Source organism: Oculina patagonica, chromosome 13, assembly GCF_052425735.1.
Source record: "Oculina patagonica isolate OP01 chromosome 13, crgOcupat, whole genome shotgun sequence".
NCBI classification, from domain to species: domain Eukaryota; kingdom Metazoa; phylum Cnidaria; class Anthozoa; order Scleractinia; family Oculinidae; genus Oculina; species Oculina patagonica.
The window spans coordinates 37076707-37197590 of record NC_135770.1 but is presented as its reverse complement, the minus strand read 5'-3'; the positions used below and the strand labels follow the sequence as shown (position 1 = coordinate 37197590).

General features: G+C 38.2%; 9 protein-coding genes and 1 pseudogene across 11 annotated transcripts; 5 read left to right on the top strand and 5 right to left on the bottom strand.

The window, feature by feature from the left end:
• Window positions 1–15103: 15103 nt before the first annotated feature.
• On the bottom strand, window positions 15104–19148 carry LOC144635735 (uncharacterized). The gene is made up of 2 exons (XM_078494816.1): window positions 18376–19148; window positions 15104–16160 (listed from the first exon to the last, which is right to left on the bottom strand). The coding sequence occupies exons 1-2, from the start codon at window positions 19088–19090 to the stop codon at window positions 15178–15180; spliced, it is 1698 nt and encodes a 565-aa protein (XP_078350942.1). The 5' UTR covers window positions 19091–19148; the 3' UTR covers window positions 15104–15177.
• A 1311-nt stretch (window positions 19149–20459) lies between these two features.
• On the top strand, window positions 20460–24782 carry LOC144637182 (uncharacterized). The gene is made up of 6 exons (XM_078496315.1): window positions 20460–20547; window positions 21405–21555; window positions 22611–22718; window positions 23155–23251; window positions 23543–23637; window positions 24711–24782. The coding sequence occupies exons 1-6, from the start codon at window positions 20519–20521 to the stop codon at window positions 24780–24782; spliced, it is 552 nt and encodes a 183-aa protein (XP_078352441.1). The 5' UTR covers window positions 20460–20518.
• Window positions 24783–27765: 2983 nt separating this feature from the next.
• LOC144635742 (uncharacterized) lies at window positions 27766–64198 on the top strand. The gene is made up of 12 exons (XM_078494826.1): window positions 27766–27920; window positions 33945–34023; window positions 34120–34179; window positions 34610–34861; window positions 35689–35812; window positions 36106–40902; window positions 41388–42306; window positions 47920–48020; window positions 56165–56438; window positions 59536–59835; window positions 62705–62862; window positions 63165–64198. Exons 1-12 carry the CDS (start codon window positions 27777–27779, stop codon window positions 63241–63243), a joined length of 7287 nt encoding a protein of 2428 aa, XP_078350952.1. The 5' UTR covers window positions 27766–27776; the 3' UTR covers window positions 63244–64198.
• Window positions 50997–54907, bottom strand: LOC144635744 (ATP-dependent DNA helicase RecQ-like). Its single transcript, XM_078494829.1, has 2 exons — window positions 54142–54907; window positions 50997–53205 (listed from the first exon to the last, which is right to left on the bottom strand). Exons 1-2 carry the CDS (start codon window positions 54609–54611, stop codon window positions 51789–51791), a joined length of 1887 nt encoding a protein of 628 aa, XP_078350955.1. The 5' UTR covers window positions 54612–54907; the 3' UTR covers window positions 50997–51788.
• Window positions 55065–55183, top strand: LOC144637335 (5S ribosomal RNA; annotated as a pseudogene).
• Window positions 64199–64351: 153 nt separating the features above from the next.
• LOC144635743 (protein unc-79 homolog) lies at window positions 64352–97702 on the bottom strand. 2 transcript variants are annotated; one of them, XM_078494827.1, is made up of 38 exons: window positions 97362–97702; window positions 95350–95470; window positions 93983–94128; window positions 93521–93691; window positions 92689–92928; window positions 91646–91976; window positions 90842–91039; window positions 89380–89815; window positions 89191–89279; window positions 88447–88570; window positions 87719–87979; window positions 86960–87257; window positions 86177–86466; window positions 85919–86067; window positions 84690–85309; window positions 84103–84264; window positions 81587–82004; window positions 80723–80945; window positions 79576–79762; window positions 78549–78977; window positions 77849–77941; window positions 76461–76812; window positions 75922–75960; window positions 75635–75750; window positions 75341–75426; window positions 73590–73754; window positions 73145–73210; window positions 72911–73021; window positions 72526–72630; window positions 72005–72082; window positions 71834–71926; window positions 71066–71238; window positions 67254–67440; window positions 66497–66544; window positions 65895–66023; window positions 65460–65537; window positions 65006–65053; window positions 64352–64514 (listed from the first exon to the last, which is right to left on the bottom strand). In XM_078494827.1, the coding sequence occupies exons 1-38, from the start codon at window positions 97396–97398 to the stop codon at window positions 64362–64364; spliced, it is 7050 nt and encodes a 2349-aa protein (XP_078350953.1). In that variant the 5' UTR covers window positions 97399–97702; the 3' UTR covers window positions 64352–64361. The 2 variants fall into 2 exon arrangements, with proteins under 2 accessions (XP_078350953.1, XP_078350954.1); XM_078494828.1 differs by lacking the exon at window positions 77849–77941.
• Window positions 68115–69589, bottom strand: LOC144635673 (BTB/POZ domain-containing protein 6-like). The gene has a single exon (XM_078494757.1). It carries the CDS (start codon window positions 69505–69507, stop codon window positions 68188–68190), a length of 1320 nt encoding a protein of 439 aa, XP_078350883.1. The 5' UTR covers window positions 69508–69589; the 3' UTR covers window positions 68115–68187.
• A 265-nt stretch (window positions 97703–97967) lies between the features above and the next one.
• On the top strand, window positions 97968–100786 carry LOC144635879 (uncharacterized). Its single transcript, XM_078494992.1, has 2 exons — window positions 97968–99901; window positions 100101–100786. Exons 1-2 carry the CDS (start codon window positions 98050–98052, stop codon window positions 100760–100762), a joined length of 2514 nt encoding a protein of 837 aa, XP_078351118.1. The 5' UTR covers window positions 97968–98049; the 3' UTR covers window positions 100763–100786.
• Window positions 100787–103175: 2389 nt separating this feature from the next.
• LOC144634504 (inositol-tetrakisphosphate 1-kinase-like) lies at window positions 103176–115263 on the bottom strand. 2 transcript variants are annotated; one of them, XM_078493470.1, is made up of 12 exons: window positions 115031–115263; window positions 114882–114906; window positions 112041–112166; window positions 110413–110530; window positions 107964–108062; window positions 107717–107760; window positions 107070–107162; window positions 106633–106702; window positions 106109–106182; window positions 105120–105206; window positions 104370–104451; window positions 103176–103371 (listed from the first exon to the last, which is right to left on the bottom strand). In XM_078493470.1, the coding sequence occupies exons 1-12, from the start codon at window positions 115135–115137 to the stop codon at window positions 103259–103261; spliced, it is 1038 nt and encodes a 345-aa protein (XP_078349596.1). In that variant the 5' UTR covers window positions 115138–115263; the 3' UTR covers window positions 103176–103258. The 2 variants fall into 2 exon arrangements, with proteins under 2 accessions (XP_078349596.1, XP_078349597.1); XM_078493471.1 differs by having other exon boundaries at window positions 107717–107748.
• Window positions 115264–115335: 72 nt separating this feature from the next.
• On the top strand, window positions 115336–119424 carry LOC144634791 (uncharacterized). Its single transcript, XM_078493827.1, has 5 exons — window positions 115336–115570; window positions 116444–116538; window positions 116769–116832; window positions 118198–118257; window positions 118615–119424. The coding sequence occupies exons 1-5, from the start codon at window positions 115336–115338 to the stop codon at window positions 118680–118682; spliced, it is 522 nt and encodes a 173-aa protein (XP_078349953.1). The 3' UTR covers window positions 118683–119424.
• Window positions 119425–120884: the final 1460 nt, after the last annotated feature.

Here is a 120884-nt window from a genome sequence, read left to right as displayed (position 1 = left end):
TCGTTTCAAAATAAGATCCCCAGCTTTTTCACTTCTATTTAACACGGTTTTTAAACTTTTCTTTTGTGCTTTGATTATTGGTGATTTATTGATATCTTTTATCATTTTTTTAGAATATTGTCCGATATTTGATAAATCATTAGTTATTAAACCTGATCCTTTATGGCGATATTGATATAAACCTTTTTTAGGGTTATAAAATTTTGACCATTCGTATACTCGATTCATTTTATATTATTAGTTTAGATTAATTCACCTCTTTGATAACGATATGAAACGCCGTATCGATTTCATTTAAATCAATGGGACGATTATACGAATCGGTTATATATATTCGAATTGAATCAATGCTATTTTTATTAATTGGAGAAAATTTCAATCTTCTCGGTTCAAGAGTGAAAGGAAATGACCTACGAATTCCTTGTGCTATAATACTAAAACAAAATAAAACGTCTCTTGATTCATCTGTCAAGGATCTTTTAGTCAAATCGCAATGAATACATATCATATCAACGCTCCTTGTTAAATCAGGTATTTTGTCACTTATATTACTCCCTGAAGTTAAAATTTTCTTTTCAAAACCCAGAATCAAATTAAAGTCTGATACAGATAGATCTAATTCATAATTTTGCTTTATGGTTATTAATGTTCTAAATAATGATAAATCAAACGTAACTGAAAATGGATAATCATCACCATCTTTACCAGTTGTATTTTTTAAAAAAGTATCAATGTCTGTATATGAATACATTCCATTAGGAAATTTAATATTTTTAAAACTTGTATCACTACCAACGGTTTTTCGATATCTTATTTTATTGTTACCGAATGAGGCTGAAAGGTTATACCACGAATATGTCATACTGATTATTTCGTCTAGTGCCATTTCATAATTTTTATTTGGATCTAGGAATAAAGGCTGGTCAAGATAAATTGTAAAATCATGTGCTTTCTGATTATAATTATCGGCTTGTCTTTTTGCCCTGAATGAACTAAGTATCAAATGTTTTTCCATTATATATTTAATTTAGATAAAATAGTTGTTATAAATTTTTTCATATAGACGCTTTGTAATTCTTTTCACTCTTAACAGTTCATCTATTATTGTAATACCTTGGTTTTTTAATTCATAACTCGTATTTCCAGCGGATATGCTTCCACAAATTATATCCAATTTTTCAATAAGTTTTTCAGGGTCTCTGTAATAAATAGCCTTATAATTATGGGCTAGACCACTGCCTTCCCAATCATCTTCTTCTCTATCAGAATCAGGCGCTGTGTCCCTCCTCATACCCTCTATCTTTTCAAATAATGATTTTTCTATAGCTGGTTTTTTCTTATATTTAGTTTTACGGGGGGTCTTTTTTAATTTTTTTGATTTTTCCTGTAAATCCGAATCAGTAAAAGGAACCCGTCTGTACTCCATACGTTGTATTTTTTGCTTAGTTAATAACAACTGGTTTTCAATATTGTTAATTTGTTTTGTAAAATTATCTGATTGTTTTAATAGATCATCATATGTTAGCCCACGATACTTTCCCGTTTTAACATAATTTTTTCCACTCTTATTTAATTTCCCAAGCAAAACATTGATCTGCCGTCTATCTTCCGCAAGATTTTTACGTAGATTGTTTAATTCCTGTTGGTCAGTCTTATTAATCGAAGTGTGATCCCATTCTTTTCTCTTCCGTGTTGTTGATGGTTCAAAATCAGGCATTTCATCATCATCAATTGGTAATGGTGGTTCATAATCAGGCATTTCATCATCATCAATGGGTGGCGGAGGTTCAAAATCAGGCATTTCATTATCATCAATTGGTGGTGGAGGTTCAAAATCAGGCATTTCATCATCATCAATGGGTGGCGGAGGTTCAAAATCAGGCATTTCATCTTCTGTTTGAGCTTCATCATCTTTTACCCCTTTATTTTCAACTTTTTAGTTGCTTCAATTTGTGTGTCGAGACGAGATGTCACTGGTTTAAACATTTTTGCGAATTTGATTTGTCCTAATTCATCTGTCAATTTTGAAGACATTATTTGATTATTAATATTTTTGATTTGATTCTCAACTTCCTCTTTTTGGTCAGCAATTTTTCGCCAAGCTAATAGACTCATTTATATATATTAGTGTAGATTATTATCAGTCTTCCAGAAGTCTTCCAGAAGTCTTTCAACAGTCTTCCAGAAGTCTTTCAATAGTCTTCCAGAAGTCTTTCATCAGTCTTTCATCAGTCTTCCAGAAGTCTTTCATATTATATAATTAAATAATATAAATGAAGATACCAAATTATGACTGTAAAGACGAAATGGTCTCAAACTTTAGGCAACTATACGATTTTATGCCAAATCAATGTTTTCGGATGCTGGTTTGCGGACCAAGTGGCTCGGGAAAGACTAATACACTCATGCATATGATCTACAATCTATTGTATTATGATAAAGTTTATCTATATGCTAAAAACTTAGACCAGTCCAAATACCAGAATCTTATGGATATGTTCAAGCCAATAAGTAATGAAGCTGGTTATGATGTTATTGAAGCCAGTAATGACCAAATAATTCCTGTTTCTGATCTAAACGATGATAATCAAAAACTCGCGATATTCGACGATTTTGTTTGTGAAAAAAATCAAAAGCCTCTGATTGATTATTTCATAAGAGGAAGACACAAAAATTGCTCCGTCGTATATATATCCCAAAGCTACTTTAAAACACCAAAAGACATAAGATTAAACTGTTCACATTTCTCTATTTACGAATTCCCAAGTGCTAATGAGAGGGCTCTGATATGTCGTGAGAATAGTATTCCAAAAGAGGTATACGAGAAAGCAACTAAAGACCCATTTAGCTTTATATATATCGATAAGCCACGTAAATACGTGACCAAAAATTTCGACGAATCTATATTATAATCTAATATATTAACATAGATGGGTTACATTAATGACGAAAATGATTTTATATCAACTAAATATTCTCAAAGTGCAAAACCTGCAATTGGTTTTAAATTGACTAGCCATGGTAACTATTATATGGACAAAAAGAAAATATTCGGGTTAAAGACACAAGATGACGTTGCAGTGGATGCAGATTATGATTCATATGCAAAAGACTTGGGTAGTGCTATTAATAAGAGATATCTTAATCAATTTTGTTTAAAAAAAAATAGAGATGAAACTACTTTTGATTGTGTTGGACTTTCACTTCAGAACACTGAAGCTTACTATGATGGGTTGTATAACGACTTATCAATACCGAATGTTGAATATGTAAAATTAGAAGACAATAAAGTCAAAACAGAACTAAACAACAAACTCACTGATAAAGCCGATCTTAGTACCAATAACGAACAAACGTTTAACAGCATAATAAATGTCCCGAATTTCGATCAAGGCTATAGCAATATGTCTAACGTAATGAATAAAGAATATATTGACTCCAGAGACGCGCTTAAAGTAGACAAATCGTACGCTGATGATACATATTTAACGAAGAAAACAGGTGCTATTTTATCCAGCAGTATTCAGAGTAAGGCTTCGAAGGTATATGTAGACAGTACTTTTCTAACTAAATCCGTTGGTAATGGCTTAGCTCAGAGCATACAAAATAGGCTCAATATTCACGGTAGTAACATGATGCAGGCAAATCTCCATATGGGTGGGTATAATATAACCCATCTAAAAAACCCAACCAATGATACAGACGCTGTTAATAAAGAATTTATGGAAAAATTCATCAATGATGGGCATAAAGCTTCAAATAGAAAAAACGAATTCAAATATGTCATGGAAAATTCTGATTCAAATCTTTCAGAAGAAAATGATATTGAGATAGGTGATTCAGTTGATTACCAAAATAGTCCTCATAGTATTAATAAAAAGTGTGTAAAAGCTAATCTTTTACTTGATAAATCTAAAGGATTTTATAGTTCAAGAATAGGTATAAATTTATACCCACTTTCCAATAATTCTTACACCGTTTGTATTGAGATTATTTTGGAAGACACTGATATTGATACTTCAAGCATTGACCTTAATGCAACATCTTCCATTGAAACTATTCATAATCAAAAACCAAGAATTTATGACTCTGAACAATATGCCAGATTAATTTGTGATTTCACAAAATCTCAAAACATTGGAAACAATTATTTATTTGAAGATATTGTAATCAAGAAGAAAGCCGGCAGTGTATATTCTGACAAATTAAGCGTTTATTTTATCATTTATGGAATACAGGGAAGGCATCCAGATGTTTATTCAACAGTGTATGATAATCTTTTTGACGTTTCATTGTTTGGAAACATGGACATGAAAAATCTGAAAATAGTTAATCTTGGAGATGCTGAATATGATGGTGATGCTGTGAATTTTAAACAAATGAAAGAGAAAATAACAGCTGATTTAAATATGGTTGTGTTAACCTTACAACCGAAAAGTTATTATAATCAAGTGTTTGATTACTTTTTCGATTTATTAGATCCATCAAATTTCATCATGTTAGATAGCAACGGTGCTGTAGTATCTGGATTAAATGGTAATCTTGTCTTTAATCCCACAAAATTGTTAGCAGATTTTGATCCAAAAAAGGGCTTTATGAGTGGTTTCGAAATTAATTTAAATGAAAATATCACTGAATCCAATGATTGGGTTATATATATGACATTTAAATATGACTATAAGACCGGTGATAATAAAAGAATTAAAATAAACTTCGAAAATGGTAGTAGTTTTGATTTTCCATGGGTGAAAGTAGAGTCTAATCAGTTATCACTCGATTATGATTTAGATGTATCTTATGAGCAAATTAGAGATGCTTATATAGATAAAATTTTAAACATATGGTATACTAAAATAGGGAATCAATTTCGGATCGGTATTTGTAACAATGGTATTAGTCTCGATAAAATTTTCTCGGGGTATACGCTGAATGCATCTAGCCTTCAAATTTCTTCAGATTACTACGTACAAAGAATCGGTTTTAGTACAAATACATACCCGATAAATGGGCCAATTTATCATAAAATCCAATTTTTAGATAAGACAAAAAATGTTTTCTTCGAATAAATTATCTAACTCCAACGATTTTATCTAATTAAATTATATGAAAACAGTGAAATTGGTTAGCAATATTATTGATTCTATTGAGAGATTAATTCAAAACATAAGGAAGCTGTATTACACAATAAAAAACAAGCGCAATGCTAAAATGACAAAATGATAAAACAAAAAAATCATATATAACTAATATATATGACTAAACATCGAAAATGCATATTTACATGGAACCATATATCAAGCGAACTTACTAAAGACCAAATTATAGAATTGAAAGCTTATTATCAAACATACCATCGAAAATGTTGGGCTTACAAGCAGGCTGTTAAACGTTTCAAAAAATGGAAATTATTAGGAAATTCATTGTCTATCATATTTGCATCAAGCGGTTTCGCTTCCTCTATAGCGACTGGTGGCATTTCTTTGATCACAATATCAACAATTTCATTATTGATTCAGGGTTGGATGATTCACAAAAATCTTGAGTTAAAAATTCATAACTCCATATATGCTTACCAAAGCTATCAACACCTTTTGAACTCTATTAAAGTCGCTATGAGAAGTGGCGATTATAATCCGTCTAGCATCCTAAATACAATGAAAAGCATTGACGATTACATATGCGATACAGGTCCAATAATCGATCGGTATCTGCTCAAATATGATGATAAATTTACTGAATAATCCGTGCGATCTCAGCCGATTTTAATGCTAAAATTTCAGCCCAATATCTATCATTAAAAGCTTGTGTTTTTTTTGATTTAGTAACACAGATGAAATTGTATGGGATACCTAGCATTTTAAACAGCTGTCTTATAATATATTTCGTTGAGATCATCCTCTTTCTTCTTTTATTTATAGATGGAAGAATAGTATCGATCTCATGAAAAACTTTGTAAATCTTATCGCGCTGATTATGAAACAATTGAACTCCATTTTTAATACATAAATCGTTTAAAACATTTTCAATGTGGTATTTACGATGATAGATGCTTTTACGCCATATCTTGTGTCTGTTCTCGTAAAAATCAAAATACTCGCTAACATATTTATTATTCTGAGCCCCGCAATTTCGACATACTGTTGAATAGGCATCTTCTAAAATATCCTGTTTATCACAGCAATGGTCAACAAAATTATCTCCTGCATATAATAACTCATTGCAAAAAATACAAGTACCCTCACCCATTATTTTTAAATCGCTATGTATCTGTGTATCACAAAACATCTCATATATAAATATATTTATATAAAGATGGTTCAAGGCAATAGATTAAGTTATGAAGACTATCATCGAGTTTGTCTAAATTAAAAATACCTGCTGACGCGTAATTCATCAAAAAACTCCCTTTTTAAAGACTGGTTGATTAAAAATACCTGCTGACGCGTAAGTCGAAAAATCACGCCATTGATCAAAAAAACCTGCTGACGCGTAAGTCGAAAAATCACGCCATCGATCAAAAAAACCTGCTGACGCGTAAGTCGAAAAATCACGCCATCGAAAAACCCCCTAATAATTTCCGAGAATGCCTTCAAATGTAAACATTGTGGAACCATCTTTTTAGTCATTAATCATTTATAACTTATGGGTAAAACCGTAAACTGAATAAATATGTATTTAATGTTGATCCTTACGAGGTCTTCCACGTCGTCGTTTCAGTTGTGTATGTTCAATCTGGTCTTCATTTGATATTTCAGATCTGCTGTTAAGGTCTGAAGATAGCATTTTAATAATACAAATATTTGTTTTAAGGATGCTCTGAATACAATACATTTTATTAATGAAGGCTATATCATTCGAGCTTTGATCAGATTCTAGTAGGTGTTTGATATTTAATGTTATATCACTCATTCTATATATATATTAATAAAGAAAATAATTATCTGTTTATATCTATCACTTAAACGCACTATAAAAAACATATAAAGAATTATATATATAGTATATATTAATGGGTCGAAATAAAATTTATACAACTGAAGAAGAGAGGAAAAAAGCTATTAAAGAAAGCAAGACTAGATACATGCTAAATAAGCCTTTTTATTGTGAAGCATGTCAATATCAGACGTGCCTCGCAGCTAAACATTCACACCTAAAGACAAAGAAGCATATATATAACAGCACTATCAAGGGGCTTAAAGATGATAATAGATTTGAAGTAATAAAATCAGAATAGATATAAAGCAATATTATCTAACAATATATTGTATAGCACAGTATATATTAAATTGCTGTTTATTGTTACATAGGTGACCAAAAATAATATATTTTTGTTTATCTTTTAAAACGCACCAAAAATCTCAAAAATAATTTTACTATAAAAGACTTAAAGAAATAATAATTTTATATAGTATAGAAAAATGAAAACAAATAATTTTAAAAACCCGCTAAAAACTCAAGATATGATCTCACCAGAACTCATGTCAAATCCCAAAAACATTATCTCATCTAATATTAATATGGAACAAAATACCATTAATCATAATGATAAACAATTTTTTATAAATAGTGTTGATAACACTCTTGGTGCTACTTCGGATGGAGATATACTCAATATTCCAAAAATGAAAGTAGTTAAACCGGCTATTGATAAAGATGGATATCCTTATATATATATCGCAGAAAAAGACTATGATAACCCTTATAATCTCAAGAAAAAGATATTAGTGAAAGACTTTATATTTAGAACATTTTATAACGAAATTCCTGATGATAAAGTCGTTGTAAATGAAAATGGTGACAAAAATAATAACAGTATTGGTAATTTAGTGTTGATTGATAGCATCACAAAGGCTGAACCCAAACTCGTAACCAAACCAAAACCCCAAAACAAACCAATAGTTGAACCAATAAAGAAACCAACAAACAAACCCAAACCCAAACCAAAACCCCAAAACAAACCAATAGTTGAACCAATAAAGAAACCAACAAACAAACCCAAACCCAAACCAAAAACTAAAACAATAAGCTTTATCAAACAATTATCCAATGATTACCTTGCTGATGCTAAAAAAATGGGTTTTTCATGGATGGATTTGGTGAAAAAGAGTACTAGACAAGCAGTGATTAACAAAGTACATAAATATCGAAACGATAAGACCTTAAACAGGACACTCGATGAATTTAATTTCGATGACAGTATTTTTGATTCAACATCCAATGACCAACCTCTATTCAAAATAACTGAAATTGGGAATACGGTTAATAAAAAATTCAATGCTTTCACTAACGAATTCAAAATAAATGTACGCAAAAATTTCATTGGTGATAAAAATGATGTTTTCAGTGTATTTGAAAAAATGGTTGAAATGACAATAAAGAAAAGGCAGTTAAAAGGTAATGACAGATTCAGATTGGTAATTTCAAATGATAAATTAGATCATCCTATCTCAACAAAATTGTTAAAAGTTTCTGATTTCAAGTTAAATCAACTTTCAGATGTAATCAATTCGTTGGAGTATAAAGAAATAGATTTAGAAAATTGCAAGATAATCATTCAATCTGTTAAAATACCGGCAGGAAAAGGGCGGTTATATTTATCAAAACAAACAGTGAATAGAAAACAATGCATTATCACAATAAAAAACACCGACTCAATATGCCTTGCTAGGTCAATAGTAACAGGTTATGCTAATTTACACCCTGAGAATTACACCAAAACTCAGTTGAAAGATGGTTTCAATAAAAGCCGAAAACTACAAGAAATTCAAGCCAAAGAACTTCATAATAATGCTAATGTTGAAATTAATGATTATGGAAATTCTTTAGAAGATGTAAACAGCTTTGCATCGTATTTAGATATTGAGATTAACATTATCGATTCTGAACAGTTCAATGAAATCATATATACAGCCAATAATGGTAAAACAGACAAAATTTATTTATACAAAACACGGAATCATTTTGATGTCATAAAATCAATGACAGCTTTTTTAGATGTAGCATATTACTGCCATTCTTGTAAAAAAGCTTATACGAGACGTGATAAACACAAATGCCCCCAAAAATGTCTATCTTGTTTCAAATATTTTCCTGATGGAAATAAATGTAATGGTAAAGACGTTACATGTAATCAATGCAATCGTGTTTTTCATGGTAATACTTGCTTCAAAAACCATACTAGTAACCGATCGAAAAAAGATAGTGATGATTCAGTATGTAGCAGTGTAGCAAAATGTTTAAAATGCAATCAAATCATACTAAAACCATATATCAAAATACATAAATGCGGTTTTAAAATGTGCAATAATTGTAATAAATATTGTGAAAAAAAGCATGAATGTTTCATGAAAAAGATCAAGTGTAAGGGTGGAAATTGCATCAAAAAGAACAAAAAACCATGCCGATTAAATAAAAACATTCTCAAAAAAGATTATTGTCACTCATGCAAAACGTATAATGAAAAATATTTATTTTTTGATTTCGAATGTATACAAAACACGGGCATCCATGAAGTTAATCTTGCTATCTGTCACGATTTTAATGGTAATGAATTAATCTTCAATGATATTAAGGATTTTTGTAATGGAATTCTAAATGAAAAATATAAAGGATATACCCTTCTTGCTCACAATTCCAAAGGATACGATAGTCATTTTATTCTAAAATGGTGTATTGATAATGGTTTTAAGCCATATTGTATTTACAATGGTGCAAAAATCATGATGATGGAAATAGCACAGTTAAGGATCAAAATAATCGACAGTTTAAATTTTATTCAACAACCATTATCATCGTTTCCTAAAACGTTTGGTTTAAGCCAGCTTAAAAAAGGTTACTTTCCACATTATTTTAACAAACTGTGTAATCAAAACTATATTGGTAATATGCCTGCAAAAAAACATTATGGGTTTAATCAAATGAAAACACAAGATAGAGATAAATTTTTACAATGGTATAATGAGCGTGTTAATGAAAATTATGTTTTCGATTTCAAAAAAGAAATAATTGAATACTGTAGGTCAGATGTTGATATATTAAGAAGATGTATGTTAAAATTCAGGCAAGATTTCATGAATCAAGAAAATATCGATCCACTAAAATACATTACAATAGCCGGTGTTTGTATGGCTATTTATAGAGGGAATTATATGCCTAAAAATACCATAGCTGTGGTTGATAATGTTGTTCAAACAGAAAACCATAGTGCAGTTAGTATTGCATGGCTTGATTACATAAGTAATAAAAATAAAATTAAAATTCAACATGCCTTGGAAGGTGGTGAAAAAGTTATCAAATGCAACAATAACAAATTAAAAGTAGATGGTTTTTGTGCATCTACAAATACTATTTATGAATTTCAAGGCTGTTTCTGGCATGGCTGTCAAGATTGTTACAAGCCTGATGTAATCAATAATAAGAATCAATGTGATATGGGTACTTTGTATAATAAAACACAAGTTAAAAATAACAAAATAACAGATGCTGGTTACAATCTTATTGAGATGTGGGAATGTAAATTAAAAAAGGATAAAAGTTTTCAGAAATATTATAAAAATGATTGGAATAGAGAAGTGATTGGACCACTAAACCCGAGAGATGCTTTCTATGGCGGTCGGACCAATGCTACCAAATTATTGTACAAATTCAAAGAAGGCGAATGTGGTAAATACGTTGACTTTTGCTCCTTATATCCTACGGTTCAGTTCTACAAAAAATATCCCATTGGTCATCCTAAAAAAATAATATCACCAGAAAAATACGATACAAAATGGTATGGATTCATAAAATGTAAAATTTTAGCTCCAAGAGAATTATACCATGCTGTTCTACCTCAGAGAATCAAATGTGAAAAGGCTGAAAAGCTAATGTTCCCTCTGTGTATATCATGTGCTAAATCAAAACAACAAGAAAGATGCCAACATAGTGAAAATGAACGATCATTTATTGGTACATGGACAACCGATGAACTCAATAAAGCCATTGAAAAAGGTTATAATATCATAAAAATATATGAGGTATGGCATTTTGAAAATTCATCCGATGATCTATTCAAAGGTTATATAAAAAAATTCATGAAGCTCAAACTTGAATCAACAAAATATAATTTTAAAAATGACAAAGAAGAAATGATATTCAGAAATAAAGTCAAAACGAATTTAGACATTGAATTAGGTGAATTACATGAAAATTCAGGTTTACGAGCTATTGCAAAAATGTGCTTAAACTCACTTTGGGGTAAATTTGGACAACGAAATAACATGAATCAATGTAAATACGTAACTGATATAAATGAATTTTATCAAGTAGTTCTCGACGATACTATAGGTAATTGAAACATGAATTTCATAACTGATGAGATGGTACAGATGAGTTACACTTATAAGGATCAGTTTGTTGATAATTCCTATAATACAAATATCTATGTAGCCTGTTTCACGACTAGCAGTGCACGGTTAATGTTGTATGAAAAACTAGACTATTTAGATAAACAGGTATTATATTTTGATACAGATAGTATTGTGTATATTGAATCCCAGAATGGTAAGGTAATAGAAACAGGCGACATGCTAGGCGATTTAACAGATGAGTTAGACGGCGAATCTATAAATAATACATTCGTTTCAGGAGGACCAAAGAATTATAGTTTCATATATGGTAATAATAAGCAGAAATGCGTTATTAAAGGTTTCAGCCTTAACCACGAAAATTCCCAAATACTAAATCACACAAATATGATTAAAATTGTAAAAAACGAGATCAAAGAACTCACATTAGTAAATGAAAATAAAATAACCAGACAGAATAAACAAATTGTAAACAAATATGAAGAAAAGGTATACACCTTTGGATATGACAAGCGCGCAATAAAATACATATCGGAAAGATGTATAGAAACATATCCTTATGGATATTAAAGACAAACTCATATGTTTATCCTTGGTTATGATCCTAGGTTTTGATCCAAGGTTTGTTTAAACGCACTAAAATAAAAATTTTGAAAAAAGTATAAGAATTTTTTTGATAACCAAATCTAAAACCAACTTTGAAACCAATTCGGAAAAATTATACATTTAAGAAACAATTTTGGACAAAAAAATGAAAGCTCTGATTGGCTGAAAAAATCAAAAAGTAAATATTATTGTGTCGCTATATATAGTTGCCAAAATAGAAAATGCTTTTTGAATTTTCTTATGACCTTGGATAAGAAGTATTTAATTATTAATAATATGATAACAGTGGGAACCAAATCTGATTTTTGCATATGAAAAGGCAAGCAGGAATAAAAGAGTTGATTTTAAACGCACTGAATTTTTAAAAAAGAGTATAAGAAGTTTTTTTTTATTTTGAACCAAGGGTTGAGTTAGGGTTGGTTTTCAGGCTTGGTTTTTCTAGGGTTTGAATTTCAGTTTTGATTCTAATATTTGATTCCAATATTTGAATCCATTTTTATCCCCATATTTTGGGCCCACCACTGGAAGTAGTGATGTACTACATCTCTAAGGCAAATTTGCCTCAGAGTGTAGTACATTACTACTGTTAGTTAGCCTCCCCAGGAGTGGTTTTTAGGGGCGATTGTGTTTCACTCCTCCCCACACGATCGCCCCTAAAAACGACTGCGTAGGAGGCTAGCAGTTAGTCGGTTGGAGACGAAATAAGTCGAGCTCCAAATCGGTATGAGGAAATAAGTTCCAAGAACATTTATCACGCCGATTTACTTCCTCTCAACCCGACCAACTGTCCCTAGGTTCCTGAAAATGACCCACGGTTAGTCCCGGCCGGGAAAGAGAGAATTTCCGCCGGTTTGCTACAGTTTCTTTTCTTTTCTTTCTTTCTTTTATTTTTCATTACAAATTGTTTCACTTTTTAATAACCAACATTTCTAAGATGCTAGAGAGCAAGTTTCTATATTCTTTTCGTTTCATGTCAAGCGCCTCCCCCCAACCTGAAGATACACAAGACCAGTAAAGCCCTCGCGCCAGACTCGTACCCAGTCAGGCTTCTCTTACATTTTGAGCGGCGCGCAAGGCATCAAGGGAAGGACGAACTTATTTTGCGAAGCGACGTTACTTTTTCTACGCCCTTCCCATCATCCTCTTCGAACGTAGCCAAAAACGAAAAAACGAGTAACGACTGGGTACGAGTCTGCCCTCACGCTAAAAGTCCTCCAAAAGACGATATCTCGCCGCCCCCACCTGCTCGACCCCTATACGGCAGACGCATTTTATATCGTTGATTACGCTCAGAGACTCTTGATGTTTATTTGATAACTGTATACAGTAGAACCCCGGTAACTCGAACTCTCAAGGGAAACGAAAAACAGTCCGAGTTAGCGGGGTTTCGAGTTATCGGGGTCGATTGAATGTTTAATTTGCAAAGTTAATAATTGATAGTTTACTGATTTTTCAGCTCTTTCGTATACAGTACAGTACAAATCAGATTAAACTTATCTCGTCGGAAACTCTAACACGATCATACAGTTATGATAAGAGTGGAAAATGACTGTCAAATACGTGATCGTTGCTCTAATCAATGGGCAACTGTGGCGAGTTGCAAGAACCGGAATTCGAGTTATTGGGGTAAATTTGACCCAAATTTTGATCAAAGGAAAAGAAACTTAGTTCGAGTTAGCGGGGTTTTCGAGTTATCCGAGTTCGAGTTAACCAAGTAAAAATGACTGAAAAGTGGGGTCAAATCCAAGGGAAATGGAAGTTAGTTCGAGGCATTAGCGGGGTGATCGAGTCACTTTATCCGAGCTCGAGTTACCTGGTTTCTACTGTAGTTTGTTTTGTGTTCCATATTGTTTATTGAGTTTAACATTTGTTTCGTGTTTCAGATCGTTTAGTGTGGCAGAGTTTGCTGTCTCGATATCCGGTTATCGTATCAGGTTGGTTTGGGAGTTATCAGAGAGTTTTACCGTGCAGTATATTTGTACATGTATGCACCTAACAACTTTCAGACTCAAATTTAAGTCTCTTGCAGATTGGAACCCAACAATATTTTTGAAACCCAAAATTTCTTCCGATGATAAGCCTTCTTGAAAATTATCCCACTATACTAAAAAAGCCTTTGAACAAAAACAAGCCCAGTGTTTATTGACCTTTATTAATTCTCGGAAAACGAAAGAAGTCAAAGATTGAGTTGCTGGTATTTGACGCCACTCTTCTGCAATTAATGTTCTAGTCTTTATACTCTATCTCACATTGTTTTCTTTTAAATGAACGTATTTATGTTGTAAGCAATTATTTGTCATGTAATTATTACATGTTTCACCATTAAATTTTCGCCTTCTATACCATCAGACTAAACTATGCATAGTTATTTTGCTGATAAAAAAAAATCCGTCACGCAAGTCAAGGTCTTATTGTGCCCTCAAAACTCATACGTGTGTAATAGGTTGTCCAATAGCTGTCGCCGAGAGTTTTGTTCTATATTAATTTTCTGAGATATTTAATGGATTCACTGTTATGAAATATAAGGATTTTTATGGGGAGAGTAAGTTGTATTCTAAAACCCTGAAAAAAAGTTTCTTTGAGCGCGATGCTCAACGAGTTTGCTAATTGAAAGCAGAAAGGTCTCTAAAGAGTCCCTTGGCAGGGACTAGCCACAAAAAAATTCTCTCCATACAAATCCATTATTTCGATTGTTACGTAAGAACTTACAGTTACTCATCTATCGAGCCTGTTGTTTCTATAAGTGGTTACATACATACATCCTTTATTTGATGAGTAGGTTGGATAAAAGGCAGCCAAAGGGCTGATGTGGACCTACTATACTAAAAATTAAGAATTACATTTGTAAAAATTTTACATTTATAAATTTAGAACTAGTATATACAAATAAGTCAGATTTTACTAATACTAACGTGAAAAGAAGAGAAATTTACATATATCATCAAATAATAAATTTAAATTTAAAAATATATAAAATCATCCGTCTTGTTAGCGACTACTGTTGCCCCCTTGTCAAATGAGAAATTGTCTATAATTTCCCGAGTACAGTTTAATAGATCAAACAATGAACCCCAAGCATAGGGGCAGGGGGCATAGGGGCAGGGGGGCTGCAGGCCCCCCTGCCCCCCGGCCCGTACGCCTATGACCCCAAGCCGTACCAAAAAAATCTTGGCGAGTCTATTCCTACGTTAAATTCAGTCCGCAATAGCTAATATTACCGAAGCAGTTAATTGAGCATACAGCACCAAGATTTTTTCTTCTCCCTTTCGTCTTGCCTCCCTGTCGGTGCTGCAGTGTTGTCCTCGGGGTTTTCTTCGTTAAGACTTTTCTCTTCAAGCAGGAGTACTCCTGGATCAAGGGCGTCACGGCGAGGGCTCCGATAGCGTTCATCAATTGGGGACTTCTCGCTCACCCTAAGTGTATCCATTAGTGAGCTTGCTTCAGCTGCAGGTTCCTTTTGTTTTTCACGCTCAATCATTAACTCCATGAGAACTGAAAATATTTCATCGATGTTCTCTCGGGATTTAGCGCTAGCCTCCATGTAAAACATTCCTTCCTTCTTAGCGAAGTCTTCCACTTTTCTTTGATCAGTCCACCTCTCTGACTCATCATTTTTGTTTCCAACGAGAACAATAGGCAATCCCTCACTGCGTTGCTCTTTTAGGACGTCCAACCACGTGGGCACTTCCAAGAAGGACACTTGAGAAGTGAGGTCGAAGACAACGACCGCGCCCCGAACACGGCGGAATATCTGCGGCACAAAGCTGGCTGCTTTGGTGAACTTGTGCCCGCCTACGTCCACCAGGTGAAGATGAACTGACTTGTCTCGAAAGCGCAGTCGCTCAAAGTGTTCTTCTGACTGGAGGGTGCAAGGACGCGGCATCTCAGAGAACTCTTTATTGACATCTAAGAAACGAGCCACAATGGACGTCTTCCCAACACCGGACTCGCCCAGAACTACAACCTTGAACTTGTGGTCGTAGTGAACGTGTGGCATGGTACCGACCTTATCACCTGGAGAGCTACCAGAGGACTTTCCCTCCACAACCTTACTGAATTTCAGCAGGGTCGCTATGATTTCAGCAGCGCTCGGCCTTTTCTCGGGGATGTTCTCGAAGCACTGGCAAACAAGGTTGTGGAGTGGGTGGTCTGGACCCATCTCCTCCAGGTCCTCGCTCCGCCTTATGTACTCTGGGACAATCTCACCATCTAAAACAAAAGTCAATTTTGGTTTGAGTGCACATCCTCGAAAACGAAAGAGCATTAAACAATAGCGTGCATTCTTCGCCTGTTTTGGTTAACGCATGCCCCAACATCTTCCATAAGCTTCATTCTCGTACCTCGAGTCTTCGTTCCTCACTGCGCACGCTTGACGAAACGAGCGACTTAAAAACAATAGAAATGGCCGGAAGTAAAACATCAAAATGTTCTTTGTTCATTCCTTTGAAAGCTAGGCATGCGCAATTCAACCGTAAGTCCGATATTTTCGGACTTCCAATCAGAACTTTCGGATCGCGGCCTCTGCGGACGAGAATGGGTCGCTCGTTTCCTGACCGTTGGTTGAAGGAAACGAAGACACTGGGTACGAGGATGCCCTCAGCTTTCGAAGATGTTGAGTATGTGGATCATTCTTTGAAATTTAATTTTTTCAACAGGCAACTAATTAGAGAAACTTAGGTAAAAAAGATCAACATAAATAACAATCGATATTACTTCTGAGAATACCTTATTATAGGAATATAACGAAGCATTTTAACAACGCGAACAAAATTTACGCGTAATAAAATTAACGCGAATTTAGGAAAAGTTATGGTTAGATGCTTATTGCCCCCGCAGGGATCCGGCCCAGAGGCCGGAACCCAAGGAGGCACCTTAGAAGTCCCCGCGTAGATAGGTTAAATGTGTGCATTTAGTGAACGTTACTGGAAAAAATCTCGATTTTGGTCAAAGCGGCTCGCAAAGGATTGCCCAAATGCTCGCAAAGGATTGCCGGAATGCTCACAAATGAGCAACGGAAGTCAGTGCTGCAAAGGATAAAAATAGCCGTCGCACTGTGATCACAAGAAACATCTGTTGCTTGAAGAATTGGCTGAAACGTGTACCGAAATTGAAATGATACCGAAAATGATGCGGAAAGCATAACAGGCGTATCATCCAGGGACGAAGAGTTTCTTATCTTAGTCAGCGACTGAACGTCGTGAAAACAAGTGGAAATCGTTTACATCTTACGATGAGTAATAAACAAAAGCGTGAACTTTGTCATGCAATACAAGGGTAATTCGTTTCGCTAACAAACTGTCAGTTTAATTGATTCAAAGAGTGGGTTGAATAAGGATCAAAAATTGTTTTCTCGAATCTTTGAATGTACCATATTTTGTTACTCATGGAATTGTTAGGCTTTTTGATCTGGAAATTATTGTAACTTCATTTTGAATGTTATAAGCCCGGGAATAAGTTTGCGTGTTGTCACCACGAATAATGTGTTACGTGTTATTTCCGCTAGGTAATATATTCGACTTGAACGTGTGAATTTTTTTAGGACGTAACGGTGTCACACAACAAGAAATTCCGCAGCAAACAATGCCGTGATGTACATGGCACAGTAAAAAAGAAGCCTAATTGTGTAGTCCATCGGCATCAATAATTAAAGGCGACGAAAAGACTCCACTAATTAGATTATTGCTGTAAAACAAGTTAAAAAAAGGCGGGGCAGCTTAGTGAGAACTAACACTAGTAGTAAAAGTGTTTACATAAATAAAATTAACGCGAATTTTTGAAATTCGCGTTAATAACATGTATCGTTAATTTCCTATAATAAGGTATTTGTTGGTAAATCAAGACAATATTTCCTGGTTGGCGATTTTCTATATTCTCATCACCTGTCTGTTTGACAATGTATTGATAGTGTAGGGAGAATTTATATTTTGATACTGCATGGAGATTTAAGAGTTTAAACAAGCTCATGTCACGTGAAGCAAAAAATGAGTTCATCCATCAAATTCATACACTTGCTCAAAGCAAACAAAAAATTGGTCTTTCACGGAGCAAGTTTTCTATGAAAGCCTTTCAAACTCACGAGAGTTTATTGGTCACAGTTCAGTTTAAATTGAAAACAAAACTTAAATTTCGAGAACGAGTTGTTTCATTTGCATTTTCATACGAAAAAGCAACTTATGGTCAATTGCGTGACCTTCTTGTTGTTGCGTGACATCATTACACTTACAGCGCCAGCAAAGCGTATCGAGTGCATAAATACAACTACTCGAAACTACTGTATTATCTGAGATCTGAGGTTTCTACAAACAAATAACTGAGACCTCGCCTACAAAAGGCGAGTTGCACGCCCTATGCTGTTATAAAATAAGCCAATTAACACATACAACATGCAATAATATTTTTTCAAAGAAAAGGTTGAAAGCAATACCTTCAAGAACTGGGTCAGGCAAAACACGTTCCGGTAGATGGCCAATAATCGTCTCCAGCATCAACGCTCCGAAGGAAAATATGTCGATTTTTTCGGTGTATCTTGCTTTATCACCCCACGGCTTTCCACCAAACTTCTTGGGGTACGTTTCTGGTGCTGCATACACCGGGGTTCCGGGCATCGCCGTAGCGTACATAGCGCCGTGTGGGAACGCTTTCGCCAAACCCAAGTCCGCAATCTTTGCATGCATCGATTTTGTTAGCAGAACATTTTTGCTAGCCAAGTCGCGATGGAGAATCGGAGGTTTTAGAGAGTGCAGGTAATGCAAAGCTTCGGCAACGTCCAGCATGATTTTGACCACTTCCGAGAAAGACATCTTCGGTTTACTCTCCGATTCTCGAATGTACTTGGCCAAGTCGCATTCTAACAATTCAGTGACGATGATCGGGGTCTGTGGAGCAGGAGGGAGAATCACAGTGTAGTACTGTACAATATTCTCATGTTCAAGGCTGCGGAGTATCTCCCACTCTGTTTTAAACTTTTCCAAGAAAGCGGCTCTAATGCTCCCATCGTAATCACCTTCGAAGAAGACAGGACGAATTCGTTTGGCAGCGACTTGCTTTCCACACCACACGGCCTTGAAGACTTCACCGTACGATCCGTCGCCGATTTTTTCTCCTAGTTTTATCTCCTCGACCGAAGATGTGTTCCCCATGTCTCTGTACAAGACAGAAGTAATTCGCCAACGTAAAAGCTCGACTTCTGAATTGTTTCGTGGATCAGTCTCTTTATTAAACAAAATGTTGATTTTTCCCGGAAGTGGTAGATTTCCCAGTAGTAATTGATATAAATATCAGAGCTCAGGGAGACTTGTTCCCAGTCCTAGGGGCCGCTGCCTAAAGGCGGTGGCGCAAACGAGGACACATCGTTGAGGACACGCTGTTGCTCGTGATGTCTCTTGGGCGAGCAAACCAGCGGGACACGAAACAGAAACAGAAAAAAAACCTGGGAAATGCATTTGGACGAAGGGAAAGTTAAGTTATTGGGGTTATCTTTATTGACTTTCGTAAGGCTTTTGACTCTGTACATGTCTGCACATCAATCAATCAATCAATCAATCAATCAATTAATCAATCAATCAATCAATTAATCAATCAATCAATCACTGAATCAATCAATTTATTAAAAAAAGTCATGACGCGGGATGAGGTTTCCCTCTCTATCCGAGACGGAAGCTCATGTAAAAAGCGCATGACAATGTGGACCGAGCTTGTGGTTTCAATGGCCAGGTGCTGGAATGGCTAGTAAACTTATTAATTTTCCCTGCTCCTTCTTTTTCCATTTTCATATCCTTATGAAATGCATATAATTTATGTTTGTTGAAGATTGTGTTGCATGTGTTCAGATTATAAAATGTATAGACATGTGTATTTTTTGTCAATAACCATATAAAAATTTAACTCATAAATAATGGTTGCCAACTTTATTTACTTGTCTTAGTTTTTACGAGTAAATAAAAGTAGGTTGCAGTGAATAATGAAAGGTATACATGTAGCTGTATGAATATGAAACGTTGTAGTGAGTTTGTAAGCTTTCTCTATAGTGTTATTAAAAACAAATAATTTATTAAAACGTCTGCCCGACTTTTCAATTTGATCAAAACCTCTTGCATGCGTAACTTATGATAACACACCTTCAGTGCGCGCACTGGTGCAAAATAGGCCATTTCTTTTAGGTTTTCATTGATGTGAATATTTCTTCTTGCTCATGATAGTGCTCCTTTAGCACAAAATAACCATAACGTCCTACACTGGGTCCCCATATAAATCGAAAAAAAAAATTGTCTAAATCTTGTGGAGGCTCACTATAGAAAGGAATTTTTGGCGACGGCGGTTTGAGCATTTATTTTCGAGCAGCGGGTTTGCAGCTAGTCTCCCTCGCAGCCGTTTTTAGTGTCGTCACGCGCTAAAAACGGCTGCGAGGGAGAGTGAGGGAGACTTTGTTTGCGGCCGGGTTTGGGGAGGCTCCCTTGGTCCGGCTTAGACTGGGAACTAGCAATCGCTTCCGTGTTTCAAATCACTTTCCGTGAATCAGAAACATGGAAGAGAATGTCAGGATGATTTAGGCTAAGAGTAGTAAAGCAATGGGGAAAAAAGTGTTACAAAACCGCTGGTAGGTGTTTTAAATACTGTTCTTATTGACATTGTCATGTTTTATTGCAGACATTTCAATGGCTTTTATGTCTAGTTCGAAAACCAGCTGAATACATCAGACTGTATCACGAACATAAATTCAGACAATGCAACATTTACCAATACAAACTGATGCAAACTGATCAATGGTTCTGTTTGTTTATTCAGCTTTTCATGAGGATAATTTTCTTCTTGCAAATGGTCAAATAACGGAGACATCGAGGGAAAGAGGTGGTTTCTTTGACAATTAAAAAGTAACCCGATTAGAATCACATCGCATCCATAAAGGAATAATTGATTGACAAAGGAAAAGTTGCAGATTTCTTTAAAATTTAAACTGTAAAGAGCATACATATATATATATTCAGCCATTTTCTTTTTGTAGCGGAAGCCTTTCTTCTTGTATTTTAAATATAGTATTGTGCGTGACTTTTTATTAAGCTTCAAAGAGCTCAAGTCTGATGAACAACTCGCATAATATATTATATTTCGATCGGAATTTGAAGTGCTTATGTAGCGATTCATGTTACAAACTCAATTTTGAAGTTAAGCAACTGGTGGATGCGTGCCAACTTTAGGAATCAATGACATTAGATATAGCGAAATATTACAAAAAGCTATATCCTGCTATTTTTATTTTATACTCTAAATATAATTATCACTTATTTTTTAGCACCTTTTAAGAATTTCACCCCTTTGTTTGTAAGTGCTTATCGATGTCGCAGCCTATTCCAATTTGTTTTAATCAGTAATTCCTCCAAACGTTTAAATGTGATAGACTCAGGCAATTGTGCCATGCCTGATGTAAAGCTCAAACTAACAATTAAAAATTTGCAGGGTCACCAGAGAGGAAAGAAAACACATTTCCCCAGCTCAAACTCTCGTTGGATTCTCTGGCAAATTATTGTCCAAAAAGCTAAAACCTCTAAGGAGGTCACGATCAGACAAAATTCGAGAGAAAGCTCTGGAACAAGATTATCTAGACAAGGTAGGCTGGTGTTATATATGACATCATGTTTTTATTTTGTTATCAATAAAGCCATCAGCCTTTTTTGAAGTTAATGAATCATGGCAAGTTTACAGACCAGGATGCTTGGGGGCACATTATTTATTTATTATCCAACTCCACTCAGTAGAGAAAAATACCTTGTAAAAATTTTAAGTGTGCAGTACTTTTTGCTGTACATTTTTACCTGTCATTGCTCTGAATATTTGTATTTTGATCTGTCTTATAAGCTTACCAAAATACATTGTAAAAGTCTACTACACACTAAAATGCCTAATAATTATTGAGATTTATATATAATTTTTGGCCTGATTAATAACCACTCCTTATTTGGACCTGGGGATACTCTTTACAGCCAGTGCAAAGACTTCTATGGTGACATGTATAAATATTTACAAACTACCTCTCTTCATCAGTTGGCTTTCTTGATTTCTAATTTTCAAAGCCTAGAAACAAGGCAAAGAATAACATTAAAGTTATATTTTGAAAAGGTCACATTTAGCAAGAATTTAGATATTTTTCATTTCCAGTTTGAAGTATAAGTACAAAAACTGACTCCTTTCTGCAGAACTTACTACGTCTATAGGGTGTCCTGCAAAGGGAGACATATACATCCATCACTGCAGGACATTGAAAATAAAAAAAAGGGGAACAAAAAAGACCTTTAAATTTGGACCTGCTATCCAACATTCAGGCTTCATACAAGAAGTTAAATCCAGACAAGTTTTATTTATTGATTACATGCAAGATTTCATTAAGAACATGATGTAAGAAAGTTCAGAATGAACTATTATAGTGGTTAAGTGTGCTGATGTTGCCTGCTAAATTGCTAAACCACTACAGTGTAAACTAAATGATAGTTGATTAATTAAGTTAATTTGTACATGTTATTTTATTTAAGTGTTACTTGTTACTTGTGCTTACAAGTATGTTACAAAGATATATATTTGTTTCCAACAATCTCATGTTCTTTGTGTTGTAAGTAGCCAGTAAGAGTGCTTACATTGTTTTGAGCTTAGCTTTTCTTTATAACTCAGTGTAGCTCACTTGCTTGCCGGCTGAGAGAACACGGAGACCTGTTGGAGTTAATGCTAGAGTTGGCATGTTGCAATGGAAAGGAGCTATGCAACTCATCTCTATGCCAGGTACAGTCACTTCTCTGTTGCATCCATACTGTAATATAATAACAACATCATCCTAGGTGTAAGATCAGTATTAATTATTGGTATAATTTTACAAATTATTGGTACATAATTATATACAATATATATATATATAGTGCAGTGGTTAGAGCACTCACCTTCCACCAATGTAGCTGTGGTTTGATTTTGGCCCTATAACAAAAGTGGGTTGAGTTTGTTGGTGGTTTAAGCCTTGCTCTCAGGGTTTTTCTCCAGGTACTCCAGTTTTCCTCCCTCCTAATTTACGTTTCACCCTAGATAGAGGACCCTCATAAAAACTAGCTAGGGCTGATGTGGCTTCCTCTCTAAATACCATAAATTTGATCACATAAATTATAATCCAAAAAATAAATATGGAATCATTTCACTGATTTTTTTGGAACCAATTTCTATATTTCAGGAGCTTAAAGAGAGACATGCAAATAGCATAGCACTTATCAAGTTTCTTCTTGAACAAGTGGGAACTACTTTAGATGTGCTTCCAAAACAAACTCAAGGTATACAAATGTTTTAATTTTTTTTTATTTAAAAAATCCTTTTGTGCCAGACCAGTGGGGAGGGGTGGGCGTGACAGGTACATCTGTACCCCTTTTTTGTAATCAGCTCTTTTTTTTCTTTACGTACAGCCATTCGGCCTGACTTTACATAGTTTTATATAACTCTGAAATGTCTTACATTTGTTAAAGTATATTGATATGGATTCAATTGATTATAGTTTTGAAAAGAAAATTGGTCGTAAATTAAATTTATAATAACGACTTAATGTCTTCTTAAATTTATGATTCCAGTTTCCTTGCATGAAGTGCTTTCCATAGATGAAAAGCTAAGGGCTAAGTTGGAGAAAGTGTTTCAGTTAAACTTTGGCAAAGAAGGAAAATTTAAGGTAAGAATAAAAAAGTGGTTAAGCTTTTGAAATTTACTACTGATTATTTATGTAATTTATTAAAATAGTACTGAGAAAAAGGGTAGTTGTAGAGTATCCAAAGCAAAAATGCAAGCAAATTTGCAAACTTCAGTATTAATATCATTTGATATTTGAGAGCAACATGTAAATGCGTATTTTGAACATAATACCACATAATACTACAGTTACTACTGATTATTTATGTAATTTATTAAAATAGTACTGAGAAAAAGGGTAGTTGTAGAGTATCCAAAGCAAAAATGCAAGCAAATTTGCAAACTTCAGTATTAATATCATTTGATATTTGAGAGCAACATGTAAATGCGTATTTTGAACATAATAGCACATAATACTACAGTTACTGTAGTTTATAATGCTTCAAAACCTATGTAGAAAAAAGTACTTATTTCTGATTTGTTTGCACCGGAAAATTTTAATTCTAAAGTGGCTAATAAAAATGGTGATGATGATGATCAAAATTGTCTATTAAAAAATTTATTCAAACAAAACAAGGGGTATTTCTTCGGAAATCTTAAAAATATAATAATCATGCCACTGGGGGACTGAAGTACCTCTGCTTTAGAAAGGTTAATTTGCTTCTGCCTGCTGTTATTGTAACTTACAACCTCTTCTTCTTTCATATTTTCAACCTCTGGTTTAAACTTCAGTTTTTCCAAGAAAAAAATGTCAAAATTTGAGAGATGAACATTGAAATGAGTGCCAGTTGTACTTGTTTCACCTTCTTCTGCTTTGATTGTGTGATGTGTAGATTCTGGACTTGAGAAAAGATGACTAATTTAGTCTAGTAAGCATTTAAACAGATGAATAGAAGAAGCAATAAACAGATGAATCGATCAATCATCTTGTGAGAGAAATGACTCTATAACCCAAAGCACATATTGAGTATTAAAGACATAGAAGTGGGGATTTTCTTAATTAAAATAATTGGCCATTTCTGAGTTGCTAATAAAGCACATTCAGTCACAAATTAAGTTAAGCAAACTATGTCATTAAAGAAGGTGGCCATTATAATTATTATTTTTTCATTATAGAGTTGCAAGGCTTCACAATTAGTTCAATCAGCTGCTACCCAAAGAGAGGACACAAATGCAAGTTCAGTGTAAGTTAAAATATTCTAATATATTATTTCTTTTTTTCATTTTGCTCATTGTAATGTTCTGTGTTGTTTTGTGTTTTTTACCGACCTCAATTTGTATTTTCATAATTGTAACACTGGCTGCCTGCCCTTTTTAACTCTTCATTTATTTCAGGCAGCAAGACCCTTAATTATTTATTTATCATATATATATATGTTCTTTTCCTTTTGTAAATATTTAGGGTAAATAAAGTTTGTTGTTGTTGTTGTTGTTGTAACTGTGTATTTTTTTAACATCTGCTAAATTGAGTTACACTGTCTTCCCTTTGAAAGTAGTTATTGCCCCCCCCCCCCCCCCCCCCCCCGCCTCCACCATAATATAAAGAGCAATTCTCTGAAAGTTAGGATAGGAAAAGGCTATTAAATCAAAAACTAATCTTTGAAGAGACAACTTTTATCAGATTGCACTGTTGTATTCTATTATGACCAGTAGCTTCCTGAGTTTGAAAATAGAATGGATACTGCATCTGCATCTATACATATCCAAACTAAGACGATTATATATACTACAGACACCAAAAAGGGAATACGAATAACGGATGTATCTATGGTAATGGACAGAGTTTGTTTGCAAGAAGCGCGTGATAAATCGAAGTGTGTACAGGCAGTGTGATAAATAGATGTATCCATGGGCAGTGTTTGTTTACAATAAACGTGTGATAAATTGAACTCAACAATTAACTGGCATCGCCAAAGATTAGGAAACATTAAATGCTATAATTATGTTTGTTTAAATTAAGCCAACAAAACATAATTGATTAACCAGGATTTTATTAGTCCAGGCAAATCAACTCTTAGTCCGGGGGAATCGACTCTTCGTTCTGGCGAATCAACTTTTTCTTCAGGCGAATTGACTCTGAGATCGGACGAAACGTCTCTGGGCCATTGGGCAAAACGATCGCAATTCAACCCTAAACTACAAAATGATTGTTACGGATGACTTCTAACCGTCATAACTTGAGCTCCCTTAGTATCCTCTGGTTTGGTTTTTGGGCATGTTTGCTCTATTAGAGGTTGCCTTAGTCATGACCATATTTGATAAGTCACGTGACTGGAACAAAAAAAGCCTAAAAACTCACACAGCTTACATTTTTTCTCTGTTTATATCATCACCACAGGTAGAGTGCATTTAGAAGCAAAATCTGTAGCATGGATTTGTTAAAATTCACGTTACTGAAAAACCTATGATGTCATTAAATTTTTTTTTTCATGAGATGATAAAACCAATCACTCTCAAGAATTTTGTGCAGTATTTAAACATAAAAGCCCTGTGTAATATTTTACAATTATTTCATGAGCATGCATTGGATATGAGATGGTAGATAGCCAACAAGAAGTGTAGTGCCTAAATTAGCGCTTGCCCACTCACCCAGGCGAGTGTGAAAACTGTTGGCGAGTACAAATCACAGATCACTCGCCCGGTTTGAAGAGTATGATCTTCCTATCCAGAATATGTTATTCAAAATAAGCGTTTAAAACTTTTACTTTCCACATCAAAATATTCTTCACTGTCCACAAAGCTGCGTTTGTGTTTGTTAACAGACAAAAATGGCTTCTGTTTGGTGATTGTTACATGCATGATTGACATATTGTACAAAGTAATACCTCTGGTCAGAAATACAATAATTTGTCCATCGAGTCGCGGAAGCAATCTGTATTGTGATCGACCACCATGGGTATCAAACATGATGAAAAATCGTGGGGGGAGGGGGGCTAAATTTTCCTTTTTTAATGAAGGAGACTGGGCGAGTGAAAACTAATTTGGATGAGTGCAAACAAGCATGAGTGGAATAGTTGTTTCATTAAAAACAGCTCGCCAGCTGTTCTCACAAACGCGTACACCTACCACATTTGTGTTCGATGGTATATACCAATCAAAACTCAGGAATTGCCATATACCATGGCTAGTTTTTAATAATGTTTCACATGTAATCTTGAAGCATGTATAAAAGAAGACAAATAAAGCTTTGATAAACTCTCATTAACAGTTTACTACGAACACTTGAGAAAATTATGTAGAGAAAAACGCTTGCCTGCAGCTTGTGTTCAGTCGTTTTGGCTGTTTTCACGTCGTGTTTTATGACAGGATAAATAACCCCTATGGCCGGCCCAGAGACGTACATTTAGTTCTGTAGTACATTTCATTCTGAACAAAGCAAGACAAATAAATGCCTTCTGTTTTTTATGAGATGTTAAATAGGTAAGAAGCGTTTTTTCTGCAATCCCGCACCTTAGAGTTACAGAAAATATTAACTTTTAGTCTTTTAGACTAGAGGTTGTTGGGGTCAATAGAAGTTTATCGTAGCATATTTTTCGAAATCTAGTGATTATAAATACCCTTAAAAGTACCATTGTAGGAGTCTTCACGTGCCTATAATCGTATATGGGCTCACACATCAAATTAAGTACATTATTTCAGGTTATTCTCACCTTTTCCACCCGTGGCAGCCATTTTGAATGTTTTTTAATACGCGGTCGAGGGTCCTGGACTGGTCGACTGGTCGAGGTCATTAGTCGCCCCACAGCCTTACCATCCTATGTTTCCGAGGTCACAGCATGCCCATATAATTTTTTAAAGATTTTTTATACTACTGTGTATTTGTAAAAAAAAAAGAAAGAAAGAAAGAAAGAAGAAGAAGTATGAATGTTTTTGCAATGTTTAAGTTTGTTTTTATGCATTTCTTGGGCGATTTGAAGCGTGAGTTAATTTCCCAGTTCACGTTGTTTTCGCCTGCGAACTCTGGAGTACGTTTCAGTAGTGGAACGCGTTTGCTTTCAAGGGGAGGGCATTGGCAGTAATTTTGACCAATTTCGTTTCGATTTTCACACATCAGCGATGTGTGTGGCAAACAAGTCGCTTGTCCCGACCGTCGTGTGACCATACTTGAACTTGTTTAATTTGCTACCCCGGCCAGACCAAGGGTTAATATCATTTCGTCTTGACAGGGAGGAGTTCTATCAGATGTTTGTACATGGCATAAAAGATGACAGGCCATTGGTTTTGATTTTAAAGAAGGACAATCTAGGTCAAGCCTTAAGGGACACTGTGCAGAAAAAATGTCCAAAGTTACCGTCTTCCTTCATTCTACTGTATCAAGGGCGAAAGGTATTTGTATTCATTGTTGATTGATTACGAGCCCAAATTTTCTACGAGCAAACACGGTTGAGTTTTCTGCTGTTAGACGTTTTAATTATTCTCTTTTACCAAAAAAAGCCCATTCTCCCATAATCAACGGACTCGAGTTCCTCGATTGTTTTGATCGACTGCATTAATTACAAAATTTTAAGTCGCAATACATAACAACAACTGGCCCGATTTTTCTATCAGCGATTAGCATAACCCAGTGACAGACTTTTAGGTAAATTCGCAATCGGATTTGCTGCGCAAGGGCGGTCTAAGGCTATGTTTACACGGGACCGGTTCCAGAATGGTTCCGTGTGAACACCTGGATCGGTTCCAAACGGTTCCGTGTAAACATAGCCTACATTTCAGTAAACTGCCCTGGGCCGCGCGCGCAAGTAAAATTGTTACACTGCACGAAAAATTGGATTTGTCACACATTTGATCTTGGTCAAAGGCGTGGACAAATATGCTAATAACTTTGACTGTACCTTTGACGCGCGTCAAAGACGAGTCAAATATGTGTGAACTTTGACTAAACCTTTGACGCGCGTCGAAGGTTTAGTCAAATGTGCTAATAACTTTGACTGTACCTTTGACGCGCGTCAAAGACGAGTCAAATATGTGTGAGCTTTGACTAAACCTTTGACGCGCGTCAAAGGTACAGTCAAATGTGCTGACAACTTTGACTTTACCTTTGACCCACGTCAAAGCCAAAGTCAAATATGCAACAGCTTTGCCACACCTTTGATCGTTGTCAAAGGCGTGGTCAAAAACGCTTAAGGCCTGGGGACGAGGAGGACGTCTGTGGCAACCCGCGTTTCTTGGCGGGAAATCGCATTGCCAAGATCTGTCGTGGCAAAGAAATTTTATTTTCAAAACGACTGTGAAACGCGAGCGGAAAAGTTTGTATTTTGAGCTCTTTTCATGTCAATGTCGACAAATAATGGTATAGAAAATTGATTTTCAACGATACAGAGGTTAAGCGGTCTACGAAGGAAAAGAGAGCGAGAAAGATCAAGAGAAAACAAGCGAAAAAGAAGCAAAGAACAGCGACAACAAGAGCAGGAAAAGTCCCAAGAAAATTGACAGAAAAGCAGCGAAGACCAACAAGAATACAACGAGAATGGCTCGGTTAAACAGGGAAAGAAATAGCAAACAACAGCGAAAAATAAAAAGAGAAAAGGCCGGCAAAAAAGGCAGAGAAGTACCGAAGAGCGACGAGTAAAATGTGAAAGAGGGACCAACTAAGGAAACAAAGAATTTATAGGATATAACCAAGAAACAGAGAAAGGCAAACAAAAGAGAAGACGTGAAAAGTGTTGGAGAAGGTAAGACGTAAGCCTAAGTAAAAAAAGCCGAATCTGAAAAATATGGTAGGAATAAACAGTACTCATGACTTCCTGCTTCTACTTCTTGCTAATATAATAATGCCGCAAATTGAAGGTGGCTCTGAAACCAGTCGGAGAATATATTTTTCAATTAACCTTTGAAAAACCTTTTGACCAAACATGCTGATTATTATTTAATGATAAAAAGGGAATCGCTGTGCTCGTTTTTAAGTAATGAATACTTAGAGCAAAAATAAACTTTTAAAGGTGTTTTTTAACAGGTTATACTGTTGCTATGGTAACCATTGATTGAATGATCATGAGGATGTATTGTTTTGCTACGGTGGAATGCGGGCGCTGTAGCTACTGCCCAACACGCTGTCATAGTTTGCGCGTTTTTTTGACATTATATTATTATAATCAAATGACGTGATAACTCCTTATAGGTTTCTGGTAATAATGGATAATTAGCCTTCTTTAAATCTCAAAGACCCCTTTCTTTTTCTCAGCATGTTCTTAGACCTCCTTTCCCCTAATCTGGGGTGACCCTATTCGGCGGAATGACGGAACGGCACGGTGGAATGGTGCAATGGCGGAATGGCGGAATATCCTAAAACAGAGAATGACGGAATCATCCTAAAGAGCGGAAATACCCTGAAATAGAACTGAACATAGATTTTTAACCAAACTTCGCCTACTGGTTTATTACTTTAAGGGAACTTAAATTTTGAAATAAAAAAAGGGGGCTCACCAGATTCGTTTAGGGGCGGGAAGACCTTGTATATTCCATATAATTCCTTTAAAACTCCTCTGCGAGTACTTGCAAGGTACACGTTTTTAGCGATTATTTAGTTTTCAAACACAAGAACTGATCTGTTTTCATTTTACAGAAAGAATTTGATCGCTACACCCAAAATATGAGAAAAAATTGATAGGTCACCAGACTCGTTTACGAGAAAGCGGAAATTAACTTCTCTCGCGGACTAAGCCGCAAAGAAAAAAGCCGCCATTTTGTTTATGTGCGCGCGCTAATTACGCGTAAAATTCTGCGCAGTAAGGATGCGCAATGCAATACAGGACAATGACCTTAAACGCGGAATTGTGAAGCATTAAAAAAGAGGCAATAACAACGACAAAAAAAAAGAAGTAAAATTATAACTGCTAACTTTCTCAGACGGCGATTTATAATAAGGCTAAGAATTCCAGGTATTTTAACTTGGTGGATATACGTTGCCGTGACAGAAAAACCAGCTTGTTTACAGCGGCTGTTAGCGTGCCATAGAAAACCAGTAAACAGTAAATATATCCCATATAACGAAGGGTTCTTTATATATCCTCTTAATCCTTCGGGGACGTCGATCTCGAGCCGGGATTTCGATCGCGCTCTTTCTGATACGTTTCATTGTCTCGAGCGGGACGAGAATTCGGTGAATTAACGAAATCATCACTCGAGTATCCTACCTCGAAATCCCGGCTCGAGATCGACGTCCTCGAAGGATTAAGAAGATATACAGTAGAACCCCGGTAACTCGAACTCTGAAGGGAAACGAAAAACATTTCGAGTTAGCAGGGTTTCGAGTTATCAGAGTCGATTGAATATTCAATGTGCCATGGTAATACTTCAGTACACAGTACAGTGCAAATTGAACTTCTCTCGTCAGAAACTCTCACACTATCATACATTTTTTTTTAGTTAAGAGTGGAAAATGACTGTCACATATCTGTTCGTTGCTCAATTAAAATCAAATTGCTGTAGTTTTCGTTTAAGTATTTAAATCCATATACACGACAAGAAGAGATAATGGAATATTTCAATGTGCATCTGTGGCTAGTTGCAAGAGCCAGAACTCGAGTTATCGGGGTAAATTTGACCCAAATTTTGATCAAGGGAAACGAAATTTAGTTCGAGTTAGCGGGGTTTTCGAGTTATTCGAGTTCGAGTAAACCGAGTAAAAAATGACTGAAAAGTGGAGTCAAATCCAAGGGAAATGGAAGTCTGTTCGAGTTATCCGAGTTCGAGTTACCGGGGCTCTACTGTATAAAGAACCCTTCGTTATGTGAGATATATTTACTGTTTTCTGGTTTTCTACGGCTAGCAGCCGCTGTAAACAAGTTGGTTTTTCTGTTACGCAACGTATATCCACAAGTTATAAAAGTAACTGAAATTCTTAGCCTTATTTTAAATCGCCGCCTGAGAAAGTTAGCAGTTATAATTTTACTTTTGTTTTTTTTTTTTTGTCGTTGTTATTGCCTCTTTTTTAATGCTTCACAATTCCGTGTTTAAGGTCATTGTCCGCGTTTTAGAATATTCCGCCATTCCGCCGTACCGTTCCGTCATTCCTCCGATTAGGGTAACCCCTAATCTGTGGTTAAAATTTTTTAAGTCCCTCCACATGCGGAGAACGTCACACTGTTTAACTGTGTAGGTTTTGTGATGTCACTACGCGCTATTTGATCTCATACATTAACTGTAATTTGTAACAGCTGGCACACATATGATACTGAATTTTGCATCCTGTGATCCCAAATTGAGACCTTGTGTAGGGCAGATAAATAAAGTTTTACTACCTTTTGTCGTTCCTGTGGTCTTGGGGCTAATTTTGAGTCCCTCAATTTCTCGCTTGTCGCTGCCTCAACATTTGTTGGGGGTGGAAAGGTTGGGGGACAAGTGAAAAATTAACGGACTCAACCCCCCATCAAATTGTAAAAGACCACACAAACACTAAAAATTAATTAAACATAAGTTGTTTAGCTTACAGGAAATCACAATTTGGGATCACAGGATGCGAAGTTCTGTATTTTATAAAGCACTTCTCTTAATCATTTGAATCAAATGTAGGTCAGCCGTTATAAAATACAATGTATGAATGTAATTGTATGAGTATTGTGATGTCACACAACAAACTGTGAGACTTGTCTGCCCGTGGTCCTGAACCATTTACATGTAGTTTTGCTATTTCCAAAGGGAATTTGAATTTATGCGCTGGCGAAGCCACTTTAGTTTTGTGGTCGACTTAAGCATTTTCTCGCTGCTACCAGAAATTTTTCAATTTTAATATTTATTGTAATTCTCTTTATTTTTCTTGCAGAAAATTGCACGGCGCAGAAAAACTGTTTTTAAAAGGAGAGGTCAACTATATATGAGGAGGACAAAACTTAGTAATTTTTAGTTTTTAAGTTGATATATGTATGTCATCTCATTGACTGATAGTCACTGAATGATAGAGATTGATCGAATTAGAATGTGGGACTACTGATTTTTTTTTTAGAAAAAAGGACTTAGTGGACTACGACTCCACTTCGGCGAACGGGAATCGATTTATGATTGCAGGCGGAGGTGGACGACACCAAATCCTGTTACACATTTAACATAACTAAACAAACCGGCATGGGTTACATAGTTTTGGGGAATAATAGCAAAGTATTGACCTTTTTTAGTCTGTACGATCAAAGAAACCCATTAACAATATGTTGGCTTATTGAAATATAACGTAGGGTTTGCAATTGTCGCAAATTCTTTTTGCACGGTAAATTTTGTTCAATTTACGACAAATAAGAAATCAAGACTGTATGTTTTTTAAGCAATAACATAGTTTCGATCGTGTATTTTTCCCGAACACATAATTACTTTGTAGATTTTATTAGCTACTGTTATCAAATGAGTATTTTATCTTTAAGAGTTTATAACTTAGGTAAAAAAATGGGACATTATTTCCTATTCGTTAATTTCATATGAAACTTTTTACATACAGCAACAACCAAACAGCATTACAAAGTTATATACAGTGTGCTAGAGGTTTTGTTAATGTGATAATCTTTTAACATTATAAACAACTTTTACTGTAACATACCTTGAAAATAGTTTGAAAATATAATAAAAGGTAACGCAGATTTGATTGCATCTTCTATATACATAAAATGAGCTATTAAAGTCTAAGGGAAGGCAGTAATAAAAAAGCAATAATAATGAAAAACAATCGGCTTCGCCTTTGCCAGACCTTTGACGTGAATCGCAGATGTATTTGACTTACATTTGGCACGCCGTTGACAAAAGTCGCAGATATATTTGACAACACCTTTGACCTACCTTTGACGCGACTCAAAGGCACATTTGACCAGACTTCCCCTCATCGAACTACGCCTTTGACTACGCATTTGACTTAAGTCAAAGGCGCGTCAAATATCACCTTTGACACGCGTCAAAGGCGTGGGTAAAGGTGTGACAAAGACGGTCTTTGTCGCCTGTGACCGCGGGCAAAGGTGTAGTCAAAGATGACCTTTGACGCGCGTCAAGGGTCGTCAAAGGTGATCAAATGTGGCCTTTGACACGCCTTTATCCACACCTTTGACCAACGACAAAGATGATTTTTCGTGCAGTGTTAAAAGTAAACTATGCGCAGACGAGTTATTTATCATTCACTGAAAACGTGGGTTAGTTTTAGTGGAAACTCTAAAAGGTCAGCAGTCTGATACCTACTATTTTTTGTTGTTTCTTCGTTTGTTTTTTTTTCGTTTTATGCTCGTTGCAATCCAAAAACCTACAGCTTTTTTATTATAAATTTACCCTTTTAAGGACTAGCAGTACCGCACACGAGCAATTGTGCTCTCTCAGCTAGCGAATATAAAGTTGACATTCTTCATAAGATATTGACTACTTATTTTTACTTGCTCTTTGTAGATTTCATTAAGACATACCCTCAGAGAACAAGGGCTGACACAAGATTGTAACATTCATGTCCATTTCGGATTGTGCGGAGGTAAATCAGCTGGTCTCGTTTTGTAGGTGGTATTTTTAATGCGATTCTTAACGGTTAGGGAAGTTCTAAATGTAATCAGTTTTTGTGTATTTTTAGGAATGGAAAAGGAAAAAGATCCCGCTTCACCTAGAAATGGTAGAGGGAAGAACAACAAAGGTATTTTCCCCTTTTTTTTGTGTTACGAGATTCTTTTAGTAAGGGTTTTTTTTTGCGCCTTTTTTTTTTTTTGTTTAAAAAAAAAAAAAAAAAAATAAAAATGAAAAGTTTACGCAAGCGTTCAAAATTTTCTCTAAATTTTTTACGCACGTAAACGCACGTTTAAAATTACGCATCAGTGGAAAACCAGCATTAGTTGTGTTTTTTGCACATATATTTGAAATTCCGTCAAAATTGTGAGCTAAAAGAAAAGAAATGAAAACGAGAACTTTTAGTTGATCATTCGAATATTCCGATAATAAAATAGTAGCTACAGTGAAGACAAAAGAGACAAAAGCATTTCATCTTGCTACATTTTAATCCGGAGAGCCAACCAACAGAACCAAGGTTTCAATTTTGTTAAATACTCATGTATGCTTTCTTCGTTTAGACCCGCGAAAGTGGAAAAAAGTGCAAGTGGTAACATGGATTAACGAAGTTTGTGAAATGTATGAAATTGACGAAGCTGATGTTTCGAAGCTCAAGACACTCTCTGGCGCTGGACTTAACCAGTTAGAACGTCAAGACTGGATTGAAAGGTCGCCAAATCAAGGCGATTTGTTTTTTAACCTGTGGGCTAAATTAATAAAGGAGGCTGATGTCAGTGTTACAACAAAAAGCCCTCCTTCCTCACCAAGAAAGGGTAAGCGAGAGCTTTCTTCAAATTTCAGATAAACTTTTGATGGATTGTCCATTTTAGAACAAAAATAAAAATTCCTTAGATCTTTTTGCTGACGCTCATATCCAAAAGAAAAAAAATTGTCTCTTTGTCTTTCCCAAAGCACCTTCAGTTTTATTTGTCTAAGAGCAAGGCGCTTTCATGTCTACAGCTCATGATGGACAACAATTTGGGGGGGGGGGGGGGGGGGGGTGGGGGGCTCCCCCCCCCCCCCGGGCGGGGGTGGTTTCCCGGCCCCGGCGGCTTTGTGGGTTGTTTTTTTTTTTTTTTTTTTTTTTTTTTTCTTGGTTTTTTTTTCGTGTTCTCCTTTTTTTTTCCCCCCCCTCTATTAAATTTTATTTTTTTTTTTTTTTTTTTATTTTTTATATATTGCCCCCGGGCCCGGACACGAGGGTAACCTCGCCCCGCGTATGGACTTTAAAATTGTATTTACATTTACATTTACATTTACATTTTACAGTACTATACTGTTAATGCGATATCGTTGATCTCGTTCAGGTGCTCGTTTTCAATATATCATAGGATGCATGTTTCTTCTACTATGTTTTTTTTTTCTGTTAGGATTCACGTAAAACATATTTATTAGCTTACTTGTTTCCAGTTAATATCATGCATCCCCTACTGAGTATCAAAATTCAGCAGCAGAAAAATATTTTTTAATAGTACATAATACTTTGTAGACCAAGACAGCCTGTTGATGCTTGCTTGAACTATCGTGTCTGAAATAGTTTTCAGGCAAACTGAAGGAAACGAACAACAGCTTCTAAATAATGTTAATCTATTGTTCGTAGGAGATGTGAAAGCCACGGGCGACGATGCCCCTGTTGAAAGTCCAAAGATGGTCTCCCCAAGAAACATTTTTGCTAGCGGAGAACAGTTTCCAAGTTCGGCAGCCCCTAGCAGTTCTCAAAAGAGGTGACTTTTGCGCCTATTAGTCTACTATTCTTTCCTCGTTACTTCAGTGTACAAAGTTAAATTACAAGCCGACATTAAGATCAGTTTCGCCTAGTTTATATTTATTTTTTATTTATTATATCAATTTAATATGTTTTTTTTGTGAGGTACTTTCCTGGCTTTTCAAAACTGTCATTTATTGAGGCTTATACTAGTAAAGCTACGGAGTCATGGTATATTTCTTAATTGGTTAACGGTAAAAGATTGGCACGAAAACGAAAACGTACATGATCTCGCTGACTGCTCTTTTGCAGTGCTTCCGGTGAGCAAGGTCCGTTTGGAACTGTTGAGAATATTGACAAGATCGCGATTCAAGGAAGTCATCTCACCATTGACAAACTTGCCAAGCGCCCTCCAACTGATGGTGAGCTGATAACTGTAAAAGGACTGTGTTCATCCAGACCACGAAATCATGGTGGTGCTGGCACTGTCTTACTAAGGAATGATCCAGTAAAAGGTGGAACATTTCTGGAACTGAAAGTAGACATCAGAGCTTGTCCAGATTCTTCGATTCTGACGAAACACATCATCTCGACAATTTTGAACGTGAAACTCGGCGAGCCGTTGTTTGTGAGAGGAAAAATAGAGCGTCTTGATAAAGGCCTCAAGTCGATGAAAAAGGGTTTTGAAATACTTCCATTTAAAATTATCGTCGATTCTGATCAACACGCAGCATTTAGAAATGAAGTCAAAGTGCAGCGCTCTTATATGCGCCAGCTATCAATGCCGTGGCCAACCGAATGTGGAATTTTCCCAGCAGAAGGATCAACACAGGAACCACTTTTTCATAATGATATTGTGGAAAGCACACGTGGGATCCTGTATTGTCCTCCAGATGCGCCTTTAGAAAAAATAAAGGAAAGTGTAGTGGCGCTTAAAAACAGTCTCACTGGGGACATTTTTGTTGGTGTAAAAAGTGATGGAACTGTGATTGGCTCAAGAGTGTCACGAGATGCAATCATTCAAAAGAGAGACGACTTAGTTAGAGCTGTGGGTGGAATATTACCAAGTGTAGACCAAACCGTTGCTGTTTGTACAAGTGCTGCGCAAGCAAATGAAATGGTGGAAAAAGAGAAAGACTTTGTAGCTGCTATGTGGTTACACAGCAAAACGCCCAACTCGGTGATGGAAGATTTAGAAGAGACGGAAGATATTTCTATTTTGTTTCGTATCCACGTGGTGAAGGGAGCGTCGGTATTGAACTTCGCAAAACCGGAACATACCCATGCGTATATACGCGTAGGCACAGAAACAAAACTGATGACCGACTACGAAGAACTATTTAGCCGCCTTGAATCACTTGCAAGTCGCAACATCCCTGAGAAAACGCCAACGTGTATTAATCAAGAAGTAGACAAAGCTTCTACTTACGAAATGAGTGAACACAACTACCACTTGTTCAAAAAAGTTAGCTTTGAAACTGAAAAAACTGAATTTAAAGTCATTTTTGGTGATCCGAAGAAAGTCATCCTGAATGATTACGTTAAAAAGTACGCTGATTCGTTTCTAAACTCTGACGGGGGCGACATTCTATTTGGAATAGAAGAAGATCGGACAACGAAGTTTGGTTTTGCTGTGGGGGTATCCATGTCAGTAAATGATCGAATGGAGCTTGTACATGAAACCAGCAAGATGATCTGCAACTTTTGGCCTCCGGTTGACAGCTGTCAGTTCTTCATGAAATTCATCGAAGTCAAGTGCGATGTGGCTAAGAACGTGTTAAAGTACCCAAAGACTTATGTTGGAAGAGAGAATATGTTTGTCGCAGTGACTCTTCAGAATGTCTCGAATTTGCCGAAGCTCACCAACTTTGCAAGAACAAATATAGGTCAAGTTGCAGCGCTGCGGCTAAAAAACAATCGCTTTGGCTTATTTGTGAAAGATTCGTCAAAATTAAACGTGGAGAACTTTTTGTCTCAGATGGAGAGTGAGAGCAACAAGTCAAAGTATTTTCAAATGGATGTTGCTTCTTTTGAAGAGGTCGAGGCTGCAGTGAAAGACTTGTGCGTCGTCCATCTTCATGTGAGGGCATCGCCATATCCCATACATCTCACAAGTCCTATCCTAACTTTTTGCCTCGACCAACAAGGAATGGTTACAGAAATGAAACCCGCCCAACTCATCGAGCGCTTCGCCAAAAGAGATTATCAATTTGAGCCTGATAAACTCCTTCAGGTTGTAAATGGTTTTGAGAAAGAGAACACGTCCTATGTTTTGGTTTGTTCTCCGTTTTCTCTTCCAAAACAGGAGCGTGATTTGTATGGTATGGTGGTCCCTGAATGGGCGGTAGTGCTGGACTTCGACCAAAGTCCAAACCAAGAGGGACACCTTTTGAATATTTTCAAGCCTCTTCATGATCGTCATCAAGTAGAAAGAAACCTTTTCGTCAAAACGCCGCTTGATCGAAGACTAGACATAAATCCAAGAAATGGCGTGTGTTGGTGCGCAGTGAGAGGCTACGAAGACATCGATAAAACTCTTTCAGAAGATGGACATGCCTCCTGGATGAACTCTCACAGTCATAAGATGAGAACTCTAATCGATCAACTTATTGTCCATATAAACCCCAACCAGTTGGTTGTAGTTTGTCTATGGGATGACGGTTACAAAGAGCTTCTGCCTTCCCTTGATTTTCTTTTGCAGTACATATTTTCTTGTTGGGGTCCCACCAAAGTTGTATTTGTTTGCTCTAATTCCTCAACGAAATCTGAAGTCTTATCAGCAATTGTAGAACCACTGGAGAGAGCTGGCTTCAGGGTCAAACAAGACAACATCTTTGTTGCACAACCCCATGAAATGGCCCGTCACGTCGGAGCTAAACTCCCTCCACCCTACCGGTCAGAGGATGCATTCCAAGTTCCAAGGAAATTCTGTCATTCAGAAGGCGAGAGAACAATTCCAGATACACTGCCTCAAACAATACGACAGGCGATAAAAGGCCATTTGCAGATCATGTATCATAATACTGGAACTGCTTTTCAGTCGAAGCTAGAAGACGAGGATAAAGTCAGAGTAAAGTTTTATTCTGGATCTGAAATCGATGAGTCTGGCCTTGCCAGTGGAATTGCCATTGACCGAGATAAGATGAAAAAATTGAAAAAAGAACTGAAGTTGTTTTTGAATGACAAAAGGTCGCATGTTTGCATGACTATTCTAAAAGCTGAAAGGGGAGCTGGTGCAACGACCTTGTGTTTGCAACTTCTCTATGAATATCACAAGCAGTATGTCTGTGCACGACTACTGGAATTTCACGACAGCCTAGCTACGAACATCGAGAAGATAAACCAACATTCAGGACTTCCACTTATCCTGTTTGTTGACAGTGAGATGGCTTATTTGCCAGAGTTTAATGATTTCAAGAACGAAGCAGGGAGAAGAAACTTAAACTTGAAGTTACTTGTTGTAGAATCCGACCTTCTGTACAGTCAACAGGCGACACCCAAGAAGAAACAATCTATTCCTTATTTCGTGGGGACAACACCCTTCAAGACAGTTGAACTGAGCCGCGAACTTTCTTTGGATGAAGTGTCGCAGTTGGTAGAGCAGCTTCTCAAAATCGAAGCAATTTCCGAGGAGAAGAAGAACAAGTTAAAAGACCTCAAAGAACGAGCATCAAGAGAGTTTTCATTAAGAAAATTTGCATTTTTTAGTCTTACAGCTTTTGGCAGAAAGTTCACCGGCCTGCAGACTTACGTGCAATATCGCTTGCGTCAGGCAATTGATTTGCAGCTCGAGATTTTAGAGTTTCTAGCTCTCACCCATGTTTACACGGATTTCCTGTTTCCAGTAAATGCCTTGGCTCGTTTGGCAAAAATGGATGTTGTTTTGTTGGAAAGGATTTTCAGCAATGATGATGTAAGAGAGTTGTTAAGTCCTCCGTCATCGGCTGGCAGAAACGTAAGAAGAATATCCTTCGTTGAAGTTGCAGAAGAGTTACTTCAACAGCAAGCGAAGACGCGCGAGTTGAGTTATACCCTATACTTAAAAGATGTTGCCCTTCGCCTGGCAAAATGCGCCCTGTCAGACCCAAGGCCAAGCAGGAGGATTGATCGCATTACAAGGCGATTGTACGTCACCAGCGAGTATGGAAGTGAGAAGTTCTCGCCTCTTGTGCGATGCATGAGAGATGAAGACCCTGATGTGGCGCGTGACATGTTACATGAGCTAAGTGAAGTTTTTGAAAAAGGTTCCAGTGTGTGGGCTCATCTTTTGGCTCACTTGGCTAAATACTACATGAGCGTGTACGATGATTTTCCAAGTGCCATTCCTCTTATTGAAGAAGCAGTGAGAGAAAACAAAGAAGACGTTCTACTGCATCACATTCATGGAGATGTAATTCGTCTTTACGTACAAAACCTGAAAGAACAGAAGGAATTCTCTATGGATGGAGTGCTCCGATACGCTATTCAGAGCAGTTATTGTTTCAGAACCGTACAAGAAAAGAGGCCTCTTATGGAACATGGTTATTCCTCGGATGCTCTGGTTAGGAAGGTGGTCATGCTTGCGGCTATCAAATCAGTTGGCGGCTCTAGTTTTGTCGACTTCCTAAAGGTGTTTCTAAATCAAAGGGAAGATAAGGAAACATCGACTACTTTTTCGCAAGAGGACAAATATATCCTCTCTTTAGTGCCAGAGTCATTTGCTAATCTTCGAGCAGTGCCAATCAACGAGTACAATGCAAAACTGAAAGACAGTTTGTTAGAAAATTTGGGTGATCTTGATGAGTTTAAACTACTTTGTGAAGAGCTCAAAAGAGCGACAAAAGGTTCAAGCGACGAAGCCTGGGTGGATGTAGTTGCTCTCAAAACAATTTCTTTGGTGTACTCACTTGAAGTTGAAAGAAAACAGCTTGAACCAGAAGAAGCTGACGAAAGAATAAAAAGTCTAGAAGAATTGTTAAAGAAAACAAACCTCGACGAGGAGTCCATGAAGATCTGGATCAGGTGCGTGAGACTAGGCTCAAAAGTTCCAAGTTTAAAGTCAGTTCGAAACAAAATGGACGGGTGGTTAAAGACAACTGGAAGGAGATCACCAAATGCTCTGTTTTACAAGTAAGTGCTATGGAATTACTTACATATTTCGACATAAAGTATGTGATTGTCCAAATTAACTCACTTTTAATGGAAAGTTTATTTTGCTAGTGGTAATGGCACCAAACGTATCTTGTGCAGTCGCATTTATTTAAGCCCGTGATTAAAATCAATCAATATTCGAATAGGTTCCCATGGGCACTGGTTCTTTTCACGCACGTGATCAGTCGTGAGGGGCGAATACTCATCTCCACTGCGCGTGCATGAGTACCACATTCCGTTTACTCAGAGTAGAGATGAATTCCGTGACATTCTATTATTGTTTTATTGATGTTTTCTTTAGATTTTGCTTTTGCTTTAGTAACCATTACACTGACCATTAAGTAACCACTGGGCTAAGAAAACGTCGGGTCTACAAGGCAATAATTTTTGCAAACAAACGCTTACCCACAGTTAGATTTCAATAGACAAAAATGTGCGACAGTGTATTACCTTTTCCGTTTTAGCTACGTAGTGGCAATTTTGGAAGCACTGAGTGATCCCAACGACACAGAGAAAATGAAAAGAGCGACCAAATGTGTTAGAGAATTGTTTCGGAAAATAAAGTCGCCCAAGTCCGACGGGGTTTCACAGGACCCCTCTATCCCAGTTGAATGGCTACATCCAAAGGAGGGCCACCATATCAATTCGCTGGACTCACTGCTTTATCATGAAGATTTAGTAAGAGAATACCTGGAAGGGAAAACTCCCCGACACCAAAAGCGAGCGGGCAAAGAGATAATTGAAAAAGCGTTGTTTCAAAAGAACATACGTAAATGGGAAGGAGTTGTCAGCGAGATATCATCTGACCGGAAAGGAATCATCAGTTTAAAAAAGCACATTAACGTCTCATTTGTACCCATACATGTTCAGAACTATATACCAAATGAAGGAGATGAAGTAGAGTTCTGCCTCGCGTTCCACTGGACAGGTCCGTGTGCCTGGTATGTGATTTGTCAACCAGGAGTGATGAAAGCCCGGAAAGCACTTGCTCGGTCCGCAGTTAGTTTCCCAGAGGAAGATGATAGTGAAAGCGACATGAGCGACCAGGGTGATGAAACGGATCTTTTACCGTTGGTTGGAGAATCTCTTCACACTCGAATAGTAAGACCCAATCAGAACTTTGAAGTTGGCGATGACAACGAAGCCCCCAGTCAGTGGAGCCGCTACCTAAACAGTGAGAAACAAGGAATCATTTTTCAAGTTTTTCCCAGTAGCGGTTATGGATGGATCCATCATCCAAATTTTAAAGAACGTCTCTTCTTTCACGCTAGGCAGATTGTTCCTCCAGTTGATAGTCTTGATTCCATAAAGATCTATTCAGTGGTCTCATTTACGGTTGCAAAAAGTGACAAAGGACCCAGGGCAATGAACATCAAAACAGTGGTATGCTATTTTTTATTTTGCCCATCAACTTCATTCAGTTGTTGAACGTAATATAATGTACCCGTTTCACTCCATCCTCGTCCAAGTACGCATGCGCATAAAAAGTAGCCTGAATTTCAGACGTCTTACTCTGGTCAAGTGCTCCCGAGAAACTGGGAAGGTCGGGTCGATGTCTTTTCTCGGGAGCACTTGACCAAAGGAAGACGTCTGAAATTCAGGCTAACGCATAAGATACTAAATACAGTCTAACTTTTCAAAGATTGAGAAATGCGCATGCGTTGACTATTACAAACTAAATATTTAAAATGAGAGGCACAAACAGGCATTGTCTCTTCACAAAAGAATAGCGTAATACTTCTTTTGAAGACAATTATCGTGTGTTTGTGTGTCGGGGGGGGGGGGAGGGAGAGGGGGTGGTCAATTGTTATGTGGGGGTTAGGGAGAGAAACGATTGGCGAAAAGAACGAGAAGCTTCCGTGGTTGACCGTTTGGTCTAGTCGAAGCCCATGATTAAATGGGAAAACCATCAAATCTTTTTTGCTAATTCTTTCGTGTCTGGCGCATAAGCAACACGTAAACAGGGTTTATTCAAATCAAATTCAATATTTAGATCGCTGAATTCTCGCCGGAATAGTGGAAGTATAAATGAACAATAAAATCAATTTGTGAAATCTAAAAGTATGTTTATTAATTACAAGAAGAAGCATCGTTACTCACTATCGGAAGGAACTTTCGACCAAGGGTCTTATGATACACTAGGCTTGAAAGGCTTTTATTTATTAATCGGGCGTGGCCGATTTATAATTTACCCTTTGGGCGTCCTAGACGATAGTCTCCTGCCGGCCAAAAACGACGGAGATAGCCTGGGCCAATCGGTTTCATTTTAGTTTTGACAGTAAATCGTTGTAGGCACACTGGGTCGACTTTTGGGCTAATCTGCAATCTGGTTCTCTTCTTTGCTTCGGCGGGAGGACAGAGAAAAAAGCTTAAGGGGTAAAGTACTAATAATCACCATTGTGAAACTGTAGTTGCTTTGACAAGTTGAAGCTATTCTTGTAAATAAAAGGGGTAACGTCATTCATGTCACGCAATGTTTTTGTGGGAAACTTTGAAACTAGACGCTTTGCTGGTTTCTACAAATAGGCAATAGCAGTGTGATCTGGCGGTACATTTTTTTGAGGTGGACTCAACTTTAAAACTATTTTTTATATATATTTAGCAAGAAGTGTGTCGATTTTCATTTCCGCACAGTTGGGCGTCAAAGTCGCCTGTCACAAAGAGTAGAATGTTTGCACAACATGTTTTAAATATATATTTTAGATTTGCCTGGTGACGTTAGTAAGGCACTTCTCAAGACGTCAGCAAAACATTGGCAATGTACAGTATTGGTGTGAACTTGAATGGAATTTTTTTACGAGATCGGTAAAGCTATCGAATGAAAAGATGACTTCAAAATGAAAACTTCAAATAATTATAATTAAATACCAATTGAATTTTATTTTAATTAAATTTTTATCACGGCCTGGATGCATGTCATGGCTTTGAAAGTCTTCGATTTCAAAAGGTTGCTTGGTCTCATTTTCGATAAAAAAATTCATCTGAAACATTTTGCCTGTCGTGTGACGCACGTTAATCTGGTTTTGAATAGTTTGAAATTGTGTTTTTAAGATTTTATTCTTGACTATTATGTAACTCTTGCGAAGAAAGATTTAATTGATGAGGAACTAGTACTGTTATTTTCCGGATATTCCGATCTTTTATTCGAGAAATGAATTATTTTTTGGCTCGTCATTCAAGCGTTTTGAGTTTAGTTTTGGAATCGGGGAAATTTATTTCCCGTTGAGGGATGAGTGGAACTTGAATAGGGCTGGTAGCCGGCCGAAACAACCGGCTTCAAACTTTGGCCGTCTACTTTCGTCTCTCTTTACCCTAAGCTTTGACAAAAAATAAATAAAATAATGGAAAGATGCCGCAAAAATACTGCACGACATCCGTGTCTAATGTCTGAGTCGAATTGTAAACGCATTGCAAGAGTTTTTAATATGTTCACCTTTAAAATAAAGCAGCGAAACGCAATGCGGTGAAATCTACATCTTTTGATTTGAAATTCCGGAAGTGACATCTGTGTTCAAAACAGGAATTTTTGCACAACTTAAAGTTCCGAAAAAAAGACCACATGTTTTGTAAAAATCACAGACAAACATGATCAGGAAAATAAAACAGGCCAATGGGTTTTATTCACGAAAATACAACTTTCTTAAGAAACAGTTTGTAAACAAGACAGTGGAATCAAATTACATTTCACACGAAATTTGCATACATTTGAACTTGCAAAAAAGAAGTATCTCTGCCGAGATATAATAGCGAAACCTTGCATTAATAATCATTGTATTCTGATCTGATTGTTATTTTTTATGCATTAACTATTTGAAAGTGGTTCTCATTTTCATTCACTGCTTGAAGTATTTATAGACGTGAAAACATTCACTTAATCAAATTACATTTTGCACGAAATATTTTGAATCCTTTCGTCCCGAAACTTTGAGGAAATTGAAATCTTTGTTGGACAGTACTGCATAAAAGCAGGTCATAGAATTGAATAAGAAGATAAGAACCATATTGATAAAGGACATTTGAAAACTTTATTTTGGCTCATTTTGACGAAATTCAGGATTTTCAAAGACTGCCAGTAAACGGCTGTATCTTTTCTGTCTCTAACGATTTTGCTGCGGTTTCGAACAAGCTAATTTTTCAACATATGGTAGCCGGCAGAAGTCGGTTCGTTCTGAATTTTTCAATACGATATACAAGTTACAGGTCAATATACAGACCCTCTGTAAAGTAAAAAACGTTTAGGGAACAAACCATTGTGAACTTATTTTCTATGTTGATCAGTAAAAATCCTTACTACGACATGGGGCTTGTTATCACGTTCGTAAGTACGTTAATACTGCAAGGTGTATAACCTCAGAGAATTATTATCAAGTGTGTTTTGTTTTATTAGCGGTTTATACTCTAAGGTCTTGGTATAGGAGATCAAAATTAAGGCAAATTTCTGTTATTCTCTAATTGCTTGGCACAGATTAGTACGCGCACGAACGAAAAACCAAGAAAAAAGGATACTGAAACGGTCAGGAAATGTATGCAAACATTGAATTGAATGAAAAAGGCCGAAAATAGCATTTTCAAGCATCTAAATTCACCCAAAACGCTGGTGAAGATGGAGGTAATTGGAGTAGAAAGCTCGATGGGATAGGGCGGAGTAAAAGACTGCAGGAGAGGGGAGGGAGGGGGAAGGATGGGAGTAGAAAGGGAGGGACAGGTGGGGGTGAAAGGCTAAGGAGAGGGAAAGGGAAGGAGAATTAAAATCTATGCTTGGTTATATCACGCAACTTGTTGTTTTCTCACAAGAACAAAACTTAAGGTGGGGTTCTACCTGAATTTGAATGAAATTTTAAGAGATTTAAAGAAGGGATTGAAGAAAAAATGGAAACACCATCAAACAGTTGACCCCCTCGAAAGCGCACTCCAGGTTGTCAGGGGACTGTTTTGTGTCCGTCGGCCAATTTTTAACTTCAAATTCTAATATTTCTTATTTGTCTAAATTTTACTAATCCTTTGAGAAAATCTATCGCCTCCCCGACATCCCGGCCCCAAAATCGCCCAAAATTAACAAAATACTGCAAAACATAGATATATGAGATAAGTAAAGCTTTTTTGGATTTCTTGAAACGCAGCTGAAATGGTTTTCAGTATTTTCCAGCCCTTATACTTTGGATCAGTACAGTAAAAACCCGCGTGTAAGAACCTAGGCATTTAAGAACCTTCTGGCAGAAATTTGCTTTTATAATACCCCCAAAATATAAGAACCTGTTTAGCCAAAAAAATTCCTACAGGTTCTTATATGTAGGGTTTAACAATTTAATTTATATATTTTTTTTACCAAAAACCAGAAAGGTGATGTTACTGGGGTATATACAGTATGTTGTTGGTCTTTTGGCAACATGCCCGGCCCACTGCATTAATAAATATTTATAATGAAGAACAGACCAGATTTTATACTATTTTCTGATAATCAACAACAGTGTCTACTCTGTAGAAATTAAGAACCTGATTAAGAACCTACTTAGCCTAAACTGTCAATAAGTACCCCATAATACAAGAACCTGTTTTGCCAAACTGAAAAAAGTAGGTTCTTACACGCGGGTTTTTACTGTACTACTATTCTTCATCAGTTGCTATTACAGTAATGGTATGAAACAAATACCTAATCATTGGTCAACTAGTTGTGACCATTTTCTTGACAATAGTAGTTTAATACCTGATAAAGAGTATTGCGAAAAGGCTGCACTTTGCTTAGTGTTAAAAATTTATATTTTCTAGTCCTCTAGCTCAATCGTTTATTTTTACATGTATTGTGCGAAATATATTTATAAATTGAGAACATTATGTCATTTAGTAATAATGCAATCTTGAAAACATTCCAGATATTATGTTCTATCAGGGTTCTACACACTAATACAGCTCATGCAGACTGTGACTTACGCAAACCTCCCACTGAGTGTTACTAAAGTGACTGTTTTTTCCAGTGATTTTTACTGTACTGTACCCCCCTTTCTTAATTATAAACCGCCCGATTTTAAGCTTCTCAAGCTTCTTGTTTTTTAACTGTTATACAGGGACCGCGCAGGATGAATTTGAGTGGGGGGGCTTAAAGTCGAACCCTGAAGTGAGTAAATTTAGGGGAGGGTGTGCGGGGGCTTAAAGTCGAACCCTGAAGTGAGTAAATTTAGGGGGGGTGTGCGGGGGCATGCTCCCCCGGAAAAATTTGGATTTGAATTTCTCTTAGATACCGGAAAATGCATTTAAAATTAAAACTTAAAACGTTCAGCGGAACAGTTTTTGGTAAAAGTATTGCTTGAAACGACAAAAATGTTGCGATAAAGAGACGTTGCTCCACAAAACGTTCGATATAACTACTCGGCACTGACCCTTTAAACCTTACATCAAGACACGAACCTTTCTCACCATGTTGAAGTACCGGCAACTGAGATGTTACCAGAACTAATGAAAACAGAAAAGACAATTTACAAAATGAATAACCTTTAGCATGAGCTCGAAAGCAAACCGTATTGTCTTGTTAACAACTAATTTGTTCGGATCGAAACTGACCAATGATGAAACAGGCCTTTTTCATGAGAAGTCCACTCGCCCTTAAAAAGCCAATTTTTAATAAAGGGCATGATCCTGTTGTAGCCTAACCTTTTTTCAATAATAACTGAAAACCTTTAAGACAATTGTCCGAATTTACTTGTTTTTTATGTATCTACGTTGAAGGCGAGTTTATTTTGGCAATAGGAACTGCTGTTACTTTCGTCCTTTACAAACTAAATCAATAACATGGCCTCCAGAAACGAAATATTTTCAGTAATTTTTCGTTTGTTTTTTAATTCATTATATTTTTTTCCTGTTACTGTAAAAAAGTGGGGGGGGGGTGGGGGCTAAAGCCCCCCTAGCCCCTCCCTCTCAGTGGTCCCTGTTATAGCGTAACAAAAAGCCGGGCAAAAATCAACAGTAATCGGATAACGCGTGCAACATCTTATTGTATTATAGGAGGAGGAAAATATCAACTCAGAGTTGAGAGAATGTCGTGCGGAATACCAAAAAGAAGAAGAGCGAAAGAAATCTTCAACTGCATCAGCAGCTCCTAGGCGGTATGTGCTGATACATTTTATACGGGTAGCTTACAAGTGATTCATGACAATGCAAACTTTCGGAATCATATGGTGTAAATATTCAACATTCGTCCCAGTTCTCTTTACGAAAGGGTACTTTTATTCGTGATTTGCAGGTGAACTCGTTGTTGCCATGTTGGTGGACACTAACAAAGGATTCCTAATTACATTACTGTTAAATTAGAATCCCGATTTTTTCTCGAAACTCCCAAGGGAAACGAAAGTTAGTCCTTATATTATATACAATAATAATAAAAGTATTAAATCTTACATGTAATCTTGGAACATTCAAAACACCTTGTTTTAATAATCAAAGAGCTCTTCGAGTCACGACTGAATTTTTTTTAACTGAAGTTTTACCTTTTGTATTCATACATTGAATATATTTGAGCAGCAGGTGATTCAAATATTTCTTTGATGCAATTAAAAAAGCAGAAATGAGGACTCATGCGTGACCTTTAGATAATCAGCGGTTAATATAACCTGCGATAACGTCTGATCGCAGGTTACGGTTAATGGAACCCACAATGTCTATTACATTAATATAGGATGTATTTGTCTCGTATGATCGAGATTGCCGGGATAGCTCAATCGAGGTGTCAGGATGTGATGCGAGATGTTGTGAGTTAAAATCCCAGATGGGTCAGGGTTTTTTTTCTTTTTTTACCCCGTAACACTCGATCAAATGGTTTGTTTATTATATCGCTCCGTAGGTATGCATTGCAGAATAAAAGCATTTACATGTAAGCCGTAAAGTAATAACGCTGTAATTAAATATATCAGAACATATAGACTGATTCAGGTAAAAATGTACTTGTGCTGTTACATCTGAAAAGCTTTTCATTTTCTTGCGAACAAGCAGCCACGCAGTCGCTCTGGTTTCTAGATAGATCCATCGTTGATGAAGCTTACGGAAACCCGATTTAGTTTTCGAATGCTCCTTCATGTATAGACGAGCCTTGTTCTTATAGGACTGTATTTGTTAAACTTCTACGAGACCATACACTGTATTTCTTTGACTTCTATGAGACCGTACACAACAAATCTTGCATGATAGAAAACGTGACAAGTTCAATAACCACGAGGTCAATTTAACAGAACAAACTGCACATGACAAATTTAATATGCTAATGAGCTAAACAAGTCAAGCGTCCAATGTACGACGCTAGCTCTACAGATAGACATGAAAGTCATCGATCGATTGATGGCTTTCAATGTCCCCTTTTTCCGCGGTCGTAATTGTCAGTCACATTTTGTTTCCTTGCTTCTTAGTTTTCTTGTCAAACCCCTTAAAATTTAAAAGGCGGCCTTAATACGACCGTCTTGCTTCACTCTTTCTACTATTATATTCGTTGGTCAGCGGAGTTACAAACAAACGTTTACAGATGATGAACCAACCATGTGAGTGACCAGGCAGGCTACGAAAGCCGAGGAGGGACTGCAGACTTCAGACTTCGGACTTCAGACTTCAGACTTCAGACTTCGGACTTCAGTCTTCAGACTTCAGACTTCAGACTTCAGACTTCGGACTTCGGACCTTCGGACTTCGGACTTCAGACTTCCGCCTTTAGCATTCAGAGACTTCCGCCTTCGGTTGAGAAAGAAAATGAAAAGCCCACAACAAGGGGTATTTTCAGTTACTCACCCATCCAAGTACTAACGCCGCCCAACATGGCTTAACTTCAGCGATCGGATAAGAACCGTTGCTATCCGTGTGGTATTAGACTTGCTTACAAGTCGAGCTCACAGAGCGCGAAGCGCGAAGGCGAGCGCGCAGCGCGAGAGCGAGCGCGAAGCGCGAGAGCTCGACTTGTTTCCCCTGCAGGAGAACGCATCAAATGACGTGATTTTGGCGCGAAATTCTCCGAGACGGCAGGGTGTCAAAACTGTCTAGACTTACTAAAAGTCGTTCGCTTAACTGTCAAGCTGTCAAAATTTCTTTTCGCAAGTAATGGCTTTTGGAGGAAAACGCCGCTCATTTTCGCGCTTTCGATATGTAGTCAATTTTACACTCGGAGCTCATGGCGGAGGAAAACACTCCAACGAAATGTTATGTTCGCGTCGCTTTGCCAGAAAATATTTGTCTGCAATGTGGAGGGTCAATTGCAAATACGGACTTACGAAGGAGATTGTTTTCTGGCTCGGATAACACCAAAACCGGCCGAAATCTGGAGCTACTTCTTGGAGATGTGCTTCAAGATAAATATGATAAATCGGCAATTATTTGCCGAAACTGTTCAGAGCGGAACGAAACGCTCTGTAAGAAAATTTTTTCAGCAAGGGAGAATTTCCACAAAACACAAGAAATGATGGTGGCATCCAACTTGGATAGCTCCATTCGCGTCAAGCGTTTGACAAAACCGTCCGATGAACGCGAGGACCTCAGTGAAGGTGTGAAAAAATTCTCATCGAAGAGAAGAGCATTATTTCATGCAAGCGCTATTCCAGAAGAAGTCATTAATGATAAGCCTCTTCTGAAGAAAAGAGATGGTAGTACACAAACAGATCCCAAAAGCACAGATACAGAAGTAAACTTAAGCACATCATCCTCCGTCGAGGTAGGTACAAATTTTCTCTCCTTTACAATTACGCCAAAGTGTTGCTTTCAACTTGTATACAAGACTTCTCGGCGCAAAACTCTAGGAGATTCGATATGCTGATCGCTTCGTTTTGCGAAAAACAGAAAGTGTTCCTGCTACGTTCATTAGTGTACGATTTTTGTACGTTTTTTGTACGATTTTTGCCGGCGATAAATAAGCTTACCATCCAATCAATTAAAATCGCGTTAATTTACTTTTGACATGTCAAAAATCAGATATCATATATTCGCAATATAAACTCAACTGTCGACCGCTCTATAGGAAAAGCTAGGCATGTCCTGGAAAAGAGAATAGTTTTAAGAGCACGTAATTATCCAATGAAGTAACCCACAAAAACGAAAAACAGACACTTTTGGGGCCTGTAAAGCCGTTTATATTTATTTGTATTTAGAAAAGAGGTGTATCACTGGTGACCACTGGTTAATTTCACACTCATGCAATCAAAAAATTAATTCAAAACCAATTAACTACAGAAGCTATAAATTCATTTGAATTTATTTCTATGTGTTCTCCAGAGGAACACAAATATGTCTGCTGTGATATCAGAAAAACTATTTGGAACACAGTTTATCCATAACAGTAAATACTTTAATTTTGGCTCATGAGCTGGTATACTTTCACATATAAGCACCAATAAGTCTTATGATATTTGAAATGTTCGATATGCTGAAAATGGAAAGTAAAAGCTTTGTCATGGCACTCAGCTTAACAATTACAGATATTTTTTGTTCAGGGCTCTGCAAAACCCAAAGTCAACGGGTGGGGGCCTTGGCAAAACGTCTATTACGGTAACCTTAATTTATAAAACACCGTTTTTGAAACCAAGAGGTTTTGAAACAACGATTTTGAAACAAAGCATGAGAATTAATGGGCAAGGGGGGAAAGAGCCCGGGCAAGCAAAATTCTGAGAGTTACTTGGCCCATGGGCAAGATAACCATGCGGATAAATGATATTATTCATCAAATAAATATCCTGTTTTCATTTTTTCGTGAAATAGTAAAAATTATCAAAAGAAGTATTTTTGGACATTTTAAGCATGTATGAACATTGTACTTAACATGTAACATACTTAACAAAAGCATCAATTATTTATATCGAAGCACTAATTTACATTGAATTTTCAGAATGTCTATAATAAAAAAAAATCTAATTACTTGAGCTGCTGTTTTCATCTGAACTGCTGAATATCTGGGGTCTTCGTCTCCCCCTTACCACATGGCTGTCACTTTCGGATTCACTTAAACTATACGTATCAGTCCCTTCTTGTGTTTTTGATTTTTCCAGAGGCCTTGACTCAACAGATTCAAAATCAGATTCATCGTCTGTTTCAGATTCTGAGGTCTCATCCATTACCTCACAAATTATTTCCCATGTCTCTTCCACATGTTCATCACTGAAGAAAGGAAAATTGTCCTTCAGAGCTTGTATACTGCGTATTTCATGGATCTTTCTGACTATGCTGTCAACCAGCTTTCTTGAGTATCCAGTAGCAAGATCTAGGCCTGTCAGTAATTTTTCATGAGCCATATTCTTTGCTAAATCTGCCCGGTACTCCATAAGTCGACAATGTAATTTGCTTTGTCGTCTTCTTGGGATTTCATTACTCGCTGCAGAGTTTCCTTTTTTTTCAGTGTCTTTCAGTGATCTTAGGTGAGTTTCAATCGGGGACTGAAATGTGTTAGTACAACAGGTTTCAGGGCATACACACTGTTCCAAGCCACATGTACAAAGACAACGGCAAGATCTTGCACATACATCACAACAAGAGTGTTTGATGTCATTACACTGAGGACTCGAGGAGAAGGGTTTCAGAAGCATTATGCGTCGACAAACATCAGTGTTCTTAACATATTCTTTCATTGTCTTGCTTATATTTCTGCTCCGTGTACAGCCTTTGAATTTCAACAGTACAGCATGGCTCATTTTGTCTGATGATCTTCCTATCCTTCCTGACTCTTGTAGATAATCATCAAGACCAGATGATGGCCCCAGGTGAACTCCAATATATGCACCCTTCACATTCACTCCCATGCCAAATGCGATAGTGCAAAAGACAACCCGGACAGTACCATTCTCCTTACAAAATTCAGTTTCAATTGTTTCTTTTACGAGTTTGTGCGTTTTCTTGTGGTACATGGCAAATAGACGCGTACGATCATCAAGAGGCTCTTGACCAGTGGGTCGATGATAAGCCTTTGGGCCAAGACATTGACTAAACAACTCAAAAAGTTCCTTAACATGTTCTTTTCTTCGACAGAACACAAGGACTTTAGTTGCATTGTTCTGGTTCATTTCGATATCTTTAATGATAACACTAAAAGTTCCATACAAGTCACAAGAGTCAACATCCACCATTGCATATCGCACATTAGTCTTGTTCGGATCTCCAAGAATTTCAACACATCCAGTCATTCCTAAGTCTTTAATTATTGTCTTTCGGACAGTCTCAGTAGCAGTTGCTGTCAGGGTAACAAATGGTACATCACGATGAATCAAGGACCGTAATTCTCCAAGGCGACCGTAATCCTTTCGAAAGGCGTCTTCTGATTTGCTGCCAATCCCCCTGTGATATAAGAGAATATTAATGAATATATCATACCCACGCATGCTACTTTATATGGCCCTGGTTTAACTGTTGACCAACAATACACGAATCACACACATACACAGGGAAATAAACAAACACTTTTTGTCATCAAATGCTTAATAACTAAGCTAACAGCCCAGATAATCATAACAGACTGATATAACTATTTATTGCCCATCGATTAATTTTCAAGTGCACTCATTTGACAAAAAAACATCACCTGGAACAAAAATGGATAGCAGGTATCAGACAAAGTCCAATTTTCAAAGTGTTGAAAAATTACCTAAACTTACATTTACAGTTATGTTGTGATTACCAATGCAGGTTTTTCCTATTTACCAAAGATAAAGCAGATGGAGAAATTCAAAGGAGGGTTATAAAACAAATAAACCCCTTCCTGGGGCATTATCCTAAAATATACCAGAAATCCTGGCTGAAAGTTTGTCCTCAAAATTTCACAGAAATTAGACTTGCCACAAAATTAAAATTAAAATTAGACTTGCCCCAAGTTGCTCGTTTTATTGTTGTATCTATAGTTGCTTGAATGAATTAAAATCGCTTTGAAATCAAAGAAGGAACACAGTGTACTTGAGTTAAGTCGCCCTGGAAATCGCGCGAGAGAGATCGCGCGGGATTCATTTTAGACTTGTTCGCTTCTCGTTTCCGGTTTCGTCGGTTTCGTGGTTGTGTGAACACGCGCGCGAAGGAAAACAAATGGCAATAACTGATTATAAATAAACTCCAGGGCAAACAGATTTTACCTTTAACATTTAAGATTTGAATAGAGTCTTTTGGTTCTATAAGCTTTGTTCTAAAAAGCATTGAGGAAATGATATGTAAATAAGGGGCCCTCTTCCTCTAAAATAATTAAGCTTAATTTAAATTGTAAACAATAACAAAGCGGTCGCTTACCATTTCGCGATGCAGTGGCTTTCATCGATAAAAACAGCCTTGAGGTTTTTTCTTAGTTCCCCACGAAAAATACCTCGATGGCTGTTTAGAAGTGCTTCGGGGCTTCCAAAAACCAGGGAAAACCTTCCATCAGTTATTTCTTTCAGTTGTTCACTCGAACAATCTGTTCCTACAGCAGCTGCCGAGATCCCTCGTGTGCGTAGTGAAGCAACTTGGTCTTTCATGAGAGCGACCAGTGGCACAACAACCAAGCAAATGGACAGGACCTCTTCCCTCTCGCCATGCTCTAAATAATCTAAAACGTATGGAGCTACTTCGAACGTCAAGCTCTTTCCCGATCCCGTAGGCGCCGAAACAAAAACGTCTTTTCCGCTGCAGTAAGCTTCGATAACTTTTCGCTGATGTTCACGGGCATCTTTGTAATTTGTCTTTCGTAAGCCATATTCGATTGCCTCCTCAACTGAGTGCATGGTGAAAAAATAAACGAACAAAAACAGAAGAATCGACGAATATCACAACACGACAAGAAAGTCTACGTGCGATATACAGATTGCTGGTTTCATCTTTCACGCGTGATCGATCATTACCTGGCGGGTCTGGCAAGGATCTGGTTTGATTGACGTGAACTTGACAACGCTGTTCTCTGATTGGTCAATTCTACCGGAGGAAAATTCCTCCGGTAATTTTGGCGCGCTGCAAGTGATAAAAGTCGTTCGCACCGGGGTCTACTACCACCAAACCGGAAATGAAAAAGCGAACGACTTTTAGAAAGTCTAGTGTGGTATCAGAAAGAGCGCGTAAATCAGCTAATAAAAGTTAAGTCCAGTTTTTAGCAGGAAAGTGCCAAATTGTCCAAAAGATCCATTTACACCAGGTATTTTTTTTCTCTATTTGCATGACTCTTATATAAACCCTTTGTCTCGTCTGACACTGATACCACAAGGAAAGCATTGGTTTTCGTCTGATCGCCGAAGTTAAGCCCTGTTGGGCGGGGTTAGTACTTGGATGGGTGACCAACTGAAAATACCCCTTGTTGTGGGCTTTTCAGTTTCATTCTTTCTTTTTCTTACGAAATCAGTAACTTTTAAGGCCTTCTATTTTTTTCGAACGGTTTCGTTGACTTGCTTCGGCTTTGTACGTTTCATTGTCCCGATTGGGGCGAGAAAGTCCGAAGTGCAGTCGCGCTAGCTTCTCCTTGAAATCCTCACTCGAAATAAAATCGAAATCCTGGCTATACATCGGTCTATGCTCTTTGTTTTGTGAAATATACTTACTGTTTGTTTTTTTGTTTGTATGTTTGTTTGTTTATTTGTCCAGTGTTACGTAATTAAGAGATCATGTATAAGCCATAAACGATATTGCGGCCTATTAATTGTGTGTGAAATAAAGAAAAAATATGGTTCCAGGTACCGCTGTCTGCAGGTCTGCAAACTGAGAATTTATTAATTTAATTTTGTTCATAGCAATAAATTAATTTAGTTATTAAAAAAAAAAAAAAAAAAACAGAAAAAAATCTCGTTACGCCGATCCTCGTTCCAACGTTCCGCCGTTCCGTGTTCCCCTGTTTATACACCGATTACTGACATCCGATCCGGATCTGACTTTATAGATAGCGGCCGCGGATTTGACTTTAAATAGTGGATCTGCCTGATCGAACAACTCAGCAACTCGGAGGTCAGCGAAAATCAAGCGAAGGCGGAAGTCTCTGAATTCTAAAGGCGGAAGTCTGAAGTCTGAAGTCTGAACTCTCGGAAGTCTGAAGTCTGAAGTCTGAAGTCTGAAGTCTGAAGTTTGAAGTTTGAAGTCTGAAATCTGATGTCCCTCCTCGGCTTTCGTAGGCAGGCCACTAAACTTTGAAGGAAAGGTCATGCATGTAGCCTGTGATTAGTAGATCTTTTTTTTCTAGGTCTAACTATTGAATAACGTCGTACTTTTGATTAACAGCAGCATAAAACGCAGTCGTTAGTTGGAATTTCAACTTCAGAGTTCAGTAAACTGCCTAAACAGAAATATTGCTTTGCAGGACGGTAAGGACAGTCGAGTTGCCAACGACGCTAGAGGATTTCTATCAAACGGGATATCGTCAGGAAGGTCATGTATGCGAACTACGAGCTCCACCAAATAGATCAGTTCATGGATATATAGCAGTCCAGTCTACTCCGGAGCGATTGTTTTTCCAAGAATCACTGTCTGGTATTGCGAAAAAGGAAGCTAGTAACATTCACATGCACACAGCAGTTCAGTTCAGTGTGGATAAAAATGAACAAGGCTTCTTCGCAAAGAACCTCTTTATTAAGGTAAGCGCCTTGTTCTCATTGAAGGCATGATATCAGGCTTTTAGCCAGGATTTAGTCTGGGGGTATGCCCCCCCATAAAATTTTGAAAAATTGAAGCCTCTAAGACGTGATTTCCACGATTCTGAGCAGCTGTAAACGTCTTTCAATTAAGCTATTAAACCGCCGTTTTTCCTTGATAATTTTACATCCTTTCCTCAACTTACCTTGTTTAACATTGAACTATATTTGGGACAGAAACTCCAGTTGTTATGAACAGTGATTGAAATTTGAAGTTGTCAAGCCACGAACTTACACGAAAGAACGGATATGCACCCACGGGCGTATTTATTTTTAGCACCTGGCAGAGCAGCCTGGGCACGACTTGGGGAGTTAATATTATTGAACAGCGGCTTTGCTTGTGAAATCGCTTCGCTTAACTTTGATTCATGCGAACAAAACAGTAAGGAAACTCGCTAAAAAAAGTGTAAATAGAGAAGAAAAACACGCCAGCAAGACTAAAACAACTCTTGAGAGCAAAAAGGAATGTAAGTTTTTTTAATTTATACACACTGTTTTGTTACATTAACCACAGAAGTTCGTAAATTGCCACCCAAAACAGGCCGTCGAAAATCACCTATTTCTGAAAAGTGGCCGTCCTTTGGACGGCTGGACGGCCGCCTGGCTAAAAGCCTGCATGATATGTACTGTCGTGAATTGTAATAAACGTCGTGAATTGTAATATCTGTCGTAAATTGTAATAACAGTTGTCGTGAATTGTAATAGCTGTCGTAAATTGTAATAACAGTTGTCGTGATTTGTAATAACGCACCTATCACAAATTGTAATAACACATTGCCGTATTTTGTAATACCTCGAGCTGTCGTAAATTGTAATAACAAATTGTCGTGTTTTGTAATAATCCTTTAAAATGAGAATTAGCAATCATACAGAAATCTGGTTTTCGTTTTCTATAAAGAAAAACAGTTAAAGATGTCGTGGTGTAAATTTATTTTCCTGCTTGGTATGGTCATGAGGGTTATTCAACATTATTAGTCTTATTAGCCAATTACTCACCGGAACGGCGACAAATTTGCAGCGAAGCACGTTGCAAGGAAACGTGAAGTTAAATTATTTTGTTATTCCTCTAGTCGGTTTTTAACAAGTCATTGGTCTTTGTTTTTGAGAGGGAAAAACGGTCTAAACACATTTGAATGATATTTAGCTTGTCTTTGAAGTGTTGAGCCGCTCCACCTTTTATCTCCGTTTGGTGTCGTCTGACCGAGTTAAATTTTCACATTAAAAAAGTAAAACGAGTTATGGGGAAGATAATGACGTAGTCAAACACAACAAATTAGTAGTAATGGCGGTTCTTCTTTCTTTTCTCCGTGTTTTCGTTTGATTCTTGCAACCACATCGACCTTGTCTTCCTCAATATTCATTGTCGTCATATTGATTTTGTGACCAGTTCTTGTTGTTTTCAGGCTCCACAGCCATGTTGCTGTGGTATCAGACCACCCATTGCAATTTCCGAACTCCTCCTATTTTTACAATGTTCATTTAAATAATTTTGTTCAGATGGCTTTTTTATTTTATTTTGGCTGAAAGAATTGCCGAGTAAATATCCCTTTTAAGCGATGACGTAGTCAACGCTTTATGCCGGAGCCCTTCGAACGGTTCTGTCCCGATCAATCGAACAACCGAATAGGACTGGGAAAGATCAAGTTTAGCACAACAAGAAATCGCCGCGAAGAACACAAAGCAAAATACTCCTGGGAAGTTAGAAAGGACTAAGAAAAGATATAAACGAAAGAGACAAATTATATTTGACAAAATTCTATTAGATTCAGTAAACAGACATTGTACAATTGGCTTGTGTAAACGAGAACAATGCGCCAGATAGAAGAAATGTGTTGTATTTGATTCGGGGTTACTACCCCTTCTTCTGTGGAATAAATTGAAATGCCAGTTGAATTTTTTCCACTGGAGAAGGGGCAGTAACCCCGAAGCGTATGAAACATATTTATTTTATCTGGCTCCGTTTTCACCATATATTGTAACAAATTTACAGTCATGCAAATAAAGCTTGTTGTTGTTGTTGTAGTTACGAGCGCGAAATATTGTTTTTTCAATGTAGTTTTTCTCGTTCCCACAACTATTCACCATTAAGCATTACCAAACACTCAAAAATGGCCTGCCAGGCTGCCATAAGAAACTGCTCTAGATCTGAAGTTAAGAATAGAGTGTGATAATACCGCTTATTACAAAACACGACAATGTGTTATTACAATTTACGACAGCTCCGAGTATTACAAATTACGGCAAGTGTTATTACAATTTGCGATAGGTGCGTTATTACAATTCACGACAACTGTTATTACAATTTACGACAGGTATTACAATTCACGACGTTATTACAATTTACGACAGTACAATGATAGCCTGCGAACAGGCTCTCTATTGGGGTTAAGAGGGGAGAAATTTCGGAAAGCCGAGCGCGCTGCGAGATCTTGTTACCCAGACCGCGCTATCTGTCGTTGTACCCCGCTAGGTAGTCTATTCCCAGGCTAAAGTCATGGGCACTACACGTCCGCAAGACGAATGAGTTATTGGGATTAGTGGATAACGCGGCTGGGGTCTCGGTATACAGGTTGCCCAGTTTATGGGGTCTGAGAAAAACACGGAGTCCCATTTTCTTACGCTTTTTCATAGAATGTTTGTGGTGAAATAAATCGAAAAAATGTTGCAGTTGCCGAAAACGGCTTCAAATTAGGTCCAAAAGATACAGTCGAATTGTTATATCAGAGTAAACATGTTTGTCTGAACTGTTGATCTTTAATGAAAGGTCTAGACAGCAGCTAACTGGCACGACGATTTTAAATTTTTAGACGTGTTTCGACAAAAACGTCTGCCTTCCTCAGTGCAAATGTTATATAAAATGCTATACTTTCTCAGAGTCGTTTGCTTCTCGTTTCCGGTTTGCTATAAGATGCAAGTTTAAATGTATCTATACTGAAAGTTTCATTCGCATTCAATCTCTTGAAAACTTTAGAAATCCCCATAATTTATTGCATTGTACGAATCCTGAACATCAAAAAATTGATTTTTACAACTTAATTAGCTGCCTGAGATGAAGCAAGCACAGTGCAGATGTGGCTGGGAACATTTGGTTGGTAAGGGAATGCAAGAGGGCTTCATTGGTGTTCTTAAAATGGAATCTCGCTATGGCTTCATTACTAAAGATTTACCGAGAGAACCAAAACCTACAGGAATTTACTTTAACCATTCAAACTTGAGAGGATACCCCTTTGAGCAATTGAGAATCGGCGACAGAGTACGCTTTGTTGTGGGTCAAAACGACAGAAGTTGTGTTGCGGAACAAATTGATGTACGGAGAAAAACTCCATTCCCAGTCTCGCAGGTATTTTAATTTGTAATTTGTTTTTTCGCTAAAAGAAAAGGCAAAATATCATCGGTACAAAAAACTGTAATAAATATTATGCATAACAAATTGTGCCGAGTAGCCCTTAATTAAACCATAGGGCTAATGTGTGATTAGGCCTCCAGGTAAAGTTAATAGATTTATGAAATGCTTATTTAGGCCAGAGAAGGGATAGGGCGGGGAAAGGTGGCGTGCGGCCTACGACCGCAATGCACGGACCTGTACAAAACCGTTCATATGAAAGTATGTTTGATTTACATGAACAAAATGAACTAGAAATATTGGGTGCTTACCATTTGTAAGAAAAATCCGGTTGGTGTGACCGTTGCATAATGGTAAGCGATTTTCCGAATATAGCGACCAACCGGATGAGATTTCGCTTACCATTATTCTACCAAGCGTTCCTTCCTGCTCACTCGATCTAGCGCGAAATTCAGTGTTGTTTTCTGTCGATATAGCTGAATACTTCGAGGTAGAAAACAAAATTTTTGACGAAGAAGATGGGCTGATGCTGTTTACTGCCGTCAGCTGTTCCATGAGACGCGATTTAAACAGAATACAATGTTATTTTGAGGTGTAACTGTTCCCTATACGCACCGAGTGGATTTCGCAGTCGAGTGAAAATTGGCACGTTCGAGCTAGATCCTGTCCCGAGAAAAAATATGAACACATGAACAATTCCAACGTGGTATACCAGAGGCAGGCAGCTTATTTCTCCCGTTAAAAAAGTGCTGGCATTTCTATGGTCGAGTTGAACATACACGCTGTAAATTGGTATAAAGACGCCATATTGTAAACACGACTAAAACCGCGCGGAGGTGCTAAAAAGGGCCTGGAAACGGAAAATTCGTTCAAATGGTAACGAAATTTCCGATGTTCCGTTCCGAACGGAAAAAGTGGAGTACCTCTAGAGGTAGTCCACAATTTCCGAATGGAATTTCCGGAAAATTACCTTACCATTTGACTTCAAACCGAAATTTCCGGATTTTTTGGCTAAATGGTAAGCACCCATTATTTACAAGGCTAAAAAAAGGTTATAAAATTTTAAAATTTTTTAAAAGGAACCGAACGTTTTCGACTTGTTGTCATCATCAGGGTTCCGTCCGTGATTTACATCGTTTTTATACTCAAGTTATTCCCGAAGGGAACAACTGTGCAACACAGCAATTGACTTGTTTGTTCAAAGTTGGGCTCTTTTGTTAGATAATTAGTCCCTCGATGATCTTTCTCTTAAAGTACGATCTTGCCGAACAAAGGACTTTCCACTGGAATGAGTGGCTTGGGTTTTCCAAAAGGTGACGTGCTGGTTCCGAGGTGTGGCAGATGTTCGAATGTTCAGTTATCCGCACTTCAAGATTTCGCATTGTTTCACCTACATAGTTTTCTCCGCATGAACATTCTCCTTCGTAGATGACGTGAGACTTGTGAAGGTTTTTGTCCTTGAGACTAAAAAGGCTTTTGATTTGTCGAGTTTGCCACAAAATTATGAAAATATACTTGAAATTGGTGAAAGAGTTCAGTTTTGAAATAAACTTTTTGCTTTTGATTTCATTCTTCTTGCAGTAGGGAAGTTTGATGCAAATCTTTTTCCGTTCTTCGAATAGAAATAAAGACCACCTTCTCAAATGCTGGTTACCCCAAGAAAGTTGTATCCCGCACCATCGACAACTTCACATCGAGCAGTTCATCTGAAGATGAGCCCTTAATTCCGGATTTTCTATTCGAAGAACGGAAAAAATAAAGACCACCTTCTCAAATGCTGGTTACCCCAAGAAAGTTGTATCCCGCACCATCGACAACTTCACATCGAGCAGTTCATCTGAAGATGAGCCCTTAATTCCGGATTTTCTATTCGAAGAACGGAAAAAGATTTGCATCAAACTTCCCTACTGCAAGAAGAATGAAATCACAAGCAAAAAGTTTATTTCAAAACTGAACTCTTTCACCAATTTCAAGTATATTTTCATAATTTTGTGGCAAACTAGACAAATCAAAAGCAAAAGTCTCACGTCATCTACGAAGGAGAATGTTCACGCGGAGAAAACTATGTAGGTGAAACAATGCGAAATCTTGAAGTGCGGATAACTGAACATTCGAACATCTGCCACACCTCGGAACCAGCACGTCACCTTTAAGAAAACCCAAGCCACTCATTCCAGTGGAAAGTCCTTTGTTCGGCAAGATCGTACTTTAAGAGAAAGATCATCGAGGGACTAATTATCCAACAAAAGAGCCCAACTTTGAACAAACAAGTCAATTGCTATGTTGCGCAGTTGTTCCCTTCGGGAATAACTTGAGTATAAAAACGATGTAAATCACGGACTGCTTTTAACCCTGATGATGACAACAAGTCGAAAACGTTCGGTTCCTTTTTAAAATTTTATAACCTTTTTTTAGCCTTGTAAATAATATTTTTACCTTTTTAGCGAACATTATGACAACAAAATGAACTAGCTTATGAAAGGAGCAAAGAAGATTGGCGAGTGGATCGAGCCCAGGGCGGAATTGGGTTGGCGGCAGCGGGGGGCGTACCATGTGGAAGACCCTAACAGTATTTTCAAACTAACCGCTAATCATAAACCTAAACCAAAGCTAGCCATACCTCAAGCCCAAAGCTAACCGAAAGTTTTGCACCAGGAGTACCTTTGACACGGAAGTAAACGAAACTCGGAAATGGCCTCTTACCAATAGCGTCCAACTTCCATACTGCTTCAGTAAAACGGACTTTTTCGCTAGATGGATTTGATATTATAAACATGTAATTAATTGTGCGAGGACTGCTTTAGACTTGTCAATATTCTAAACTTGTCAGCTCCAAGTTAATTTATCCTTTTCTGTTTATTTTAAGGGAAATTACCCTTCCGGTTTACGTGATCCGCGTTTATTTGCCGGCCGTCCTCATGAAATGTTTTTACCTGGGCAAGCCAGTCTTGGACAGTTCCATACCATGTCCCCACATGTCTCTCCATCCTCTCCAGTCCACTCCCAATCAGGATTCCCCAGTATGTAAGTATTCTGGTCTCGGGTCTTTCGCTTTGTGTTGTTTCAGATGTCAGCAGTTTTGCCATTCAAACGAGGTGGCCTTCTTCGTCCCCAGGCGTCCTCCTTGTATTGCGTTATGGGATTAATAGTGCGCGGCTCGTTTGGCGTTGTGGAACTGATGCGAGCGGAAAGCGCTTACTCCGCGGCTCACTCCCTTACCATCTGCCTCCGCTCCCTGTTTTCTCGCCTTACCGCCTTAAGGTCGCGGGGGATACATTGGCCATGAATATATTCATAAAGCGAAATATTGTTGTTATTATTATTAGGATGCCTGGACGTCCTTTTCAAGATCCCGGCGGACATTCGGATAGAGCCTGGCAAACGGTTACCAGAAGAAAACGATAAGGAGTATTGTACTGTGTTGACCAATACTTAACAGTAGCCGCCCTGAGTGTGGCCATAAGGAGTCCTTTGGTCACCTGCCTCCTCCTGCTGAGGATTCATCTTGTTGATACACAAGGGATACTGTGGTTGGCTACAAAGGCTGTCAAAACATGTTTCGTCATTCTTCGTAAAGTTTACTTCAAGCCTCGCAGCTAACATTCGTATAAAAATAATTATAGACATTTGTTCCCAGTTTACACTTATTACTGTGGATCTGTCAATTTGAATCAATTGCCTTAAGTAGAGATGTTACGACGGAAGCGTAACATCGCTACTTTAGGCAATTGATTCAGATTGACAGATGTACATTTATATTTTTAGTATATCAATGATCCAAACAGCGCGAGTCGGAAATCTCCTTTAAGGAATGCCTGCTATACGGGCTATGATTACAGAATAGGTTGTCCAAAAATCAAGGACTAGCATAAGTAGTATAGTACTTAAAAACCCAGCGGCCATTTCGTCGTTGGCAGATGCATTTGCTTTACAAAAGCAGGTTTTTCGAGTTCCTTCGACTCAAGGCAGATGCTCAATGTCAGTTTTGAAAGGGGAAAGTGCTTTGTGCCCGAGTGTCGGGCACAAGGGGAAAGGAGAGGAGTGCTTTCTTCACCTCGCGTGAAACGTAAAATACCCCTAATACTTTCCCCCTTCGAAGGCTCTTTAGACCTAAGACCCATTTCATATTGTATTGTATAATAACAGCGTATTTATATTCACCATGCAGAATGTTTTAAATTATTTCTATCTACACGTTACAACTCAATTTTATTCAGTGGTTTGTACCTTTCCATCGGCTAAGCAGAAGTAGGAATTGTATTCCAATTGAAAACTAGAAAATAATATATTATGCGAAGAATTGACTTCGGCGATGTTTATGAAGAAAATAATATTGTACAGAAATTTTTAATAAAATAATCTTCCCAAATTTTCCCCAGAATGTCCACTTATTACAATACGCTTGGCCCTGTGTACAACAAGCACTGGTCTGCGTTCTCATAACATTCATTCGTCCTTCTTCTGCCGTTATTCTGTGATTGAGAGCCTTTCTTGTTATTAAATAAGTTAAATCGTCAGCAGATCTACAGGAACAGAGAGCTGTCGGGTGACTGCTCCGCCAGCGCCATTTTGAACTGCAGTTGTTTGAGCCACTTGGCCAGGGCTGACTTGGTGTCTTTGTTGATCCTTTTCCGAGACTGAGCTTTGCGAAGACGCGCATGCGCAGCATCCGATAGCTAAAAGGAGAAATGAGCTCGAGTTCAACATCAGCGAAATGGGCCAAACAACTATGCTAAAAGTATGCACGGACGCATTGTGCGCGTCTAAATGTTTCCTTCACTCAAGTTGCGTGTACACCTGATTGAAGAAACGTTGACCCATGAAAAGTATAAACTTTATACTTTTAAAGATGCGACCCAAATGTTTACTGGTAAATCGGAAAAAGTAATCGCCGTCTGTGACAGAATGAACATTATCATAATAATAAGACAGGTTGCATAAATCGTGCTATTACATGTAAAGCTCTCAAAGAAAGAAGATATATTGTTTATACAAACAAATGGAATATTACTAAGCTTACCAATGCTGTCCACCAGAATCCCATTCGGTCTTATCGTTCATGGTTTATGCTTTTCACAGGGTCAACGTTTCTTCAGTTTTGTTTATAATAAACACTACTAAGTTCCCGAAAACCAAGTCGTAAATTTCAGGCGTTTGTTTCACTCACCCTTTGAGAGAAGCAGTAGGTCAAGATGGGATACCACATTGGATACAGCTGTTTGAGAAAGGAAAAAAGGTTCTCCTGTAACGTTAACTGTTTAATAAAACTAAAATAAATTAACATGAGAAACAAAGCAACAACAAAAACGCAACATAAAGAGGGAGTGTCAAGTCAAAAAAGTATTCCCGGAAATTTTTAAAGTTTGCTTGCGAAATCCAAAATAGTGTTCATAAGTGATAATGATACTGGAAGTTTGGAAATTAGTAGGACTTTCATTTTAAAACATGATATTAACATAATAGTCGCTATGCTGAAAGCACGGGCGAAGCTGACTCTCGACCAAAAAGGAAGTTGTCCCCATCCACGCCCCCCCCCCCTTCCCCCCACTCCCCCAACATAGTCATAAATCTAGGACGTGTATTTCCTTAATTGGTCATTCACGTGCACGGCGCGTGCTCACCTTGGGAAGTGGAGTGGAGTTGCACTCTTGAAGGGCTTCCAATAAGTTCAAGAAATGATGGCTCACATTCTGTGTTAGCTGTTTACAGAACGAGAACGATAATTATTTTTATCATCAAAATTTTTACTGTCGCCATCGTATCTAACGTTACCATAAGTATATTAGTGGCACCTTTGCTTTTCCATACAATGTTCTTCGTTACAATAATAATTATCATAAAGCGACCCCAAACAACCTTTCTAGTGGACCGATTTGCTCGTGATATTTAGGAGTCGTGGAAACACCAAACTTTCGATGTCATAAAATTCTTACTTGACTTATGAGCTTAGGGGAATCAGACAAAAGAAATCACATTGGGGTTCAGAGAAAAACTATTTCTTTTGTTTCATCGCCCTTAGCCAAGGAGCAAAGTATTGAAATTGGCCTTATTCTTACCTCCTTAGCTTGAGTTAGAAGGTGAAGTATTCCAGGAGTCACCTTGCCCCAGAACTCCATAACGATCGACGCAGCGTGTGTGGAAGATTCACCAGGACTCTTGGTTTGATCACAATACAGCGTCCATAACTGTTAACATACCAAACACAGTTTGCTGAACAAGCAACACAAAACATAACATAAAACATTTCTAACATATTTTAATTTTCGGCTTTTAGGAATAACTTAGTGAAGCTTCGGTAGCCTTCAACTGGAATCAACCATTTTAATCTTAACCGGTCGATTTGGTTAAAAACAACTGTCCCTTGCACCAAGCAAAAGGTGTATTGAAATAATACACATCATTTGAAAATGGCGGAAAATACATTTTTCTTATGTCTTCATGTTAATTGGCCCTCATCGCCTCGATCACATCTGCAGAATTCAACAGAATCTTTGGCTTAAAACGAGGCCATGTAGACAAAAGAATAACGTATATTACGCCATTTTAGAACAAGGTGTATACCCTTAAGCGCCCAACAAGTAGCTGATAGTAACATAATTTGTTCGAAACAGTAACTCACACTCTCAAATCTTTGATACGGAGAGCTATATATCCTTACCTCACAAACATTAAACGCGTGGTAAAGAGCAGATTTACTCAAAGGTTCCTGAAAAAATTAACGAAAAACGTTAAGAGTGATGTTTCTACAATCTGATAATTGCCCGAGCCTGCAGTTGTAGAGTTTAAGTCACCCAGGTGGTAAATCTGAGATGATTCTAATTTTTGATTGGCCAGTAAGACCTGGAGTAGTCAAACACTTGCAAGAGTAAAAGGGCGGTGCTTGTGATGTCTTGTGTAAGGGGATGTTAGACCATCATTGCTTATCGCCCAACATTTTGTTAGGTTGCACCAACAACTTAACGATGCCCACAAAATTCTGAATGGTGAGAGACACTGGGAGTAAAGTGCCTTTCCCAAGAACAATACTTTTCAACCTGGCTAGTGCTTCAACTAGACTACAAAACAGTCGTTATTTTCTCTTGCATCGCTCCTCGGAAGGCGCGAAGTGCCAAAAGCGTGCATACCTCGCGCACGCTTGCGAGCCTTACACGTAGGGCGTGTGAGGTGAAAGAAAAAGCGAATTTTTAGTCTCTCTCCAGTCTTACTCTCCGTCTTGACACTCGCTCCAGTCCTTTCGTTTGAAGACTGCGCGCGTTCGCAAAAGATACAATTGTTTTGCAGTCTACGCTCCAAACTGAACCGCTCGATCCGGAGCCCACCGCGCTAACCACTAGGCGACCGCGTGTATCATGCATTACGTTCGGTCTTGTCCGGCTACACATAATACAGGACATCAAAGATGAGAAAATTCTGACCTTGAGCTGTTCTGCAAAGCTGAACAGTATTATGAGCACGTAGTCTGCAATATGCGTGTTCTCCTCAAACTTGACCGGGTGACAGTTCACGTGAGGATTCCGACAGTGTACAAAGTGTGACAAGGAACCGTGTAGTAACCAGGCCAGCAAACGCATGTGTGTCACGCAATCTAGAAGTTCTTGACGCCTGTAATAGGAAAGAACCGAAAGTAATGCAACGTTTGTTGTGTGTAAAAGCCTAGTTGTTGTAGCGCAATTGGCTCAAAAACTACTGTCTCTTTAAAGCTAGAAGGTCCTAGTGTAAACGTTGTTGAACAATATTTGCGGAAAAACCTAATTCAGCTTCTTATTGGCTAGATTGCGAGGTGATACAGAGGCGCCCAACCCCGGACATCAGAATCAGAATGGCTTCCTAAATGGCGATACCTCCCCCACCCCACCCCGGACACCCAACAATAATGCACAAACCGGTGTTTCGTTTAAATTTGTTGCCTACAAACTTTTATTTTGCAACTTATTTTTAACTACGTGTATATACGTTAACATTTGTAAACGCATACAACACGTATGTCTACACATAAATGATCATCGGATACGTAGTAAACGCTAAAAATATCTATCAAACGAGGGCGCCTTGGCACGTGATTGAGATTGAGTATGCGTTACTCACTACGTCAGCGTTTTACAAATAAAATATCCCGGCGTTTAGATACGGGAATGTACAAATGTGGACGCAGCCTTAGAGTCCGGCCTAAGTTTATCTGCCTGTTATTTGACGCCTCTAATAAAGTAAAAGGTCTGGTGAAGGCATATTAAAGTGATAGAATCTTTAAACGATTTATTATCTTTTTATGGTCTACATCCAAACCTAATAGCAAGGCTCGAAACAAAAACAAATCTACTGCTTCAGAAGCCAAATATCGAAGAAACAGAATTATTGCTTCAGAAAAATAATTTCCGCAAATTGTCCGACCCGGAAACGCGAAAAAATCGGACAGTTATCTCGAGAAAAACTGAATGTTATTCCATCGCATTCCACAACTGAATATCCATGACAACCATAAAACGACGGAGGCCCTTCCAGCAAGACTTTGATCGTGTACGATGTGTTTGCCTTCAACGGACACGGTTCATCCAAAACCACATCAAACCCGAAATAGCGGTCTTTCACTTCGCTGTCAGATTCATGAATTCCTTTTCTCGCTGCTAAAATCTTTGAAGGTTTAGCATGAGCGTAGATTTCCAGGAAAACAGAATATTTGCCACTTTGGCAGCCAAACATCCGAATGCCATAAAGAAGAATAGAGGAATTTACAGAAAATGTCAGATATTCCGGGCAAGATCCCGAATACATGAACCATTTGCGAGATTCGGGAAATAAGCAACAGCGCTTCAGCGTGCCTGCTCTTGGTTTCCGTGAAAATCTGACATCAACATTGGATACGGAACAGTAAAACGAAAACATGTTTATAATATCCTCTTTCAAAAGCAAATTTGTTTGTGGAACAGTTTGGGCAAATTCTCTTTGTGACATGAGTGGAAAGCGAATGTGTTTCGCAAGTTTCGATAGAGCGACGTATTTTCCTTCTTCAAGCCGCAAATTTTGGTCTGGTTTTCCACTCTGAAAAGCAGTCCAGTTGTAAAACGCTTTAAAGAGTTCTATTTCTCTGACAACAAGAGAGTCTCTCTGTAGAAACTTTACCATGAAATCTTCATCAAGTTTTAAAAAGCCGTCGGACTTAATAACTTCATTCGCTTTCAAGTCCACAATTTCCCAACAGCGTGTCTGCAAAGTTTTGTCCTCTAGAAATTCCGCACACTGTAACACGACAAAAACATTGGAAGCATTCAAATTACTCTTCATAAACTCCACACACTTTTGAACCAAGCTAAAAACAGAGTATTTTATCGCTAAACGTAACAATCCTTGTAAACAATCCACTGAAAGTTCCAGTTCGTCGCAGTAAAGATACAAAAGGAAGATTCGGAAAATCTCCGGATCGCAGTCAGTGATTTGAACAGTCGATTTTCGATTAGTTGACATTCCTGTCAGCATATCAAAAAACATAGGACTACTAATAGCGAGGATGTAGCTGTGAGCTGGTACAACGACATATTTGTTGTCAGTCGATGAATCTGTAAACAAAAATTCCACATCAGCCAGTAAAGAATTGTTCCACATGTATTTGTTTCGCTCGGCAAATGACTTCGCTATCCACGGTGTATTAGTACAAATCGCTTCACTTGAACACATTGCTCTGTCCGTCGATTCCACCGAAGTTTGATTCTTGTAAAATGAAAGTTGTACAGTTGAAACTATTATAAGGTTCACATGCTAAAACATAAGAGGATACTTTGTTCCCGTTTCATTTTCTGTCACTTTCAAGTCATTAGCATACCAAACAAAATTACAAACAACCAGGGTTGGAAACTAAAATTTCGGAGCACTCGCCATCCGGGCGAGTGACCTTCAAATTGCACTCGCCCAGATCAATTTTCACTCGCCAAGTCTTCTTCCATTAAAAAAGAAAAATTTAGGCCCCCTCCCCCTACGAATAATAAAATATACAACTTCAATTTTTAATCACGTTTTGATACTCACTGTGCCACTTTGGTGGTCGATCGCAAAACAGACTGCAATCTATTTCTTCAATGAAAAATTGCAAATATAGACCTTACTCCACAATAAACAAACGAGCACACTTACTTCAAAAAGTTGAAACGCAGTTTTATTTGATACGTATTTCCAAATTCTTGTTGTTTGCAAGCGAAATTGTACAGGAAAAGGGGCGAGAAATGGCCATCTTGCTGCGTTTTGCGACTGTCGCGTTTTGCTCGAGTTTCGCGGCTCGGTGGATGAGTCAGTGAATTTTTGACCAGAGGTATTACTTTGTACAAGTACGTCTGTCATGTAACATGCCCCAAACGGAAGCCATTTTTTTCTGTTTACGAAAGCGAACTCAGCTTTGTTTGAGATTTCAAAATGTTGGTAAGCTACGGCTTGTGGACAGTGTAGATTATTTTAAAGTGGGAAGTAAAAGTTTCGCTTATTTTGAATAATGTATTCTGGATATGACAATCGTACTCGCCAAACCGGGCGAGTGATCCGTGATTTGTACTCGCCCGACAGTTTTCACACTCGCCTGGGCGAGCGGGCGAGCGCTAATTTCCAACCCTGACAACGCTGTTAAAACAGGGGGGTATTTTGCAAGCAAAAACAAAAACAAAACATGCAATAGTGCATTCACGAGAAACGTTTCCATAAATTCAGCCTAAAGAATACTGACAAATGCAGTAGAAACCGAAAAACCGGAATTAAAATTGAATAATCGAAAAAGATCTCTTGAGATGTAGATCATTTTGACAATTTGCCTACTTAAATTTGTTTCGATCCTCGCTTTTTGTAATTCCATGGTTTTAACTATTGGAATGCTCCATATCTCTGATAACGAAGAAAAGTTCTGCGCGGTGAATAAAATTCCGAGAGTCAGAGCGATTGTCAGGACACTATGCAATACTAAGCAGATGACAATATGGCCTTGATGAACCACTTACTTCTCACAACTAACATCCAAAGAAATGAAAGGAAATCTAAAAGGAGAATTAATATTTCAGCATGGTTTTTAAAAATTCCCAAACGATTGCGTGACATTCCGCGTGACTTTAAGGCAAATCGTACTTACCCTAACTGGGTGGCTGTGGGGGGACTTTTGAGCCAAGCCAGGGCCTTGTTGTGTATTTTGCTGTCCTCTGAGTACACGTGCTGTCTAAATTAATTATACAGTGGGATGGGACGGTCAGTAACTACTTACCCTAACTGGGTGGCTGTGGGGGGACTTTTGAGCCAAGCCAGGGCCTTGTTGTGTATTTTGCTGTCCTCTGAGTGCTTGGTAAGCTCCAAAGCCACCAGCTGCGACACACTCGCTTTCAGGTCGATTGGCAAAGTTGTCTGATGGAGGTTTGGTTCACTCAACTGACGGTTTTCCTGTTAGAGGATATCAAAATTCCCTGCTTTTTAGCGATCATTTTATTACTGATTTCTCTCTACTGTGTCATGTGGACTTCAAGAGGGTGGGTTATGAGAATTAAACAAACTAATCACGCTTTTTAAGGCGCTTATTAACAAACAGTTACTAGAAAATTTACTTGTTAGTAGTAGAAAGACAGATAAATACAATTACGCGATTGCGCTCTTTACAATTTTAGTGCTTCGGTTGCGGCACTTATTTGAAGAAGGCGGTCTTTAAAAATCATATCATTTGTAAATGATAACAAGAGCGAAAGAGAGCAATGAAATAAAGCCACTTCCAACTGAAAAACATTGTAATCGAGGAGACTAAATTTTCGAGGCTGGTTTAGGTTGAGTTGTACCGTACTTGCTTTTCTTTAGTTTGACTTCTAGATCGATTTCTCTTAAGGCAGCAGTTAGCAAATACAATTTTTTCATAACTCAGTACAGTTACTACAGCCTGCGAGAGCATCCACAAGTTTTTCAGCTTCGAAAAAGGCCGTATCATTACGACGTGAAACAACAGACAGAAAGTTAAGTACAACATCACAAACTTCAACATATTACGTACTTTGCTTGATCTGGCGGTAAAATTCCAGTCTTTAATAAACTCCACAGCTTCCCCGATGTACTGACGGATGCAATCAAGGGCTCGAGTGCGTGACTAAAAGGAACAAAAGGTAACGTCAGTTGAATGTTAGTGAGGTAACGCAATGTAAGGAAACTGTCGAGCACTTCTCACCCCGAATGGCAGATCGTAAGGAGCTTTGTCTGATTCACTTCCAAAACTGATCCTGCTGCCTGCATCGACAGCTACAAACTGAAAACAGAGAAAAGGAGAAGAATTAAAATGTGTTATTGAACCCAACAAACAAAGCTGTTTTATACTACTAAGAAATGATTGTTATAATTCTAAGACCGGACGCAAATAGCGTAATAAACCAATCAGATCTCGAGGCGAAAACACGTGACGTGAGGCAAGCGCGGGAAAACATGTAGTAGCCAGTGAAAGCGCGGGAAAACGTGAAACTGGTGGCAGACGCGGGAAAAATCGCGAAACATATGACGATTGCTTTTGCTCTGTATTTGATTGGTCGAGAAAACAACAACCTCGCTCTGATTGGTTAGAATGAACTGCACGTACTTCTTGAATCAATCACAAGGCTGAAAAAACGCGGGAAAAGAAACAAAGACAAAATGTTTACTATGGATATAATTGGACAACAGCGGTTAAGCTCATATGCATAAAGCACAGCCACACACCTGTAATACGGACTGGAGATTTGTGTCAGGAAGTGAGGACCGAAATTTGACGGCGTGAACAAGCTCCAACACGACCGCACGAGTCAAAAACAGTTTGTCACGTTCCTGTAAGATTTAAACAAAGAGAAACGTTTCAAGTGCGTTCAACCTGCTAAAACATGGTATATGTCCTACAACAAAATTACATCATACATTATAATCCATCAAATATTTTTCGCACTCGTAATTGGTCTTAACAATCACAACACCCGTTATTTCGCTGTCATTTTATAAAGATCCCTCCGATGCTATATTTCACTAACCTACACCCTGCGTTGCTAACCCCGCCCGAGTTGTATAATTACATACCTAGCGCAACATTTACAAGGATAAAATTATACCAAACCTTTGGGAAGGTCTCTGTGCACTTGATACACAACTCTAGCAAATCTTGAAGCTGAAATGAACATTTGTTGATGGCGTAACTGATCACTTGAGCGAAAGAAGGTAATAACATCTGAAACGAAAGAATCTGCAATTAATTCTTGATAGTGCGTCACAAAATAACACAACGTTATATCAAAACTACAGTCGAGAGTAGGAATCAACTTAACTGGACATTTTCCAGTCATTTTATTACCTTGAAAGACGAATTCGCAGCACTGAGGATTGCAGACATGATGCGAATGGTAGGTGTTAGATCGCACTGAGACAACAAACAACAAGATAACATCAGATAAGTACGTTATCGACTTTACCCAAAATTGTAACCCCATCAGTTTTTAACATAATTTCCAGATTCATATCTTTAAAAAATCGCGTGGGTCATAGAAACCCGAGCATAATGATTTATTTTTTAATTACTAGTGACTAACGATGGTGAGAATAAATATGGATCGCGGCATGGACTACAGCTTTAAAAGCGTATAAGAATCCGGCTCGTTTTCAAGTTTGCCCTAACTACAATAGACTCCTTTGAAATTTAGGAAAACTCTGTATGAAACTGTATACTTGAAATTGTTTTATTGCTTTCCTTTTTTCAATTAATGGCAGTAATTTACTTTTTTCGTGCAGTGTAAACATACATTTTCCGGCAGAACAGAAGGCAGCTTTCTAAACAATGCTTCAAAATGAGACAGCTGACTCTCCCAAGCGCTCGTGGGCTCACGTGACGCAAACTGAAAGTATGTATCCATGTTGCTTAGCAACAGCAACACGCGGTCACCAAGAGTCCTGGATCCAAGAACATCCTGAAACAGAAAACAACGGAAAACAACAACTAAAACAGTCCTACATGTCTTCAAATGGTAGTTCTAAGAATTGTTGAAATACTAATCTTTATTATTTATCACCGAGCTTAAAATTTACCATCTTTATTATTTACTACACACTTGATGATTTCCACATTGCTGATCCTAGCGGTATGCAGGACGCGTGTCACATATCAACCTAGTCAAATGGCCCAGCTCACCACGAGTCTCTCGTAGCTCAGCTGGTTAGAGCGCCCAACCGGTATCTGGGAGGCCATGGGTTCGATTCCCGTCAGGAACTCAGAATTTTTCTTTGTCCCATGCTCGTGTCATTGTTGAAAAATTCATCTTCATTATTTATCACCGAGCTTAAAATTTACCATCTTTATTATTTACTACACACTTGATGATTTCCACATTGCTAGTCTTAGCGGTATGCAGGACGCGTGTCACTTATCAACCTAGTAAAATGGCCCAGCTCACAACGAGTCTCTCGTAGCTCAGTTGGTTAGAGCGCCCAACCGGTATTCTGGGAGGCCATGGGTTCGATTCCCGTCGGGGACTCAGATTTTTTCTTTGTCCCACGCTCGTGTCATGTTGAATAATTTCTTCACTATTTATCACCGAGCTTGAAATTTACCATCTTAATTATTTACTACACACTTGATAATTTCCACATTGCTGATCCTAGTGGTATGCAGGACGCGTGTCACATATCAACCTAGTAAATGGCCCAGCTCTCCACGTGTCTCTCGTAGCTCAGTTGGTTAGAGCGCCCAACCGGTATCTGGGAGGTCATGGGTTCGATTACCGTCGGGCACTCAGAATTTTTCTTTTTCCCATGCTCGTGTCATTGTTGAAAAAGTCGTCTTCATTACATTGATATTGTAAGGAGAAATTTAATGTTGATCAACCTTGGGAACCTCAAAGACGATTGTTTTTCAACGCAACTGACGAAACCCCGCGATTGAATTGTTTTTTTTTTAACTATTTATTTAAAGGGGCTATGTCACGCAATTTCAGGCAATTTCGGCACTGAGCAACTGGTCATAGAATTAACTGAAATATCACAAAAACGGCTTAAAATTTAGAGGAACTCAAAAGAAAAACAGAAAGACCAAAAAGGGGCATGGGTGGGCAAAATTCGAGACGATTAAAACGGATTAAGTTCGGGTAAACTTGAAAAACGTCGGCCCGACTTTTTTCAAGTTTACCTCAATTTGTATGAACGTGTCATTTACAATGCTCGAAAATCATCCTTGTTTGTTATGTGGCCGTGATTTTGCCAATAAAAGACTTTTGTTCTGCCAATTTGAAGTTCAGAGCTCTCAATTAACGAAAATAAATAGAATTACCTAAAATACCGTGACCTAGCACCTTTAAATTAACAAGTGAGCAACTGAACAACAAGCAAGGGAAGGCAAAAACGGGCGCCAAACGTAAATTGTAGATGTTGGTAATTCCCTGTTGCGAAAAAACGCAACCACCACTTTCTAGGAAACAAATCTACAGTTGTGTTTATAAACACAAATTGCACTGAGAAGTTTCAAAACTCTGAAGCGAATTTAAGCATAATGTTAGAGTACCTCTAGTAAGAAGGCTATCGGCGACATCTGATCAAATGACGAAAAATCATTCAAAGCAATCGCAACAGCTTTCAGAAGAGTGTCATCTGCATAGGAAAAGGACACAAACAAATGAATGTTTTTAAAACGTTCTACGTCGCACACCCAAACAATGTTCAGCGCGGGGAGTCATTAAAACGTTTTTTACCAAAAAAAAAGTAGTTGAGCCCAGGGCCCACAGGACACTGCCGTTACCTCAGAGATTTCATACAAAATCACTGGCTTTTAAATGCGACTAATTTAATAGGTTTTTACCTTTCAAAGAGCTACGGAACAGCTCTGAGAAGATGCCATTAGGAGCGAGCTTGATAAGGACACATCTTAGAAACTGCTTCGATACTTCTCTTATTGAACCAGGAATAAGCAGATTACTGTAAAAAGATACAACAACAATAAACGTTTAGAAAAATAATAAGATTTTTCCATTTTTTTGGCCTGTAAAGTTACAAGTTACTTAAATATTCATATTGAAATTTTGTTGCTTCTATGCCGATGTCTGTAAATACAAGAACACATAAATGCTAGTTTTCACGGTGACTTACCTTTTTTCTTCCCAAGCAAACAAAGGACGAACACATTTCCTACAAAGAAATGGAGAAGAAATAACTGATGTCGGAAGGATACGGCGGAGAGTTTGAATATATTAGTACCGAATAAATTTGAATCAAACTTATAATCTTGAGCAAATTTGTCCTGAGATGCCATTTATTGGACAAAAATCATCCGCGATAAAAACAAAAACAGTACAAAATCATTTGGATCCAGAGGGGTATTGTGCGTTAAAGACAAGACATTCTGGCACGAAGAAAGACACAAGATGAAGCTTCGGTTTCCTTTGCTTTTCAATTTACATCTTTTAAAGGTAAGCTGTCTTTTTCCGAGCCGTTTATTCAAAGTCTTCAATTCTGTTAAAGTATAGCAGATTTATCTGAAAAAGCTCAAATTTTCGCAAAGGCAAATTACTTTATTTATATTTTTCGAAAAGGATTCTTCGTCGGCCTCTTACTCTATTAAACTGATGAGATCGCTAGGTAATTGTCAAGGAAGGGCCTTATTCTCGCACGAGCTTCTCAGCACTTACCTAGCAACGCTCTCCAGCATTCGAAGTAGAAATGGCATTGCCATGGAGGGGCTCTGATGAACAAACGTGGAAAGCACCACAATGCACAAATTGAGAGTCTCCTCATCAAACTGCTCGAGCGAGGTCCCGCATTCGGGACACGAGTCGAGCTCCAGGTCCCCATCAACAGGGTCCTTATCTGTGTTGCCCTCCAAGGACTTTTCATAAGACCTCGTTGAGTGGCCGCGGAACAGTTTGGGTTTTGAGCCCCTTCGGCTCTCACCATTGTTGACCGAAAGAGAGCCCTCCATGCTACCTGACCTGCTGAAGTCTATATCGCGTGTATCACGGCTGCTGGTCGAGTCTATGGAGACTAGAGAGTAAAAGACAAAACAAGTCGTCAATGGACTTAATATTTAAGCATAAAGTAAGCAGTTTTTCAAATTCAAGATGGAGACCAGCCGCCATCTTGGATTAGAAAGTCGACAAGAGCTTGGGCTTTTTTGGATATTTGTTGACCAAATATCAAAAAATCTGACATAAAGTACATTAAACAATTTTTCCTTTATAATAGTCTCTACTCCCTCCTAATTTTCGTCAGCAATTTTAATTCACCGAAAAAAGGAGATTCTTTCGTAGGCCGCCCAAGGCTTAAAAAGAAGCACTTCTCTCGTTTAGAACAAGAGTGTTATCAATTAATAAATAACACTCCAACCGTTTCCTTGACACGTTTTTTAATGGCAATGGTAGTCAAAACCCTTACATCTTTTAACAACAAACCTTTTTCCTTTTTAAGGGGCAAGCCACATACCTTTTTATGGTCTGAATCCCTTTTCCGCAAATTAACTGAGCCTGCGCTTTAGTCAGAGCAGTTACTAGGCAACGTTGTCACCTGATCGCGAATGCTCCTGCACTTTTTTCATTGGTTCACAGGAATGGCATACGCTAACATTTACAAAGAATGGTAGTGTTACTAGCGGATTTTATGTATACAATTTATCTTTTATCTCCCAAGAAAGTTAAACACCTTCTTAAAATTTATGTCAAGATTCAACGACTTATTTCATGTTATTTTTTCACGGAGCGGTTTTCAAAAGGACTTGTTCTCCGGGTTCAAACTATATGAAAGCTCAGAGCAAAAACATTCAGCGAGTTCCAAGCGCGGGAAAACATGCATGCAACTGACGTCAAGCGCGGGAAAACATACAAGCGGTATGCGCGAAAGTCATGTTAGGATTGGTTTAGGTCTTGTTCCTAATTGGTTAGTGTCGCACGAGTGTTTAGACCAATCAGAGAGCTGAGCATTAGTTTCGATAGTCATTCGAAAACCGCTCCCAGATAGTAAGTATTAATTAAAATTTTATTTCATTTTACGTTTTTAAAACTTTAAACACTGGGTTGTTACTAACCAGTTAGGCGTGGTGGCTTCTTAAAACGAAATGAAAGGTTGAAAAACCTATGTTTACTCCCAGCGCTGCGTACGCGCCAAGAAACAGGACGAGCTGAAACAACAGTGACAATGTCATAATAATGTTTAACAGTAAATTAATTCAAAAGCAACCCTGGCGTATTCGAGTTTAGCTTCGAGTAATCAATGTTTTTTTTTCTTTTCTAAAAAGTGGTTATCTGATAACTTGTTTAACGTGAAAATTATGATAAAAGTTGAAAGAATTTAAAATTAAGTAAACTCAATTTTCAAGGGTTGAAGGCCTCATTTCGAAAATCAAAATTATACATGTATGTCTTTATTATATATCTTTAAATGTTTTTCACCTTTTTAACATGAGTTCCAATAAATTATCTCTTAGTTTTAAACAAAACTCTTGGAAATTATACGAAACAGTTGTCATTTGAGTTCTACAAATTTACATATTAGGTAATTACTGTGCTTTTCATATTAGTCTAAGCAGCAAGGTTCACAAACTTAGCTATTATTAGATAATAATAGTATTTGGCTTTCCTCAATGAAACAAACTAGTTTACCACTATTTTTGTAGCAGACAAAACGGTTTTTACAAAACACTTGGGTCACGTGAATCTCTTAGATATAAAAAGCAAATGAAAACGATTTAAGCTATTTTCTCTTAGCGTTACCAGTCTCTCTCATACCTCTCCGTCCCTTGTTCTCGTTCCCAGGTACTGCCTCTGCACCAGTCTTTTCAAAAGGCTTATCTTCTTCACGGCTAGTACTCGGGACCACTTGTCGCGCACCGCCTGCAAAGACCGGCAGGTCCTGGATCGGGGTACTCGAGGGCAAAAGTCGCTCCGAAGAACTAACGCCCCCAACGTCAGCAAAAGGAGTCTCGGACGACTTTCGCAAATTATCGTTCGTTTCCGATTGTTTTTCGTCTTTTTCTTTTTCTTCTTCGCTTTTCTCCTGTGTCTTTGCAGTGCTGAACGCCGAAGGAGACGAGATTTGCCTTTCGGGGAACCGCTTGTCTTTGTCGTCTTCATCACGTGATTTGTTGGTTGCCATGGATGCGGGTAATGACAGCTGTCTGTCTGTGTTATGACGACGGAGTGGGCTTCCTGGAGTTTCTAGCCAATGATAAAAGGAAAGTAATTTTTATATAATAGAAATGTTATTACTAACCGGGATGAGCCTGATATTCAAAGTATTTTATGGTTAAAAGGAAAGAGATCAATGTCGCACATGTTTATTTCACAGCACTTTACAGCAATAGTCTCATTTGAGACTCACATGGAGGGGACATTCCTCTTACATTGCTTTAAAGCGATGCAGCAGCGTATTAGTAGAATTTTTAAGAAACAGGGAACTAGCGTTCGGACCACTGGCAACCCTTGAGGACTCTTATTAAATAGAGACTCCATGAGCTTTTACGATCTGAGTATAAAATGTTTCTAATGGCCTTGGAAAATAATAAAAACTGCGAGCATTTTCAGTGCCCTTGAACTGGCAAATGCTTGAAGTGAAAAGATAAAGTTGCTCTTAGCACGCAGTGCATGCCTATGCTAGATACTGATGGTATGGTGTTATTTCAGATTTCCAAGTCATACATTTCCAAAAGGGACACTATTATTTCCTTGATCTGGTGCAAAATTCTCATGACTAACATTGAAAGAAAAGTACAGAACTCAGTAAGGCGAATCAATGTTTTGATCTTGGCACTGTTACCTGATCGAGTGGATGCATCTCCTGGCCCCACAACTAAAGAGTCCCCAAAAAGGGACGCCACACTCGCTCGCTTTGGTAAACTCTCTTTAGGGCGTTTACAGATGTGATCCTGGGCATCCAGTGTGTTGATCACAACGTAAATGAGATTCTTTGTGTCTCGCTTATGAGCATCCGCGTGAAATGGGTACTGTGGAAAAAAAGTCCGTGAAAAATAAATCAACTAAGTGGTATGGCTGTGATACGTCTTAGGGCTGGTTTTCACAAGTGACGGTATCGGAGTCAGGGTCGTAATCAGAAGCGTAGTTACGATCTAGTGAAAATCAAACTGACGTAGTCGAAAGCAGAGTTTCCGATTCCGCTTATGAATCCGTCGCTTATGATCTAGTGAAAACTAAATTGTCGGAGTCGCAAGCAGAAAGAAAGTTTCATTGGATCAAAAGCGACGGAGTCATAAGCGGAATTGAAAGAAGATGGGAACGTTCTGGATATTCCCTTACCGATTCCGTTTAGCTTATGACTGCTTACGACTCAGATTTTCGATTTTCACTAGGTTGCAAGCACTCTTACGACTCCGAGTACGACTCCGTCGCGAGTCAAAACCAGCCTTTAGGGAAAGAAAATTGCATAGCTCCCTGGGCGGCTACAACGTCTAGTTAAGGTTGTGTTACACGGGACAACTTGCAACAACGATTTTTCGCGCAACACCACGTCAACTTTTCGTAGAATGTTAAACAAGTCAACTTTTCGCGCAATATCGTACAAAACGTACCTGGCAACATGCATGTTACACGAGACGATTTTCAGCGCAACATCGACTCGCAACATGCAAAAAATTGACGGCGACCCTGTTACACGAGCCAACTTTCTAAATATTCGTCATCTTGCTTTGCGAGTTTTGGACTTGGGTTCAAAAACTCGCAACGTGTTGCGGAGTAAAATGTTGCGCAAAAAATCGTCCCCGCTACCATGTTACACGGTGTTCGACTTTCGCGCAACACTGATGCGCAAAAAAATCGTTGTTGCAAGTTGTCCCGTGTAGCACCGCCTTTAAAAGTGATCAGCTCGTACGACATGAGACCGTAACGGACACCTAATGATAAGAGTGCAATCGAGTTAATTTACATGTATTTGATGGGAAACTCTTTACCTTGTACAGTATAATGAGGCAAGCCATGAGCCAAGTCTGCCGCATGTCCAGCGGTATTCTCACCAGTGAGAACTCAGGGACATGAGTTCGTTTCTGTGGCTTAGGAGCCGCGCAGAAGAGTAGCAGCTGTAGAGTGAGGTTCAACAGCTCGCTTCCCCATTCCTTATTCTGATCCAGGACTTGCACGATTCCAGCCATGTAGGCGTGGAAGACTGGGAACAACCTGGCATTGAAAATAACGCGCTTTGAAACATGGAACAGTTTAGATCTTATAAATATATAAGAAAGATATCTACGAGTAGTGTAAATCATTTGATCAAAGAAAAGAAGAAAGAACTTTGAGACCCATTTACCCATTTATCATAAAGGAAAATTGTTCGGGAGCGCATTACCTGCCTGTGATTACTTTCAAACGGATAAGAAATGACTGTGAAAAATATTTTGTGCACCTTCGCCGAGTAAAAAGGACAAAACCAATAACCTTGATGATATCCAACAATTACACAGAAAACCGCATTCAGACCGGTTTGCATATAATAGATCGACTAAAATTCTGTAGCATCACTTTTTAATAAATTCTTTACTGAGCAAAATACAGGTAGGTAATCTTTATTTCCACACGGTTAAAAAATCAGCTTTTTTAAAACACTACATACAATCCTTACATAAATAATAAATTTTAGTGGTAAGCTAATTATAAAAAAAGCTCCTTAACCTTTCCACGGATGCCGTGCCATATAGTACTTGTTTTACTAAAAGCTTTAAATTGCCCAAGGGACACTGCTTGTCTTACGTTGAAAGGAAGACTGTTCCATAAGACCGCGTCACTATAGGGGAGAATCTACAACCACGAAAAAATTGTACCTTAATCTCCGAGGATTCCCAGTGAATTCCCCGACCTTGATGTCATATCCCATGAGAACACCGAGGTAGTGGCTCATCTGAACAACTTCATAACTCTCTGTCTTGACAAAACTTGAATTCTCTCCTCCCTTGTTCGCTCCAGGATAACTCAAGAAGTCCATGACTAGTGTGACCAGCTGATGAGTGGCTTCAGCCTCCAGACTGCTGCTCTCCAGTCCTCCACTCAGCATCTGGCTGAAGGAGGAATCAGTGGAGGAGACTGAGTGGCGGGAGCTCTCATTGTCCTCCTCCTGCACGGTGGGAAGGTTGGATTGAATGCGGCCTCCCAGGAACATGCGGTCTGAGATGTCGATACAGCCAGCCTGGTTCACAAAACCCCCTGTGCGACGCTGTCGACTGCCACTAGATGATCTTTTACCTGAAAGGGATAAACGAACGGAGGTCAGACGGGCAATAGGTGCCAGTTTTCTTCAATATGATAAAACGCTGGGTTCATGCACCTTGGTAATACAAAAACTAAGGTCAGAAGTTTGTCGCTGCCGAACAAATGGCATGTTTTTGTAAAATTTGGAGTTTAATTAAGCTGCATCCTACATTCCCTCGTAAAAACGGCTCTAGCTAATGATAAGCTTCAGGCATTTCCAGGAAGTATTTTGCCCAAATTAACATTCAAAATTCCACTTAAGATTATTAACTTTGACAGTCAAGCAAAACTTAACGATAAAAGCCGACGTTTTGGTGTCTTCATGACGCCATTGTTAAAGCAGTGTTTATAAAAGTGCCAAACTTTACTGATAAGAATTTTGACAGTGACGAAATTTTGTTTCAGTTTCACAAGGGTGATCCAGGATTACGTTTAAAATTCCAGAACCTTTTTCTGGGCCAAAACCCGAGGAGGCATCATTGTAATCCGCGCGAATATAGAGTATATATATATAGTATATACCAGGAAAATTCTCGATTTGACCAAAGTGAGCGCGCAAATGGTATCGGGAGTTGTGCAATGCCGACAAGGTTGAAAGCCCGCAAGTGGGTATCGGGAGGTGTGATAAAATTCCCTGTACGGTGATTGGTCAATGATGACGCAAGTAAACGATGACTGGGTGATGATGACAACCCAAAGCGTGAGCACATGCACAGATGCCAACAAGTAAACAAACGAAGCTTGTAAAGGTTGATTGCAGTTGGGCAGAATTTTGAAAAAGATAATTTGAGGTTTTATTCGAGGCCTATTCATTTCACAATGTCTAAAAGCCGAAAGCAATGCAATTGTTGAAAAGACTTCGCGATAATTAACTAAGTAACTCGCAGAGAAGTAAGAAAATCCACATTTTTTACATCTGAATGGCCGAAGAAGAAATATGTCTAGGAACACGTACGAACATATCAAGCCATATCTTCAAATTTGTCTGCGATTTACGATAAGCAAGCCTTAGTCCAAAACCGCGATTTACCAAGCGCAAACTACTTGAACGGAGAAAAGCCTTGATCAGTCTATCTCCGGACAAGATTTACAAGAAATTAAAAAAAAGATCTCGAGATAATTGTTTAAGACTCGCGGCAGGCGAAACCGGAAACCAGAAGCGAGCGACTTTTAGAAAGTCAAGCGTTTTCATTATCAAAGGTGAGAAATTCTTTCAGTATCCTTTCCTTTAAAAAGTTGATCGTTGTCATGAAGCGTGATTTACGATAAAAAAGCCTTTGTCCAACTGACCGTGATTTACCAGGCACAAACTACTTGAATGGAGAAAACTTCAAAAGTCTTGATCGGTCCACTTCCGGACGAAATTTTAATTTTACAAGATGATATGCGGCATCAAGAAAAGAAATTCAAAAGAGATCTCGAGATGCATTGTGATTATTTAAAACTCGCGGCAGGCGTTTGCTTTGACAGAGGTAAGAAATTCTTTCGACATCCTTTTCTTTCTGAAGATTGATCATTCTCATGTCATTCTTCATGCTCGGGCTCTCAGCCCATATATTTATAAAACAATAGGGCCGGCTCAAATGGTAATTTTAAAACGTTTTGCTGTTTCTAAAGTTTATCCTCGCTGAGATCAAGACTTTACCACAGTGAAGTGAGTTCGATTCGAGCCCGCAAAGCGGCCCATTCAAAGCGACGAAGTCGCGAAAACGAGCCACGCAAGTCGGGATAGGTCGACCGTCCCGGCGTGTTAAATTTTAAAATAAAGACGACAGACTTTTTCTAAAGTCTAGCTTGAGTCTAGCTGAGATCCCCCACCACAACAAAACATGACAAAATGATGTCAAGATGCTGTTGCGTTCTTGTAATTAAATGATTTACCGTATCATAATTAATAATCATCCAAAATAGAAAATTAATTTCCAATCAAATGTCTGAATTGTAGAAAAGGATGAACAGCAAAGAAAAACCGATAAACATCGTCGAAACTTCGGGGGCAACCTAGTGTCAGCTATTTCTAGTCATATTATTTGGTCACATTTGAAATTCAAAATCACAGTGGCGTTAAAATTATGAAACTTGACAGCTGTACCTTCTGAGCTTGAAGACACCTGTCTGTTGTAAGTGACTCTCTCGCCTGGAAAACGAAATGAATAGCTGCAACGAAACGAAGAGGAGGTCCTACGGAGCTGGGTACCCAGGCCACTGCGAGCCATGAGGGATCTGGTACTGGGTTGAGAACGAGGAACGGGAGCTTCAAGGAAAAGAAGAAATTCAGTCACTCTCGTCGTCATAGCCCTTTTCGCTTCTCTTTGCCGGCGGGGCATTGGCACGAGAAACGAAGAGTTCTTTGGACAGAGGATTTTTGAATTAATTCGATTTTGTTTGATTGGCGAAATTCTGTTCCCATATCATTATGATGTTTGATTGGCTGATTGCAACAAAGAAATCTCGAACGGAAGCCAAAAACGCCATGACTCTCTCACACAGTATATAGAAACATCACGACTGCATACATGAAGACCAGAGGTCCTAGATTCCAGAGCCCTACGTTTCTCATGCCAAGGCCCTGCTGGCTAAGAGAAACAAAAAGGGGTATGGGGACGAGAATGAAATTCAGTAAGTTAGAAGATATTTTAATTTATAGCGCTTACAAGAAAATACAATCACACAACAAACCGATTTTCCTTGCCACGTCATTTCCGCTATCCATAGAAACTTCACTGGCGTGGGCAGAAGGCGTGGTTCCTGAACCGGAAGCATTCCGACCCTTGGGACTTCCCAGTGACACAAAATCGGCGTTTTCTATCAGCAAATGCTTAAAGCGACTGATGAAGAACTTTCCACACAGGGGGGTATGGAGGGGGAGTATCCGGTGTAATATCCGACACGTGTGAATCAACAGGAGACGGTCTCGGGGAACAGCATCGTATTGGTGCTCAATGCACTTGTACATGACCTTTAACGAGGACGCTCTTATGGTGCCTAACATGGTGACGGCCCTTAGGTGCACTGGCGTGCAAACGTCTTCCACTGCTCCCACTAAATAAGTAAAGCAGTGCGCCAAAGCTGACATGGTCACGTTATTTGATTTGATGTTTTCTTTTTCTAGAAATCGTGCAATGATCGTAACTTTCTCCACAGCCGAGAACCTTTCCCGCCAATCGTCATCGGAGAAAGCACTCTCGACTTCATCGCAGAGTTTCTCGGCTCCATAGGGAAGGCAGATGCAGTGGAGGAGAATTTGGACACATAGCTGAGACATTTCTGAGTGTTCTGCCTGGAGAAGCTGCCAGATACTGAATAAACAAAGAAAAAAGGCAGCAAATGTAATGAACAAAGAAGGAACGTAAAAAAGGGGGAAACTGTGTTTCCATAGATTACTTGTGGGCAATCTTTACCCGTAAGCTTAACATCAAATCAACTTATAAAACCACCGGTACAAAGCAGAGCAAACGTTACAGTACGAAAGACTGCAACTTACTAAGAAGCAAAGATATTTGACGTGTTTCAACATGTGTTCACATGCAAATTACATGCTTTTTGTCAAAACTGTTAACTTGTTAAGTTCACAAACTATCATAGATCGAGCCAATGAGAAATTTTTCGAAAGCAGTCAAGAGTAATTTTACGAAATGCCCTCTTTCTAGTAAGGACACGAATGTCCACGCATACATGTACTTAGGTGTCTTGGTGAGAACACCATCATTGTTCTACTCTTAACACAAATATAGTAACTGTGCAATTCTACAGATAACTGAACCTTCAAAAGCAGTACAGCAAACTACATTTAACGGTGATAATTTGTGTGTGTGTGAAGAGGTAAAGTAAGGTAAACCACAAATACGGGCATGAAACGCGTCCTATTTGTAAGAAACTATCGTTTTTACGGAGAAAGAGTCTCTTACTTGGGAATAAAGAAAATCTCTTGCAGATAAGCCAGGAAATCCGCATCAGCATCCATGGCGACCCTCAAGTAATCTCCACGAAGGACCAACACCTTTAAGCACCTTAAGATACTTAGTTGGACATTATGGTCCTCTTGACGAGGGAGCTCCTATAGATGGAACAGAAAAGCTGGTTACAAAAGAACACCTTCAAGTATTGATGCTTCTTTAGTAGTAAATTTTCGTCGCGTTGTGACTTTGACTCGGATAAATATTTACCTTTAGAAATCCAAGCAGTAAACGCAGCTGCGGAAAGTTATCACAAACCGCACCCCAGCTTGTGCTACTCGTCCCACTCCTCCACGAGCCGATGCTCGCTGACATACTGCGCATGGCCGCAAAGGAGATGACATTTTCGTTGAGCTCTGAGGGCGTATCAGCCTCACTGGGAGCGTTCTCGGGTTCGGGGTCGTTGTCACCATGGCAACTGTCAGTGACGTCGGGAAGTTCTTGCTGTGTTTCTTTGAACACCTCTTCATCGATTGTTTCAATTTGACTTTTGCTCGAAGCTGGAAATAGACGGAGAATCATGATGTTTTACAGTGAATATTTAAGATTAAAACTACGTTCACCATGCGATCGGTAAAACCCCTTTTTTCAAGAAACGTGAAAGTGATATATATGGCCAAATTAAAGCGAAGGTTAATTGTGCGAATCTTACAATCAATAAAACAATTAACTTGTGTAAAACAGACTGTTTACAGATCTAAAGAGCCGTTTTCAATTGAGCGTCTTAACCCCAATACCAAAGTTATCATTCTGGCGGCCAATCACAAAGGACACAGACAATCTAATAAAACAATCAAATTCAAGGCAAATACATGAAGCAGGCACAAAGCGCGGGAAAACGTGTGCGAGAGAGTCACGATTAGTTTTGGTATTGCTTTTAAATTGGCTGAAAAGTATTTTTAGTGTAGTAATGCAAAACCAAAGTAAATGCAAATAACTTTCGACACTCAAGTGAAAACCACTCTATTACTTTAAATTCGCGTATATACTTACACAAACTCCTACTAGAAACTCCTTTACTGCCAGAGTTGGTTCTGATCAGGCTTCCAAATGCCACATTACCAAGAACCTCCTGTTCGGGTAAGGTGCCTCCCTCTGGAAACACAGTGTCCAGTAGCATGTGGGCCAGTTTGAACCATATGCTTGACATATTGCACATGTCACACACTGTTGAGTGGTCACCATGGTTACCAGCCCAGGACATATCCAGCATGCACTGCAGAAGCTTTTTAATGTCTTCTTTTTCGGCGCTGTTAGGGGCGTGTTTGTCGCGAGTGAACTGAATGTTAACCTGCAGTGGAAAATGAAACAACCTCTAGTTTTTCTTGTGGGAAATAACAGTAAGCTTGAGCAATGGCTGAACTGGTCTGCCTCCTCCTGGGTTTTTAACCACGTCAGTCCATTTATACTTGTTTCAGTGTTTAAATAATTGTTTAACCCTGAAAATGCCCATTAAGGGAGTGGTCAATTAAGAATTTGTTTTTCTTTTCTATTTTCGTTTTGGATGACGACGCCAAGGACAAAAAGTTTTAAAAAGTGAATGAGTACGCAAAGAAATTAAGGTTTCAATTCCAAAACGAAATAAACAAAATGGCTGTTGATGTTTGCATTCTTCAAACCATGCAAAATTTGGTCATTTCACGTTGTTGTTTTGCGGAGGATGGCTAAGAAATGTACCAATATGTATAACGCACGTGCAATGCCACGTGAAGAACTTGTCGGCTACAGTCAGAAACAACTTCTACCTATTACCTGTTTTACCAGTAAATCAAGTTCCATGATAAAGCAAGACAGGTTCGAACTCAGTTCTCCCAGTTCTAACGAAATACCGCTGACCGGTGTTGGCAAATGTGAGCCCTCAGCACTTGGGGTCAGCGGTGACTGCACAGTGAACATTGGGAAAGGAAACATTGTAGCGACTCCTTCAGAGAATTCTGACGAGTTTTGAACAACTTTGATAAAAATGTCGAGCAACATGTCAAGCCGGATGATGATGTCCAGTTGAGAGAGAATCTGTGAACAAAAGAGAAATTTTTACATCTTACATCATTCTCTGAGTTTACAGTGTAAGTCGTTTATGTCTCATTTATGAATACTAGTGGGGTAAAACATTAAACATTACATTCGATAAAACCTCTCGGGTGGTCGAGATTAAGCACTGAAAAACGAATTGTTTTGACAATTTTGGATGTTGAGAAAATTGCCGAAAACTTCCGACTACTTTTCCGAAGAATTCCTTCTAAATTGCTTGAAAGTGATTCAAAACGTTTTTTGAAGATTTCCTAAGGTTTCCAAAGATTTCCAAGGAAGATTCAGGGACGTATCGACTTCAATACATAACTGGTTAAGTTTGACGAATGTCGGGAGGCTTCAGCTGAATTCAACATGTTTGCAGTCTGGATTGCGTGGATATAACCCATCCTGCCTTTGATTGGCTGGGTTCTTTACAGCGTGAAGAGCTAGTGTAAACCATTTGTTACCTGCAGCCAAGTGAGTGCCTCGACCTGGTGACGAGGCACAGCAGACTCGAGCGCTTTCCTTATGAAGCCCAGAGTGGTTTCTGGGGGCAGTTTGAGAGGAGTCAGCAATGGATCAAAGATTTTCCTAAATGAAATCAAAAGTAATGTTATGGCAAACGTATTGATACAGTTCCAAATGCACCTTAAAGCTGCAATTGGGCTGAATTAGGTGTAACTTCTGGCCGGGTTGACGTTCATAAAAAACTGGCTACATACAAAGAGTTTGTCAAACTATTCTTTGCAAATGAAGTGACATTCACAGTTTCAAAACAAAAAACTAACCCAGTAAAAAGCTGAAATTTCCAATATGTGATTCAAAACTGTGCGTTTCAAGTTACCGTCATCTTCAAGTCCAAATATCACTTTGGACTTTGGAACGCCCATCCAAAAATTAATTTCACTTGCCCATTTTTGTAAGCAATGTTTGAGCTGCCCGATAAATGTATTGCATCAAAAGAGGAGTTTGCATGTAAACTGGTAAACTGTTTTTAACACGATGTGTAAATCATTTCTTTTTACATTAAATGTAGTCTGAAATGTCAGCCGTCCTCTCGTCCCACCCCCCCCCCCCAACAGAGGAGCGTGGGCTGGGACGAGAGGACGGCTGACATTTCAGAGTACATCAAATGCCAATTTAGCAGGATTATTAGTTAAATCTCAAGCATTGGGTCGAAGCTCTGCTTTACATCCCACAAACAAACTTACGTTAACAAAACTTTAAATCTTCCCAAATCTTCCGGTGGGACATCAGTTTTGATCGCTTCCATCCACTGGGGCATAATTATCTCCCAAACCTAAAAAAAAAATATTATAACAACAAAATTTACAATTTAAGTGTTCAAAATAACATTTGAGGAAATTTCAAGCGATTACATCCACGTGCACAGTGCGTACCTCAGGAGTGATAAGATTGTGAGGAACCACACAGCACAAGCGATGCAGTCCTTCTATGTGCTGACGCTCTTTACTCGACATGGCATCCCAGCACCCTCCAACCTTCACATACCCAGGGGGATTGGGAGACAAGCATGCGCACAACACATCTAGCTTGCTGTCTCGAACCTGCGTCAGCCAGCGACAGACATACTGACTAGTGAGCCTTTTCAGTAACTCGCCTACATAGTCTCTTCTTAAGGTCGAGGCTGTCTCTATCCATGACAGCACCATGGAAACCAACCGACCCAGCCTTTCCGCTGATTCACACCTCGCTGGCTCATTGCATACACCAACTAGAAGCCAGACACCAAATCTACTCAGCATGCGGCGATTGTTTATGTCATTGTCTACGTCGTCTTCAAATTCTTCTTCTTCAAGTTTCCCTTGGACCAGTCTAGCAAAAGTAAATTTCAAATGTTTCAGAGAAGTGGGAGAAATGTACTGAATTCCTTAACAAAGCTTGTTTTTTGAATCTAGCCCCCCCCCCCCCCAACCCCCATTAAATTACAAACTTTACTCCCATTTGAGAGGGCAGGGATGACTGTTGTCTCAGTTAAACACAAAAGGGATGTAAACTGCAAAATTTGGTATCACTAAGGAAGGCCATTGTTCTTGCTCATCAAGTTACCTTTTTGGGTGGCAATAGAAATGAAAAGAATCCTCAATACTGTGTTGGTGGTATAGATCAAACATGCAGGCATGAAATCTTTAAACATTTTCACAGATGAAAGCATTCGATGGCAACGTCTGTAATAACGTATCGTATTAAGTGTAAATTGTAGTGTAACTGAAATAGACTGTAACTCCTATACTTTGAGCAATTTTGCGTTCCGAAGGCCGGGAGTGCTTCGACGGAACTGAAGATAATGCGGTTTGGGACGACGAGGAAGACGAAACAGAAGACGCAAAAGGTCCTAATGATAACGAGTTCGAGGCGGATAGCGAAGCCGAGGACGACGAGTAGATGAGCTCAGCTGACTTTTCAAACAAAACGGTTCTTTGCAGAGTCACTGCGGTTCTTTTCAGAACCAACAAATTTGGTAAAGTCAGCGATCAGCATTGTTTGTCTTTTGTTTATTTATACCGGTATTTATTTATTTATTTATTTATTTATTTATTTATTTATTTCGGTTTAGCGTTAATCATCGGGGAAATTTGGGAAAACTATATTTTGTTGCGTGAAATACTCGATTATATAAGACGCACCTAGAGTTTTGAGCAGATTTTGATTGAGCAAGCATCTTTTCTCGTAAAAAATGCTGCGCCTTATAACCGATAACTTCAATTGCGTTCGTTTCCAACAATAATATAATTCAGTTTATCCCTAATGAGAATAACGTAAAAAGAACATTAAGGTCCTTTCCATTCTTTCATAGTGAGTGATACACAGGTTATATTTCTGCCATAAGATGATGCTTACCCCATGGCTTCATTCCTTGCTTTCTGATTAGGCTGTGCTTCTCCTAGCAGACGAATTACAGCCTCAGTAGGGTAGGCTTGGTCTGGGCCTTGTAGAGTCCAGGGATCTGGAAACAAGTTCTGTGTCACATGGTCAGAACCCTCGCCAGCACTGTGATAACGTACGTGACATTCCTGACACATAGTCAAGGGTCTTAGTCTGAAAAAAACAATGGACAAAAAGCTTAGAATTAATTTATATACCAGACCGAAAACAGATGAAGAGAGGACGCTAACTGAAATCAGGAGGAAGATGTTGAAATGGTTTGGCCACTCTCTTAGACAACCACGTGATTGGGTAACCAGACAGGCCTTTGTCTGGAACCAGCAAGGGAAAAGAAAACGAGGAAGGTCAAAAAACAACTGGAGGAGGTCAGCCCAACAAGAACTGCGGCAGACAGAGTCAATATGGAAAAAATCCAAGCTCAGGGTCGAGACAAGTGGGAAGAACTGTACATAGGCGATATGAGAGAAGAAGAGAGTTTTTTTCTGAGTGAAAACTGGATGTGACAAGACTCCCAATAACTCAAATATTTTGTTATCCATCCTAGAAGCAAGTTCTGGAATAATCGTTCTTTTTTCTAACTTGCCGATTGAGCACTTTTTTGTTCATATTTGGCAGGAATTCCTCATTGTAAGGGAGAAGGGGCGAGAATCACTACTTTCAGGGAGCTTTTGGGAGCCCTGTAACTTTACAACTATTGAATTTTACTGCTTCTTTTTTTGGGGGGGGGGGTTGTCACCTTCAAAACTTTACTGTTTGTACCTGTTATCCTTGACACAGCCATATGAAAAGCACATGACACTACACGGCTTGCCCTGCCCTTTACATTCCTTTGTCTCACAAGTTGTTCGCATCTTTCCCATCGGCTGAATGATTTTCACCAACAGCTTTTCCTCAGGGATGTCCTGTGCAGCCAGCTCGGCACATTTCTCGCAAATAAACACTGGAGGTGAAGACCCACACTGTCCTGAGGCATATGATGCTTCCAGGCAGATTGTTGTTGGTGTATTTTTTCGAGGCACTGCACACTCCAGGTTTTGACAGTTTGGAGGATGCCATGGCTCATACACAAACTGCCAGTCATCAGCGCCCCCTGAGAGAAAAAACCACAAATGACATCCATCAGAAAGGCCCATAACTAAGGGTCCAACTATTTTAAGTTTGCTGGGCATACTTGTGTTCTACAAAAATTATAACTGAACCTCATTTTGCTAACAGATGCTGCCTGCAAGCAGACTAATGGCCTAGCATCTTTAACGGCCCGTTAGTAGACACCTCTGTGGTGTGCACACTTTTTCTGGTTCCAAGGGTGTCTTCTTATGAGAGGCTTGACTGTCCCACTCTCATAAGCGACCAGCTCTAGTTACAACCACCACTGTGAAACCCCATTTGAACTGACACTCAAAGTCTGCAATTAAAAGCTCTCATGAGTGACTGCTCCCATAAGACACTGTGACCACCTCTAGAAATTACCTACTGTTTCAGTGTGTGGTCACTTAAAAGAAACCATCCCTGTAAACGACCAGCTCTAGTTACAACCACTTTTTCAAATATTTTCCCAAGTAGTTGCTTACGAGAGAGCTTCAACTGCACGGTGATTTGAAAAAAGTTTTTGGCTTCAATGGTCTGGTCTCTACTCACTCCCTTTCAGTTAAAGCAGTTAGAAAAGTATTGAACAGTGCTTTTGAATGACCAATTCACTGTAAGCAGGTACGTTTTACCTTATAGAAAACAAGAGAACCAAACCTAGCCAATTTATTTAGATTGTTAAATTTCAAGAGACATAAATCATTAATCTTGCTTACCGACATCCTTGAGTGGATAATAGTGAAGTAACACCTGCCCAGCGGAGTTGATAATAGGCTGCGGCCCATAAGCCAGCACAGCCAGTATGTCCAGACAGACGTCACTTTTGTATCTCATCAACGTCTCAACAAACTGTGCATGTTGTTTACAGTCAGGGCAGTACTGTAAGATTGACATGATAAGGGCAGGGCACGTGAGTGATGCATAGGAAAGACCAGCCTCATCAGACTCTAAAACACCTACAATATAATAACAGAAAATGTGATAGTTAGCTCATACAGTAAATGACAATTTTGTATGCCACAGTTAAACATTAAGATAGGTACTTTTAAGGTATCACTTTAAGGTGTCAGTTTAAGGTATCAGTTCCTGGTATCAGTTTTCAGCACTTTAAAGCTCTTATACTTCGACGGGTCAGTACTACAAATCTTTATCAGTTGATGCTACAAAAATGGTATCAAATAAATGCCCAATGATTGTTGAATACATTTTTGTTATTTTAATGACATCACTGGTTACCATAGCAACAGTATGACCTGTTAAAAACACCCTTAATTTTGGCTTTAAGTGCTTTAAGAGCTCGATGACCCACATTTTTTATTATTGAACATTGATCAGCATGTTAAGATACAACTTTCTGCAAAGTTAAAAAAATTCTACGAAGCATTTTTAGAGCCAACTTAAATTTAACCACTTTATCTGTGCCTCCCATGAAGTAGTCAGTCAAAAATCTAAAGCTTTGGTTCAAGTACCAGAGAAAAACAATCTAATTATAATTAATGTATCCAATCACAATTAACCTATAACATTACCCATCCTACACATACTTACCCAATAAAATAGGAAGGACATATCCAGCCAGGAGTTTTATGATTTGGTTGTGCGTTTGTGAGGGCCAGATGGAAAGTGTCATTGCTAAACCCATCGGCATAGCATTGAGATCTTCCTTCTTCAAGAATGGAACCAGTGACGCCATGATAGACAAAACACTGTCTGCAAATGCTGAAAGAAAAAAAGAATTACTTCAAAATATTAATCCTTAACTGCATTATTTCTCTGTAACAGGCCCAGAACACCACCATACTCCTCTCCTTCCATGACCCCTCACAAGACAACTCTTAAGTCTAACAAGGCCTGCACTTCCTAACTAGTGGTTACCCCTAGTATAAGGAATTTTCAAATCCTTGCCAAAGGTAAAGGTTAAGTCTGTGTTTGGACCTAGGGTCCACCAGGGCTTATTCTGGGTTCTACCTTCAGAATGTTTATGAACAAGAACTGCAATATCAGACATACCTTCAACTCCAATCTCCACAACTGGTACAACATTTACAATTTTTCCAAGAGCTTTGTACAGTCCAGTGTAATCCATACTGGGATACTGGTTACGATCAAATGAACGCCTGTCTTCTGTTAACACAGGGCGGGTCTCTTTCACCAAACTGAAAGTTCAATTATCAGTCTGAGACCTTGGCTAATCACACAGTCATGTATAATGGGGGTCACACATGGAATGAAAACAATTTAAATGAGGCTAACTGAAATTTAGGCAAGGTTAAACTCCAGACAATATTCACTGGCCAGCAGTTGCAATCCTGAACTTTGGGCGGTCTCAGGGCTTTTATCAGGGGCTTCAGTTTTAGGCAATGGTAAAATGAAAGACAATGCTGGCCAGTGATATGTGGCTAAATGTAATTTAGGCTAGGTTAAACGCAAAACAATCCTGGTCAGCAGTTTTCCTCAGGGTTTTGGTGCGAGGTGGCCGGGGGTTTCGTGCAGGGGCCCCACATGGCTTACAGTGTGGCTTCAGATGTCAAGTCTTTCGGCGTTTGCTTTCATTTTGCATAAGTCCTTATAGTGCTTTTATTCGCTTTCTTCGCTTGATCCTTTGCCATGGGTACGCGTGCAACGAATAAAAGTCGGCAAACGGCTCCTCTTCATCAAATTGACGGCGAGGAAAGTGGTTCAGGTGCTGGTACGCCGGTCACTAGTGGCTCGCGCGTTGTATCGCCTCCTACATCTCACGCTGAAGTTCCTGCTGGAGAAGAAGGGGTTTCGCCGGCCCTGGCGTCTTTGATCGCTCGAAAAGTACAAGCGGCGTTAGCTGCCGAGCGATCGGGTCAACTGGCTTCCCAAGTTCCGACTAATCAGCCAAGTGTCTCTCTGGCCGAGGCGCCAAATCCATCAGTTCCTGTTGCAATCACAACGAGGGCGTGCTCTGGGGGCGGTCCGCCATTGTTGAACAGTTCGGCGAACAATTTCTTGGCCGCAGGAGCTGGACCGTCGCAACAAGGTAGGCCTACATTATCTGCTTCTATGGTTGTGCCTTCCTTTGTTTCTACTCATAACCCCTTTGCAGGACAATGACAATGATGATGATAATGACATGTGCTTATGTCAATCACAAATACTGATGCAAGAAAAATATACCTGGCCCAAATATTTGCAGGAAGTGTATATATTATTAAAATAAAATTTTATTTTACTAAAAATGTCACTGATTTCTAATATATGTAAGGGTTTACATTGCTGGACTGTAAAACACATATCTTAATAACATGTTCTCCCCACCAGTTGAATACTATACTGACTTGAGTCCCTTCTAAGCTCCGTACCCAGGAAGAAGAACTAATAACAGTAACAAAATGAGGTTTTCTCTGTACCTTTGCAAAGTCTGCTGAAACCATTTCAGATAGTTGGCGACATCATTTCCTGTTGGTAACGGATATGTTCTTCTGTCCAGTCTGTTGAATATCTCCTTTAGTCCATGAACCTTGGCATTGACTGTCAGGCACATGAGAAAAATAAAAAGGTTTTGTAAAGTCAATAATTATTATTGTGAGTCTTGGTTATGCAAATTAAGAACAGGAAACACGATCATGATTATTAAAAAACATACATGACTCACAGAACTTTATAGCGGAGCTCTACAGCGGCCCAAAGGGCCGCAGAGCAGAGCCCCATACGCATGAAAGAAGGAACACTATCGAAATGAGTTGTCATGGTCAACATGGATAGCGGCATGGTTCGCGGGCGCGTACGTACGGCGTACGGAGTCGCGCAACATGGCGGCCATATAGTTTGATGGTAGAAAGAGTGAAGCGTATAAAGGCGGCCGTATAAAGGCGACCTTTAAAATTTAAAGAGGTTTGAAAAGAAAAACAAGAAGCAATGAAACAAAATGTGGCTGAAAATTACGTGTAGAAAGTAATCGACCGCCAAAAAAGTGGACATTGAGAGCCATAATCGATCGATGACTTTCGTGTCTATCTGTAAAGCCAGCATCGTACATGAAGGAGTATCGAAAGCTAAATCGGTTTGATATAATAAACAAACCATTTTATTGCTACGGGGTAAAAAAAAAAAAAAGAAAAAAAAAAACTTGACCCTCTGGGATTTGAACTCACGACCTTCCGATCCGCAGACTGGCACCTTACCGATTGAGCTAATCCGACAGACTCCGTGATTCACGTTGAATATATCCTATATCAATGTAATAGATATTGTGGAGTCTACTAAACTGCTGCGAAACTTTTACAGGATCGCGAAACTATTTTCTATTGCTAGAAAGCAGATAATTTACTGTACTCTAAAGTAATTTTTCGTGCCATGAGTAATGATTTTGCCCCGCTTTAAGATTATTATTTTTGTCGTACTGCTGACATTCGGTTTAACTGTGAGCTATTTAAATTTGTCTTGAACCTATAAACCGCCATAAACATTAGTACTTTGGCCGCTTATTCACTAGAATGAAAACATTGTAAGCTCCAGTGAAAATTAAATAAATGGGGAGCTCCGCTTTTAGGCGTGCCTAAATCTATATATTAGAGGTAGGGGTGAGTTTGGGAGAAGGAATGCAGACCACAAAGATAGTGAGGTACATATGGGGAAAGAGGTGAATAGGGGTGAGTATGGTGACAGTTTAGTTTGTGTTTGGGTCTAGTGATCCATCAGGCCAGAGCTTATCCTGGTTTTTAAGTGACTAGGAGTACTTCTACCCCTGGATGGGATGCTAGTTCATTGAAGGGTTACCCCCCCCCCCTCCATTAAATTTGCCGGTACCCATTTATACACCTGGGTGGCGAGAAGCACTTTGAGTCAGAATGAAGTATCTTGTCCAAGAACATGTCACACAATAACCCCAACCAGGGCTCGAACCTAGACCAGTTGATCTGTAATCCAGTACACCATCATGCCGTGCCGACTGTCTCCGAGATTAATGAGATAGGTGGGGAGTTTGAATTCTGCTGCATGACAATCTGTTTGCATTCTTCAAGAACTGGGGTACATACCGTGGACTGCATACAGTGAATATTTTTCCTCTTATCAAACATTTTAATGCGCACTTCGCTGTATTTTTTTTTTTATAAGTCTGTTGTATTTAGATTGTGAAATTACAAATAACCCTGCTGTGTATTTTTAAAACGTTCCTGACAATATTGTGTATGTATTACATGTAGGCTGAAGTATAATTTTGAGGATCTGATACCACTTTACACACACAATATATATTATCATTATTCCACAATTCAAGGATTCTATGTTTCTTGGCAGAAAGGTATCATTTAGTGTTCTTTTACTACACAGTAAAATGAGCAATTCAATAATCAGTGAATCCAACATGATACACACATTATACACACTGAATTGATTGATGTTAGTTCATTGTACTTACACTGATCAGCTCGTGTCGACTTCAGATGCCTCGACATTTTCTTTTTCTTCGTTTACTCGGCTCACGGTGATCGGAAATTGTTCAAGCCAGAAAACAGCTGTCCGCCTCTCATTAGCATGCCGCCATCACACAGAGAAATTCTGATCATTCACAACTGGCATTCGCGTTAAACAGATGAAACCTCTGTATAAGTTTTTTTTTATGCCATTTCTTTGTACAGCAGATTATTATTAATTGTCGCCTTTTATTGCGACTTAAAACCGATGATCTTCATGTGTTAAATCGCAGAAGTCTGATAAAAAAATTAACATATTCTTCCAAACAGAAGCCATGTTTATTTTCGACTCTTTCAAAATCGTCGTCATGTAAGACAAGGCAAAGAGTCTCCTGGTAAAAATATTGTAAAACCAAAACATCCACCAGACATTCAAAAAACTGGTTACAGTTATTTGTTAGAAATTTCTTTAAATTTAAACTTAAGTTAATTTATATTTTTATTTTCCTTTGGAAACCACTTATTTGTGATGTATGGGACATTTCGTAGCAAATACACAACGAAAACCGAGCGGAAAGCTGGTAACGAATATTTGGCGCGAAAAGTAAAGAAGTGCGGATTTTTTTCAGCTTTCTCAAATATTTTGTGTCAAAGGAACTTATGGAATTTGCAGGCTAAAATTATCCCCTGGACATGGCTGAGACATTGTTTTCTTTAGAAGTACACGTGGAAAGCGTGGAAGAGCTTCGAGTGCCGTGCAAGCTACCAGCGTTGTGCTTTCGTCTGTTGGATTTTCCTACAATGATAATACACCACGTCTCTCCTCTAGACGCCGAGAAAATACGGCAAAGACTTCGCATGGACGGCAAAGAATCCTTCCTTTACGAGCTCAAGGATCGCTTTGGGAATTTCCAGTTCCGTAAAGGGAAATCCTGCTTATTCAAAGCAAGCATAGATACCTTGTTAGTTCAACTACAAACGGTCCCTTTGTACGCCATGTTGATGGATGTATGGCCAAGAAAGCCTACTCTTATAGGCAGCACTTTGATTTCTTTGAAAAAGGCGATAGACAAAATTTCAGCAGATGTCTACGAAAAAGGCGTTGCAGTTCCTGCTTTCTACCGTGATGAGGGTGATTTTTCTGTGTACAATCTCATGGGCTCCTCCATAGCAAAAGTAAAATTAGGTTTTAGGTTGTTGAGTTTAGGTGGTTCACTTATCCCACACATTCCTACAGAATCCTTGGGGAAGAGGATCAGTGAAAAAGTTGAAACGAGTGAAAAAGTCGAGCAAGCTGTCAAGGGTGCCTTGCAGAAAGTACTGCCTGAAATTGAATCAAGAAATTTAACTGAAAAGGAATTCAAAACAGAAGGTGAACACAGTCATGAAAATGTTACAGCTACACAAAGACCAAATATTCAACATGTGGAGGTTCAAACAAACCTCCATGCTGCAAACAACAGTTCTAGAACACTTGATCACCAAAGAAGGGAGAGTGAGGAAGATGTAGTAATTACAAACACGTTTTGCCCTCCTCCTCTTTATTATAGTTACTTTTCTAACTCCACTCCTTGTGACAGATCTAATCCCGCAACAAAAGGGGAAGGTATAGAGCTGAGTTCTTCAAATAATAATGGAATGAGATACAGACAAGCTGTTGGCCAAGGTGACAGCAGTGATGTGGATTTCATGTATTATGATCCTGGTGTAGTTCAGACAGATGGGACCATCGGACTCACATCAGTTTCTGTACAAACTGATGAAAAATTGTTGACACCTTCCTCAGGACCTCGACATAACAGAGGTCAAGATGAATTGATAAATGGCTTGTATAACCTGAAAGGTGTAACACCAGATGGTCATTTGCCGATTTTAAATGCCTTGCTTCAAGAGCTGTCTTGCTTAACAGGAGGACAACAAATCACGGACAGGTCACAGCCGAGTGGTCAATCTCAAGCCTCACCTAGACGTCCACAAACAGTTAGCAGCAGTAAACAGCCAGCTACTGGTACAGGCTTAGGGAAAAGTAAAACATACAAAAAGCAAACTCATCAAGTTCCACCTCCTAAGAGGCCTCAAACCTCAGTGATTGGTTTACCCAGACAAAGGGTGCGCTTCAAGCAGACAAGCCTCACATACGGAATGACAAGAACACAGAAGATGAGGCTCGAGATCAACCAAAAGGACAAGTTACCAAACAGAACCAGACCTTGTGAAGAGCGAAGAGCTTTACCTCAAAAGGAAAATGTTAAGAGAGGTTCAATACACATGTCGGGTGATTTAGGAATGACATACAAAATAGACAAATCAAAGAAGCCGAAAGAAAGAGAGGCTGTACCAAAACAGACAGCAGATGTGCAGGTTCACACTCAACAGTTGTCCACAGAGCAACCACACCAGGAAAAAAGTGGGTTCCCTGCAACCACAGAAGTGACAAAAGAGATCACTGCAAAGACAGGTGCTGAAGTAATTCCATCCACTGCTGAAAGTGCCAGAAGTTTAAAGAGTCAAAATAGTTTGGAGATTTTTATCCCACAAGTGGAAGGTATGTATGCCCAATTTTGTAAGTGGGAGTTAAATAATCCTTTCAGTTCCAGAGGAGTGATCAGAGCTTCAACATTTAAGTTTCTAACCCAGGTGTATTTCCATTTTAATTAAGCTACCCACCAGTATTTTCTTGTGGTACTGTTTATAGGGGGATATATGATTGACAACATCTAAACAGCTTCTTGTTTTGATTTCAGGCGAACAGGAGGAGACAAGTGATCAAGAAAGGGAATGGGCCACAGACCAGCCCCCAGTTGGCGTTTATGGGAATACAGGGATCATAAGTGCTGAGCTGGATGACATACGAGGAGGGTCGGCAATGACTATGTACACCGAGGACTTTGAGGACTCAGGGACAGAGAATGATGCACAGGCATCATTTCATTTGGCTTTTACTAGAAGCAACAGTGCAGACAATGAAAATCTGAAACAAAAATCTAATCCAGACGACTCATCTGCAAGTGCACATTCCCAAGGTAGTTCAAAAGCATCTGTGTCACATTCCCAAGGGAGCTCTATAGCGTCGGCGAGACCTGTCAGGTCATCACGTTCTCCTGTTAAAGCTAAGTCCAGGAGGTTAAAGGCAAAGATTGATGGGGCTACAAGTGTGGAGCAAAAGATCACAACATCAGAACAGGACTTTGAAACGTCTGTTGATCGGGCAAGGAGTTCTTCTGGTTCATCCAAAGATCAGAAAGAAGGAAGTGAAGGGAGTTATTCTGATGACTTCCACTCTGTTGGCTCTGAACCTCAGAACAGAAACACAGATGTGACATCAGATGGTAGTATTGATGACAATGATCAGCGTGCAGTGCTGGACCTGCCACCTCCAGCAATTAATCTGGGATATACTTACTAGTGCCTTTGGTTTTGTTTTATTTGGGTGGCCTGGGATAACAGTCTCTTATTGTTCACCGATGATCTTTCCCTATCTCACTCACAGACAAAGCAATACAGCATGTTTGGGCCTGTTTCTTGAAGAAAAGTTGTCCTTGCAAATTGAACCAAACCTTGCCCTAACTTTCTCATAAAAAACTGCTATTGTATTTATAAAGAAATGTATGAAAAGCTCTCTCGCCTGGGGTGGAGGATAGCCCACCTACTAAGGGCAACTTTTCCCAAGTGAACAGGCCCTAAGAGCATCAGTGTTAAACAGTTGTTTTTCTTTGGGGTGGTTCTTCCATTTTGACAATCTGAATGCCCAACCCTGTTCCATACATGTTCTACAATAATGTGCAGCTATACTACAAGAATTATCCATAGCCACCCAAGGAAGGTCACTGAAAATTCTTCTGAGGCGGATGGTCCTTTCGGAAAAGTAGGTTGCAAAACTGGAATTTCCAAAGATCAGGAGGGGGAGGGGTGGTGTCAAAACAAAGAAAAGTCATCTGTTGGAGCAACATGGATGTCTTCTGAATTAACATATTGTGACTGCGGTATGGTCATTGGGTACAACTAACTAATATACTTGTCACCTGTAATTTGTGGTGAGAGACCCAGCTAAATAATTTAAAACCAATTCCAAGTACAATGTGAAAGTTGTTTATTGTTTAAAGTTCTTATCACATTCAACTCTGGAAAATTGCTACATTCAGATTTACTCAGAATCATGTATCCACAAAAACAGAGGGAAGTCAAATGGGCAATTGACATACCATTAACCTTAAGATGTCTGTTGACCATTACAGAATGCTTTATGCTTTATGTGTGGAATGTTACAATCATCATTCATGCCCTACCACTAACCCATTCTGAAAGTTATCAACATTTTGCTAAACTAGAAACTTAATTCCGTATAATCCCCACTTTTGTCGCTGCAAAACATTTAAAAAAGCCCCTGAGGAAATTACGGTATGAGGAATTGATCATGAAACAGAATTATGATAATCTTGAAATTTAAATTCTCCCAACTAGAATGGTATGGAATGTATGGACACTGTTAAGAGAATTTTCACATTAATTTTAAGTGAATTCAAGGGTTGTTCTGTGTTGGAATTTTTTATTATTAAAAGGAATTTCAATTTTTTTTTACAAAATACTGGATGTAAAATATAGCTAAAAGTAAAGTTGCAAAAACAACTGAATCAATTCTGTGGGTAGGATTGTGTTTCACACTATCTAATAAAACTCTCCAAATTGGTAACTTAAACTGTTTCCTGAGCATAACTTGAAAACCCCATGACACTAAAGAGTTCTGAAATACACCTTTTAGCTTGTTACAATAATGACACTTAGGCTGAAGAATTGATACTTTATCCACCTAACAATAATGCAATAGCCCAATTTCGATATTTTAAAATTCAGCCTCAAACAATAGACATCACTACGAGGCTCTGGGCAATAAACCCCACAAACTCTATAGTTTAGTCCCCGGAGCCTCGTCCTGAGGTCTATTGTTTTAGGCTGAATTTTAATATATCGAAATTGGGCTATTCTCTGTGAAATGAACTGAATAAAATTTAAAATGAAAGAAACAATTCTTCAGAGTAAAGAATGCAACATCACACAAATAAAAGAAGAGCCAATGGTGTATGGACAATGAGCAGCCACTTTTTAGTTCATGAAGCATGGAGTGAAAAAGAGCACAGGTCAGTGCAAAAATGGCTTGGGAAATCTGAAGGCAATCCCACAGCCATTTTTCAACTTGCACACGTTTTTCACTTCACACTTGAGGGACTGAGAAAAAAGGGGCTGTCCATATTCTAATGGTGCTAAAAAGGTCTATTACAGAGCTTATTTAAAAATAAATTTACATCTATCTAGTAATTGTTAGTCTGATATTGATATGACTAGTCAAGGATGGATTTAATTATTAACCACTAAATATTATTTAGCCTCAGTAAAAAATGAGCGCTCTCTTCTCATAGTAAATCCTTTCTTCACTCAAAAGATGCCCAAGATTTAAACAAAAGAATTCCATAGTAATAATGTAACTCTACAGAGACCTGCAAAGAGTTATGGATTTAATCTTACTTGTAAACAAATAGTTTAAGGAGCTATGTCATGAAGCTACGAACATCTTGGAAAATGTGGCCCATTCTTCAAGTTTGTTGTTTGTAACTTGTTTTATTCTTCCTCAGTAGCAACAACGCTTGTTTATTATTGGTTTATTGTTATTCCTTTCACAATTTTCTGCCTTAAAAATCTGTTATTACAAGGATTCCTACTATTTGAAAGAGATTTTTCACCTTAGACTTTAAACCATATTGTTGACACAGCTCCTTTAAAACCAAGCAAGAATTGAACATGTGAAGAGTGGCATTTGTTTACTGACTTGGGCTACACTTAATTATTGTATTCTTGGTTTATTTAATAAGCACACTAACAAAAGGTTTGCTAGGTGGAAATGCCTTTGTCAGCTGATAACTATTGGAGTGGCAGACGTCCTTTCCTTTGTATGTGATTTGTCGAGTAAGTCATGAACATACTTTGCAAAATCAACTGGAAATGTTGGAGCACCTTCATAGCCTGAGAATTGAACCAAAAGACACATAAATAAACTAGCTAGTAATAACACTGCAGTTTAAAGGATAAAGAATGCTTGATAATGTCTCCTTTCAATATCAGTACAAAGTTACTTGAGCAGCTATATTACTGGACCCTTTAACCCCTAAGAGTGCCAACGGACACATAATGTCATAGAGTGGTCAATGTTTATCCACAAATTGATTTGAATTTTTGGCACCAAAATTGTCTTGGATGGATCTGCATTTGAAAGCATAAAAGATTGTACCTTCTCCCTCTGACATGATTGACCATTTTTGCCTGATACATTTGTGGTGATACAGCTGCACAGCATGACAGGGTTGCCACTCATTAGAAACCAAAAATTTCCTGACTTTTCACTGACCTTGAATTACATGAATTAACAAACAAACTCAACCTTTTTTACATTTGCTTCAGCTTCTTTTGCAGACAAGTATTCTCTTCATTTTTGACCTCTTTACGCTTTTCAGAGGATTTTGAACGCATGACATTTGACTTCATCAACAAATCCATTTTGGACTTTTGTTTCAGCCAAAATTCCCTGACTTTTCACTGACTTTGTCAAGAACTGAGATTTTCCCTGACCTTGAAAAATTTTAATTTGTTTTTCCCTGGCCTTTTCCTGACTGTGGCATCCCTGAGTAAGATATAGTTTAGCGGTACACCGAACAGATACGGATCGGAGATAAACAACTTTTTGAATCTTTTTCTTTTTAATATTTTGACTAATTATTTTTTTTTTTTTGAAGTTGTAACTTTTTTCTTATTAATATTGTTAAAAGTGTTTGATGAAATTTACTGATCACCACCTTTCAAATGGCATATCATATATGGATATTCAATTTATATTTTTTTAATTTATGAAAAAGACCTTTTACTTTAGGGGGTAAAGGGTTAAGAATAGAAATCAGTCATCTTCAACAGTATTCATTATTTGGACTTGAATTCAATGATCACAAACTGCAAAAAAGCAGACTTACCAGGAAAATAATTGATATCAATTACAACATGGTGCCCTGTGCCTTTCTCCACAACAATGTCAATACCAAACATTGTCAAATTCTGGTTGGAAGGAAGAAAACATTCCAGACATTACTTCGCAAATTTGTATAAGAAGAGGTGACACTCATAAAGGAAACTATGGAATTTCCAAAAGGGTGGGGGATTCAAACCAAAAAACTTTCCATGGGAGGGATATGGATACAAGGTTCATACTCATATTTAAATTCCATGACCTTTTCCATGACTTTTCACAGTTTTCCATGACCTAAATTTGACCATTTTTCTTGCAAATTTTCACAAATTATATTAATTTCGGGTACATTTTTACCCTTTTCTTTACAAAAAATAAACTGCCTAATTTATTTTGTACAATCAATATCATTTCCATGACTTTCCAGGCCTGGAAAATGAAATTCTAAAATTCCATGACTTTCCAGGTTACCATGACCTGTACTAACCCTGGGATATTTTCTGGAACAACACATTTCTCTCCCCCACCCCAGCTTTTTGACAGGTTTTCCTACCAATTGGGCGGTGTCATGAGAGTGAAATGTCCTAACCAAGAAGTGAATACAACTACCCTGGCCAAGACTGCAACCTGAACTTCTTGGGTCAGTATCCAGTACGTACACTAGCCATTACGTCACCATGTCTATCTCGTTTTACCCATTGCTACTATACGAACACACCATCAAAACGGATAGTACGGTCAAGAAAAAATGACTTACCAATTTTGGTTGAAGTTTCCTTACAAGTTTTAAAACAAGATTTTCATCAAGTGCTATGCTACTGTCATTGTTGTCATCCTCATCCAGCTGTAAATAAAACAATGCATATCAACTTTGTGATTATAATAATAATAGCTGAGGTCAGCAGCCCGAAGAGCCGCAGAGTGGAGCCCGTTAACCATAGAAAATGCACAGAAATTGGAAAACCATGAACTTGAGTTTTCATAGTCATATGCATCATGGCTAGCGGCATGGCTCGCGGGCATGTATGTATGCACGCCCGTCGCGCACTTCAGAAATAGATTAACCCTAACCTCTTTGATACTGGGCATCCACGTTATGGTCAATTGACAGCTCTCAATACAAGGTGTTGCTGACCAGCATCACATGATCACATCACAGGCTCAGGTGTATAACTCATCGAGGTCAAGTGTTTTTTTAAAGTCAGCCGCTGACCCACTGACTGGAAAATGGTTTTTCTGTTGGATTGTGGGCTCAAGTCCTAATTTTTCTCCCCTCTGTGGTCAGTGAATTCAGATATTTAAATAAAGGCAAAGTGAATTACCGGGGAGCTCTGCTTTTAGGCTTGGCTAAATCTATTTTATAAATTATTGTTAATAATAAATATGAACCACTGGTGATTAGATCAATGGGTTCAACTGTAATATTATTGTACAGTAACCATGAGATGTGTATCAGAGAAGAAGAGTGAGCCTGTCAAGGGGTGGGAAAAATCCTCTGGCATCTACATGATTGTGGAAAACATGGTGTACAGGGTGTTCATTAGGCATCGGAGATCGGAGAATTCTCCCGCTACTACGTAGAGTTCTCCGGCTAAATTTCAAAGGTCTGTACCTACTTTTTATTAAGATGCGGAACCTTAAGAAATCATACTCCGGTTAAATAACGCTATTCTCCTGCTATTACAATTCTTAATGAAAACCCTGGGTGTAGGTTTTATAAAGGAAAAAAAGAAGCACATTTCTCACCTCACTGAGATAGGAACCTGAGTCAGGTTTGGAAACATCGTGTGATGAGAAGAAGATTGTTTTCATATCTCTGGCTGTTGATAAAAAAAACATCTAATTTACTGGTAATGGTAAAGCCTGCTGTCGAGCCAAGTGGCTCATCAGGCCAGAGCTTATTCCAGTTTCTGCAGCATTTCATGGCTAGGAGCATTTCTACTCCCTCATGGATGGGATGCTAGTCCATTGCAGGGTAACCCCACAACAATAAAAAAAATTATATTCACCGGTACCCATTTATACACCTGAGTGGAGAGAGGCACTATGAGAGTAAAGTGTCTTGCCTGAGAACACAGTGCCCGGCCTGGGCTTGAACCCAGACCGCTCCATCTGGAGTCCTGTGCACTAACTATTAGGCCACCCCACCTCCCAATTAACAAGTGGTACAACATGTTAACTGTAACTTATAATATCATTAACTATGAATCATTACCATGCTAAATTCATTTCCTTCAATTGCCTTTAAGATAAAATGTAACAAAACTCACCCGCAGCATTATAAAAATTCTTAATTGATGGTCTCTCGACAATATAATGGTTATTTCCTGCTACAAATACCTGACAATAAGAGATGTATGCCAATTAGTATGAGCATTGGATGACAAAATTCATTAAAAAACATCAAATAGGGCTTGAAAAAAGTGGCTTTCCATCCTCCAGGATGAGCAGATTTTCCTGCCCATGGGCAAGGGCCAGGCACGTTATAAGCTGACTTAAAATGATTAAAAATGTAAACTAAGAAAAGCATGCAACTGTCCAGGAAAACAAAATTTGAGACTTGCTTGTCCTAAGAGCTAGCTAGAATTTACATCTTTTTCTTTTCCAAGCCCTGATCAAAGTCTGCAATGCAATGTTGAATGTACGTACAATCATATAACCAGACAACAAAGAAATCATCTTTAAAATTAGTCTTTTAATTGCATACCTTGAATAACAAGGCATCGTGATTGACAAACTGTTGAACAACACAAGGAGGTGTGAGATCACTGAGACCCTCCTTGTTAAATATCAGTGCCATCTGAAATGAATTTAAGAAGTAGATATTACTAAGCCAACATTGGACACATAATTTATTACAGGTGACATACATGTATAAGAGCTTCCTTGTAAATAAAAAAGTCATTTCACATTTTTATTTAGTCCATGATCTTTCACATAATTAAAAGAGCTAGCCACAAAATCTCAGCACACCACAAAACTTATTTCACTGGTAATGGTAAATTACAACCATTCATCCGAAACATATCTCTCATAACACCTCACTGGAATGGACACCATTTGAACAGTTATTTTTAGTCTTAATTTAATTTATTCTATTTCACAACTTTACTTTTGGTATAAATTATCTTTTTCATACCAATTGTTACTTGACAATGGTGCCAAGACGACACTGTTCAGTTTTTTCACTCATTTTTACGGTCAAATGTTAGAAATAAATCATTATTAATAATAATTTATTATTAATAGTGAATTACTAGGGTAGAGCTTGCTTGAAAGGTTGGTCCTACCAGTTTCTAGGACTAAAATTACTACAGACTGTATATTTAATTTTTTTATTAGATAAATGCCCACCTCATGACATGTCTCTGATCCATGACCAATGACTGTTTTACAAACTGAAACACAAATAAAAATTCATCAACCACATCAATCAAGGCCAAGAAGGGAACTGTAAACACATGCCATTATGCCTTTGATGCCATTATGCCCTGGTTCTAACTCATTCAATACATGAACTAATTAAATATAATCATTAATGCATTTGACACCAAATTAGTATAATTTATTAAGAATTATTCACTTTTGTTTGTAAACTTACTCATTGGGAATAAAACACCAGCATTCTCAATCTTCATTAGGTTTTGTTTACAATCAAGCTCATCAATTTGCACAAAATTAGGAATAAAGACTCTCACTCCTGAAAAATAAAATATAATAGATGTAATATAAATGATGTGTTTAATTGCATCCTTTAAGTGCCTGACTTCGTGAATGATGTTACCTGCTCCTATATGAAAGGGACAGTGATGCTTGTCATCTCACTTAGGGGTGTTAATAACAAATTTTGGCCTCACTTAGCTTGGGGTGCTCAGACCAGAACACCAAATATTTTTTATTAGTGACAGGTCTCAAATAGGCTTGCACGTGAAGAAATTAAAAAAAAAAAAACACTGTCCTACTGTGTTGGTGGTCTAAATCAACCAGGGGTCATGCCCTGATTTGTCTTATTTATGCGTTCAATCAGAATTAACCCATAAGGGTTAAAACGTGTAACTCCCTATGATTCGCATTGTACAAAGCATTTGCACATTCGTTTACACTAAGTACCATATTTGGAAAATCATGAGAAACATTTAACCAATCAAAATTACTATATTTGGATTAAATTCACAGCGCGCGCTAGCTCACACTCGATGGCGTAATCTTGTTTTTGAACAAGCTTGGTTGTATAAAGTTAAATTTGGTTAAATTCTCCTGTTTCATCTTCTTGAAGTAGTCTGGAGAACTTCGCTTCGATACACTTAATGTATTTCTTTAGTTTCTGTAAGAAATTTACGACGTTTAGGTCGAAATTCAAGCAACTTACCGCATAGACTTTACACAGCCTCTCGCTTTTTTCAACGCAAAAAAGCAAACGAAGCGAGCGCGAAGCGCAAGCGCGCGGGTGGAGGGGGGCGGGAAACGAGTGAAAGAAAAATAGAGAGGCTGTAGACATCTTTGAATAAAAGTGGAAGTATTAGACTCCTCCCCTTGTCATCGCCTAGTAATTTACAACTCCGCTTCTTGACCTTTCAATTAAATCGGACCATTAAAATTTGAGCGGTAAAGTGCTTGTTTAATTGACTACAAGTGTCAGTTAACGAAACAGCTACACATGTGGTGACAACAACACATGAGTTTTTATTTCGGTGTTGAGGACGTCGTCTGAGACGACTTCTTCAACCCCCAAAAATCCTGTAAAAAGAGGCAGAAAGTGGAAATCAAGTGGTCCCTCCGATTTTTGCAGAATATGCGGGTGCTCATTCGCGATTCGCTTGGGGAACTTTGGCAAGACATCGTGCATCTCTAAAGAAAATTTATTTGTTGAGCCAAAACCCAAAGGTGTTTTACGGCGAACGTTGGCAGACGTCTTGGTCGATCTGGGAATTGCAGTGCAAGAAGATGAATTTCGTTCTAGTAGAGTGTGTGCATCTTGTGCATCTAAAGCTAGAAGTGCAGCAAGCAATATTGAATTTATAAAGAAATCTCTAGCCTGACTGATAGATGGCGTAGAATCTCCTATAAGACAAGTTGATCGTGACGAGCAATTCAAAAGAATGTCACGTTTGCCTCACATGTCTTCGGCGAGGCAAAAGTTATGCCAGCCAAGTGATTCGCCAAAAGTTATGCCGCAAAAGTTATGCTGACCATTTAGTGATTCAATTTGATCATTCATGATGCTTTTTAGCGGCGAAACAACAAGAACAACAACATTCCCATCTTCTTGCATTTGTTTCGCCGAAGCATACAGCTGGTAGATAAGGCTTTTCCCGAAGCCAGTCGGTAAAATTCCAACTACGTCCTTCGAACAACAAAGGTGGCGAACAGCCTCTTTCTGCTCGTCTTTGAGCGACGAAACGTTTAGAAATTTCTCCAACGAGCGTTCCAATAATCGATCCATCGCATACACAGCATGTCGAAAGTGATGACTACTCGAGCAAACTGCAAGACGCCGGATGCAAGCAATCAGGAACGGCCGTTGTCAAGGGGATGACATTTTCGCCGCCCTTCAACCAATTGGAATTTTCCGTTTCTGGAGAAATGGGAAATTCAATATTTCCAAAGATGTCTTCAGCCCCTCTATTTTTTTAGCTCCCGGCCCCCACCCCCTTGCTTCTTCTGTTTTGCACTGGCGTCCCGGGCAGTTCTCTCGCCGTTCTCACCACGCGCTCATTGATCGAAAAAACACGAAAAAATAGAGGGCTGTGGACAGTCCACTTACCGCAAAACCAAAATTTATGTTGCATGTGTCATTACGTGTATAAAGCATTCATGTACAAATTCTTCGTGTTTCCAAATATGATACTTAGCAAAACGAATATTCAAACGCTGTGCGCACATTACCGTTTCAACCCTTATGGGTTTCTGGTTCAATTCAAACTTTAACACCAAACATCCCACCTCTTTCATATAAGAATCCTCCTGGACATCTCTCCAGCCATATTCTAATGGTCTAAAGGTAAAGTCTAAACTGCTGCACATATTACAATGGCGATTATCAAACCAACCTTCCTCCAGGATTTCACATTCCTTCATTATCTGGTAACTTGTTGTTCTGTCAAACAACTTATGCACAGATTCCATTGGATCAATGACAATCACTTCTGGGTGATCTTTGATGTACATCTGCAGGGATTAGGAAGGAAAACAGGCAAATGAGCCCATGGCCCCTGTCATTGGAAAGTTATGGGCCATTTATAAAACGTTTGGGCCATCAGGGTAAATTAATGGGCCAGGAAAAAAATTCAACAAAGGTTACATATTCTTTATTGCTTGTATTTCACACTGGTTCAAGCAAAGTAAAAATGCAAAGTCACAGATCTTATATAGCTAATAAAAATTACATATCAAGTACTGTAACTTACACAATGAAATTATACAGGTTTAACGTTATTCCATCAAAAGTAACAATTTCATTGAGATAAAACTATAGATTCTGAACTGGATGTGAAATTTTCGCTCCTCAGAACTAGAATGCTTGGAGGATACACTTTGATCGTGAGTCGTTTCACCAGTCCTTCGTTTTCGTCATTGTTTACAGGATCACGATTCTGCTCAGTTGTGGCGGACTTGACGTTCGTGGTGAAAAATGTCGTCAATTTTTTCTAAGAGCTGTCCAATTTTAACACTTTTTGGTAGGCATGTTGACTTTAAACAATTGAGGCTAATAAGAGATGTAAATATATTCAAAGTGGCCTATTAGAGTGACAAAACAGATGACAACACGAAAACACAGAAAGCACATGGAACTCTGAGCAAGAGCCTCGTTTGCAAGCAAAGTCCGGGTTGAAGATCTGGGAACAAAAATAAAGCGACCGCAAAGCAAAGAGCGAAGGCACTGTGGTTTTCGCTTGTTTATTCGTCATTAAACTGAAAATTTTACACATTAAAAACCTTTTCACAAAGTAGTGTATATTTTACTGTACTAGCTGTTTTGCGGCTTGGGCACATCACAGGCCCGGTAAGTACTTTTTAAATGTGCTATTTCATAGCTTTATACGCCATATGCGCATGGCGCACGTCCTTCCTAATCCCTGCATCTGAAATTATTACAGTGTATATGAACTTATACAGTTACATTCATGCAGGGGTATAATAATAATTAATAAATAATAATAAAACAATCTTTAAAGAGGAAGCGCCCGCCACGTAAATACGTGGTTTTCAGGGAGGTCCTCTAAATATATAAAAAAAAATAATAAAGTATTAAAATCTTAAAGGAAGTACAAAATGTCACAGATCTAAAATATAAAATATACAATAATTGAAACTACCGGTACTAAAACTACCTACTGTCCTTAAAAAACTAATTACAAATAGTTATCTATTAACATTATATAACGTTGTACAACTAAAAATATTTGTTCATCGTCTAAAAATGTTTATCCATTAAGAACCTTGTAAAAAAAAATTATGAATTCAAAAATCCGAAGTCTACATGTAATGTGTCTGGTTTAATTTTTTTTGTTGTTGTTGTGAATTTTTTTGTTTGTAAACCATTACATGTACATATCAAACAAAGAAAAGTTATTAATCAAATTTAATTAATGTGGGTCTTAGATTCAATGAAGAATCATGCCAAGTGAATTGCATAGTGGTGTAAAATAAAAGTCCCAATGAAATATATAAATATTACCTCTAGTCCTTTCAATGTTTTTAAAGATTGTGTATCCCCATCAGTAGCCGCTGCCATATGGTCTGTTATTTTCTGTATTATAAGGTCAAATGGGCCTTGCTCTTCAAGTGGTCTGTCCAGGTCAACCTTGAGAAAATTAAAATTGTCTGAGCATGAGTACCTCTATAATTTGCTAGAGCAATAAAACTCTCTGTATATTAACACAGGTCGAGGATACATTGTACTAGGCACTTTATGACAGAGATTCTAGCTGTAAGGAAGCATAACTCAATCCTCTAAAGCTGCGTTCACATTTAACCCGAAACATGTTTAGAATAAACATGTTTCAGCGAAACATGTTTCACCTAAACATGCTTGTTATTACATTGTTCACATTAGGTGTCAGTTTCAAACAAGTTTCATGCCTGGTGTGTAATTTATGCGGTTTCACGGTTCTTGCATAAATCCTAACACTTTATTTAACGGTAAAAAATATAGCTTGAAATTACAATAAAGTTTCCATTAAATCTGTGTATTTCTGTCTATTTTCAAGCCCTTCGATAAACCAGGGCTTTCAAGCGTTTAGCAAGAAGACAATATTGTCAGAATTTGCGCTATCAGTCGGTAACAGAAGATTTTTATTTTGTGAAGTTTGTTTCATTGCAATACTGCAATGCTGCGCGCTTGTAGCGGCCGTCGTAAACTTTCTTGGCGATATTCTGCCAAATATTCTGCTTTCTATCCATCACCGATCAGTATTCATATTGTATCGCTTTATTAGCCGGCCCATATTTTAAGTAAACATTTGGTCATATAGAAAGCCCAAATTTGAAGCTTTTGGGCACTCGCCTCCTCACCGCATGTCCGCCATTTTTAACTTGTTTAGTCTGATCATGATTGAAACTACCTCGTAAGGTAGTTTCAATCATGATCAGACTAAACATGTTTCAATCATGATTCGCGCAATGCACTGCCTGATGTGAACACTTTTCACAACGAAACATGTTTCATTCGTGATGAGACTAATCATGTTTCGGCCTAATGTGAACGCAGCTTAAGTTAAGACCATTTATGGCGACTAAAAATTTGGAGCTGGCGATTAAATTGGAACTTAAGTCGCCAGCCTGGCGACTAAAATTGAGAAGAAGGATTGAAAGCATGAGCTTACCGGTAATTTAGCGGCTTAAATTTTTCACTGGCGACCAAACTTGAGCAGTCGGAGGAAAAAATAAACTTGGAGGGTTGTAACTAATTGGCCCAACAAGGTATCCATGGTACTGCACCATACATACAGCACGCTACCCAGTTTAAAACCAGTGATCTCTAGTTCACTTTTTAACTCGCAGGTGCACTTTCAATGCAATTAAGGGACTAATGAGTTTAGATTTTTCATTATTATTCTTAATATTTTTATGTTATCATTTTATTTTGTTCACAACCTGTGCTGTGAGGATGTTTATCTCAACATTAATTTCAATATATTTTGGTTCCAAAAACTTCAGCTGTGCAAGCTGTGATCATTTGTTTTCTCTCAGATTTTGTTGTAAACATTCAGCAGGTTTTAACATAATACAGTTTCACTGTTAATAATTTTAAGAGAAATTGAATTGGTTTCACTCCTTTAGCAATTTCATAAATAGGGGAATCTTTGTTTACAATATTTGCCTCATTAACAAGAGGATCAAGCTACAAAAATATCAATTCTGAATATTGAAAGTAAATGATACAATTAACTTTTGCGGTAAATTTGTACCTGCTGTATTAAATACTTTTTCTTTGACACAGGTTTGAAAACTTGATATTTTACAAAGAATGTATGGGCTCATTAGCGCTTTTGCCACCCAGAAATTTTGCAGTTTTTGAACGCTTATATCTCCTTGAATATTGCACACAAAGAGCTGATAATTTCACTGATAATTAAGTTTCACAACTCTTTAATTATCTGGAGTCACTTTGTATATAGCATGATGCCTTCTCTATGGAAAGTTTTGCGCAAATGAGGGAAAACAATGACATCAGCAAAGATCGCCTTATTAAAGTACGGGAATATTAGTTTCTGTGTCTTTACACTGATGAATGGCTTCTTTCTATACAATCTCAGATGAGTAAGAACAGGCTTGTCAACTGATTGATCTTTATTAGAGTATAAAGACAGAGAAACTGGGATTTCATTATTTCAATAAATTTCATATTCATCCTTATATTATGCTTCATTTATTATTATATTTGATAATATGTCGAAATGGTCTTTATTTTCAAGTCTGTCATTTATCCATGATCATAATTTTTGGGACCATTTTTTTTTCAAGAGTAAGAGGAAACTCACAGTAAAGTGCAGTTCTATTTTGCGCGTACAGGTGTTCAGTGGCGTTTAGAAAATTGAAAGCAAAATTCTTGTTTTTCCACTGGGCGGAGTTAATTTCGAAAAATGAGTAAACAGCCCTTTTGGTTTCAATGTCAGTGAAGACTACATATGCTTGGAAAAGGTAAATAAAGTTACTTATATCACGGATACAAATCAGACGCCTTTCTAAAATGGCAGAAAAGGTTGAAATTGTCTTCAGCAAATTTCCAAAACAAACTCGGCCGCTGCATGCGTTTTTAATTTAAACTCCCTGAAACTCCCCATGTTTACATGTTGCGGCATGGTGCACGAAGCGACTACAAAAAAATATATATTCCGAAAGCCAGATTTTAAAATTTATTCCTTATTTCAAGCATCATTTATAGAGACAGTCGTTAAATAATGCTAATGTTATCATGGTAGCGTTTTAACTGAGAAATGATAAGTTTATATACATGTACAAGTGCAATGTCTGAGTTTAATAATCGATAAAAGCTATAAGGATCGCTTAACCTTACCTCGACCAAATCGATCCCGGTTTTCCTAGAAACAATGAATAATAATATATCATGTCAAAAAATCTTGACAGTATTTATAGCAATACAAAACAACTGCAATGCAATCAATCCACTGCATAAAACAAGTTAAAAATGTTGTGGCAACGCACCCACATAACTGCATAAACGTGTCAAAAATACTCTTGCGCATTTTCCTACGACTGACCAAGAAGCCAACTCGCTTTCGCTTTAGAAGCCCGTTGCTACTTCTAATCATTGTATATGTATTCTCCACTTATCCACTTAAGTAGCAATCGTCCAAATTATCCTCGAGAATCTCATTTTGAAAGAATAATTTTCTGCGTGTCCTTCTTCACGAATATCGAGTGCTGCCATGCGTGCGAGCCCACTGCCATCCTTGTCTATCAGCGGTTCAACATATAAATTCCTACCCAAGCTTCTCGCAGTTTTCAATATGGCTTCCAGAAATTTGCTTCCACGAGCGAAGTTCCTCGGTTGTGTCGCTGTTAGTCAACTTAATTCCATTCGTTTTCCACAGTTGTTGGGTGCATCTTTTATAAAACCCGCCAGTTATGTTACTTGTTCAAAAAACCGTTCAAGAACTAGCGATCCAAGAGCAGAAACTTCAAAAACAAGTTTGGTGGTAAACAAATATGGCGTCAGGAATTTCAGTTTACAAAACTGGCTTGGTTAGTAGGCAATATTTTACTCGGCTCTTATTTAAAGTAGATATCTCTTGGACGAATACAAATAACATCTATTTGTCCAAGTCTTAGGGCATGTTTTTGTGAACCTTGGCTGGGTACTATACCAGCCTTGGTCAGCTTACTATTTTATCTTATAACATTTGTACCCAGGTTACCTGGTTGTAATAGCATTTCATTGACCTGTGTCAGCCGTTGTACTTGCCAGAGACTGAGAAAGGCCAATAAGAGTAAAAATTAACAAACCCTGGTTTTATGAGAGTACAGCAAGAGAGCTAAATTTTACAGAACCTGAGGTGCTATAAGAATGCCAGGCTGCATTCTGCGTAGGTTACGACAAAGATCTTTGGCGTGGATTTAAAAATTGTGCGGTGTACTGGTAAATGATTGTAGTCGGCAGGTATGAATAATAGAGGACCTTGGTGCAGACCTAAAAAAAGTCTGGCGTATCTTCGGCATGGCATGTACCCGAATGCACCATGGTTAGCATGATCCTTGAAATATAAAATGGGTCTCAGAAAATTTTAGGCAAGTCTTAAAATCTCGGCTTTGTGAACTAGTGCAGAGAATCTGAAGCTTGCAAAAATTTTACAAAATTATTGCTCTGACAGAACTGGACGAGATATTACTCTTGCAGAGCCATTTTCACTCCCTGTGTGCACAGTGCAACCCTCTGAAAATTTATACATGCATGCTACACTGTCATAAAAGACTTGGCTCATAAGTACCTAAAGTGGACATCATTTTGATATTGCAGGGTGCACTTAACAAATGCACCCGGTAAGGACACACAATTGATATTTTAGGATATTAGGCTGGACAGACTAAACCTTATAAATTAATCAGATGTTTTTTCAGGTATCAAAGCTTCAGAACTTACAGTTGATAATATGAAGGACAGTGATGATGTTGGCTGCCCAATCTGCAGAAGGAATATCACATTTAACTATAAAGTAAGATTAATTTGTTGTTTGAAACTTTGCTAAACAAATTTTATGGCAGCTTAGTGAACAGATGTTGAAATGCTGAATGTTTAAAGAATGCTGTCATTAAAGGCTGTCTTCTCGTGCTTCATGCTTGTGCCCAAACTGAATGTGCAATGAAAGATGTCTCCTTACCAAAGCTAATTTCAATTTTAAACACCATTTAATTAATAAATTAATTATTTTTTTCTTTTTCACAGGATGTATTATTTTTATCTCAGTTTATGTCTCCAAAAGGGTATATACTCAATCGCAGAGTGACAGGTACAATCTCAATTCATTACTTGTTATGATTGATGTAATATACAGTCCGATACTAGTGTGATTGTCTGGGTGAGAGTAGTTCTGAAAAGAACTGTTGCTGGGGAATGAAGACTGAAATTTCAACATTGTGAGGGGATGTCATTTTCAGGGTCAAGCATGATGTTGTTAACATATTTTCACTGGACTCTGTAGATTACTTCGGCTCAGTTGTCAAAAGGTCAGTCACCAGCAGCAGTTCTCTTTAGAACTACCCTCACATCCCAGACAATAGACCATATTCATATTCTCAGTTTTGGACTGGAACTAGCATGTAATGGAGGCTAATGCAGGGAAATATCATGAAAAAGAGCTTCATGTCATTTGCATTTGAAAAGATTACCTGCATTAGCCTCCATTGCTCTCAAGCTAGTTCCAGTCCAATACCGAGAATATGAATGTGGTCTAGTACACTATACAAGAGGGGGGTTAATAGGTTCGCGGATCAACGGATTTGGCCTTAAAAAGCGCACGGATTGTGGATTTTTGCAAAATATTGAGTGGATTTGCGGATTTCGAAAAATACAGCGGATTGCAGATTAGCTGAGAATTTTGGAGCGGATTTCGGACTCTTCATGTCAGGAAGTTCAGATCGTGCATACTAAACGACTTTGGTCGGTGTCCGTCGGTATGTTGGCAGAATTGTCGCAAAAACAAGCAATAAAAAGAAACTTCTTAGAAAAATGGCATGAAAACAACATTTAATGTCTGTTGGAGTGAAACCATACCACACAAAGTTTTCAAGTAATGTGGATTCGGATTTAAACGAAAAATAGTGACAGATTGACGGATTTAGCCAAAAAATAGCACGAATCAGCGGATTTGCGTACCCCTATTCACCCTCCTCATACAAGCTCCTGATACTACACGGTTCAAACCATTTAGTATGATTGATGTAATGTTAAGTTCTGCATACACAATCTGCATACACTTGTTAGCTTTTTCTTTCTCCATAATTTTATAATATCTGTATTTTCTTTTGACAGATAATTACAGTGTAACTGCTCCAGCCAAACAAATTCTACACAATTTGACCAATAGTGTTTGCATGTTAAAACAATGAACATGGTCACAAAATTATTGCTTCTGTAGCAAGCAGCTCATGTACATATATCCACAATTTGTGGGAAATCTATTGCTAACATACAATATTTTCATTCCGTATTTTGCTAGTCGCACTGTAAAAATAAAAAAAAAACTCTTTGTTAGGGAATGTTGGCATTATCTGCTTCCATTTAACTCTCAGAGCTAAAAAAAGAATCAATATTTCAAGTATGTGACAGAAAAGTAATTATTACAATTATAAAATACACTGTTCTTCTCTGAAAGGTGTTTGCAGAAAACAGCAGAGGAAATTAGAGAAAGCAATCAGGATATCACAGAGATTAGGTAAGAAATATTTTATACAAATTTGTTAAAAAAGGCTGGGTGATAATCTCAAAAGCAGAAAAAGAAAATGGCGGCATGATTATTAATTTTGTGGTGTTGGTAGAAATTTTTGTGAAGATGCAAATGGCGAATCAAACTCTTAACTGTGAGCTGTCTCTATTTGTCTTCCAAAACTTAAAAGCAAAGTCAGCTTTGCAGTGGCCAACACTTATAAAATGTACGTTTTTTTGGATACAAACCAGGGGCAAGTTAGACTAGGAAACACAGTGGACTTTGAAGCTCTTAGCTGATTTCAAAAAAATCACTGCTAAATATAATTTTTAGACATTGTTGTAATGTCATTGTATTTTTTGGCAGGTGTTCTACCAAAACTGTCGCCAATACTGAGGAGAGAACTTGAAGCTCAGAAACACAAACAAAGTTAATTTTGTCCACCAGTGATTAATTGATAGGCCTTTTGCATTGATTATTGGTCATGTGACAAGCCTTAAGAACATGGTGGAGTAATAAGGGCGCTTTCCATTTGTCAGAACTGGCCTGCTAGACCGGTAAATTTGAGAACAGAATTCCATTGTTAGTCAGATTTGTCCTGACAAATCAGCCATGATACATAAATATTATACATTGTTATGTTGTCTATTGCTATCAACTTTATTGGTCTCAAAATTTTACAATAAAAGAAAAGGACCAAAAAGGAATTGCGCCAACGGGAAAATAGTTACCCATGCGAGGCGCAACCCTAAAAACTAAAAAGAATGGTGGATTTGTGGGCAAAAATTCCATGCAAAAGGCCCATTTCCCATTCAAAACCACCGGACCGACTGGCCAGTTCTGACAAATGGAAAGCACCCTAAGTTTGTTATAAATGGTAATGTCATATGGCAGTTTTACCTATCTTTCATATGATGTACATAATGTATCAGTCAAGTCCAAGAGCACCCACCACAGTATATGAAGTAAAGCTTTCCTGAACTATTAAAACAACTTTTAATATCTCATAACAGTAGAGAAACATTTAAAATATATTTCTAAAGGTGATATAATTTTTAAGTTCTCCTTTAAACGTCACAGTGTTGCCACGCTGACAGTGATAAGAATAAAGTTTCAACTGGTAACTAAGGGAAATTATTATGTTGTGAGACCAAACTCTCAAATCATACATGTATACTTATTTAAAATAATTATTAAAATATTTTAAACCTGGGGCTGACAGCATTAACTCGATATTATGCAAGAAAATTAACATTACCTTACAACAAAAAGTCATTTACCATAACAAAATTTTTGTATAAAAAATAAACAATTTCAATTCAACATTCCAACCGATGTTGTTCCTGTTTATGTGTTTAAGAATTGCAGCTGCTGCAGTTATTTTTAATTAGACTCTTTAAGAACTCGTCTTTGATTCCATTTACTACCGTAGGATCAGGTAGCTGATTTAGATTTTTTAATGTTTTATATGTCAATGAGGGCAAGCATATCATATGATGAATGAGTGGGTGTTTTAACATTTTTCATGCAAAAGTAAGGCATCAGTTGCCAAGATTGTGTTAGAAAAAACCCTGCAACAGCTAGCAGGTGTGATGCTTTGTTTCAATCAGGAACAAACCAAAGCCAACCAGGGCTTGGATTAGTCATGTTTTCTCCTCCCACCTGGCACTTCAGTCATTAGTATGCCTCTCTGAGGAGGCTTTCCGGTCACTTTGTTCCATGGTCACTTCATTCCACATCATAAATGTTTCAAAGAATAGTCAGAACATTTTACTTTTAAATGGCAAGAGTGTTAAGAATTTGCTCAATGAAAATGTGAAGAACTCCATGCTTGATGTTTTTTGAAAGTGTATATGCTTTTAAAACCTGGGGCTTGAAATGCATTGGCCGCGTTCGATGAACACGATAACAAACTTCAAAAATAAGAAACATGCGCACAAATTTTCAGCAAGGAAAATAATGAGGCAAAGTCAATCATTCTCACTAGTTTCACATTAATTATTTTTTTTCTAACTAAATATTTCTTTCTGGTATGCTCTGACTATATTGTGTGAGACACGCTGACTATTTGTAGAACGACCTGACTTGGAACAAAGTGACTGGATACCCTGAGGAGTAAATTACAGTATGACAGGATGTCAATTGTGTCATTGAGTTAACTCAGTGCTTCTTTAGAGTGGAATTGCATTTTCTAGAACCGTTCTTGGAATCCTCACAGTACAAATTTTGTAAGACATATTGTCCAAGAAATCATTTCTGTGGAACCTCCATTCAAGTCTTTCCATGTCAAAGATTTGTAGTGACGTTTCCATTGATACACTTTCTGCTCGAACACGGTCGCCAAAGACGAATGCTTGGCCTTTGAAATTTGTAACATTTCCAAAATGACTTGGAGCAGGCAAACATGGAATACATGACCACTGGTTTAGTGCGATGTCATACATGTCATAGGTTCGAGTTGATCTTACACCTCCAAACAAGAACAACTTGCCTCTGTAAGATACACCACTTGCACCATTTCTTGGTCCAAGAACTGGTGCAATTGTACTCCAGCTGTTCGTCTCCAAATCAAACCTTTCAGCAAGGTTAAGAGCTACTCTTTCATCAGTTAACCCTCCAATTGCATACAAGTGATG

What these genes read in the sequence shown, in the direction of transcription:
- LOC144635735 (XM_078494816.1), bottom strand. Translation starts at nt 19,090, where the DNA reads ATGGGGAACACATCTTCGGTCGAGGAGATAAAACTAGGAGAAAAAATC. An exon ending in GCCTGACCCAGTTCTTGAAG is followed by an intron (nt 16,161 to 18,375) that starts GTATTGCTTTCA and finishes CTTTTGTTTTAG; the next exon opens with ATGGTGAGATTGTCCCAGAG.
- LOC144637182 (XM_078496315.1), top strand. Translation starts at nt 20,519, where the DNA reads ATGGGGAAAAAAGTGTTACAAAACCGCTG. An exon ending in AACAAGATTATCTAGACAAG is followed by an intron (nt 21,556 to 22,610) that starts GTAGGCTGGTGT and finishes TTTATAACTCAG; the next exon opens with TGTAGCTCACTTGCTTGCCG. An exon ending in GCAAAGAAGGAAAATTTAAG is followed by an intron (nt 23,638 to 24,710) that starts GTAAGAATAAAA and finishes TTTTCATTATAG; the next exon opens with AGTTGCAAGGCTTCACAATT.
- LOC144635742 (XM_078494826.1), top strand. Translation starts at nt 27,777, where the DNA reads ATGTTTGTACATGGCATAAAAGATGACAGGCCATTGGTTTTGATTTTA. An exon ending in TCCTTCCTCACCAAGAAAGG is followed by an intron (nt 34,862 to 35,688) that starts GTAAGCGAGAGC and finishes TATTGTTCGTAG; the next exon opens with GAGATGTGAAAGCCACGGGC. An exon ending in CAATGAACATCAAAACAGTG is followed by an intron (nt 42,307 to 47,919) that starts GTATGCTATTTT and finishes ATTGTATTATAG; the next exon opens with GAGGAGGAAAATATCAACTC.
- LOC144635744 (XM_078494829.1), bottom strand. Translation starts at nt 54,611, where the DNA reads ATGCACTCAGTTGAGGAGGCAATCGAATATGGCTTACGAAAGACAAAT. An exon ending in AGCCACTGCATCGCGAAATG is followed by an intron (nt 53,206 to 54,141) that starts GTAAGCGACCGC and finishes CTTATATCACAG; the next exon opens with GGGGATTGGCAGCAAATCAG.
- LOC144635673 (XM_078494757.1), bottom strand. Translation starts at nt 69,507, where the DNA reads ATGTGTTCAAGTGAAGCGATTTGTACTAATACACCGTGGATAGCGAAG.
- LOC144635743 (XM_078494827.1), bottom strand. Translation starts at nt 97,398, where the DNA reads ATGTCGAGGCATCTGAAGTCGACACGAGCTGATCAGT. An exon ending in TTTGCTTGGGAAGAAAAAAG is followed by an intron (nt 75,751 to 75,921) that starts GTAAGTCACCGT and finishes ATCTTTTTACAG; the next exon opens with TAATCTGCTTATTCCTGGTT. An exon ending in ATCTCCAGTCCGTATTACAG is followed by an intron (nt 72,083 to 72,525) that starts GTGTGTGGCTGT and finishes CTCTGTTTTCAG; the next exon opens with TTTGTAGCTGTCGATGCAGG.
- LOC144635879 (XM_078494992.1), top strand. Translation starts at nt 98,050, where the DNA reads ATGGCTGAGACATTGTTTTCTTTAGAAGTACACGTGGAAAGCGTGGAA. An exon ending in TTTTATCCCACAAGTGGAAG is followed by an intron (nt 99,902 to 100,100) that starts GTATGTATGCCC and finishes TTTTGATTTCAG; the next exon opens with GCGAACAGGAGGAGACAAGT.
- LOC144634504 (XM_078493470.1), bottom strand. Translation starts at nt 115,137, where the DNA reads ATGATTAGAAGTAGCAACGGGCTTCTAAAGCGAAAGCGAGTTGGCTTC. An exon ending in AAACATTGAAAGGACTAGAG is followed by an intron (nt 110,531 to 112,040) that starts GTAATATTTATA and finishes TAATCCCTGCAG; the next exon opens with ATGTACATCAAAGATCACCC. An exon ending in GAATTTTTATAATGCTGCGG is followed by an intron (nt 106,183 to 106,632) that starts GTGAGTTTTGTT and finishes TTTTATCAACAG; the next exon opens with CCAGAGATATGAAAACAATC.
- LOC144634791 (XM_078493827.1), top strand. Translation starts at nt 115,336, where the DNA reads ATGGCTTCCAGAAATTTGCTTCCACGAGCGAAGTTCCTCGGTTGTGTC. An exon ending in CAGTTTACAAAACTGGCTTG is followed by an intron (nt 115,571 to 116,443) that starts GTTAGTAGGCAA and finishes ATGTTTTTTCAG; the next exon opens with GTATCAAAGCTTCAGAACTT. An exon ending in ACTCAATCGCAGAGTGACAG is followed by an intron (nt 116,833 to 118,197) that starts GTACAATCTCAA and finishes CTTCTCTGAAAG; the next exon opens with GTGTTTGCAGAAAACAGCAG.